This window comes from Cebus imitator, unplaced genomic scaffold (genome assembly GCF_001604975.1).
Source record: "Cebus imitator isolate Cc_AM_T3 unplaced genomic scaffold, Cebus_imitator-1.0 Scaffold60, whole genome shotgun sequence".
NCBI classification, from domain to species: domain Eukaryota; kingdom Metazoa; phylum Chordata; class Mammalia; order Primates; family Cebidae; genus Cebus; species Cebus imitator.
The window spans coordinates 3,781,042-3,925,220 of NW_016107375.1; the positions used below are offsets into that span (position 1 = coordinate 3,781,042).

A 144,179-nucleotide genomic window follows, 5' to 3' on the forward strand; every position below is an offset into this window, starting at 1 on the left:
AAATCAATTATAATTGTTCCAATGAGGGACACTAATGTTGATACAATTTGAATTCTTTGGTGGTGCCTCTTCTTCTGAATGAGAAATTTATTAAATATGTATAATATATAAAATATTACTGATTTCTTCATGTACCTCATGTGATTTAACACTTAATGCCTTGAAGTGAGGAACCAAGCATTGTGAAACATTTTGTAGCCTCGGAGATTGGAGTAATCTCTTTTACATAGGAGGGTCTAAACACATATTTGTTAAATAATAAAAAGAAAATAACTTTAAACATTACTATTATTACACATTGATGCCAAATTTGAAAAGTTTGATTAAAAGAGAAACACATTTACTTCTGCATGCAAAGACTAAAAAGTAGCATTTCATCAATTGCTTTTGGTTTTTTACATTTTCCAATAAGTTTTTGTGTTTGTTTGGTGTTGAGAGGGTCAAACATTCAGTGAATATTTAATCTGCTGATTTTTGGGGATCCTTCCTCTTCAAGCAGAGGCGTTTTTCCTTAGCTTGGCTTTCAAAGCCTTTAACCGCTCTTCTTTACTGGTTCAGCTTTCATTTCTTTCCACACCTCCTCATGTCCCTCCCCTCTTTCTCCTTTCCTTTCTCCTTCCCTTTCATACAGACATGCTCCTCTCACATCTGGGCCCTTGCTCCTATGTTTGCCTTTGCTCTGTTGGCTCTTTTCCTGGCTAACCCTTAGCAGTACCATCCTGGCCTTCCCTGACCACCAAGACCAGTTGAGCTGCATCCCCTACAACTGTCTCCTCTAACAGAATGGAAGATCCTGGAGGGCAAGGACTATATGTTAATTCTTGTCTTCCCAGTACAATGCACAGTCCCTAATAGAGAAGACTCTTCAAGAACATGGCTCGTTGGCTTTTTTTTTTTTTTTTGAGACTGCCTCCCTCTTTTGCCCAGGCTGGAGTACCGTGGTGTGACTTGGCTCACTGCAACCTCTGCCTCCTGGGTTCAAGTGATTCTCATGCCTTAGCCTCCTGAGTAGCTGGGATTACAGGAGTAGGCCACCACACCTGGTTAATTTTTGTATTTTTAATAGAACAGGGTTTCACCATATTAGCCAGTTGGTCTCGAAGTGCCTTAGCCTCCTAAGGTGTTGGGATTACAGGTGTGAGCTACCACACCCAGCCTTCCTTGGCATCTTTTAACAGGTCACAAAATGTCATTGGAGACACAGTTGTTTCATTAGTTCAGTGAAATATTTTATATATTGATAATAATTACAATAACAGAAAGAGTGAATCTTTGCCAGGTAAACCTTAGGCCTTCAATAACTATTAATAATCAATTATAAAAAGCCTAGAAGAATCTTATAAATTACTGGAGAGCCTAGTTAGAGACAAGAGCATCAGAGGGGTGGAAGAAATTTTGAAACCAAGTTATGGTTTAAAAAGTAGTAGAGAAACATGAATGTTTACATCAGCATTATTCATAAGAGACAAAAAATGGAAACAACCAAATGTCTATTCACTGATGATGAATGGATAAACAAAATATGGTATATCTGTATCATAGAATATTATTCAGGTATAATAAAATAAAGAAATGAAATACTGATACGTGTTCTAACATAGCTGGACCTTGAAAACATGCTTAGTGAATGAAGCCAGGCACAAAAAAACACATACTATATGATTCCATTTATATGACCATTCAGAATAGGCAAATCTATAAATATAAAAAAGATTAGTAGTTGGCTAGGGTTGAGAGTCGGGGAGAGAAGAATGAGGGTGAATGCTACCACTATGGGGTTTATTTTTGGAGCGATGAAAATATTATAAAATTATATTGTGCATAGCTCTGTGCATACCAAAAGCCATTGAACTGTACAGTTTAACTGGCTGAATTTTATGGTATATGGATTATATCTCAATAAAGCTGATTTTTTTTTTTTTTTTTTTTCCTGGAGTCTCGCTCTTGTCACCCAGGCTGGAGTGCAGTGGCGTGATCTCGGTTCACTGCAACCTTTGCCTCCCAAATTCAAGCAATTCTCCTGCCTCAGCCTCCTGAGTAGCTGAGACTATAGGCACCCGCCACCACGCCTGGCTAATTTTTATATTTTTAGAAGAGATGGGGTTTTACCATGTTGACCAGGCTGGTGTTGAACTCCACACCTCAGGTAATCCACTCGCTTTGGCCTCCCAAAGTGCTGGGATCACAGATGTGAGCCACCGTACCTGGCCAATAAAGCTGATTTTTAAAAGTAGTACAGAATATTTGTTGCAAAGTTAAATCTCAGGAGGTCATCAAAAAAATAACTTTCTACATAATCGTTGCTGATATGGTTCTTCTTTGTACTTCTTAGTAAGTGAAAAACCGAATCTCTAAATAATCTGGGCCTTGGAAACCCTGTGCACACAGGCCAGAAAGCCCCCAACTCAGTGTTGACCAGTCAAGTGGGTGAGAAGTGGAGATTACAAGATGCTAAAGATGACAGCAATGCTGGTGCTGTGTGATGAATGCAAGAAAGACAGCTGTAAATGAGGTGAGTAAACAGATTATTCGAAGGACACAGCATAATTAAGGGAAACAGCAAAATTACGTTTACAGTGTAAAATGTAAACATATACCTGGAAACTGACAGCTTGTAGAAAATGCGACTGTTTGTGGTATAGACGTCTCTCTGGCTAGCTGTCAGATTTGGAAAGCATTTGTTTCTGGCATCAGTATGGTCAAGTGTAGTTGGAAGGAATCTGGTCTAGGTCTTGGGACACCCGGGTTCCAGCTCTGGCTCTCTCATTTATTCACCATTCAACAAACAACTATTAAGCCTACTGTGTGCCAGGCACTGCAGCTGGCCCTGGTGACCCAAAGTTCAAAGACACACAGATTCCTACTTCAAGGATCGTACTGTTCTGAGAAAAACAATTTAAAAAGATAGCAATTAAGTGCTCTGGCAAGGAGCAAGGTACGTCTTCTGTCTTGAGGTGTGAAGAAAGGAATAGATGTGAGAGAAAGACTTGCCACAACTTGAAGTGGTATTGTTTCCTTGTTAACTCTTTTTTAAAATATAGTTTTTATAGAGACAGGGTCCCACTATGTTGTCTAGGTTGTTCTTGAACTCCTGGCCTCAAGTAATCCTTTCAGGCCTCCCAAAGCTCTGAGATTACAGGAATAACCAGTGGCCACTGGCGACCACCTTGTTAAGTCTGCTGTCCTACAAGCACATCAGCACCTTGAGGAATTTTTATTGTATCCATATTTTATTTTATTTTGAGATGGAGTCTCACTCTGTCGCCTAGGCTGGAGTGCAGTGGCACAATCTCTGCTCACTATAACCTCTGCCTCTTGGGGTCAAACAATTCTCTGCTTCAGCCTCCCAAGTAACTGGGATTATAGGAACCTGCCACCACACCCAGCTAATTTTTGTATTTTTAGTAGAGATGGGGTTTTACCATCTTGACCAGGCTGGTCTTGAATCTTGACCTCGTGATCCACTCACCTCAGTCTCCCAAAGTGCTGAGATTAGAGGTGTGAGCCACGGTTCCCGGCCCTGTATTCATTTTTTATAAACAGCTTTATTAAGACATCACTCACATAGCATACAATTAACTCATTTAAAGTATATGATCCAGTGGTTTTTAGTATATTCACAGAACTATACAATCATCACTGCAATCTAATTTTACAGCATTTTCATTACCACAGAAAGAAATCCTGTGCTCATGAGCTGTCACTTCCCTTCCCACCCCAGCTCCGCTCCCAGACCTTGCCAATCACAAATCCATTTTCTGTCTCCAGAGATTTGCTTATTCTGGATGTTACATATAATGAAACGACACACTATGTGACCTTTGCTACTGTCTTCTTTCACTTAGCATAATGGTTCAAGTTTCAATATTCATCCACATGGTAGCAGGACTTAATACTCCATTATTTTTCATGGCCGAATAATATTCCATCATATAGATGTGCCACATTTTGTTTATCATTCATCAGTTGGTGGATATTTGGGATATTTCTACTTTATGGTCTTACTGGTGCCATGAACATTTGTGTAAACACTTTTGGGTGGACATATGTTGCTATTTCCCTTGGGTGTATACCTAGAAGTAGAATTGCTGGATCATATGGTTACTCTGTTTGATCTTTGAAGGTATTAATTCTACCAGATTGTTTTTCAGAAGGACTGTACCATTTTACATTGTCACTCCACATCCTTAGGAACACTTGCTATTTTCTGTCTTTTTGTTCATAGCCATCTTAGCGGGTATGAAGTTGTCACTTTATTCATTTTCGTATCTTGAGTGCCTCAAAGACAACCTGGCACAGGTAGATGCACAATTTATTTGTTGAGCAATGTTGAGAACATGGTGGACATTTGTCATTTAGGGGCTCCCCAGAACCTGGCCCCCTTTCTTTTGTTTAGATAATTCTCTAAGGATTACTGGAGAGAAGCAAATCCCAAATATAATATGGAAGGCTCCCAATATGTCAGCTCCTTACTCTCTCAACCCTGCCTGCAAGTAGAGCATACAACATAGGCTAAGCTTGGTTGACCTAACGGATCTGCCCCGGGCTTCAAAGACAGGGCTCTAGTAATGCAAAATACAGGTGGTGAAGAAACAATTCTGGTGGCAGCAACAGGCACTGCAGTGATATCTGGTTGCCAGGAGCAACAGTGCTGATACTGAGAGTGGTGGGTAGCAAATGGTGGGTAGTGCCCAGTGGCACTGACTTGGAAGTGAAAGCTGTGGTATCCTGTGTGGAATGGTGGTGGTCGTGATGGTTGCCTCTTTCCCCCAGTATGCTGTCCTGTGTCTTGACTGTGTTCCTGGCTGCTGGCCAGCTTTCCTTGTTCCCGCTTGTTTGAGTCTGTTTCTGCAGCCTTCCCAGCAATTGTGTCAGCCAATATCCTTTCACTAAATTCTCTTTTTCCTTAAGTCAGCCAATGTCAGTTTCCTCTGTTGCTTGCAACTAAGAACTCTGGCTGTTACAATGAACACTGAATGTGTGTGTGTGTGTGTGTGTGTGCGTGTGTGTGTCTGTGTATGTATGGATAGAGATCAATGGATGAATGAGGCTACTGAAGCTCCATACAGAGCTTTGAAAGATGAGTAGGGGTTGATCAGGCACCATAGGGCAAGTGCTTTCTAGCAGAACAAATAGCACGGCATAGGTACTTCGGAATGAGAGAACATGGTGATTAGGAAAATTGTCAGGAGTTCAGTCTGGCTGGGGAAAAGGGAGCAAGGTGGGGAGTGTTGAGATGTGATGCTACAGAGACTGGCCTGGGATGGATCATGAAGGATCTTTTAGGTTATGCTAAACAGTCTTGATTTTATTCTGGGAAAAAAAATAGGAAGGACACTATTAATCAAGGTAATGATATCAGATTTCTATTTAGAAAATATGCTATTAAAAAAAATTCTGGCAGTGGAAGAAGGATGAATTGGAAGGGAGCAAGACTAGAGACAAGGAGACCAGCTGCGGAACTAGAGCAATAATTCCAATGAAAGACAATGAAGTCTGAATCAAGGCAGCGAGCTTGGAGATGAGGCATTGGATCTGAGGCACATTAAGGAGGCAAAACCAATGGAAATTTTGTCTTTGTTTTGATATATAGGAATTAGGAAAGAAGGAAGACCATGGATGACTCCAAGGTTTCTGTTTAAGTAGGCCTGGCAGGTGGCAGTGTCATTTATGCAGGGATTTATTCAACAAAAGTTTAATTAGCACATAATGTGGTAGGTGCTGTGTATAACGAAGTGGATAAAATAAACCTGGTCTTACCTTTGCCATAGTAATGATTACTCTATGTCAGCCTTCATTTACATGCCTTCTCAGATTTTCTGGGCCTCACCGTCTCTGGGACCCTTGACCTCTTCCTCTAATTTCAGCTGCTGCCACTAGAGACTTTGGTTAAGTCCCTTGTGGTTTAACTGCCTGAGGCCAACCAGCCACATACCCACAGTTTCCTCCCACCATTTCTGAACTCCAGGGATTGGGACCTGGCTTTCTGAGCGACTGTCAAAGAAAATGGGTAACACAACTGGGAAGTGAGGGAATTTTAACTCCCTGAGGGACAAGCGAAGACCAACAGGAGATAGGAGACACAGGGATAAAATTCCTTACTTCTTCACATTGTTTCATGGTGTGATTTCTCCATACTGCCTGTCTAGAAATGTCCCGTATGGCTAAGGGGCTGCACCTGCCCAAGAGACAGGCTGTATTTCTTTAAGGATTTTCATGGAGTGGTGTTTAGCACAGTAATGCATTGCTGTACCTTGTTCCCCATGTTTTCTTGCCTTTTTTCTCATATTGCTGCCCTGGGATTATGCTTCCTAAAATAAAGCATCAACACTTAATCCTTGCATCAGGGTTTGTTTTCTAGGGAACTGGGCTAAGACATACCCAGATAGGAAAACAGGAGATGATCAGTTCCATTTGGATATGCTGAGTTTGAGTTAACTTGAGTGAAAATGATTCATCCATTCAAAAATACTTAGAGTGCCTCCCTGGATGCTTGAATTAGGAATACTATGGTGAACAAAACAGACATATTTTCTGCTCTTTTAGAGCTTACGTTGAGTGTTAAGGGGTGACAAGTGATAATTCAGTACAGAATAAGTGGACATGATGATTCTACATGATGATAAAAGTTTTTAAAGAAAAAAATTTAAAGGTGATGTGATAGTGTGACACGTGTATGTTGGGAGGGGGTGCTAATCTAGACAGGGTGGTCAAAGAAACAGAGAGTAAGTGGAGGAAAAAGCCTCTCCAGAGGGAGAGAAAAGGCTTTTACAGAAACTGGCTGGAAGAGTGGGTCTGGAGACAGATATATCTGCCCATCATTGGGGGTTTAGGCATGGGTAGGAAATTTGCCTCTATTTTCATGATGAAATAGTTGGTGAGGACATATGCATAAAAAGTAACGGAAACTTGGGAGTTTTGTAGAGCTCCGAGTTCAGAAATGTCGTTTTGCAGCATGGGTGTACGTGCAGACCAGGAACAGGAAGAAGAGTGTGGGCAGTGCCAGAGCAGAAAAGGTAGATGCTATGTGCACAATCGCTGGCCCTAATGGTCACAGGACTTTGGAGAAGGAAGCCTGGGCCTCAGTTTCCTCAACTGCAAAATAAGAGCACTGAATCGGGCTCCATGATTTTTCAAAGGCAAGGAGGAGTTGACATAAAACCTCCATATAGCTATATAATTTATCCTTGAAACTCACCAGTGAAGTCTTTAAGACCCAGTAGTAATTGGCTCTCTCCCACCATTAATTACATTCTGGCCACTTGTCAGCTAACACAATTGTCAGACTCCTTCAGCAAAATGTCTGTTTCATAGCAAGGACCATTTATAGTAAGGACAAACAATTGGGACTCATTAATTCAATAATTAGGACACTGCTTATGCGTCTATTGTCTACTCTAGTCAGCTAAGTTAAGTAAGCTCTTCAGTCTTCATCAGAGCAATTATGCTAATATGCCTGAAATTTTCCAAGAGTATTATACCTTCATATACTTACCCTGCCTGGCAGCAGCCTGGCTCAGTCAATATTGTCACCCACAGACAATTATAATGAAGGCATAAGGCCCTATTGTTGGCATATGACTACCAAATAATCTCCCCTCACAACAGAATTTTAAACAATTTGTATATTGTTCTTTCAGGGTTTAGACACTGGCCTCTATTATTCTTCTTTCAAAATATGTAGATCTCAGATATTTAAATGCTTTTAAGGGAGAGCTCATTGCATTGGAATTGTATTGTAATTTTCCAAGTAATATTTGAACAGTCATTGGGTTATCCAATGGTCTAAATGATTATTTATCCGCTTAAGTGTATAGATGAGAAATATAAGATGCTTGGAGAATAAGAAATATAATTTGTTTTGCATATACGTTTCTATCAGAGCCAACTTCTCTTTTAATCTCTTTCTAATTATAAAAAATCCTACTTATTTTCTCAAATGACTTTGGCCAAAGAGTGAGAATTCTCCAGTATGATCAAGCAATGCTTCTATGGTAGGTGCATGAACACTTGTTAAATTTGAAGGTTTTTTTTTGTCATATATGCCTTATTCCTGTCTCCTGCATTTCCTACCAGATGTGAAATACTAAAAACTAACGTGAATAATGATTGTGTGTGTGTGGGGGGGGGGGTGCATATGTTCATATCTGGAACATAAATTCATTTGGAACCTGAAATTTCATTGTATCGATATAAAAATCTAGCTAGTGTTGGATTTCTTACCATTTACAATAAAAGTAACCCCACAGATTTGTTCTTTATAATTTTTACTTAGAAGATCTAATCTCATTTAATCAGTGTCCTTTCAGCTGCAAATAACTGGATCTTTCCTTAAGATGTAATAATGCTCACTACAATTTAATCCCACTAAGATGAGCAAATGTATAGCTCTGATGTTGAAAACAGACCCAACAGTTGTATGGAGGGCCACTATAAACAGGAAGAATGGGTGCAAAGCTGTGTAGAATGTTTGCAGACCTGTGACACGTTTTCCTTTTATACAAATGCTGTGTTTTACCTTTCTTCAATTACTTAGTGCTTTGGTAAGGGTAGGGGAAGACAAGTGAGAATAAGTTGTCCTTGTCCTTCAGGGATTTACATTATAGATGGGGAGACAGTTTGTATACACAGAAGAAGCTAAATAAAACTGCTTAAGACTAAATGATTAAGATATTAATCATTATGAAGTAATTGTATGTATATCATTGTAGTTATGAGAGAGAAAATTCATATGTGAGTGATACAGCTTTAGGCTGGGGAAGCCAGAAAGGGCTTTAAAGATTTACCAGACGGTAGATAGAATATGAGTTGTTTTTTGAAAAATCATGACTACATTTTTAAAAACATCGAACTACAGAAGAAATAACGATGAAATTTAAGTTTTCCACTTACAACCCTCAGGATCTTTCCAGAAGCAACCACCATTATCATTTTTATGTGTCTCTAGTGCACTTAACCACTTTTGAATTGGATTCTGAATTGATTTAGATTTAATTGATTTTGCTGTGTCATGTGTAATGAAGGGTTAAACTTGGTCTTTATCCATATAAAAATAAGACTCACTCAATCTAATTTATACAATAGGGACCTACTGCTAGATCTTGAGGTACCCTAGTGGATTTCCAAGCTGTTTGTTGCCATGGCAATCCCTGCTCTATGTGCCTTCAGTTTCTGTCTTGACCCACTTTGGTTTAGATGCATTTCTAGCAGAGGGGACAGTAGGCACGCTCCCATTTCTAAGCCCCTTGGGGATTGCATTGGTAGCCAGATTGTCCCTCCTCCCCCTTCCTCTATTATAGATATCCTGGAAGGTTTCCTAAATGAGAGTTCTGGACCCAAAGTCTGAGACTTCGGAGAAATGGTCTAACTTAGACCTCAGGCATACTACCCACTCAATTAATGTAACCTCAAAGTACCTAACTCCCATACTGGGAGCACATTCTTCTGGAATCCCAGCTAGGCCTGCTTTTGTTCCTATTCCTATTATTCAGGTGGACACCCAAATCCACACCCCGTTCACATAGGAAAGAATACTGGTGTGACCAGGGCAGCTTTTAACATGCTACTTCATATTACAACTGGTGACTTGCATTAGCAGGAAGACAGGCCCAAAACCAGAAACAGCCTTCCTACTTTTAAGTTGAACAGTCTTTGCCCTAGACCATCCTCCCTAGTGGCTCTGGAAAGAGGAAACAAGGCAGAGGAGGTGGGACAGCTCCACCAATTAGCTTCCTGGGTTTCCTTCACAAACCTTTTTTATTAAGGGGTTAGTAGAGCTGCCTCTAAACTAACAATGGAAGAAACCACCCTGGAAGGAAATATCTGGAGGAAGAATTTCTGCTGAGTAGGTTTGTCTTAGCATAAATGTTTGCATGCAACAGAAGAGAAGTTAATGATCACAGACTTTCCTTGAACTTCAAAGTCCTATGCTATTTACTTTCATATTATTATTTAACCATCACACAACTATATTTAAGTAGGTATGGCTGCAGGTGAGTTCCATTTGCCAAAGATTAGCTATGGAACAGAGCCGTACTCAAAGCTACAATGTGCCCGATACCTGGGTTCATGCTCTTCCTCGCAACTTTTGCTTGAAAAAAGTTCCTCCATGTGTGAGGAGATGGTGGAAAGGACAGAGATTTTGAATGAACATCTGGAAAACTTGTCTCAAGGCTGGCCACGTCGCTCTTAAGATCCACCTGAAGGCACCCTCCTCTGGGACACCTTCATTTTTAAGAAAGAGTATACTTCAAGAGCTCTTATTGTTTGAAGTGCTCATTTGGTACTTCCTGATTACTGATTTGTATTGCTAGTGCTTCTTTCCAGCTTGTTTATCTGAAGTCCCCAACTGAATCTATAAAGTAATCCAGTTTCTGGACAGGCAGCCAAGGAAGCTGTGTTCTAGTCTTGTCTCTGGCACCTGTGTGAGACCTAAGTTTCTTTTCAACTTTAGTTCTACGATGCTCCCTGCTTGTGTCACAGTGGGTGCATAGTAAATACTTGATGTCATTAGTTGGGCTCAATATTTTGTCAGCAGAGGCTTGGGTGTTCCTAAGGGTAAAAGCAACAAGCTTTCCCCTGGGTGCAGTTATGCCCTGGGCAGTCGTAAGGGTAGGGCCTGCTGCCTCCTGTAGGCCAGATGTGCAGACCCGGGCCTAATCGCAGCAACAGTGGAGAAAAGGGGAAGGGAAGATAGCCCAATCATCAAGGGGCATCGTGACAGGCGTTTCTTTTAGACTTCACAAAGACCCTTCCGGACATGCATTATTGATATCATTTTTACTGAAGAAGGAACCAAGATCACGTTAAATACTTATATCTGGCAACCCCTGCCCGGGCCTAAGTGGTCTCCAAAGACCCCAGCTCCGGGCTTATTTACATCGCGAACTCGCTCTCCGCGGCTGCACGAGGGCCCCGCCCACTCATTTGCATAGGGCGCACCCAGTCGCAGGCAAGGTCCTCCGGCTGCTCCAGAACCCCTGTCTTCCAGGCGCGTCCTCTGGGCTGCCCGGGGCCTCCCCGTGGCATGAGCACGTGTCCGCCCCGGCCTCACGACGGACGGTGGACGAGGCGGCAGGCCCCCACAGGACCCACCCCACGGCGCTGGCGAGGGACCCGGCATTTGCCGGGGATCGTTTCCTAGCGCGACAAGGCACGGGCCTCTCCCTCCCCACCCCCGAGCCCCGATGGGAGCGCGCCGAAGCCCAACTCAAGCGAAACCGCGGGCGTCCCGCCCCGCCCGGCCGCGCCCCGCCTCGCCTCGCCTCACGCTAGACGGGGGAGGCGGGACCAATCAGCAAGCGACGTCTCCCTTCCGATTCGAGGCCCCCGACGCGCGGCTCACACCCCGAGCTCCCCGCGTGCCGATTGGCTGCAGGCGCCGCCGGTCCGGCCGGGAGGCGGGGCGGGCCGTAAGCAAAGGGAGGTGGGGAGGCGGTGGCCGGCGACTCCCCGCGCCCCGCTCGCCCCCTGGCCCTTCCCGCGGCGCTCGGCCTCGTTCCTTTCCTCCTCCGCTCCCTCCTTCTTCCGTACACGCCCCGCGCGGCGCTCGGCCAGCGTGCCTCGCGCCCTAACGGGCGGCTGGAGGCGCCAATCAGCGGGCGGCAGGGTGCCAGCCCCGGGGCTGCGCCGGCGAATCGGCGGGGCCCGCGGCCCGGGGTGGCAGGCGGGTCTACCCGCGCGGCCGCGGCGGCGGAGGAGCAGCTCGCCAGCCAGCAGCCCGCCAGCCGCCGGGAGGTGAGTGCGCGGCGGCCGGCGGCCGAGGGCGGAGGGCGGAAGCGGAGGTGGGGCGGCGGGGGAGGGCGCGGCCGTGCGGGAGGCCGGGAGGGCTGTGGGCGCGCGCCTGAGGGGAGGAGGGGCGGCGCGGGCGCGCGCGTTCTCACCCCCTTCTTCCCAGCGGGCGGCGGCCAGGCCCCCACCTCTCCCCTCCCCTCGCGCGCGCCGGGGCGGCTGGCCGGGCCCTGGCCTGGGGGCGGGGCGGGAAGACGGCGGCCGGGAGTGTTTTCAGTTCCGCCTCCAATCTCCCATTCCCCTCTTCCCCTCCCAGCCCCCTCCATCCCATCGGAAGAGGAAGGAACAAAAGGTCCCGGACCCCCCGGATCTGACGGGGCGGGACCTGGCGCCTCTGTGCAGGTAAAGCCTCGGCGCCCGCGGGCCTCGGGCTAGGGGTGTGTTTGTGCGGCCGCGGCTTGGGGCGATGGGCCGTGTCACATGGCCGCGGCGGGTGGGGGCTGGGGTGTGGCGAGTTCAGGGGCTGTGGGTGCGCGGGCCCGGTCGTGCGGGTTGGGGGCTTGAGAACCCGGGAGGGATGAGACTTGGCGGTCAGTGCTGCCACCCAGCCTGGCGGGGGCGGAGGATGCCTGCGTCCCTTCCCTTCGCAGCTCGCACGCTCCTTAGTTTGTGGTTCTGATTTTTAAAGCCGAAGGACCAGAGCTCTTGTTTCAGGAGTTGTGGGGGAAGCTGTGTTAGGGGCGCGTAATACTTTGTTTCCACTTTTTTTTTTTTTTTTTGGTCCGGTAACCTTTATTAACCATAGTAGTCTCGGGTTTTCCATGGCTTGTTTGTACTCACAAACACGCACGCAGCTGATACTCTGTGATCATCCTTCACTCACTTGTGAAAGTTGTTTTGCGGGTGGAGCCTATTAGTTTTTATCACACGCCTTTGTAAAGCCCTATAAGTGGTTTCACGTATTTCAAATTTGGTTTTCAAAATTGCAACTTATTTTGTTCTCTTGGAGGGGGATACTGTCCTTGGGTCAAGTACTTTTGTCTTTTACTTAACCTTACGATTTCCTTTTGATCCTAAACAGAAGGAGAATACCTGGGATGGTTTTGTTATTCCTTCCTCTTGACCATTTGAAAGCAAAGCACCACCAGTGTGGTGTCAACCATATCTTTAAAAAAAAAAAAAAAAAAATCTCCAGGTGAAACGGATTGGCAAGCAGCATTTTCCATTAGTCCTGGCTTGTTATAGTTTTCTTTTCTTTTTTTTTGATCCGGTAACCTTTGTTAACCATAGTAGTCTCGAGTTTTCAATGGCTTGTTTGTACTCACAAACACGCACACAGCTGTTACTCTTAAATTTTGGTGTGTGAAAATTTTGAAAATATATGTGTAAAATAATTGTTAGTAAATAAATAACTTGGAAGTAATTTCACCTTTTTAGAAATGGTCCTTGAAATGTGAATGAATTTCCAAAATCCTTTTTCTCTCTTCTGACTTCATATGAATTGAACCTGATAGGCTCGTATGAATGAATCACTGATAGGATGTTTTTCTTGAGCCTAATAATAAATTTGCTCTTATGCTGAAAATTTGCACTTCTATTTTAACCCCCTTTCAAAAAGTTTCCATCTTACATATAACTTAGTCAAATAGTTAAATGGAGATTCAACATTTTTTAATACATGAATTAGTGAAGCAAATGCTGCAGAGATGTGAGAAAGAATTTAAAATGGCCTTCATAAATGTATCACAGTTTGAGGGTTTTTTTAAAAAAAATTTGCCTTCAGAAAACCCACACAAGATATTTAAAGAATTTCCTCTGCCAAAAGATCATTTAGCGAACGTTTATATTAAATTCAAAAGTAATACTTTAATTTTTAAAGTTCCTTTGCCTTTGCGGTAAACTTGCCTGTGGCAGTAAATATAAATAGTTCACACCTTTGGGCATTTCTAAAGCGAGTACCCACTTATACACTTACTATAAATATTAACTGGATTTAATTGAGTTCAAGGCAGTTCTCTGGCCAGGTTTAATTAATGGAATGTGCTTGGAAACGTTCATTTTGGGGTTTTAGTAAGAAATTGCTCTTACAGCTTTTTTATACTTTGCCACACCTTCTAAAGTGTGGCTACAAGTGTTGTAGGTGTTCAACAAAAGTTTGGTGTTTCAAGGTTGTAACCTACGTGTACTTAGTCATAAGTGGTCATGTCTCCACATAGTCTGTAAGCTTCATGAAATAATAGTCTTTTAAGAAACTGTGCAGGGTAATTTCCTGTTGTGTGTGGCTTATCAGGCTTGGTATGTGTTTTTAACTCTTATGTAGGAATATTGGCGATGGTTTTGTGTATTTCAACAGAGCTTTTCTTTAATAGGAATAAAGGTTATTTCTATTCTACTTCAAGATGGCAAGAGGTTGTCCCCTTTTCATTTTTATGTAATATTAGAATCATTTTGCTATAATCTTGTTACTTCACATTTGGGGGAATATATTTGAACCGAAAAACTCAGTTTAGCTGCATAAAATGCTGGCCAAAGACCTATTGAATTTTTACATTTTGCAAATGGAGATTTCATATTCTTGGGACAAGAGTCATTTTTAGAGGGTGAAGGGGTTCATGTCTTTTAAGATTCCTAGTCTTTTGATATGTATAGAACAGCTATTTTTAGGCCCTTAGTTTCTGTAAGAAGGAAGATGTATTCCACTAACTTTTGCAAAAGTGTGTCAGAAAATGTGAAATGTAAAGAATTCCAAGCCAATTTAGGAGAGGTATGTATTTATTCAACAAATAACTTGTATTGACCAAGTGGCATTTATTCATCAAACAGCTTTTTCTGTGAGTCGGGCTTTGGTCTAGGCAATAAAGTATCTATCAGCAAAAAAGTACACCCCTTTTTCTTAATGGAATTAGAAAAATGGAAAGTCATGTCCATTGCCCGATTCTCCAGTGTTTAGAGTAAGAAAATTGTTAGTGTACAAATCGAGGGAGCATGTGTTACTGAGCCATTCCTCAAGTATGCTTGCCATGCTTCCTGTCACATGTAGTGGGGACAGCACTGGGGAAGATGTGAAGTGTTAACGCGGTGTCATTGGGAACAATTGATGTATTTTGGGGGCAATTGGTACCAGTTTTGCACAGTCTATATAAACAAGATATGGTCAGTCTTTCAGAAACGTGTTTATTGCTGAACAGATGTACACTTGTAGAGCTAAGCATCATTTGGCCTTAACTTGATTACTTATTGCCCTTTAGTTACAGAAACTGGTTAAGGAAAGAAAGCAGACTTGAATGAATCAGGTTCCAGTGAAGGGAGTAGGAATAAAGTGTAAAAGCAATTAGTTATACTGAGAACCAGAACTGGACAGCAATCTCATGTAGTGCAAAGGCCTTGGGTTTTGGAATCAGAGAGCCCCTAGGCTAATACTTTGTTTCTCAGTTACAGTATTGGGCAATTTACTACTTAATCCTTGACCCTTGGTTTTCTGACAGAAAATGGAAGTAATTACCCCTTCCTCTCATTAAGTGATCACAATTAAAGTACCTAGTACATTACCTGAAGATATAAGGGTCCCCCCAAATGATCTCTTCCTCTCTTGTAGTTGTGGGTTTGTTACTTGTGTTCTTTCTAATCCAAATGATTTGCCTACACTGTTATTATTGACCTATTAAAATTTATTCGAGCAGCAGACAGTGAACAGCAAAAGCTTGGGATAGCCAAATTGTCCCAGTCTGCAGCTTAAAGCTTAGGAGAGCCTTGGAGACCCCTAATAAGAATGTGTTGGCATTTATTTAAAGTGTTTCTAACAAGCAAATTTATCTGGCTTCTAAACCTGCACTAGATTAGAAACAAGTAGATTATGAGTATTGTGGGAGGTTTAAAGGGGGTGTGGTGGGGGTTGGATAGTAGGATGTTAGCCTAGTGTCTATTGTAAGAAAAAACAGATAACAGCCTGGTGAGGATAATAGAGATAATCTACAAGACACAGAAATAGTCAGAGCCTGGCTAGCATGTCTGGGTCCATTCCATGCAGGACCAGACCTGAAAGCATAGTAATGAATGTTCATCAATTAGCTTAAATCATGTTTGGGAAAATCTTTTTAAGAGTGCAGTAATCTACATAATATACTTTAGATTGTCACTCAGGATGATTAACAAATGTTCTTAAAGGGGTAGAAGATTGTGCTATGGCTTATGACTTATTTCATGAAAGATCCACAGTACCTGTTATGACCAGGATGTTTTTTGTTTTGCCATTCAAACAGCCATTCAGATTCCAAGCTGAAAGGGTAGCCAGCAGTAAAGGAAGGCTGTCTCAGTGTGGTAGCACCCTGTGCCACCCCTTTCTTCGAAGTAAGTAATTTTTTTGTCAGTCTGCAGGAGTATCATACAAAATTTCACTAGTGCTTTGAGAATAGCGTATGCTTTTCACTGTGCTTTGTGATAGAGTATGCTGGAGATTTCTGTGACAAAGCAAGAGAGGATAGTTGGCTGATCTCTCTGTTGAGGGTTTCTTGACTCTTGTAATGTGACTTCTGCCCAGTATTAGCATTGATACTTTCTTTGATCCCCTTTCTTCTAACCTTACCTCAGGGTTACTTTTTAAACCATCTGTATCATCAGATAATTATTGGTAACCTTGTAATATGTTGCCTAGGCTATTTTTAAAGATTGGATTTTTTTTTATCAGTACAAAAGTAATCTAGCATTTTTGGTTTAAAAATGCATAGTTAGAGGCCTATTGCTTGTCATTGATCAATTTTGATCATTGTTTTCAAGTTGATGTGATATATTCAGGTAGGACATAATTCAGTGTTGATTCTAGATTTACATCTCAAAGATAGCTCTCAGCTTCAGTTCAGCAATTTTGTGTAGAGAGAATGTAATTTTTCCAAGCTAGGTGGATTTAGACACTGCCTTTAGTTTGATTAGCCAGAAATTTTAGGGCGATTCTGTTTTTTCTGTGCTTGCCTTACATTGTACAGTGTGAGTGGTTCTTCTTGGCTCAGTGGGTTTCTATTATTTGTAACTGAAGCACATTGATAGGACAGGTGCTTGATGTATTTAGGTTTGTACTCTTAAGAAAACAAATTCTACCATGATTCATTCTTATCAAAATTTGTGAATTTACTGTGAAATTGTCACTAATTCTCCTAGGTAGCTCATGTCTTTTTCAAAATCTGGTTTTACATTGGCTTGAAGTCTGTAGAGCAGTGGAAAGCTAGGATAGACTTTAGTTGCTTGTTTAGTGCACGTGTCCACCTTACATGTAAAAATCTGCATTTCCTTGAATAACCTACAGTGCCATACCTTCATTCTGTGGGGAAGGGGGATATAGTTTCAGATTTAATGTATTCAGTTAATAAGAAAGAGTAATCTTTGGTGAACCACTGGTAGTCCGTTTGTTCATTACTTTTAGTCTCTTAAGTCAAAAAAAACAACTATCTGAGGAAGTAGCGTGGTAAATCTGTATAGTTGATGCTATAGTTTGCCTGTACTTAAAAAAAAGTAAACTACATTTTCATATGCTGCTTCAGCTACTTCCAGAAATCCTATAAAGAGATCATGGTTAAGCTCTTGTAAATATCGAGGAAATGTTCCATCTTAATCACATCTTTCATTTCAGAATGTGGGGTGGTGAGGCTGGACGCAGTGGTTCAAGCCTGTAATCTCAGCACTTTGGGAGGCCAAGATGGGCGGATCACTTGAGGTCAGGAGTTTAGACCAGCCTGGCTAACATGGTGAAACCCTGTCTCTACTAAAAATGCAACAGTTAGCCGGGTGTGGTGGTGACGGCGGCGGTGCTGGTGGCAGCCGCCTGTAGTCCCAGCTACTTGGGAGGCCGAGGTAGGAGAATTGGGTGAACCTGGGAGTATGAGGTTGCAGTGAGCTGAGATCCCACCACTGCACTCCAGCCTGGGCAACAGAGTGAAGCTCCATCTCAAAAAAAAAAAAAAAAAAAAAAAAAAACAAATCTGGAGTGGCAGATCTTTTTTGTAGAGTCCCCTGTATAAACTCCTTATAAATGATGCAAGGGAAGCTGGGCCCACGAGCCTTTTCCCTTGATTTAAATGAACTATTGAAACTTTTTTGTTGACTAGAGATACTTTATCTAAGGGAGTGAATGCAAATTTTCCTTATTTGGATCAAATTTAAAAAAATTTTTTTTTTTTCAGATGGAGTTTTGCTCTTATGCTTAGGCTGGAGCGCAGTGGCGTGATCTCGGCTCACTGCAACCTCTGCCCCCTAGGTTCAAGCGATTCTCCTACCTCAGCCTCCCAAGTAGTTGGGATTACAGGCCTGGGCCACCACACCCGGCTAATTTTGTATTTTGGTAGAGATGGGGTTTCACTTTGTTGGTCAGGCTGGTCTTGAACTCTTGACCTCAGGTGATCTGCCTGCCTCAGACTCCCAAGTGCTGGGATTACAGGCATGAGCCACCACGCTCGGCCTAAAATTCTTAATAGATAGGTAGTTAGGTTGTAGTTCATGTTAACTGATCAATTATGCTTTTCTTTTAAAAAATGTTTTAGTTATCAAGAGAGTCTGGCTTTGCCTGAGGTTTGTGCATTGGCCATTTCCACTCTAAACCAGTAGTAGTCAGACTTAAACACATATACACACCTGTACACAAAGCAACAACTATAAAGCCTTTAGAGAGAGATATGCAGAATCTCAAAATGTAAAATAGGTAAAAAGAGTAAAGCTGTTGCGTGGAAGGAAGAGTAAGCAGTTGAAGTCCTGCCCGATCAGTTTTGCTCTCATCCTCGACCCTAGGAAGCCTTTGAAGCACCACTGAAGAACTTTACGTCTTAGAGAAATTTTTACTGTAGACCTGCTCTGTCTTAACAGGTAGCTGCCAGCCACATGTAGCTATTTAGCACCTGAAATGTGGCTGCTGTGACTGAGGAACTGAATATTAAATTTTACCTAATCTAAATGTATATAGCCATATGCAGCTGATGGCTACTGTATTAGACAGCAGATACCTAAGGACATTTACATCACTGTAGAAGGTTCTGTTGGAGGGCACTACTCTAAACTTTAATTGAACTTTTACTGCCTGAGGACCCCACTCGTGATTTGACACGGTATTAGTTGCTGCTTCAGAAGAGGGTCAAGATAGACTTTGGGAAATTGTAGAGCAGTTGGAGTACTTAATATTTGTGCTGATTTGAGTCTGGGCCTGTGTAGTGTTGTCATAGGTGCTTTTTTTTTTTTAAATCTGGGAATGATTAATAAATTGTATGTTTACAAGCTGATGATAGAGCTGTGGATTCCACAAAACTCATTATAGGTGATAGGAATATAACTCGTAGGTTAAAAAAAAAAAAAAAAAAAAAAAATAAAAAAAAAAAAAGGCAGTCTTTTTCCATAGCAGTCCCTATTTAATGTGGACTTTTGGTAAAATAATAACTTTCTTGAATTCAAGCTTGCGTTAGGTTAGACAGTCCATAAAGTTGAACACATGAATGTTTCCTGTTTGCTTTTGTTTAAAAGACACATCACTCATTCTCCATGGGGCCAACTTAGGTTTCCAGTTGGCAGTGTCTTTTTTTTACTAACTTATGCTTTGGAAAGAACATAGTTATTAGGGAGAATTGAAAAATCTGTTTTTAAAAAAATTGGTTTTTATGTATTTTAATTTTTTTGATATTTTCTGTTGTCCTGGTTACTAATGAATCATTTATCTGACTAAAACTGTTGTAAAATTCCAGTTCATTGATGCTGTTGCTTTTTTCTCTGTCTTGTAGTATGTTTGACCATACATTGCTAAAAATCTCAGTCTCTTTAGGGGATTGTTTCCAGGACCTCCTGCAGGCACCAGAATCTGAGAATGCTGAAGTCCCTTGTATAAAATGGTGTAGAATTTGTTTGTAATCTATGCACATTTTATTGTTCAGTCTTCTCTAGATTGCTTAATATCTAATACAGTGCAAATAGTTGTTCTGTATTAAGAAATGACGAGAAAAAAGTCTGTACATGTTCAATACAGTCGGCTTTTTCCTGAATATTTTTTATCAATGGTTGGTTTAATCCATGTATTTGGAACCCACAGATAAGCAGGACTGACTGGACAGTGATTTTGTATTTCTAGTGGGCCCTTAAATGTTCTAGATGAGGCAGCACCATCATATTTAAAGTATTTTATGTTGAAATAGTTAACCTTGGTTTTCTTCTGAAATAAAAATTTACATAGGTATTTGGGGACTATTTTGTATTTCTCTGTGGTTTGAAGATTTGAAATTCCTCTTTTCTCCATACCTTTGAAAAGTGCGGTCTACATTTGCTTTCTGCATGTAATCACCTCATCTGTTCTTGACTTCAACTTTGTGAAATTTTTTTTTAACCATTCTTTTTCACATATCTCTTCCTACTGGCCTTCCAGATGAACTACCAAGTTTAGTGATCTTTTCTTAGTAATCATACCTTCATTGTTTGCCATTATTGCTTATACTCTATCCAAATTTCTTAAAATGGCACAGACACAAGTTCGGCCCATTGTTCCTACTGTAAAGAGATAAAAATGTTGGATAAAGCATAAAACAAGTTTTCTCATATGTATATAGTTGAGCTTAAGGGAGAGAGAAAGTGCCCTAGTACTAGAAACTTAGAAAAATCAGTCAACTTTAAGGAAAGGCTGGCCTTGGGGGATTTACTAGAGATAAGATTCAGTAGCTGGGGCTGAGGTTATTCAATGAAGAGACGGAACTCTGGGAACTGTGTGCTTAAAAAAATTAAAAATAATAACTTCTGGTATCATCGAAACATCTGGGGATTCTGGGAGAAAGAAGCCTTGGACCTCTCTATGGAGGAATTGAAAAAACAGTAGGCTTTAGATGGACTTAAATATCACAACAAGGCAAGGCAGAATAAATGAAAACAGATCTGCAGCTGCATGTGGAATAGTGAATTTTTGTATATATGGTACATTACTACAATCCAAAATTCAGGGATACACAGTGAAGAGTCTCTTTACTAGTCTGTCCTTTGCCATACAGTTGCCTTTTCAAAGGCAAGTAGCTTTCCTAGGTTTTTGTGTGGTGGTCCAGGGATTTTATGTATCTATGAACAATTTTGTATGTATATTACCTTTTAATACAAGTGGTCATATATGTCATTTAATAGTACATCTTATTTTGTGTCAGTATATAATGCGTGCCTTTTTTTTGGAGGAGTGGGTTATATAGTATTCTTTTGTATGGCTGTCTGTAATTTTTTTTTTTTTTTTTAAGTCAGTGCTTCACTCTGTTACCCAGGCTGGGTTGCAGTGGTGTGATCACAGCTCACCGCAGTCTTGACTGTCAGGGCTCAAGTGATCCTCCCACCTTGGCCACCTGAGTAGCTGGGACTCCAGGCACATGCCTACCATGTCTAGCTAATTTTTAAATTTTTTGTAGAGAGGGGTTTTGCCATGTTGCCCAGGCTTGTCTTGAACTCCTAGTCTCAAGCGATTTGCCTGCCTCGGCCTCCCAAAGTTTTGGGATTACAGGCGTGAGCCACTGGGCCTGGCTGGGTGTCTGCATATATTTATCAGTCCTCTGTTGAACATTTAGATGATTTCCAGCCTTGTGGTATTAAAAACAATGCTACAACAAATAACTTTGTTTATATATAGTGTTTTGCTCCTTTGCAGGTATGTCTGTAAGTTAGATTTCTAGGAGTCTAGGAGTAGTTCAAAGCATATGTACATTTGTAATTTATTTTAGAGAATGTACTTCATTTTTTTTGAATAACACATGCACATGGTATAAAAGTCAAGGAGAACAAAATTGTAGATACTGAAAAAAGTAAGTCTCCTTCACATCTCCTACCTCCTTCTGTCCAGTTGTGCTTTCCAGAAATGTAATAATTACTGTTACTAGCTTCTCATTTATCTTTCTAGAGTTGTTCTGTCCAGTATGATAGCCACTACCCACATATGGCTATTGAACTCTTGGAGTGTAGCTAGTCTGAATTGAGATGGACCACAAGTGTAAAATATACACTAAATTTCTAATAGTACGAAAAGAGAATGTTAAATATCTCAGTGGTTTTTAATACTGATTGCAAATTGAAATAGTATTTTGGATATATTGGGTTAAATTAATAAAATTATTATGATTTCATCTTGTAATTCCTACTGTGATGGCCATCAGGAAGCGTGGGATCTTTGGGACATAATGAGGTCAGAAGGGTAGAGCCCTCATGAATGGGTTTAGTGCCTTTATAAAAGAGACCCCTGTTAACATTCTGTCCTCCATGCGTAGATACCCCCAAAAAGCTGCAGTCTGCAACTCGAAGAGGGCCCTCACTGGAACCTAACTATGCTGGTACCCTGATCTGGGACTTCCAGCCTCTGGAACTATGAAAAATAAATTTATGTTGTTTATAAGCCACCTAGTCTATAGTACTTTGTTATAGCAGCCTGAACTGACTAAAGCACACCTATTTTTACTTTTTTAATGTGGCTGATGAAAATTTAACAATACGTGGTTTGCATCATATTTCTGTTGGATAGCACTGGTTTAAAGAAATCCATACATATATAAACATGTACGAATACAGGAATTCCTCTTAGGCAATTTTTTTTTCTTTTGCATGGTAATCTATGGAATCAGAAACCTGCTGAGATGTTGGTTACAAAAAAGTGGTACAAGGCTGTTCTTCATGGCCCCATCAGTCACGCTCATCCATTTGTCATTATCATTGTGGGTGTAATCAGTGAAGGCTATGCTTCCATTGACTTTTGCCGGGTTCACTTTGGAGAGAAGGCTGCCATTGTTTTGGCTCCATCTTTTTTTAACTTGCTTCAATTTGCACTGGTTGCCTCTACACCTAGTATGCAGCAGTCATACTGAGATTCTCCCTCACTAGTGTATTAGGGATTTCCTTCATTTTTTTTTTATTTGTTAGAGCTCCTATTCTTATTTTTTTATTTTATTTTATTTTATTTTTTTTTGAGACAAGGTCTTACTTTGTTGCCTAGTTGGAGTATAGTAGGGTGATCATGGCTCACTGCAGCCATGCACTCCTGGGCTCAAGTGTAGATTATACTCTTTTTTGTTTTCTAGTCTCTCCTTTTGATGAGACATAGTCTTCAGGACCTTCTGGAGAGAGTGTTGAGGGAGGGTAAATATTTGGAGATGTTGCTTGTCTGAAAATGCCTTTGTTCTGGGTAACATAAGCCTAGGTTGGAAAAAAAAATTTTTTTTTAAAAATTATGAAGGCATTGCTTTTCTGACTTTATTTACAGTGTATTGTTGACAAAACCAAAGCCATTTTGATTGTTTTCTGTGTAACCTATTTTTTTTCCTCCTCGGAAACTTTAGGCCCTTTCTTTGTCCTTGGCATTTTGGTTTTGCTCCCATGGGCCTTCATGTAGGTTTGTTTTCATCTATTGCACTGGGGTCTTGATGGGCCCTTTTCATCTGAAAACGCCCATCTTTCAGTTCAGGGACTTTTTCTTAATTTAGTTATTTGACTTCCCTACTCTCCATCTCTGTACTTTGGAACTCCTCTTGGGACATTGGAGCTCCAGAACCAGCCTTCCAATTTTTTTCACTTTACTGTTTCCCATCTTTTTCTACTTTCTGGAAGATTTCTTCTACTTTATCTTCTAGCACTTCTGCTGATTTCCCCGCCCCACTTTCTGCCGTCATGAGCTATCAAGCTATACAGGAGCTGTTCAGTTCTCTGCCGCCTTTGAGAGAGTGCTGCTCTTGCTTCAGGGTTGCTGTCTTACTTCTCTGGCTATATTGATGGTTTACAAATGTTTTTTTTTTCTCTGTATGGTCTTATGTTGAAGCTGAATTTTTCTGGTTTTGTTTGAAACTTCTCAGATAATCAAAGTAATCATTAAGAAGTAAGGATCTAAAAAGCTGGTCGAAACTGAACATGTGGGTGAAGCTTGTCTCCTTTCAGTTTCACTGTAGAGCAATCTGAGCAGGCTGTTTGTTGGTAAACTCTCAATATTAGCACCTGTGTGCCTTTCCTCCTGGACTGGTCGGGTACCCTAGTGAAGTCTTTTGATCTGAATAACTGGATGAAGTCTGGCTGCTAGTATTTGGGAGCCAGAACCCAGTGGAGGAAGGGGTTTAGGAGTTGACATTTAGCATAGTGTGCTCATGTTCATTCACATCTTATTTTCTTCCTATTTATACTCAGGCCATCTCCTAATCCAGGGATGTTGTTTTACCCTTTGCAGTAAGTAAACATTGAGGCAGAGGATTAGTTATCCAGAGACAGTGTGGGAGCACAGATCTAAGAACTGAATTCCTTTCTAAATAGCTCTTAACAAGTGCTACCTATTACTTCTTTCCCCTCCTGACCTCCAGTTCCTGCCATATCTTGCTTTTGGTTCCTTAACTTTTTGAGGATTCTGTGGTAATGGATTGTTTTCAGCTTTCTCTACAGCTAGCCCAGAGTTAGTAGTTTCTGATCTGTTCAGTTACTACTCGCCCATTTTCCAGCCATTAAAAGTTTGCTTCTGTTTTCTCCTTACCCCTTTTCCCCATCCTCATGACCATGTTTTTGTTTTTTAAAAATTCCCTTGGTTGGGTGCTGTGGCTCATGCCTATAATCCTAGTACTTTGGGAGGCTGAGGCAGGAGGATCACTTGAGTCCAGGAGTTCAAGCCTGGGCAACATAGGGAGACCCCCATCTCTTAAAAAAAAAAAAATCCTTTTATTATGGTTTTGAATAGGCTACTGTTTTCATCTGCAATGCAATGATGAGTTAAAGTTTTCCATTAAAAATTTTTACCAGTAACCCTCCAAAAGAATTGAAATGGAAGAATAATGCATAACTCCAAGTCAGTGCAGATGAGGGATAGAAATGAAGAAAATTTGATCACTTCAATATAAGTCAGGGAAGAAGAAAAAAGAAGCAAAGGAAAATACATAGGTAGTAGAAAACACAAAATAAGATGGTAGAAAATAAGCTGAGATACCTCCATAAACCCGATACATAATCTCAGATTAAACTTGCTGGCTAAAGGAGAATGAAAATTTAAAAAATCCAAACAACCGTATTTTACAAGTGGAGTTACTCCTAAAGGTATGATGACATAGTTTAAAAGCAAAGGAATGGAAAAGATATACATGGTGCAATTTGTAAGGTAAAATTGGAAGAATTACAGGGATAAATCAAATCTATAATCATAGTAGAAAATTTTAATATACCTCTCAGGTTTTTTTTATACTATGTAAAAGCTCTTCTAGGGCAGAAACTTTCAAACTTTTTAACCAAAGAAAGTCCCACAGTGAAAAGTTGCTTTTACACTGCAACCTAGTGTATAAACACACATTCGGCTAGAAGAGACATTTCACCATATGCTGCACTCTACAATTTCTCCAAACTGAGGGTTGTGAACCATGAGTGAACATGAAATCAATGATTCTAACAAATATTTACACTCATATAACCACCATCCCAAACAAGACAACATCTCCATCATCTCAGATGTCTCCCTGCACTTTTGTTCTATCAGATTATTATATATTATATATATACCAGATTATAGCAGTTTATGAGAGAGGAAAATTGGAAACCTAACTAGTTATCCAGAGTGAATGGACAATGAACTGTGCTAGTCATAAAATAGGATGCTATATAGCAGCTAAAATGAATCAACTAGAATTTAGGATTATGTGTGTATCAGCATGGACTGAACAGTATCAAACTTTCATATAAATTCATAAAATGTACAGAAGTATATTGTATGGATACACTATGTAGCAAAACTGTTAAATGACCGTGGGGGGAACATCAGGATAGTGATTATCTCTGAGAAGCAAGAGGGAGGGAAATGGTATCAAAAAGGAATACATAGGGTACTGTATCCTGGCTGTATCCATGGCTTGTCTTATTTTTTATATCTATCTGATCAAATACTGCAAAATTGTAAGATATGACAGCTTGATGGAAAGTACAAGAGTGTTCAATGTAATATTTTTGTATAATTAAAAAAATAAAGTTCCCATTTACAGTAAAAAACCAAGATAACCTGGAAAAATAAGTAAATTTAACAAGATGTAGGTTTTTTTATGCAGAAAATTATGCAACTTATCAATAGATAATAAATGGAAATATCCATTTGCATAGTAGGAGTACTTGATATCATAAATGTGTTCTCCATAAACTAATATAAATTCATTGCACTTCCAATCAAAATCCTGTAGGATTTTTGTAGAACATGCTAAACTCAAAGTAATCAGCAAGGCTACACATTTGAAAAATGAGGGAGGCTCACCCTGGCAAATATCAAGACTAACTAGAAAGCAGTAGTAATTAATATTCTCTTATATTGATGTTAAGTGTGAACAAATAACAGAATAGAAAGTGTGCGATCAGACCTTTAGTAGGAATTTGCTCTTCGACAAAAGTAGCATTATGACTTAGTGAAAGGTAAACTTTAATAAACAGGCTGTCCTTATGAGAGTTGGTTAGATCACTATCTCATCTCTTAAAACCAGATTTCTGATCTTTTAGAAACTCAAATATGAAACGTCAAATTAAAGTGTCTGTAAAAATATCTAGAGGGGATTCTCTGTGTTACATCAGGATATTTGTGCTTCACATTCCTTATTTATAAATAATAGTACCTACCCCAGTTGGTTCTTAAGATTCTGCAAATTCATGCTTACTGGACTCTTAGGCGTAAGCACTCAATAAATGTTTCCGACTATATTTAGAGACAGAGCAAGATTTCTTTGGAAAGAAGCAAGGTTGTGTCATAAAAGATTTTGAATTAAAATATAACTTTGTGTGCTCCAAAAGACGACATAAAATGAAAAGTCGTTTTAAAGATTTAGAGATTTTTTGTGTGTCTGTGACGGAGTTTTGCCCTTGCTACCCAGGCTGGAGTGCAATGGTGCGGTCTTGGCTCACCGCAACCTCCGCCTCCTGGGTTCAGGCAATTCTCCTGCTGGAGATTTTTTTTTTTTTTTTTTTGTAATACATATGCAGTGATAGGTTTATGTCAGAATAAAAACAGTAAGAAAAGTACCACATATTTGAGGACTCTGGAATGAATACGAACTGTTGTTTAATTAAATATGCAGAGAATGCTATTTGTCAAACTATAGTTTAGAGTAAATAACTTGAAGGCTTTACTACGAGTTCAAGATAATTAGACCTCTTACCTAATTGAAACTTTCCGGTGAGTAATCTTAGAATCCTAATTTTACTAAGGTGTAACATTTGGTAAGCTTACTTATTTAGCTGTAAAGATAAAGCCTTTGTGTTCTTTTGAAATCTGCATTATTTAAGTATCACTTATTGCTGGAATTAGAATTAGTGTCTGAACTTAGATTTCAATTCTTGCAGATGCTGAAAAATTATTTTAGTAGAGAACTTGCTGCCATACCATTGAAGGAAATCTGTGTATTCTGTAAATGACTCATTCACATTTTGATAGCAATTTGATCATAAATATAGTTTTCTTTTTTTGTATTTCATTTGTTTTTAACTTGGAACACATTGTTATCTATTCTTTGTCAACCTACATTCAGTCTATTTACACTTCAAAAATATTGGCTAAATATAATATTTTAGCTTTTAAAATAAAAGCTTAACTAATTGATATGTATTATTAGCATTATTTACAACAAATGTTATTTTATTATATGATTTAAAAATTCTCCAGAGATATTAGATAGATGTCAGCCAACAGTGGTTACTGAGACATGTAAAGATAAGGCTGGTAACTTTTAAGTTCCAAAATGGTTTTAACTCCTCTTGTAAGACACGGGACACTGAAATCATGTGGCAATACCAGGTCATGTGGCCGTTCAGGTGACCTAGAATAGGCTTAAACTTAAGGTAGTTTCATTTCTGTGAAGAAAAAGTATGGTAGAAGTTTTATAGAAAACTTGTAGAACCCCGGGAATACAGCTTAACTCATAGGAAACATTTCTCTAACAAAAGTGTAACAGAGGCTGGGTGCCGTGGCTCACACCTGTAATCCCAGCACTTTGGAAGGCCGAGGCGGGTGGATCATCTGAGATCAGGAGTTCAAGACCAGCCTGACCAACATAGTGAAACCCAGTCTCTACTAAAAATACAAAAATCAGCTGAGCCTGGTGGTGTGTTATGTGCCTGTAATCCCAGCTACTCCAGAGGCTGAAGCAGGAGAATTGCTTGTACCCGGGAGGCAGAGTTTGTGGTGAGCCGTGGTCATGCCATTGCACTCCAGCCTGGGCAACAAGAGCGAAATTCTGTCTCCAAGAAAAAAAAATGTGACGGAAACTGTTTACTGTGATTTCTTCTAATACTGGAAATCTTTTATTTTTGCTGATTGTAAAGAGGTTTCATTTTTAAATTCATTTTTGTAGGCTAAATTCCTATGAATGAAATAATCAAACCAAAGATATAGACACTTCTAGGGAGATTCTTATATTTTGCCTTTTCTATCATTTTTTCACAAGGATCAGAGATATTACTCATACTAACTCAAAAAGAGGTGTTGTTCAGAGGATATAATTGTGGAGCTGGAACAGGCCTGGACAGTCTTCAGAAACCAAGCCTAGTGATTGGCCACTCTGCTTTTCTTTAAGACTCCCGTTCTCTCTGCCTAGCTTGGGTACACACTCTTTGTGCACTGACTACTCTCTCCCCTGAGTCTACTATATCTTATGCCGCCTCCTGGCCATGTGATGAATATAGTTAGTTAAATGTATAAAACTGACCCTTTCACCTTAGCCCTCAGGTTTGCTCCTCTTTACTCGTTCCAAGTAGTGATGAATGTATCATTACGTGCTGGTCAGTTAGTTACTAGGAGGTCACATTAGTTGTGTTTGAATCATTTTCCCTAAACTGTACATGTCCAGTAGGTCAGTAAAACATGTGAATTGTCACTGAAATAAAGTAATACTGTCATTAGCAGTAATTTCTGTCCTCAGCTCTTTAATCTGTGCTGGCCTTATTTGCCCCTCATCTACTGCCACAGTGTTTCCTGTGCACCATATTTTAGTGATAACCTAAATTTTTTGTCTCTTCCTAAAATGTTTCCTGCCTTTAGAAAACATGCTGAACTCTCTGCCTGGTGTACTATCTCTTTCTTCATACTTGCGCTCTGGTGCCAACTTTTGTGACACCTTTCCCTCCAGAGGTTGAATTAATCCTGTTCTCCGTGCTAGGATAAGACTGCGTCACAAGATACTAGTGTCTGTAGTTGGCGCCTCTAGAGCATGCCTTGTGGCACAGAGTAGGAATCCAGCAGGGGCCAAAGGTAGCCAGAGATACTTTTTGCTGCCCAGTAGTCCCAGGTTATTAGTTCGTAGGTTATTACACGTGTTTGATGGAGTTATGTGTGTTTGCTTTATTTTATCAAGTTATATAGTTCAGTGCTTATTTATGTGTAGTATTATAGGGTCTACCACTGTAGACAGTTTAACAGGGCTACTGTTAAGTTCTCTATTGCTCTTTTATTTGCATTACAATTTCCAAATTCTGTGCAAACCTCACTTTTCCACCATTTCTACTATATTGCTAAAGAAGGTCACATAATCCTATTACTGACTCCTTTCAAATTTTTAGTGTTTGAACCATAGTTGGACTCCCAAGGTTGCCAATGCAGTATTGTTATGTGGCATTCCGTGCATCCCTAAAAGAGGGTTGACATGGCCAAATTTATGACATTTGGCATGCTGTGTTACCCCTTCCTGTAGGGAGGCCCTGGGGTCAGTCTCCTGAATTGAGCTTGAGGACCCCATTAATTGTTTTTCCCTTTTGAGGGGCGTGAGTATGATTATATTAGGTTATGGCTATTATTTTCTAGCTAATTATACCAAGGCCTAAATATCTTCAGTTTGAAGACCTTTTTTGAGAACAGTCTTTTGATAATTTATAGTTTTTTTGAGCCTTTACTTAATGTTTCTTTTTTAGTAAATGTACAGTTGACCCTTGAACAATGAAGTGACTCGGTTGCTGTCCTGCAGAGTGAAGTCAGCATATAACTTTTGACTCTCCTAAAACTGAGCTAGTGACTTACTGTTGAGTGGAAGCCTTACCAGTACACAGAGTTGATTAACCATATTTTGTATGTCACATGCATAATAAACTATTCTTTAAGCTAGAGAAAAGAAGCTTACCAAGAAAATCATAAGGAAGAGAAAATACATTTACTATTCACTAAGTGGAAGTGGGTCATCTTGAAGGTCTTCATTCTCATTGTCTTCACCCTGAGTAGGCTGAGGAGTTTGGTTGGTCATGCTGTTTCATGGCGGAAGAGGTAGAGTGGGAGACAGGCACATTCAGTGTAACTTTATGAAAATAAGTCATTTTTGCCTTTTTTTCATTTTCATTTCTCTGAAAATGTTTGTGTGGTACCAATCCTCTTTCCACCTTTTGCTTTAGTTTCAGTGCCCATGTCATAGAAGAATTTATGTTATAAAAGAAGTCAAAAGCGCCTTGAATAACTAGAACCCTTCTGCTAGATTATCTTATGTCAATTTGTTTTCTGACACTGCTGCTTCTGCATCTTCCTCATTGGGGAGCTGGTTTAGAGGCACTCATCTCCATTATGTCATCTTCTGTTAATTCCTCTGGTGTGGAGTCTGTTAGCCCTTGAATTTCTCCAAGATCCATGTCTTGAAACCCTTTACTCCCCTACCTTTTTTACTCCCCCCAATATCCACAGTCATGTATGATTTCCTTGATAGGCTCTGGCACAAATCCTGTGAAGTCGGGCACATCTTGACACTGTTTTCTCCAGCAGGAATGTAACTTTTTGGACTTGATGGCTTTCATGCTTTTTTTTTTTTTTCCTGTAACAGCAAGGGCATCTTCAATGGCACAATCCTTCCATACTTTGATGACACTCTATCAGAGTTCTTTTTCATAGCAATGACAGTTTTTTCCATGGAGTACCGTGTGTAATGAGCCTTAAAGGTCCTTACCACTCCGTGATCTAGAGACTGATTTAGAGATGTTATTAATATGTTCTGGGACAAGTAGATCACTTTGACACATTTGGTGTTGGAATCATGGGATTGTGGGTTACCAGGGGCATTGTCTAATGTCAAAAGAACTTTAAAAGGCAGTCCTTTACTGGCAGGCTCCTTCTTGACTTCATGGACAAAGCATTGATGGAACGAATCCAGAAAAAAGGATTCTGGTTGCCCTGGCCTTTTTGTTGTGGCAGCTGGCGTTTATCTTTTCCTTTCAAGGATTGGAGGTCAGCAGCTTTATAGAGAAGGGCAGTCCCGATCATAAACCTGACTGTATTTGCACAAAACAGTAGAGTTAACCTGTCCTTTTCTGCCTCAAATCCTGGTGCTTGCTTCTCTTTTTGCTAATAAATGTCTTTTGTGTTAGTTTTTATCCCTAGAATTGAGCACTTGGGTCTGCATTAAAAACCTGTTCAGGCAGATACCTTTTCTCCTCAATGATTTTCTTAATGGTGCCTGGGAACTCATCTACTGCCTCTTGGTTGGCAGAAGCTCCTTTCCTGTTAATCTTGACATTTTTTAAGCCATACTTTTTTCCAAATTCTTGACCATCTTTTGCTTTCATTAAATTTTTCAGCTTTAGATCCTTCACCTTCATTTTGCTTTAGGTTGCCATATAATGACTTCGTTTTTTCTTGAACAATGTGATAGTCTATAGGTATGCCTGCCTTTATAGTAATTCTGTACCTGTATAAAACCTGCATTTCCAATATGAGATAAAAGTTGTTTCACAAAAGGTGCAAGGTCTTTACACCTGCTGGTGTAGCTGCAGTGACAGCTTCACAAATTTCCTTTTCTTTTTTTACAGTGGTTTTTACCCTGGATTCATTTATCTTGAAATGGCGGGTGACTGCAGCTGCAGACCTCAGTCTGCGATATATACCAAGCAATTTGAGTTTTTCTTGTAATGTCATGACTTTTCTCTGCTACTTGGGAGCACTTTGAGCATCACTAGTGGCACATCGTATGGATCTCATGGTATGAGTTAAGGCTTATGGTATTGCACTACACATGGTGAAAAATACCTGAGAAATGTGAGAAATCACTTTTTACTGTGATACTCAATTTACTGGAGAGAAGAACTGCTCATGCAGAGATGATTAGCCTCACTCGGTGGGTATTCGCAGCACTTCTGCTCACTGTGATAGCAACAGGAGGTGGCTATGGAATTATTACAGTAATACAGTATGTACTATGGTTAATCTTATGTAGTTATGATTACATACTTCCTTTGTATGTTTACATTTCTCTTGACTGTAAATGGTTCCATGTTTGGTCTGTGTGTAAGTTTTGATAAATTTTAACTTTTTATAGTAGATTTTTATATTTCATGGTGGTAAATGATAGACTAGTAGCTACATATCTTTTATGCATTTATAACATACCTTTTTGTGAGTTTTTTTCAGTGTTTGTAGTCTACCTGGTTTATCTGAGCCTTTTTTTTTCCTTCAGATTGTCTCAAATCTCCAAGGCATTTTGCAATATTTCTTGAATAAAATCTGTGAATAAGTGGACCTATACAGTTTAAACCTGTGTTGTTCAAGGGATTGACAAAAAAAAAAAACCCCGTTTTTGTCAACTGTATAGCTCTGTTACAACAACCATTTTGTCAGTGCCTCACATAAGTCTGTGATTGGCTGTCATTTTGGCTCTCAGTTTTTGTCCTTAAAATAATACCCCTTCCATCTCCCATCCACCAACATTTGCCTAGATGTACTTACATAGGTACATCTGCATGTTGTGGACAGACGCTTCTAAGCTTACATCTTTGGTCACTTGCAACCTCCTTCCTTCTGAAATTGGCAATGTGCATTGGTAGATTGATGCTTTTGAGATGTTCTTCAGTAAAGAAGTCTATTTAGTTTATTTAGGAACTTCTTAATGTGTTTGTTCAGGCATCTTTTAAATTTTTTTTAATTGTAATTTACATATGCTAAAATGCACAAATTTTAAATGTTCTGTGTTTTTGAAATGGAGTCTTACCCTGTCACCTAGGCTGGAGTGCAGTGGCACGATGTTGACTCACTGCAACCTCTGCCTCCTGAACTCAAGTGATCCTTTCAAGTAGCTGGCCTATAGACACGCACATGGCTAACTTTTTCGGTATTTTTTGTACAAATGGGATTTCGCCATGTTGCCCAGGCTGGTCTCAAACTCCTGGACTCAAGTGATTTCTCCGCCTCAGCCTCCCAAAGTGCTGGGATTATAGGCGTGAGCCACTGGGCCCGGCCAGTTCTGTGAGCTTTTGATAATTTGTACTCACGTGTGACTACCTTTCAAATAACATAGAAAACATTCAGGAATTCAACAGTGGATATGCAGGGGTGGGGGAATAAAACAAAGATAGAGGACACTTTTACACCCCTAGAAAGGTACTTTGTGCTTCTGTCCAAACATTTCCACTTCTCTTCCTTGAGGCCTCTGAGACGATCATTTTGACTTGTCATTAGATTAGTTTTGCCTGTTGCAGGAAGCCATGAATGAAATCAGTCTATATCTTTTTGTCTTTTGCCTAGCATATTTTGGAGACTGATCCATGTTGTGAAGTGTATATGCACATTCATTTTTGTTTCTAAGCAGTGTTTTTATGAGTACGCCAGAATTTTTTTGTTTTCTTTGGATATTTTGGCTGTTTTTAGTTTTTTGCTATTATTAATGTGGCTACTATGAACATTCTCATACAGGTTTCTTTTTGTGGACATACGTATTCATTTTTCCTGAATGTGTGATACAGGGTAGATCTATGTTTAACTATTTGGAACTTGCCCGTTTTCCAAATGCGCTATACCATTCTACACTTTCATTTCGGCAGCGTTTGAGTGTTCTGGTTGCTTGATGTAGTAGGCTGAATCATGGTCTCCAAAGATTCAGGTTCTCATCCCAAGAACCTGTGCATGTTGTTTTATATGGCAAAAGAGACTTTACAGATGTGATTAAGTTAAGGATCTTGAGATGGGGAGATTATCCTGGATTATCTGGGTGGGCTTTAAATGTAATGCCAAGTGTTATTAGAAGAGGGTAGAGGGAGATTTGAATACAGAAGAGAAGGCAATGTGACAGTGGAAGCAGAGATTGAAATGATGTGCTCTGAAGGTGGAGAAAGGGGCAGCACAAGCTAAGGATTTCTGGTAACTACTAGAAGCTGAAAAAGACAAGGGTGAACTTCCCCTCAGACACTCCAGGAGGAGTCAGTCCAGCCAACACTGTGACTTTAGTTCATTGAAACTGATTTTGCTAAATTTGTGCTGTAATTATGATCATTTGTTACAGCAGCAGTAGTATACTAATACACTCCCCCTCACCAACGTTTTGTAGTGTCAGAAAATTTTTAAACCATTCTAGATGGTGTGAAATGGTATTGCATTATGGTTGTACTTTGCGTTTTCCTGATGCTTGGTGATACTAAATACCTCTTAATGTGCTCCTGTATCCTCTTTTATGAAATGTCTGTAATTTGTTCTTTTCTATTTAACAAAAATTGCTGAGCTCATCTTTTTCTGTGATTTGCAGGAGTTCTTTGTACATTTAAGATAGCCCTTTGTCAGATACATGTACTGTAAAAAAAATTTTGCCCCAGTTTCTGGTGTCTTTGGATAAGCAAGCAGACATTCTAAGTTTTGGTGGATTTGAGTATCCCTTACCCAAAATGCTTGGGACCAGAAGTGGTTCAGATTTTTTCTAATTTTTGGAATACTTGCATTACAGCTGTATACTGCAATGACCATTTTCTTTGGGTGTCATGATGGTACTCAAGAAATTTCAGATTTTGGAGGATTTTATATTTCAGTTTGCAGATTTGGGATGGTCAGTCTGTATTTTCTTTTGTTTTTTTTTTTTAGACAGGGTCTCATACTCTCACCCAGCCTGGAGTGCAGTGGAGTGATCTTGGCTCACTGCAGCCTCTGCATGTCTGTGCTCAAATGATCCTCTCACCTCAGCCTCCTGAGTAATTGGGAGCACAGGCACGCACCACCATACCCAGCTTTTTTTTTTTTTTTTTCTTTTTTAAGTAGAGATGGGGTCTTGCCATCCTGTCCCAGGCTGATCTCAAACTCTTGAGCTCAAGCAGTTTGCCTATTTTGGCCTCCCAAAGTGCTGGGAATACAGGCGTGAGCCACCATGCCTGGCTCAACCTGTATTTCTTTTGTGGTTAATGGTTTTTAATGTTTTAAGGTCATGAATGTATTCTGTGTTTTCTTCTATAAGCTTAAGATTCTGCTTTCCCATTGAAGATAGTATGTAATTGTGGTTGAGGCTTATTATTTTCCATGTATGTTGAAAAGTTGTTGAAAACTAGATTGACCTTGTGCCTTAGTGGAAGATGAGTTGACAATATGTATGGGTCTATTTCTACACTTGTTCTGTTCCACTGATCTTTTCTTCTTATGCCTACTCTATAATCTTGATTACTGCGTCTTTTTAGTAAGCCTTGAAATAAGGTGGTGTAAGTCCTCCAGTTTCCTTTTTCAAGAATGGCTTGGCTATTCTAGTTTTTTTTTTGTTGTTGTTGTTTTTCCAGATGAACTTTATGTCATACGAATGTCTTAACTCTGCTGGAATTTTGGTAGGGATTAAACTGAATCCATATATCAAATTGGAAAGAATGGACATTTAAGCAAAATGAGTCTTCTAGTCTGTGAACACGGTCTCTCTTTGGTCAGTGTTTTTCATTTTTCTTAGCAGTATTTTGTAATTCTTAGTGTCGAGGTCTTGAATATCTTTCTTTAGATATATAGAAAATATCTTGTTTGAAGTATATTTCTTGAAATTTCATTTTCCAGATGTTTTTGCTTTTATGTAGAAATAGTTTTTGTATGTTGAATTTGCCTCTTGACCACCCTGTATCTTGAAACTTTGCCAACTTGTTCAGTGTTTTTGTAGATTCCATGTACTTTTCTATGAAGACAGTCACATCACTGGAGAATAAAGTCAGTTTTATTTTTTTCTTTCCAATGTATCTTTTCTTGGTTGTGTAGTTGTCCTGGCAAGAACATTCAATGCATTACTGAATAGAATGGGTGACCGTGGACAACCTTGTCTTATTCCCAGTTGTAAGGGAGAGATTTAATGTTTCTTCATGGCATATGATGTTAGCCTTAGGTTTTTCGTAGATGTCCTTTTCAGGTTGAAGAAGTCTTTTCTAGTGCTGCTGGGGGTTTTAAATTATAGCTGAGTATTGAATTAACATTTTCAGATGCCTTTTTTTCTTGCTCATTTGAGAAAATCATAGGGGTGTTTTCTCCTTTATACTCTTAAGTGAGGTGCTTGATTTTTAAATGTTAAACCAGTTTTGTTCCTTGGGATAAACCCTACTTAGTGATGTTGACCTTTTCTATTATGTTGCTGAATGTGATTTGCTAATATTTTGTTAAGGATTTTTGCGTCTAGTAGTAACAAACCTTTGCTATTGTATTAGTACGAGATCTTGGGCCCAAGCCAGTTTCTTGTCCCTTTTTCAATATCAAACAGCTGTTGCCTCTCATTCCTCAGCATCAGTGTACCTTTGTCTGGGACTGGTGGTGACAACGTTTCCTCCCTTCCTCTGGCAGTATAATGTGGTGGTTATTGTTACGGAGTGAAAGGCATGTTTATGTGTGGGAGGTGGGCCAGTAAGTTGTGCTCCACAAATCTCCCAACCCAACAGCACATGTCTTTTGCTCTACTCTTCCCCATGAAGGCAGGGCATTTTTGCTTGCCCTTGGGTTTGGTAGACCTCCCTGCGTCTTCTGCGTGGTTGAAATGAGATGCCACCAAGCGGGAGGAAGGAGCTCTCTCCCATTTTCTTCCTTTTTCAAGAACACTCAGTTGAGGCTCTTGGAAAAGAGCTTGCGAATGGATGCAGGTTTTCTTTCTGTCTGGGGCTCCTAGGGATTCTTAACTGTCATCCTAGCTCAGCCTTTAATCCTCACTTTTATCTTTAATATTCAGCAGGTTGACCATGAATGTGTTTTCTTTCCATATGTGGGTTAGTATCTGTCATCTCTTGAAAAGTTTGTGGCCATTATCTCTTCGTACATTTTTTTTCTTCCTCATTCTCTTTCATCTTCCTCTGGCATTCCAGTTACATCCAACTGAGATTTGGTTTTGGATAATCTGAGTTTTTTTCCCCCCCAATTTTTTTTTTCCTGTTTGTGTTTAAATATGCATACTTTAATTTGGCCTGTGTTCAAGTTCCCTGTTCATTTCTGTTAAGCCCATCTAATGATATCTTCAATTTCTAATACTGTATTTTTCATTTCTAACATCTTCCTGTGGTCTTCTTTTGTAGCTTCGATGTCTGATGAAATTCTTTCATTATTCATGTTGCCATCTCTTCCATCAGCTTCTTTAGCATTCTTTTCATAGTTATCCAATGTTATTAATTCATGTTTTGACTGTTTGCTACTCCCCATATCTTGTAATTTTTGATTGAATGCTGAACATTTGTATAAAAACAATAGAGATTGAAGTAAAGAATATTTACCTTAGAAAATGGTCCATCATTTCTTGTGTCAGCCTGGTAAGTCTTTAAGATATGTAGTTGAGCTAGTCCTGGGCTTGCTTTCCACTTCAGTTTGATTTAGTTCACGTGTTTTGAGGATACGAGAACGACTTCCCATTTTGTCAGTTTTGTTGTCCAGGTATGATTTTGGATATCTCTTTTTGGTTTGTAGCTGAACCATGAGAGAATTTTCTGTAGCTCAGCTGTCAATTCCTTGGTCATTCTGATTTTCTTTCCCTCCCCCCACCTCTGTAGTCCTGCCTCCAAGCTTTTGTGCCTAGTGAGAGATCTTTCTGCTAGTAATACCTTCCAGAGATTTCTCTTAGCAAGCCTATCCTGTCTTCAAGTTCACTGCTCATTTCAGCCTTGGTAAGTCAATGTCCCGAGTATCTGGGTGAAAGTTTTTCTCTCATCTCTCCTTTTCCACCCCAGCCCTTGGCAGCTCAATGTCTAGAGTCTCTTGGGATCATTTTTTTTATCACCTTTCTTGCCTGTCCCTCCCCCCACATCCCATTCAAAGGGTAGATTCTTTGCATTTGTGGGAGATCTTAAGCTTCTTAGGAGATCCCTCTCAGCTTTTCAGCCCTGTTCCCCAATCTTTGACATACTTTTGCAAGTACTTAGTGGAAACCCATGGGAATGAGTGGCTGGGATTGATACAGGCTTACTCTGTGGGATCCTTGCAGTTTTAATATGTCATGTCAGTCTGGTTTCTTCTTACTTTCATTTATGGCAGGATTATTCCTCTTTAGCCACTCCACCAGGAATGAGACCATCCATGCAGCCTCTCTTCTCTCAAGGCTCAACACTTTGGAATTAGTTCTACTTAACCTACTTTGTATCCTTAACTCTCCGGTTCAGAGAAACCATGATTTTGTAGCTTATCTGGCTAGTTTTGCTTATTAGAATGAAAGGGATGGTCTATTGTAACTTTCTACATCCTAATAAGCGGAATTCCATCTATGGAATACTTCTTAAATATATAGCCTGATAGTATATACCTGACACATTTTCTGTTTCATTCTGATTGATTTTCTAGATTTCTCAGGGCTAGGTTTCTAAATCTTTTCCCATTCTTCTCAAATCTTAACTCTCCATTTCTGTTCTCAAAAGTGATCTTGTGTCTTATTTTGAAATTAAAGTAATCAACATAAAATTATTTCAACTCAAAGATTAATAGTTGGGGAAGATTTACTGCTGAAATGGAATGAGAAAATTTGAGGGGATAGGATGCAGTAGTTCTTGGTAGTCCAAGACTCTAAGTAAAAAAAAAAAAAAAATTAAAAAAAAAAAAAAAAAAAAAAAAAACCGGAGAAGTAAGTCAGGTAATTTACAAAAATTATATATTTAGAGATAGAGAACAGTGGGTGTAAAAATGTTTAAAGAAAGCAAAATTTTGCACTCTGGAAGAATACCTTTCACAAGTGAGCTGAGAGGTCTGCAGCTGATCGTGAGGCATTGTTATTTATGGGTACAGAGTAGAGGAGGCCTTTGGGCTGCAGCCTGAGTGGCACATTGAAAATGTGAGGGACCTTTAAACACAGAGAATCCTCTCGATATATTTGCTAAATTCCATAGTTCAACTGGGCGGAAGAGATAAACCAAAACCTCCGAAAAGGAGATTGGGATATTTTCTAGTCCTGTGGCATTGAGATAAAGATTCTCTAGGGGAAGCGACTTGAACAATAGGTGAGAGTTGAAAGCACTTGAGGAAGTGGTGAATACACACTGATGATTTTCAACACACCCAGTTTCTTCCCTCTGTAGACATTGCCAAATTCTGGAGCTGCTTAGGCTAAAGAGCTAAACCAGAAATCTCTTAAAAACAAAGCTATTCTTAAAGTATCTAGGTACCTAGAAGATAAGGATCTGCTAGCCTTTCAAATGAAAGCTGGGCAGAGCCTTGTCCTCCGAACAGGGACAAACCAGAGGTAGTCTTGTTCATAGCAAAATTGCTACTCAGCAGTGTTCTATAATTCTGGCCTTATAGAGGAAGTAGTAAAAGTATATGTATGAGATTATGTCCAGTGAAGGACGAATAAGGAACTATGTAGGGTAACCACAAAAAGAAAAGGAAGAATGTGTAACAAATGAATACAGAGAAAAATTGGATACAGAATATGTGATAAATTTGAAAGAAGGCAAGAAAAAAATATAAAACAGACAGCTAAATTAGTAATTAAATGGAAAGAAATAGGCTAAATATTCCAAGCAAATGGCAAAAATTATCAGACTGGACAAATAATAATTACTTAATATAAGTACCTAGAAAGGTTGAGAGAAAATGATGGGAAAAGATACACCATCCAAATGCTAACTGAAAGAAATAAGTATGGACGTATTAATTGGGCAAAGGGGACTTTAATACAGTAAACACTAGTAGAAAAAGAGAACTACATTTTATAGTGTAAGGGGATTGATCCACCAGAGTTACCACAATCCATAATCTGTACCTAGTAAAATAACCTGAACATCTATAAACCAAAAATTTTATTTTGAACTAAAAGAAACAGACAAATATGCCACCACAATGGATGCAGGCATATAGGACACATATATACATTGCAATTAGCAGGTTTGATCTAATTATCATACATAGAACATTGAAACTATTAATGGTGATATTGAGCATCTTTTCCCTTGCACATGGAAATTCTACTAGAATTGACCGTGTGCTGGGGCCATAAAGCCTCAGCAAGTATCATTGGATTTTAATAAATGAATGTGTTGTTTTTATTACAGTTAATAAAAAGAACAAAAAAAAATTTCCAACTGCCTGTTAATTAAATACTATGCTTATGAATAATATATGATTCAAAGAAGACATTACGATGGATATTAGAAAATACTTTAATTGAAAATGAAGGTGAACTACAATGATCTGGAATGCTGCTGTAATGCTAAGATGAAATTTATAGTCTTAAATTTATGCATTGGAAAAGAAACCTTTTTTAAGGAGGTAGAAAAGGAATAGGAAATCAAACCTAAAAAGACAGAAGTAAGGAAATAATGAAGATGAATAGAAATTAGTGAGTGGAAAATAATTTTACATAGAGAAAATTGACAAAGCTAAGAAAAAGTTGGTTCTTTGAAAAGATTAATGTAATTGACCACTTAGCAACACAGATTGAAAGAGGATGGAAAGGGGGAGACAGATAAATTTAAATATTAGGAATGAAAAATGACACATCTCTACGGATCCTACAGTCATTAAATAGAGGTGTTTATGAACAGTTTTGTGGAGAATATGGAATAGGGAGAGAGGGCAGAAATTTTGAGTGCTTAGGGCTGGACCATTCAATATTAATAGACAATACCTTTGTGTAGCTGTTGAGTACTTGAAATGTGGCTAGTCCTAGTTGAGTTGTCCTGTAAGTGTAAAGTACCCAGCAGATTTTGTAGACTTACTATGAAAAAAATGTTTTAAAATCTTGTTTTTTATATGATTGCATGTTGAAATGATGGCATTTTGGATGTATTGGGTTAAATACATCATTAAAATGTCACCTGTTTCCTTTTTAAAATGTCACTAGAAAAAAAGTACGTACGTGGCTCACATTACATTTTTTATAGAGGTTATTATATTGGCTTTAAGATAGATACTGTTATTATCCCTGTTTTACAGCTGAGAAAACGGGTGTATAGAGGTTGCCATACAACCAGTAAGTGGCATCCTTGGCATTTGTACTTGGCTAACTGGCTTCAGAATCTGTTCTCTTAAGCATTACACTGTTTATGTGTTCTTAAAGGATATTAAGTCATTTCACTGTCATTTTTTGCAAATATCGAAGGATTTTTTAGTAGTAGGGTGACATGCAGTATGCATCAGAGAAGGTGGAAGGTGGAGACTGAAAGACTAAATGATTTATAGATTGAGAAAGGAGTTGGAGATAAATGTGTCATTCTAATCCCATCTAATGGACTAAGTTGTCAGGCATGGATAGCTCTGTTGATTGTATAGAGAGCTCAGCTTTTATTGATGGGTCTTTTTATGTCTTAGCTCCAGATTGTTATGTGCAACAAAGTGTATTGACACAATCAAGTACTTGTTCTCTGGCATCATGCTGCTCGATTCAAATCCTAGTGTTGGCACTTAAAAGTTGTGTTATCTTGTTGTGTTGCTATAAATTGTCCTTTGCATTCATAACACCTATCTCCCTAATCATCCACTTTTTCCCCATCTGATAAGTCCTTTATATGTATTTCTTAGTTTTTGTTTTTTTTTTCCCACTGAACTTGGCGCTTTCTGTACTCCCCCGTATACCAGTGTTTAATTACCACTTGTCTGATTTCTCTGCTCAGCTTCAGACCTTTGTTTCTACCTGGTTATTGGACACTTCCTTCTGGAATTTTGTAGCCACAGCAAATTTAGCTTGACTAACATAACACTTGTGTTCCCCAAATACTTCATATTTTGCCCAATTGTATTTTCATTCAACTGGTTTTTCAAGCAAAAACCTGTAATTTGTAACCTTTTCTTAATCAACTCTGTTCTGTCTCCCTAATACCTATTCTTTCCTTCTGTGTATTGCAGTTCTCTGCTGGTTGATCTCTCTGCCCTTAGAAATTTGCCATTTACTCTCCATCCCCCACTGCCAGTACCTTGCTACAAAGGGTTTCTCTTCTTCCTACCAGTCCCAGCTCAAAAGTGTAGTTTGCAGATGAGTAACACAGAATGGATTTGAGAATAAACAGGTAAATACAGGCACAATAGATGGGCCAAAAAAAAAATTGTTGAATGCAAGAAGAAATGAATAAATGGCAAGCTGCCTTTTAAGGGGGTGCAAATGTTTCCTCAGGAAAACCTTTACTGACACCTAAGACAAAGTTAGGTGTTGTTTCTTTGTATACCTGTAATTCCCATTACAATTTATCTTATTTGTCATGTGTATTTTAATCATGGCAGTCTTCTTCACTGTCATGACCATCCTGAGAAGAGGGAATATTAAAAAAAATTATTCTTTTCATGTGGTGTGTGCCTAATGTATATATTTGTTTTTAAACCAAAATATTGGAATTATGGAGAGGTTAGAGTAGGAATGCACTTTGTGTACACTGGAAATGAATCTTAGCAGATTATCTATGAAAGTTAGCCAGTTTGATGGGGAATAACTTTTCATCTTGTGTTAGGATTTTTTTTTTTTTTTTTTTTTTTTTTTTTTTTTTTTTTTTTTTTTTTTTTTTTTTTTTTTTTTTTTTTNGCCAGGGTGGAGTATTGTGGCACAATCTCGGCTCACTGCAACCTCCATCTTCCAGGTTGAAGTGATTCCCCTGCCTCAGCCTCCTGAGTAGCTGGGACTACAGTTGCACGATACCACTCCTGGCTATTTTTTGTATTTTAGTAGAGATGGGGTTTCACCATGTTGGCCAGGATGGTCTCCATCTCCTGACCTTGTGATCCACCTGCCTTGGCCTCCCAAAGTGCTGGGATTACAGGCGTGAGCCACCACACCCGGCTGGATCTTCTTTAATGTTAAGAGTATGTGCCAAGTGTGCTTAGAAACTGTTGTCTGATCATTATTATTCAGGAACAAACTCATGAAAATGTAAGCATGATTGTATTCATAAAGATACACTTTGAAAACTGCAATTGCAGTATTTGGGGTGTGTGATGTAAAGACTACAGACCTCTTTACTTTCTAAAAAGGATGCTTTTGGGAACTTTATTAAATATGCAGATTGAACACATATTTTCCTTTTTCCTATATCTCACGAAACTTGGCAAAGAAGGAAAAGCATAAGAGCTAAGGAATGAGAGCGGAAACAGCAGTGGAAGGAGAGGTTACTCAGATCTTGGAATGTGAATCACATATAGAAAAGTCTTAACTGATACAGCAGTACTAGAAGGCTGAAATCTTAAGTTCCACGAGAGACTACAGGGAAAATAGGGAAGAAAATAATCAAAGAAATAATAAAAAATAAGACTCAAAGAATTTTAGTATCAATTAAGTGCTCAGAGCAGTTGATGAGAAAAAGAATAAACACTGCATACATACCCTTTTAGAACATGATGAAATTTCAGAACCACAGATAAGATATTAAGAGCTTCTGGAGCAAATCAATTTTTAATCAAAGGATCAGGAATAAAAGTTATGTTAGACTTATTATCAGTAGTGGATTCTAGAAAATTGAGGGGACAGTGTTTTCTAAATTCTGTGTGAACTTACAAGGAATGACTTACAGCAAATTAAGCAAAAAAAAAAAAAAAAAGTCAAGGTATACAAAATCAAGGTAACGTTTGCTACTTTTATGTAGGAATAAGGTGGTGGGAATGTGGATAGATATATGAACACATGTTTATATTTGTAAACTGACACCGAATAGACAAAACAGCTTAATAAAAATGACTCCTATGGAGAAGACAGGTTATTCCTTAAATTGGGAAGAGAAACCCTCTAACTTTACTCACTATGCAAATTGTTTAGATGAAAATGAAAAAAAAATAAAAAGTTTCTTTCAGGGGCAGGTGAAACTGGACTACAGCTTTTCTCTGCAGTTTGCCATGTTTATTTCTTTATTCTTGATTTCTTCACACTTTATGCATTTTCCCTTCTTGTAACTGTAGATTTTGCTTCCTGGTAGTTATGAAAGTTTAAAACCTGGGGGAGAGTGGGCTTATAAATTTTCAATGTATTTTTGTATAGTCTTTTAAGAGTAGATTGAAGTTCTAAAAAGTGAGAAAACCTTTTTTTGTGAAAATATTTTAATTGACACTTTTAAGAGTTTAGTATCGGTAGAGAAACATTGTTAAAAGTATCTGATTTTACTTGCAAAATTACTATTTGCCCACGAGACAAATCCTTATAACATTGTCTTGTTTTTAGACTAGTTTGTTTCCATAATTCATTTAAATTCATAAAGATAACATTTTCATGGGTTGGACAATCTGTTGGGAAAGTCAATTTGAATTTCTTTCTCGTTTTGCAGTTTGCTTTCTATGATACATTGAAATTATTTCTTGGTATTCAAGTTAGTCTCTACATGATCCTTTCAATATCTTTGCTAGGTTTGATACAAGAGGCTGTTTTCCTATCTGCCTTTGGTAAGAACATGTCGTCCATCTTGCCATTCACGCCGCCAGTTGTGAAGAGACTGCTGGGATGGAAGAAGTCAGCTGGTGGGTCTGGAGGAGCAGGTGGAGGAGAGCAGAATGGGCAGGAAGAAAAGTGGTGTGAGAAAGCAGTGAAAAGTCTGGTGAAGAAGCTGAAGAAAACAGGACGATTAGATGAGCTTGAGAAAGCCATCACCACTCAAAACTGTAATACTAAATGTGTTACCATACCAAGGTAAGTTTTGTTAGATCCCAAGTTTGATGATCAAATTATGTAAAGGAATCTGAAGGAAAGTTACTGAATTTGTGTTCAAGTCGCCTGTAAAAAGTGATGATTAAAATATGACTGTTTTTAACCTTGTTGTATAAATTGTTTTTATTAGCTGATTTGTTTTAGAAATTATTTTCTTGAACAGTGAGAAGGTTGAATCAAGCTTAACATGTTACTTAGATTTATTATCTTCATTGCCTAAATTTGTATATTATCTTCATTTCTGTGATTGAGTGATACTTGAATAAAGAATGGAAACTTTTTCTACCACTAACACAGTAGCAACCTATGGTTTTCTCCCCTCTTGGTCAAAACTCATCAGTCAGGGGTGAAAAGAGGCTGCTCAATTTTTAATGAGTTTTATATGGTTTTTCTTTGAGTGGCAGCATTACTTCCAAAAGAATAGTGAGTTAGGTGGCTTCTTAAATGTTGTAAACATTAGTCAGACCTGTCTTAAAGACCTACCTCTTAGGTTAGAAGGACCTATTACTTTAAAAGGCTGAAGTTTTCTGAGGATAAATTGAATCATTTACAGATAAGTACCACTGTCATAGTATTTTTCTTTTTTAATAAAGTGGCAGGTGTTTTTAAATATGTTTTACTACTACTTGTATGCATTACGGGTTTTGGGGGGACTGTAAGAAATGTAGAATTCTCTAAAATGATTGTTTGCAGCGTTGTACCGTGGACTAGCATATAGCATGTGAAGCCATTCTACTTGGCTTTGAGCTTTGAGAAGGACACTTCTGATGCTTGTTAGATAATAGATTCCAATAACATGAGCGCAGCCTGTCTAGTTGGAAATATTAACGGTAGAATGTTTCTTGCCTTGTTTGGCGGACCATCCATTTCGTTCCCTTACTTGTTTTGTGTATATCTTAAAGGTTGCTTTTTTAGCTTGTTCATTTGTTTTACAAATGCTTATTGAGTGTTTGCTGTGTAGAAGGCACTGTTTCTAGACATATGGAGACACAGTGATGAACAAAACACAAAACTCCTGCCTTCCTAAGGGATAGAAATATATAGTAAACAAGTAAACAAATTAATTGTGATTTGATATGGTAATGAGTGCAAAGAAGGCAGCCAAATGCAGTGATATGATAGAATAATTTGAAGAATTAAAAAGCTGCTTTGGCTTGGATTGTGTTGTTTGAGTAGAGCTTCGAGAAGCAGCAGCCAACTGAGGGAAGAGACAGTGTGAAAACACTGAGGTGGGCTTCTTGTATTAGAAGATTTAAAAGGAGCCCAGAATAGATGGGCTTGCCCAAGGCTTCTATAGGACATCCTAGGGCATGGTGAGAGTTCGGATGTTAGTCTAAATATAACAGAAAGAAAATAAGTTTATTTGGATGGATTTTGAAGAGGATTTTTGAAATTCACATTTTAACCAAAATTTTTCTGGGTGCTGGAGACAAATGAGGGCATAATGGAATGTGTGGTAGGGCGGATAGAAGCAGGAAAATTAGGAGTCTGAGGAATCTAAATGCAAAATGATAGAGGCTGGACTGTGCTGTGGCTGTGCTAGCGCATAGGTTTTAGAAGTGGAACTGAGGATTTGCTGGTGAACTGGCTGAGCAGTCAGGCTCTATTTTTCATTGTGTAGTACCTGGTATTTCAGTTAGGTAACCATTTATCACATGCCTATTACGTGCCTGGCATGCTCTTCCTCACTGGAGATAAGATACAGTGTTTGCTTTTAAACTGCTTGCTTTCTAGTAAGGGAGATCAATTTTTTTAAAAAAGAAAAAGTTTATAAGACATGGTAGATGTTAGAAGTATGCTCAGGGGGACTACCTGGGGAGGAAGCTTGTGGAAAGTTTCCTTTTGGAGGAATACTGGTGCTTGAGTTGAGTATGGAAAAGGAGGAATTAGAGGAGAAGCCTGTTTCATCACATGTAGTGCAGTGGTGTATACTGGTGAAGTGTTCCAAGCAAGTTGGTGTCCTTAGAGTATAAAGTAAGGGGTGGTAAGTGGCCGGGGTGAGTGTGTAGAGGTAGTAAGGAGTCATTGCATGCTCTGTGATAGTGCACACTTAACCTGAGGGTGACTGGTGAGGTTGAGGGCCATTGAAGTGCCTTAGGGTCTGAAGGCTCAGAAGTCAGATTAATTTCAAGTGTAATGTGGGCTACAGTGAGAAAACTCCTTGTGAGGCTGTCAGGAATGGAGGCTGGGAGACGGGTTAGTAGGTTATCACTTGATCGAAGGGAGCTATGTGATACAGGCAGAGCGATAGAGCCATGTTTTTGTACAACTTCAACAAGGCTCAAGTTCATTGCAGTGAGGTTATCCACAGAGCAGAGCCTGAGAGGGTCTAATCTTTTAAGGAAGTACAACAGTATTAAAATTGGCCAGTGCTGGTATTTAACCTGTGGAGGTCTGAGGTCACCTTCATCATGACTCTTTTATTCCCTTTTTTTTTTTTTTTTTTTAACAGCCTCATTTGGAGATAGAGCTCTCTGAGCGCTCATATACTAGAGCTGCTTCATCATTAAAAACATTTTTTTTTTCTGCCCTTTGATGACCTGATTGATGATTTTAGATGTTGCAAAAATTGAGATTTGTTACTGATTGTGGTCTATCAAAAATTTTTTAACTTTCTGCACACTATAGCTTGGTGTCATATATTTTATGAAGTTTGTTTTTAGTAGAACAACTAAGTTTTGTCAGATTATTAGTGATTTCTTAACTACGAAACACACTTAAACGTAAGCAATTTAGTTGGAATTCAGGGAACTCATTTATATGTAGAGTGTAAAAGGTGGGGAGTGGGATGGAAAAGGTCTGTTATGGATAAATCCAAACCTTAGCTTAAACAGAATTATTCAAAATGTGATACACAGTGGATTTAATATAAGCACGTTTACTCAAAATTGCAAGTAAAATGTTAATAAAGTACCTTTATGGTTTTATAAGCCAAACATACAATAAAGTTCAACTGATGAAGAACAGGAAACAAATTACTTAATTATAAGAAATGGCAAATGTTTTCTGTTGAAATGTTTTATTTACTGAACAGTTCCTCCCCTCTACTCTCAGCCCCTTAATATTAGAGGGGGGTTAAAGTTAGGGCAGAAACATAGTCCTGGCTTTGTATCACCCCACTCCCCTCACCTTATTACTCTTGTTGCCTCTGGCAGTTTAGAACTGTAGTTAAAGATATGTCACTGTTACTTCCTTCCCAGCGTTTTCTGTGATGACAGTAATTTATAGGTAGAACTTAACCTCAATAAAAGCTACAGTGAGCTATAATAAAAAATTTCAGGAAGCTTTTTCATCTCAAACATTTTTGAGTCTGAGGAATGGGAGACAATTTGGTCATGAAGCCAGAATGGCAGTTTATATTTAGGTAAAGAATCAGACATAAGGAAAAGGCTTGCAATATATTATCCACAATAAAGCAAAATTGAAACTGCAGTGGGGATGTAAGGTTAAAGTAAAGGAATCTGAAATGTTAAACATTCTGTAAAGTTAAAAGTAAGGGATGGAGTTCTGTAGAGTTAAATGTGAGGACTATGGGGTCTAAAATGGCAATATTATAATAATTACACATAAATGTATAGGAATGCAAAATTTATTTTCGTATGCTTAAATTACAAGGACTTTCGTAGGGTGGTTCGCTGACAATGTAAACACATTTTTGATCTTTCATCCTAAGGAAAAAATCAGAATATTGTCAAAGATTTCTGATGTTCGTTTCAGTGTTGTTTTTCCTTTTTTTCCACCAGTCCATTGGAATCTGAATTGTTTTTAATAACAGTGAATTAGAAAAAAAAATCCAATCCTAACCTTTAGTTTCTTTAATAAAGAACACTGAGCTTATTTTATACCACAATTGAACAAGGATAACAAAAGAAAAGTTCATACCACTCTTATAAACATAGATGCAAAAGTTATAAATAAAATATCAAACTAGAGTTCAGTGGTTTATTAAAAACAAAATCACAAAAACATAACTAAGCACGGTTCTCACGCCTATAGTCCCAGCACTTTGGGAGGCTGAGGCAGGCAGATTGCTTGAGGTCAGGAATTTGAGACTAGCCTGGCAAAATCATATTTAAGAAGCACTTTACGATCATTACAGATACACAAAGGGCTTTTTATAACATTCCTATTCATATTTATAAATTAGAAATGGAGTTTTCTTAGCTTGATAAAGCATACTTCTAAAAATGTTAATAGTTATGAAACTTTTAGACATTAATTGACCAAATTTTTAGAAGTGACTATGGATGATCTTGAAAAGTCCTATAGTTTTTTCCTAATGTTTATATATAAAAGTATATTACTTTTATAGCCAACACAATTAAATGAGTAAATAGGACTTTGGGCAATTTAATTCTTGTCTCTTTATGACAAGACTATTCTTTTTAAAGTCAATTTTTCTGTTACAGAGCAATTCTATTTTTTTAGCATTCTCTTTTGATATATGTACGTTTATGACTATTTTTGCCTTCAAAAAGTATGTTACTAGCCGGACGTGGTGGACTACACATGTAGTCCTAGCTGCTTGGGAGGTTGAGGCAGGAGAGTCACTTGAGCCCAGAAGTTCCAGGCTGCAGAGTGCGGTGATTACATCTGTGAACAGCCACTGCACTCCAGACCAGGCAACCTGTCTCTTTAAAAATAAAAAAGTTACTTAAAAACATAAAAATAGTGAGAACCTGTCTCTTTAAAAAAAAAAAAAAAAGAAAGTGAGAGGGAGGGATATTCTAACCAAAGGAACTTGTGTGCAAAAGCACAATGGCAAGACAGAACGCAGCATAGTTAGGTAACCTGTCTCTTTAAAAAAAAAAAAAAAAAGTTACTTAAAAACATAAAGTAGTGTGTATGTAACTGAAAAATCAACCATGGTTATACAGTGGAAAAATCAGTCTCCTTCCCACTCCTGTTCTCTTGTCACCCAGTTTTCCTCTGTAGTGATCTTTATATTAGTAGTGCCTCATGTATCCTTCCAGGATGTTTCTTTTTAATGCTGCCATTAACATTTGGATTTTGTTTTGCTTCTTACAAACTTTTAAACATCAGAGTAATTAGTAACGTTATGCAGACTTGTCTTGGAATAGAGCAGTTCCAATTAAAACTATCATCTTTTATTTCTAACTTCATGTTCATACCCTTTTTCTTCTCTAGATAACCAGGACTAGCTAAAGAGAAGTATTTTTGAACTCAAACTATGGTATTCTTTCATTCTTAAGTGAGTGCTTTTTCATAATAGGATAATTCTTTCTTCTCACTCATACATAGGCGCGTGTGTGTGTGTGTGTGTGTGTGTGTGTCTGTATTGTAATATGTATGAAGCACTATGGTGGAGAGAACTCTGAATTTCAAGCTTGATAACCTGTTTTTTTTGTCAGCTTCTTCAGTATTGATGAGTGTAGGTCCTGTGGAATGTGACTGTACTTTTTACTATCCTCTCAGCTGTGAAAGGCAGTAGTACTATCTGAGTACTTTCACAGTATAACTTCTGGGTCCATTGGAATAATGTAAATGAGCTTCATAAGCTGTTAAACATTATAGCTAGGAATATGATTAATTGGAAAAATTCAGATATTTCAGGTCTTTGTTTTCTTTCAATTTTTTCCCCAAGAGAATTTAGACATTAAAATATATTGTCTCTGCTTAGAAAAAGATTTTGCCAGGCAACATTGCATAATGTGTAATTTATTAAATGTGTAATTTATTAAATGTATAAAATTTGTTGATAAAGTCAATTAGAACAATAAAACTTCATAAATACAAATTAGAACTTTGAGGTTATGGGGAATAGGGACTTTTTATCAGCCTTAGCATCCAGTTTGTCATACCGTGTTTGTAAATGTGAAAGCACTTGTGATGAAGTCAAGGATCACCTGAAACACACTTTGGAAGGCACTTTGCTAAATCCTGGATCTTTATCTGGTGCCTGCATTTACAGTTAAGTATTTAGAGGGGGCTCCTGTTCCAGGACCCTAGTATTCAAAGTCCCTTATGTATATGATACATTCTTACATGGGACATTTTTATCACTTACCAGGGAAAATACCTACCTGTCCTAAGACTTTTGTCCCTTTACAAAAATTACTGAATTATACCCAAATTAATTAATTTCTTTAATTTCATCATGTAACACCTGTTGCAATAGACAACATATCGACTTTTCTCATCCTGTTAATTTAATACATTAGCTTCAGGAAAAAGAGTCAACCTAGCTAAAATAATAGGCATTTAAAAATTAACAATAATCTTTTGTTTTCCCAACATCCTTGGTCTGTTTCCAGTCTTATCTGGAACCATTCCAGTCTACCCAGGTCATTTTTTTTTTTTTTTTTTTTTTTTTGAGAAAGAGCCCAAAATGTCATACCCAGGCCATTCTTACGTGACTGACTATGTTCTGGGAAAAAACCATACTGTTTACTCCTTCCCCTTCCTGTCTTGTAGTAGAGTACTTCCAGGCCTGTGTGGTCCTCATTGGCAATATAAGTAAATGTATCACTATCCAAAGTGCCTGAGATAGACAGTACCCACTTACGGACTCTGGAAAGGTGAGATGACAGCAAAACAGCGGTTTAGGATATCTTGCTTTAAATCTTCTCTTGTACTTAGACTAAAATCAAAACATTTCTTATAGGCTGGTTTTTTTTCTTTTTCTCTTTTTCAATGTAGATACTTTCTGTTGATCTACTTTGAGTTTAGTGGTCCTGTTTTTGTGCTGTATTCAGTCTGTTAAGCCTACATGAGTTCTTAATTTAAAATATTATATTCAGTTATAGTATGTTCATTTGGTATTATAGATCCCAAGTCTTTGTTGAAATTCTCCATCCATTTTGTTTATTTCCTTAATATATTTATGATAGTTACTTTAAAGTCCTTTGTCTGGCAGTTCTAATACCTGGATTGTCTGTTGGTCTGCTTCTGTTACTGTCCATTCTTCCTCAAATTTTCCTGCATTTTCATGTCATACAATTTGTATTGTATGCTATATATTGTGCACATTATGTAAAATTCACTTATAAAAGAAAGATCTTGTAAATGGTGCATTCTCCAGAGTATTTGACCTTACCTACCTATATCAGGTAGACAGAGAGGATGCTCATTTTAATCTGATTAGTGATTGAGCTGGGTTGGGGCTAGATTGCCATTTTAATTTGGTTTAGTCTGCCACTGGATTATACCTTTTCTGCAAACAAAGCTCTCCAGGGATTTTGGTTGAAAGCTTAGCAGACTGTCACCTAACCCCTGAAACACTGGGAGATTCACTTCTACCTTTTTGAAGTATGAGGTGACTTTCAAAGTATGAGCTCTTTACTCTCAGCTTTAAGATCTGATAATTATCTTGAGGGGGAATACTCCTGTGATTGTCAGAAGTTCTGTTTTTTATTTCTGAGAGCTGCTTTTCTCAGATCAAGCCTCATCCTCAGCTTGCACCTAGAATCTTCGCATGACCGCAGGGGGGGGAAGTGATAGGCATTTGCCAGTTCACCTAGAAAGCTGCTGTGCTGCAGTTTTAGTTCATATGGATCTCACTAGTTTGTTAACTCTCCATTGTCTTTTGAGCAAGTTTTTTTTTTTTTTTTCTTCCTTTTTTTTCCCTTCTAGTTATTGTAGTAAGAACATTGGACTGTTGTGACCTGCTTATATTTTACCTGGAAGTGGAACTGTAGCAGAATATTATAATAGGAACTATTCTGGTATTTACCAAATCTGAGATTTACCTGAAATCTGAGAACAGTAGATTGCAAATAACCTACATTCAAAATTGAGGTGCTTCAGTGTTCTTGCAGAATTTGCAGAAAAAGACTCCCTGAGTCAAGCATTGCTACAGTTAAAACCCATTACTCACCTCTAGGCTATATAAAGATTATGAGTTCAGGAGAAGGACCCCACAGAACCTTTTTTGGCGAGAGTAGTTTATGGTAAGGTCTTTCTCCCTTTTTTGTTAATTCAATTTGAGGGACTTGACAAGGATTTCTCAGTTTGACATGTGTCTGCTGAAGTTGGAGAGATAAATTGACTGGTACTTGACTTCTACCTGAAAAAGCCTAAAAAGTGAGATAAAGGCTGGCGCTGCCCTTTTATCAGTAGAATGAAGAAATGGCACAATGGGAGTGGCCAGCAGTTTTTCAGAGTTTGATAGATCAGAGATGGAAGAATTATCCCCATGGACTAAACAGACTTTAGTAAGACATAATCATTGAAATTGGCTTTCCTTGAAAGGATCAAGAGGCCATACTTGGTTGGAGGGTCACAATGATCCAGGCAGACCAGCCTGAGAAGTTCCTGCATCAGGAACTAACTGTAGGTAAGAGAGTCTTTAGACTCTCACCTCCGCAGGACCCCACCACATGACTGTCGCATCAGATTACAGTCCAGCCAGCCACATAAGATTGTGCCCTTTTTCTCTCAGATACCCTCTTCCTGCTATTTCAGAACCTAGAGGGGCCTTTAAAATAATATCTGGAGTACTGAAAGAGGTAGAGTGCAAAGAATTTAATGCGATAGTAAGATTTTGTCTTTGCTCAGGCTGGATTTTTAATTTCTGAAGAAATTAATACAAATATCTGGACATGACTGGAAAGGTGTTGAAATCTTTTTGAGATTTTGTGCAGACAGGATAAAAGCCGCTTGAGAAGAGCTGCTTGTTGGAGAGCAATGACTAGAGTGGTGGCGAGAGGGAGCTCGCTAAGTCCAGCTTGTTTCATGAGCTGTCTGTATCTTCATTTTGAAAGTTTAGAATTCCAAATTTAGTGGTTGCTGGGGACAGGGACAATATGTGGGGAGAACAGAGGGATGTTACGTGCGTCTGCATGAAATACATGCCATTTTAACAAAAGCATTTTTTTTTTTACATGCAGTCGTGACACTGGTTGCTTTATTTTCAACGAAAAGTTAAAACTACAATTTTCTTCTATTATCATCATTTTCCTTGAAGCATTAGTTTAGTCTTTACTCTCAAAATCCAACTTTTAGCTCTGCCTTTGGGTTATGATGGGAAGCACTGTGAAATGGTCTTCGTGCTCTTATGAAACTGTGATGATCACTAATAACACTTAAATTAGAACTGAAATATGTAAGGAGACTTCTAACTTCTTCACCTCAGCCTTTTGTGTTTTAGAATTTTGCTTATCTTTATGGCTTTATATATGTATATATATATATGTGTGTGTGTGTGTGTGTGTATATATACACACACACACACACACACATAATTTCTCTGAAATTTGCTAGTACAATGAGGGCTGAGGACGGTGACAGAAGATTATATTTATATTGAGGATGATAGGGAAATTGAGAGATACTGAACGAAAATTTATAATGAAGTTAAGTAATTTAAAAGGGTTTTCCTATAATTTTTATATGATGCCTTAGTTTGCATCCACAGCCGTAAAACATTAATCTATGTGCTTAAACATTTGCCTAAACATTTTAACATGTTATCTAAACATAACCTCTGTGTGAAAGCTGTTTATCATATTCAGAGTGCTGTACAAATTTGAGTTGATTTTATTTTGTGGGATGCTAATTTTCAGACATTGTCAGATTACAAAAACATCACAATCAGTTAAGCATTATAAAACTGTATAAAAAGTTGAATTTCATGAAATCATATTCTGTATTGCAATCCTTGTTTTATGTTTGATGTACAGTCATCCTTGGGATACCCCATAACTCCAAAATCTGGAGAGCTCAAGTGTCTTTTATAAAATGGCATTGTATTTGCAAATAACCTGTGTACATCCCTGCATATATTTTGTTTTGGAGGTGGATAGGGAGACAGTGTCTGGCTCTGTCGCCCAGGCTGGAGTGCAGTAGTGCAGTCTTGGCGTACTGCAACCTCAGCTTCCTGGGCTCCCGTGATCCTCCTACCTCAGCCTCTCCAGTAGCTGGGACTACAAGTGCATGCTACCATGCTAGGCTAAATTTTTATTTTTGGTAGAGACAGAGTTTCATCATGTTGCTCAGTCTGATCTTGAACTTCTGGGCTCAAGTGATCTGCCTGCCTCAGCCTCACTTACAGACATGAGTCACCATGCCCAGCCTGTATTCTTTAGTATTGTATTTTTTTTAAATAGAGTTTTTCCTCCAGTATTTTCTACCCATGGATATGGAGCCCACAGATATAGAGACCAGTCATGTATTCCAGATTTTTATGCACTTATTTTAAGATTAGAATGACATGTACTTATATTTATTTCTTTTGTCATTTAAAATACATGTAATTGTTAAAAAAAAAAAAAAAATGCATATATTGGCCAGATACGGTGGCTCATGCTGTAATTCCAGTACTTTGGAAGGCCGAGGTGGATGGGTCACTTGAGGTCATGAGTTTGAGACCAGCCTGGCCAACATGGCAAAACCCTGTCTCTACTAAACACACAAAAATTAGCCAGGCCAGGTGGCATAATTCCAGCTATCTGAGAGGCTGAGGCATGAGAATTGCTTGAACCCAGGAGGCAGAGGTTACAGTGAGCCAAGATTGTGCCACTGCACTTCAGCCTGAGGCAGCAGAATGAGACTGTCTTGAAAAACTAAAATATATATATATATATTTGTATTTACATATACAAATATATATAATGTATATGACTAAATCTAGAAAATTGATAAGCGGTGTTATTAAAGTAAATGTACCTGAAGCCTTTCAGTGCTCGTTTTTTTTTTAAGTAAAAAGTTTCTAGTTGGAAGGGCTTGAAATATTTCAAGCAACCATTTTTAGAATTGATATTTAAATCTTTTCAATAGTAGAGATTTATGTGTGTGGGAGATGTTTTTTCAAAGGCAGCAGAAATATCAAGCAGTATCTCAAAGTAGAGTTTTTAATACAATATTTGGAGGTAGAGGTGAAAAATATTGAGAAAGTTTTTTTCAATCATCACCTGGCCCTCCTCCTAAGAAAGGCTATACTATATCTAAGATGAGTAGAAATGTCAATTTTATTCTTAAAGCACTGTGTAACTTATTGGACTGTGACTGTGTAAGCTCTGTTGTTTCCCCCTATTTTTTATTTAGTTATTAATATTTGGAAACCAAAGCTTATTTTAATTTGGAAGGGCTCTATCAAGCTACTTGTCCAAAGAAATTTTATTTCCTGAGAAGATACCTCTTACAGTGAAATCTTCAGTTTTTATAATTAAACATGTACTGTAAATGTTTTATATACCTGGGATACTATACCAGTGTTACTGTTTTAGTTTTGATTTGTTATGTTTATATTACTTGTTTCTTATTAGTAACTATATGAGGCGGAATCATGTTGGTAATTAAGAATGTGGCCTCTGTCTCTGCCACTTGCTGGCTGTAGGACCTTAGACATGTTACTTTATCTCTGTGCTTCCATTACCTCATTTGTCAAATGCGGACATGCCTGATTGACATCATCATTTCCATAAAATGACGTACTTTCTTGAATGTTCATGGCAGCTTTATTCACAATAATTAAAACCTGGCAACAGGTCAGGTGTCCATCAATATAAGAATGACTAAACATTGTGCCTGTAATGAAAAACTCCTTAGCACTTAAAAAAAAAGTCATATACATTAACATGGATGAATCTCAAAATCATGCTGAGTCAAAAAAGCTAGACCCAAAAGAATATGTACCATATTCCATTCATAGACTTTCCAGAAGATACTGCACCTACGGTGAGAAAAGATCAGATTAGATTAGTGGTTGCCTTTGGGGATGGGGGAATGGGTGGCAAACATTGAGAAAGGACGTGGGTGATGATCTTGACAGGGTTGAAAAGTATAAACTTAATGCATCTGAGAAAACTCAGGTGGTACCATTAAGATGTGTTTCATGCTATGCAAATTTTACCTAAAGTAAAAAAGAACAGCAAACTCTACTTAATGTGCATTCTTAAGTGTCTGGATTTGTGGTATCTGCACCTTTTTTTTTTTTTTTTTTTTTTCTGAGACATGGTCCAGCTCTGTCACCCAGGCTGGAGTGAGTGCAGTGGTGCAGTCACTGCAACCTCCACCTACTGGGGTCAAGCCTCGGGTTGGCCCCCTGAGTACTAGGAGCACAGGCATACATCAGCAAACCCAGCTAATATTTTGTATTTTTGGTAGAGATGGGGTTTGACCATGTTGCCCAGGCTGCTCAGGTACAACTTTATGTTTAACGTTCCAAAAAATAAGAGATGGAAAGAGAGGTTAAGTAAATAGATGTTAGAGCAAAGAAAAAAAATTTTAATTGCAGAATCTAGCTGATTAATATGTAGGGTGCTTACTCGTAACTCTATAGGATGTTTGAAATTTTTGTAATACAGAACTCAGGAGAAGATGGAAAGCTTGTTCATTGAAATATCTGAGAAGTTGGAATAAATAGTTGGAAACTGTTAAGTTTTTCTTTTCTGAGGCATTTCTCCCCCAAAAGTTTGCTTGATCCTTTTATGTTTTATTTTTTTTAAACTGGGATCTCTCTGTTACCCAGGCTGGAGTGCAGTGGTGCATCATAGCTCACTTTGGCCTGAAACTCTGAACTCAAATCATCCTCCTGCCTCAGCCTCCCAAGTAGCTGGAACTGTAGGCTTGTGCCACCATGCCTGGCTAATTTTTTAATTATTTTGTAGAGATAGATGGGGGCCTCACTTTGCTGTCCAGGCCAAGACTGCTTGATTCTTAAGAACGTGTAGGGACCCAGCTCTACAGAGCTTTCCGCAAACTTCGATAATGGAATTAGTTGTTAAAATTGTGCTTGTTACATGAGCATCTGAAACCTTGGAATAAAGCCAAGGTCTGATACTTGGATGTATATTTGAATTTACTGTGTTATTGATTAGAAAGACTCAGCATGAGTTTATTTTTTAAAATTGTTTTGTGTGTATTCTTATAAAATTATAAGAGTACCACAGCATTGCGTGGTGAGCTCTACTTAGAGCTGTGTACAGCTCAGGTATCTGGAATGTAGACATGCTCTGTTCTGATTTGAAACTTAGAATAAAACCCTGATTCCTGGGATGCACATTTGGTGACTCTATTTTTGAATGGTTACTGTTACTACAAAATAAAATTGAAAAACATTTTTACACAGCTAAGGTTTAAGCCAGTTAAGAATCCTGTTAAGCTGTGGCTACATTTAATTACTGCCCAGTTGTGCCTTAATTATGATGGAATGTGAGCACTTACTAGCTACTGAAGATTCAACGTTTTTGAAATAAATTTCTTACTGTATTTCTTTTATATTTTCAATTTTTCAAGAATATCTCAAGTTTTCAAGAGAGACAGTTTTTTTTGCATTTGTAATACAGCAACTTAAAAAATCATTTGCACCTACTTATTTCTCAATCAGGATTGTCTACTTTTTGCGATCAAAATATAGGGAAGAGACTGGATTTTGAGGCACATGAAAGGCTGTTAATCATTGATGAAGAATTTAAGTTTAATCAAAGCAGTCACAGTGTTTTCAGTGATGTGATAGATAAATGACATTTAAACATTTGTAATTCAATACTACAGTCTATTTTGTGTCTTTCAATTATATTTGTAGTGAAGATAAAGTACACAGGCACACATAGTACTTGTAATTATGGAGACCTAAAAAAATTATTACAATGATTAGCTCTTCATTCCTGAGCTGTTTAAAATCTAAACTTTTAGTCTACAATGAAAGGATTATTTTAAGTAGAAATAATTATGGATGCATAGTTGCAAATTGAGTAGATCGGTAGTCAAGAGCTGGAGCCTCAGGTAAAGTTCCTTTTGTTGATACTATTCTGCTAATTTATTAACTAATTTTGCTGAGTGTTGGGCATGCTTTAATCTTACCAAGGTGACAGCTTAGGTTGTTATCCTTTTGATTTGTTTAAATAAATATACTGTTTAGGCAAGAAGATCATGAAAAATAACTTAGTAAAACAATGGGGTTTGTTACTTTTGACATTGGTTGTCTAACTGCAGCAGTAAGTCTTGCAGATATGGCAGGAACAGTAAAACTGGTTTAAAGGGTTACCAGATTCTGTGATATGAGCCCCTTTTTACCCAAAGTTGGTAGTGTTTTCTTAACTCTCACTGCTTCTCTTTTCTTTCTCCATAACAGATGTGAATATATATATATGTATATATATATGTATATCCTTAATGCAAAAAAGGTAGTATATTAATTGACATAAACATATCAATGATTGGAACAAAGTGCCAAATGTTAATTTAGATGTGTATATATGTAGGCAAGTGTATAATTTGTAAATTGTACACTAGATATTAAATTTTAACTTCAGTTTTCAAAAGTCAGCTTATTAGATGAAGAAAATCTTTAATGTGTTTATTTTACTGATACTCATTGTAAAAGTTATTACTAAGGAAATTTGATAAGGATTTCTGTCAGGTTTACTATCAAGTCATCCTGTTAGTTTAGTGATTAATATACTGTATGCCAACAAATGTAGTTGACATCTTAGTATATTTATGACTTTAATAACTCTTTTACTTCTTCTCCCCACATCTTTTTAAATTCAAGCTAGATATATAAGTAAGAACGTTACATAGTTGATAGGGGGATAATCTGTTGTTAAGAAACTGTTCCATGCAAAGAACTTTGGGACTTTGCATGAGATACTAACGTACGTATACTTGTTCATCTGTGAATTGATGCAGAAACATCACTGTAGTTAGTTAATGGTCTGTTACATCTTATTTCATCATATTGTAATATTTGACATTAATTTGTTAGTAAACAATATCAAATTTGTTCAGGCAAAATTTATGAGACAATTTTTGCATGATATTTTTCAATACATAAGAATTTTAAGAATATCCTGAAGTTAGGTGGCCAAATAAATTTAGGAAATGTTGAGCCAATGTGTTTGGGATATTGCTGTCATTGTTATAATAACTTAATCTCTTTAGGATATATTGTTGATTTCACATAACAAATAGTCTTAGTTTAACATTTTCAGACCTATTTTCTATCCTTACTACTTTGTAAACAGCTTGTTGTTGTACACCTTCATGTTTTTCACATTTGAGAATTGTGCAGACATTTCTTGTGGACTTCCTTTAGTATTATATAAATGTAAATAAACGTACTTAAGTGCAAACTTATGCTAACCAAAAGACAAATTTATACTCAGTTATGTAACCCACAAAATTCCGATTACCATCAATTTCATAGGTGATGGATACTGTTTTTACATAACTTGCAGGTTACTGTGAGGGCCATAATCCATTTAGTCTTACACAGTACTTGATATGAAGTAGCTAGCTTATGAAGACAATTGTTATTAAATACTTGTTTCTAAGATGCATGTTTTTTTCACTTTGGGATGCACCTTATAAATGAAAGAAGTTTTTCAGGTGTTACATTTTGTTGCATTTTGAAGTAGATTATCTTAGATTAGTGAAATTTATTGCACTTGTAAAAGGCTTTTTATATAGTTGTTATAATCAGTGCAACTTCTCTAAAATTTTCCCTGTGTTTGTTTCTTTTAATATTATTTAGAAACTGGCCATACCTGCAGTTATAACTTGCACTTTTTATTAACAAACTGAAAACCTGGGAGGTGTAATTTTCCCCCAGTGTTATGTAGAATGTTATGATTTAATATGACTAGGAATATTATAATCCACTTTTTGTACTATGAAAATACCAGTTGGGTCACCAAATATGTTGTTTTCTGGCTGGTACAGAAAGACCTTTGGAAGCTCAGGGTGTTGTGGGGAAATACATTGTAATTAGACAAAATTAATATTTAAGGACGAGTGGGGGATTAAAACCTACCAAAAGGCATCTAAAAAATTGACCTGGTTTGCTAGACATATTAAAGAACTAGTAGTAAAGTTAATAGGTAGCTAGAAGGGGCAGCTGACATAAATGCATGTGGAAGGAAATCGGTACCAAAGGTTCATGTGAGACAGAAAGGACATTGTGTCAGAAGAGAATGATCAGGGCTCAGGCTGCCGTGTTATTGTTTGTCTTTTATAGTAATGCTCAAACTGTGTTTTAAATTATGCAGTACAGAACTAATGTGCCGCTGATATTTAGTTATATAAGGTTAGAACCATATCTTTATAGAAACATCGAGATGACATAAACTTGCATTTAATTCTCTGGTGATATTTTCTTTTATTTTTAAAATTTTGGTGTAAGACAATACATTCACATAGTTCAAAAATATGTATGTTTATGTGTGTATACACATACAAGCATGCATACACACAAACATACATTGGAATGTCTTCCTTCCCACTCTGTCTACATCTCAGGTAACTACTGTTCATGATGTATGTGTGTCTTTATGCATATATTAGCAAGTACTTATAGATCTTTTTACCTGTCCTTTTTTAATAGAAGGAATAGCATATGTTAGAGACCTTTCCATATCAATTCATAGGGTATCTTCATCTTATGCTAAATTGCCTTATGAATTTTTTGTTGGGACTTTTCTGTTTTGGGTTTTACTTTTTTTTGTGGTCTGTTCCTTTTTTTCAGGTAAAATTTTCATATGGTGAAGTGCACAAATCATATATTCAGTTTAGTTAGATTTGACAAATGCATATACCTGTGTCAAGATCATTTCAATCATCCAGAAAGTTCTTTCATACTCTTTCCTAGTGGTTCTCCTGGAAACAACCACTGTTGGAAATTTTTCACTTTGAATTTGTTTTGCCACTTCTAGAACTTCATGTAAGTGGAATTATGCAGTGTAGATATTTTAATGTTCAGCTTCTCTTGATCAGAATATTCCCAAGATTCATTCATGGGTCAGTAATTCTTTTTCAATATTGTTTTGCTATTCAGGATTCTTAGTATTTCCATTTGCATTTTAGATCAGCTTGTCAGTTGCTACAAAAATATTTTTGCTGAAATGGTGGCTGTAATAGATATCAAACAAATAGGCAATAGTCATTAGGGAATTAGGGCAGATGGACATCTTACTATTGACCCATCTGCTGTATCTCTATATACTTAGCTTTTAAAAAATATCTTTGAGCAAAGTTGAGTTTGAGCAGAGTTCACAGTCACATTTTGATGTTTTTCCCTTGTGCCTCTTTCTTTACAGGATATCCTCCTTCTTTTTTCAAACTCTCTGGCAGCCCCAAATGTGTCCTCTGATTCTAGGTCAGTAAAACTGCAGTTTTCTAAAAACAACAACAAAAAAACCCTGCAGTGTTCTGTTTGAATTCTAGTTGCCCTGCCTAGCGGTGACTGGGGAGTGCCCTTGGGGACACAGCCACAGAAATGCAGCTCTTTTCCAGTGCAGCTTGCAGCTTTGACAGGTGGTCCTCCCTTCAACTTTTGTCTGTTTTTGATCTGCCTCCACTGTTTTCAGATAGTTGATTGTTATATTTTGTTCAGTTTATCATTGTTACGTGAAGGAATGTTAGCCTGACTGAGGCTGCTCTGCCATTACTGATAGTAGAACCTCCCTTCTGTTTTGTGTATTTTGCTAATTGCATACTGTTTTAATTATGGAGAATTTATAATGTGGTTCAGAATCTGGTAGGGCAAGTCTTTACTATTTCTTGTTAGAATTTTTCTGGTCATATTTATTTATTTTGGCATATTGTAGTATTTGGACTAACACCTGGATTTTAAAAAAATTTATTGAGATTGTACGAAATATATAAATTTGGTAGAAGAATTATCTCTCTGATGATATCTTCCTGTCTAGGGTCATATGTTTTTCTCTTTGCTCAGTGTACTTTTGTGTTCTTTAGTTATGTTTCAAATGTTTCTTTGTATAGTTTGACACAGTTATAATTAAATTTATCTAGATGCTGCTTATACAGCTCTCATTATCTAGGGGGAATTGGTTGTGGGATTTCCCACTGATACCAGAATTAGTGGATGCTCAGGTCTGTGATATAAAATGGCATTGTAAGGCTGGGCGTGTTGACTTACTTCTGTAATCCCAGCGCTTTGGGAGGCCGAGGTGGAAGGATCACATGAGTCCAGGACTTCAAGACCATATTTGGCAACACAGTGAGACTTTCACTCTACAAAAAGTGTTGAAATTAGCCAAGGGTGATGGCACATGCCTGTAGTCCCAGCTACTCAGGAGGCTGAGGCGGGAGAACTACTTGAGGCTGGGAAGTCAAGACTGCAGTGAGCCTTATTTTAAAAATAAAATGGCATTGTATTTGCATATAAGCTATGCACATTTTCTCATCTTTTAAGTTGGCTGTTCCTGACCTTTTTGGCACCAGGAGCCAGTTTTGTGAAAGACAGTTTTTCCATGGACAGTGGCAGTGCAGTGATGGTTTTGGGATGAAACTGTTCCACTTCAGATCATCAGGCGTTAGATTCTCTTAAGGAGTGCCCAACCTAAATCCCTCACATGCGCAGTTCACAGTAGGGTTCTCGCTCCTATGAGAATCTAATGCCGCTGCTGATCTTACAGGAGGCGGGGCTCAGGCGATAATGGTCTCTCCCCTGCTGCACACCTCCTGCTGTGCATCCTGGTTCCTGACTGGCCAAGAACCAGTATCAGTCTGTGGCCTGTGGCCTTGGAGACTCCTGCTTTAAATCATCTCTGTATTATGCATAATATGTAATACAATGTAAATGCTGTGTAAATAGTTGTTATATTCCATATTGTTTTTAAATTTTATATTTTTCTGTTGCATTATTTTTTAGTTTTTAAAATTTATTTTTACTTTTTTTGATCCACAGTTGGTTGAATACAAGGATGTGGAACCCTTGGATACAGAGGACTGTGTTTTGTTATAAACTGGATTATTTTTAAAAAATATCTTTTATTATGTAAATAGGCAATGGTTTTACTAGCTAGAAGCAAATTTAATATTTTTAAATAAACCTTTCAATTTTGTTAGGTATGATTATGATGGAACTGAGGCTTAAATATACCCTATGACAGAAGTTGGAAAGTGGCAGAATTAGGGTTGGGGTCTAGATCAGTCTGCCTCTAGATTGATTGCAAATTCTTCATAATTACTGTTTATTCTTTTCTGATTCCTTTCAAGGATTAAATAAAGTACAACTTAAACTTCAGACTCTATTTTAGATTCTGGTTTTCATGTCAGTCTCAGAATAACTTGAGTGAAATGTTTTGATAGCAGAGCAAATAGCCTCCTGTGCTACACTTTTGTTAATTATTTTCGAAGAAGAGTCTGCTATATACCATTTCTTTAATAAACTCAGACTCACAAGTCTAGAATTTAGGTGACTCTGTTGTGATTTAAACTACATCGTGTTATATATTTCCAATAGTTATTTGACAGATCTTTTAAATCATTAATGTCAGGGTTTTAAATCAGTTTATCTTTGGAAAAAAGGCAAAGGTCTAAGTTAGCTGTAATTTACCTGGCGTTTTCTGACTTTTATTGTCTGGTAAATATTGCAGCCTGAAAAAGCAAGAGAATCTATAAAACACTTCAGTGAGGTGCTGGAAAATTTCTGAACATGTTTTGTTTTGAACCGTCCGGTCACTGTAGCCCCTAAAGCCGATTGTGTCTTGTTCCTGCAGCCTGATGGCTATGCGACAGCACCTGTAGCACTGAAGCTGAGGATACCCCGTGATTCTGTTGCCTAGCCACAGGAAGCCAGCACTTCTCACCATTGCCCTTTGAAATGTTGATCCAGTTAAGCTTACTAACGTGTAAATTTTAAATTTTATCAGCTCCTTGATTTATTTTCAAAAGATGTTTTGAAATACTCCTTGCTCCGCATTGAAGTTTTGATGATTTTGTAATATGTGAGAAATGAACTTTTCAGAAATTATCTTTTGACTAGCTTAAAAAGTACAACTTAATACCTGAGACATTGGCTGTCAAAAGTTCCATTCCAAAACTTTGTTTTAAGCTCTTTCCCTTCTCTCACTGACCAGAAGTTACTTTGACATGAAGTAGAGGTAGAGAAAAAGGGAGAATTATCTCCGGGCTGCCCATAGTCTGGAAAGAAATATGAGAGAAAAATTTTAAGGTGCTATACTAAATTAGAGTGATTTCGAAATCTATTCTTTGTCTATTCTAGTGATAAGAGAACAAAGTAATTTTCAGTAAAACTTAGAAGTATCGTGACCAAATAACCTAAAAATCTTAACCGTGAATGTATGTCTATTGGGATTTTTTTTCTATATTAAAAATCAGTTGACATTTGTTTTTAGATAATTTTTTTGAAAACTGGATTGTAAAATGAAACGCTGTTAGTAAAGCTCATGGCACAGGTTTTAGATCTTTTGAATAGAGGAAATTGGAAAGGGCATTATAGGCGTGATTCATTGAGCTAGAGGGCATTGGTGTTCACATTTTAAAAACATAATCATGACTTATCTGGAGTCACATGTTCCATTTTATTGGCTTCCTTCATATAGAAAATATAGTAACCAGCACTAAATGCCTGTGAAAAAGTGAAGCAATTGTATATTTTCTGGGTGAAGGAAGTATTCTGTACATTCTCCATGTTTTACATCATGGTATTTTGAATAACCATGCTTCCATGTTCACATCAATTTTTTGTTTTTCAATTTATGCACAGCACTTGCTCTGAAATTTGGGGACTGAGTACACCAAATACGATAGATCAGTGGGATACAACAGGCCTTTACAGCTTCTCTGAACAAACCAGGTGAATATTCTGCCCTCTGTTGAATCCTAGAGATCTTGTGGGAGGGGGGGTATATTTTGGAAGACCTATATGGGGTTGCTTAGTATAATTTTGCCTAGGATGTTTCCTTAATGTAAAATAAGGCATAGCATTTAAAATATCTGCTTGCCAGTATAACAAATATATTAAATGTTTCAGCTGATGTTTTAATCAATGCACTTCTAGTTTGAATCTTCTTTATTGTATCCCCTAAAGAATAAGAAGTTTGATAACTATTTATTTTAGCTTCAGATCAGATTATAATCTGTTGTTGGGCTAATTTTTAAGTAGATACATGATCAGTTTTGCTAAATTTGTTATCAGAATCTCTTTATACTAATAAATACATATTTAATGAACCCCTTATATCACAGTTAACAGTAGGTTAACTCATTTTTATGTTACTTTTAAAAATCATTTCATTCTCTTTTTTTGCATATGGTATTTGTTCATTTCATCTCATCATATACATTACCATCCACATTTATTTGTGAACTATATAAATATACCTCAGTTCTCAAAACAGTCATAACTGGGTAATGAGTTGCAGTAGTCTGAGGAAGTTACTGTCACATCATTGTTGGTATTTATCATTCTTCACACTAGTTTCTTTTTTGACTGTTCAGTCACCTCCAGAATTAATACCCTTAGAAGCATCTCTAAAATGAGTTTGATTGACTAAACATAGAAGTTGAGAAAGTATTTCCAGTATAACTGCATAATACTCTTTTTTAAAAATCAGTTTTTCCCAAGTAGTTAGCCTTTCATTGGCATTTGAGTCATTTATGTGACATATTTATAAGAAACATTTGCTAGTGCTGCTGCATACTTTTATCAGATCCATTAAATAGTACATTTTTCTTCTTGATTCTCACTAAAACTAACTAAATGGCTGTCATTCTTTTCTTTATGCTCTTAATGTACTAATTTAGTCCATTTGACTACATTTTTTTTTCTAAAGTTCCCTCCTTTCTTTTTCCCTTGCTTCCCAATAGGTCTCTTGATGGTCGTCTCCAGGTATCCCATCGAAAAGGATTGCCACATGTTATATATTGCCGATTATGGCGCTGGCCTGATCTTCACAGTCATCATGAACTCAAGGCAATTGAAAACTGCGAATATGCTTTTAATCTTAAAAAGGATGAAGTATGTGTAAACCCTTACCACTATCAGAGAGTTGAGACACCAGGTAGGAACGTTGCAAGTTTTTTTCCTGGTTTTGTATTAAATGCCTGAACTTAAGTATATTTAGGTACTGTTGTGACCCGGGAAAATTTTAGTGTAAAATTCTAATAAATTACCTTAAATTGTGCATATTATTTGATGGTAAAGTGTTTTTTATTTTTAAAAAATTTTTAATGGGAAAACATATCTTAGAGGGAAAAATATGTCTTTCTTGGAATAGCACATGACTTGGCATGAAAGTACGTATCCAGGAAATACTGTAGATTGGCAGTCTGCTTAGAGCTACACTGATGTGCTTCTACATGTCTTTGCTGCAGTAACATATTTTCAAGCATTTTGCACTTGGTGTGCTTTTAGAAGTACTTTAATGACATCGTTTGTATATAAGCTGTTTAGTAAAGCTTGTGACAAGACTTTTCATTTAGTTAGCTGTCTACCTGAAACTATTAAAAAAAAATAGCAGTAGCTGTGAAAATTTCCTATATCTGATTTTACAGATAAAGACATTGTTAACTTTTCCAGTGGGAATTTATGAACTTTTATGGTAATATAATATTACCAGGATCACATTGTTCCCAAAAGTTTGAGATAAATTAGAACTTGGAAATTTGAATAGTAGACTATGTAAGTTAAAGGCATAATCAGATTTGTCATTTTTTCAATAACGGACACTTAGTTAAATACATAGTCAAATAGGTGGACCCTAACTTTAAAAATTAAGCTACAACTGCTTTGCCTTCTTCTTGTTGCAAACTTAAAAAGGTCCCCCCACTCTCCTTTGCTCTTTGCCGTTAACTTGGATTTCTTGAACTTTTTCAGTTTTGCCTCCAGTATTAGTGCCCCGACACACTGAGATCCTAACAGAACTTCCGCCTCTCGATGACTATACTCACTCCATTCCAGAAAACACTAACTTCCCAGCAGGAATTGAGCCACAGAGTAATTATATTCCAGGTATTTTTGCCTTCTGAATCTCCTAAAACTTGGATAGATACAAATTTTGTTTATAAGCATTCAAGTATTAGTAAATTGTGGTTTCACTTTTTAAAAAATGCTTTTTAGTTTTTAATAGAAAAATCTGGTTTGTTGGGCGAGTATCTTGTGAAATGTATAAGCCTAGTACATTAAACAGTTTTGTTTGGAGAAGAGTTTTACTTTATATTTCATTTTCTTTTGCAGTGACTTTAATCAAAGTACTGTGAGAAGCAGAAAAGAAAAGATCTTAGTAAGTTTGTCTTAGTTGTTGAAGCTAAGCGAGATGCAGAATGTAAGCAAAACAAATGGTGTAGGAAAAAAGAACCCCCGAAGCATATGTAACTGAAAATCCACCCAGTGATCATTTTTTCTTAGCTAACTTGGTAATATTGAACAGAAATGTAACATTTTTATAAGAAATATAATACTTAGTTTTATAGACATAGCAACACTTCCATGTTATACTGAACATCAGAAAACCTCTGTTTTAATTATGTTTTGTCTATGTCTCAGTAATTCCTGATGAAAAATGAATTCAGCTACATGGTTCTCAAATTTTGTTCTAATATATTATGTGATCTAGTAATACTCCACCATATGATATCTGGCTTTTTCATTTTTTATTTTTTTTAGGAGAACAACTAATACTTTGTTAACTTTTCTTGTATGTTTCCCTTTTTGTTTGATTTTAAAATACAGTTTTACTACTTATTATTTCTTGTACCCATGTTGGAAATAATGCTTATTCATTGAAGATAGTTTTTAATAGAAAAGGAAGAAAAAAAGAAAAGATAACTAAGAAAAGAAGTAGTATTTTTTTTTTAATAGCTGGTTTTACAGATGGGAAGTGGTTTTTGATTGTTTCAATGTATATTTCTTTGATTACTGTTTTATTCCAGAAGAGGATTTAAGGCTACTTTTTGGGTTTTTAAGAAACACAAACTACCTAAAGTTAAGAGACGGAGTGGGTGTGGTATAGTGTGATACACTAGGATGAGGGAAAACATGAGACTGTGAAACAGGGCAATTGCTAGGTAGAAAAATTTGGTTTTACTTTTGTAAACTTGGCTGGGAATGGAGTTTTGTGAATGTTGCTGTTGGGAAGGGGAGGCATTTTAAGCCATTAGTGTGGGAATTACTGTTATTCAGCCAGCAATACTAAGAAACTTAGGTATAAGCATGCAGTATTATAACACACATACCCAGTAATTATTTGGAAGGATATTCACCAGAATGTTTAGGGGCTTTTACTTGTGAAAATGTTCAGGCTCATTTTTCCTTTCTTTTTTATTCCTTTAATTATTTAGATTGGAATATTTTATAAAGTAGAAAATAGAAGTAGATTATACCCATTTGCTTTTCTAGACAGTGGGGCTTTATCCAGTTCCAAGCAACAGCAAAACCACTTAAAGGAAATTTTAACATTTTCTTGAAAATGCTAATAGCTTTATTATTTATTATAATGATAATGGAAAAAATAGGATACACATTTTAAGGTTGAGCATTTCTTTCTGATTAGATCTTTGAGATACTGGTTAAACTCACAAAGCTTAGCTCTGTTTAATTTTATTAGTTTTAATTTTTAAAATATGCATAATATGTAAACTTATGTTCTTTATTGTTTGAGTATATGAAGATAGTGTATTCTTAGAATTTTTGTTTTAAAAATTTGGGGGTACTGACACTTAAATGAAAAGTTCAATACTTAAAGTTTATAGTTAGCTTATTGAATAGATACTGTAAAAGGTTATTGAAGGATACCCTTAACCCTCCTGTCGCCCCCCTCCCCCCCCCTTTTTTTTTCCTTTGAGATGGAGTTTCATTCTTGTTGCCCTGGCTGGATGCAATGGCGTGATCTTGGCTCACCACAACCTCTGCCTCCTGGGTTCAAGTGATTCTCCTGCCTCAGCATACTGAGCAAGCTGGGATTACAGGCATGTGCCACCATGCCTGGCTAATTTTGTATTTTTAGTAGAGATGGGGTTTCTCCATGTTGGTCAGGCTGGTCTCAAACTCCCGACCTCAGGTGGTCTGCCCACCTTCACCTCTCAAAGTGCTGGGATTACAGGCGTGAACCACCATGCCCAGCCTCTTTCTTTTGCTAATTTGAAAATTCTTTTTGGATATGTGTCGGTGTTATTGAATTGCTCAAAAATGTTCAGCAATGTAAATGTTAAACTGATGAAAATCTTTTGAACTTGTTTTTCCTCCTGGGAATTACAATTGATGAAATTGTATACATGATTTTATTTTATATGTAGTTTATTCAGCTATTCAGGTACCTTTCTGAACATAAATGTTTTATTCAGACAGCATATTGGAAATAACATGTTAGTATCCTAATGTTTATTTTCATGGAGCATTTTACATTTTTATGCAGTAGTGTATATTTGAATTGAATGTTCTGCTTCAAATGCTTAGACTTTACCAGTTAGGAATCCTTGGAGAAATATACTCTTTAGGTAGAATTCAGGCTGGACCAATCCTGAACCATACTACCCTATTTTAGCCTATAGAGCTTAGTGTAAGTTGTAAGCCTGTAATATTTAATACTTTTATAATCCAAAATCTTGTGTGCATGTGCTTTTAATTTTCTAAGTCCTCATAAAATAATGATGCTCATTAGATTAAACAACGACAACAACGAAAAACATTGTAGTTACTAATGGTTTTGCAGCCTACTGATTCAGATCTGAGGCATTTTTGAAGTTACATTTTTGGCTCTTGCCCCAGAATATGTACCTATAGGAAGGAGCAAGATATGTAGATAATGTCTGAGAAAATATGTCCAGAGAGCAGGAGTTTATTAAAAGTAGATGTTAAGGATTCACCTGCAAAATTTAGACAGGGTCCTGAACCATACACCCTCCGTATGCAATATTACTTTTATAATAATATTATATAACATTATTTGTTATTTGGAGTGATTCATTGGTTACCTTTGGTAGCTGGGGGAAAAGGTAGTGAGATTATGTTGCAGCTATGCTTGATTTGTTTTAAACTTTTGTAGAAACGCCACCTCCTGGGTATATCAGTGAAGATGGAGAAACAAGTGACCAACAGTTGAATCAAAGTATGGACACAGGTAAAAATAAATAAATAAGTCTTTGAAAATTCCTCAGTGATTAGATATACATTTCTGATATTGTTTGAAACTCACAAAAGATGATCTTCTATCTTGATTTAACATATCTGAACCATCAAAGGGGTCCATGTTGTCACTGAAAAATTACTGTATATTCTGCAGAGTAATTGTTAATTTTTTTATTAGAGTAAGTGGAAAATTTGAAAACATGCACATGCTTTTATTTCTTTTTAAGTATATGCTTCTGTTGAAAGTTTTAGTTAACCCTGTGACTAAATAACTCTCTGTGATAAAAGACCATAATTAGTCAAATAACAGATTTTCAGAGGAATTTGGGGTTGAAGGATAGGGATCAGCTGTTCACTGCTCCTTGAACCTAATAGTGAGTTTTTAATTATAGTAGATTAATTTCTTATATTTAGCTATAAATTCCAAACAATGATAGAGAAAGCTTTAAATCGCATTTTATGTAATACAATGTATAACTCAGCAGAACTAATAAATTACCAGTGAAATGACTTTGATGTTATTGTAATTGTCCAGTTTGATTCATTTCATTCTGTCTGTATCTTAACTATTGGACACCTTAATAATATCACAGCCAATTATCACAGCCAATATATGCTATCAGTCTTAATATCATAAACAAATTATGCTATCAGTCTTTCTCCACATCTTAATACTAATGTATTTTGTGGTTATGATAATTAAATTATTTTAAGATGGATTACCGTTGGTGGGGGAGGGAGGGGTTACAATAATTCTGTTGTTTAAATCCTTCCATTTTTTAGATTCCCAGGTAAAGAAGTTTCTGCTGTAGCTAATCATATATTTGGCTGTTTAGGGGTACCAGATAACTAAGAAAGGTAGATAATCTAATAATGAACGTTGGAAATAGCATGTTATACATCTTAATGCAAATATCTTAATGCAAATGATATTTGATTTTCCACATGTCTTTCTAACATTAGATATCAACTCTCTTCTTGAAGCAATAATATTCTTTTTTGCCTGTGATGGACAGCTGTTACTGTGACATTAAAAAGTGAATGACATGAAAAGATACTGAACATCATAAACCACAGTGAGATACTACCTCACACCCCCTAGATGGCTATAATCAAAAAAGGACAATTACAAATGTTGGTGAGGATGTGGAGAAATTGGAGTCCTCATATATTGCTGGTAGGAATGTTAAATGGTTCAGCACTTTGGAAAAGTTTGCTGTTCCTCAGAAAGCTAAATATAGAGTTAACATATGTGGCCAGCTGTGTACCCGAGCAAATTGAAAACATGTCTACTCAAAAACTTGTACATGACCATTTATGCAAGTGTTAATATTCAAAACAACTCAGATGTTCATCAAATGATGAATGGATAAATAAGATGAGGTATGTTCCTGCAATAGAGTTATTCAACCATATAAAGGAATGACAGTACAACATGAAGTTTGAAGTTAGCAACATGGATGGACCTGGAAAGCAGTATGATAAGTGAAAGAAGCCAGTTAAAAAAGGCTGTAGGTATTCTAATTAGTGCACAGACACCTATTCAACAATGTAACTGAAACAGAGGGAGCAATAATACAAGTATTGGCTATGATAAATGAATCAATGTAAAAAAGTAGAGAATAACCTGAGTCAGCCAGCTAAAATGATTGCAGTGTTGGGGCTAACTTTGAACCCAACCTAATATTTGTGTTTCAGTGGAGTAGTGTTACTGGCTTTCTGAATGACATGTTTAAAATTACCGTATGGCAATATCTGATTCATCAGATGCCAGCAGTTGGTTTGGCTGCCAGCCTCTTACCCAATATCAGTTTCTCTCTTTCTCGGGGCCATGGCAAGAAACAATTCTGACTGATGCAGGGCTCCAGTTTAGAGCACAGTTGGCCACCTCTCTAACTGTGGTTCATACCTTCCAGAGGGAATCCTGCTGGGAAAAAAAAATGAAGTGAAATTTTTTAAAAGGGCAACCAGAGGATAAATTGGGCATGATGAGTAACTATATGAACAAGCACTTGTTACTTTTTTTTTTTTTTTTTTTTTTTTAGATTTCTCTGGTCAAGACTTTATTCTTTCTTTATAGTCCTGTGGACATTAGAGATCAGGCTGGACATCGTTAAGAAATTGAAAAGTTTGATTAACCTTTGTAGTATTGTAAAATCAGTCCCTTTTCAAGTCATGATTTTTATGAACATATTTGTTTAAATAGGTATATAGAGAAATAGAATATAATCATAAAGTGTGGATTTTATAACTCTCAATTTAGTTTTGTATCTTCTACATACACTATGCTTGGTCCAAGATATACTAACAAAGAGACTTAAAGGGTTTTTTAATCTGCCCGTGTCCCAGAAGATACAATGAGGTCCTAACCTCCAATACTTCAGAATGTGGCCTCCTTTGGAAGTAGCATCTTTGTAAATGTAATTAAGATGAAGTCATACTGAACGATGGACACCTAATTCTATATGACTGGTGTCTTTATAAGATAGGGAAGAATGCGCCATATGAAGATGGAGGCAGATAACTGGGGTTAGTAGCCGCAAGCTGAGCAGTTCCTAATGCGAAACCCAAAAGCTTAAGAGAAAGGCATAGAACAGATTCTCCCCTTGAGCCTTTGAGAGAGCATGGCTTTGCTGACACCTTGACTTGGGACTTATGTCCTCCAGAGCTCTGAGAAAATAAATTTCTGTTGTTTTAAGCCACCCAGTTTGTGGTATTTTGTTAGAGCAAGCCCTAGGAAGCTAATACAGTGAGTATTAAGATTTTGAGACTATCCTACTCATATGTGTATTTAGTTATTTGTAAGTTATATACACTTTAAAATATAAACAAAAATTAGAAATTGAAGGATGAGATTAAATAGAAAATATTTTTTAATTTTTTCTTTTTGTAAACAAGTAGTTATGTGTTCTCCTAGATAGTGTTCACTTACTCCACTTACAAGACTACTTCTCTTAAGCAAATGCATATAATCAAGATAGCATTGTCAGATTCTGAGCTAGACTACCTGAGTTTAAAATGTTTCTTTTCCATATACTAGCTAGGTAACCTAGTTTTAAAATCTGTAAAACAGGGATAATAATGGCACTTAACTCATAGGGTATTAACAGGCCTAATATTTATAATCCATCTACGTGTTCCTAACCTGTAATAAGCACTGTATGAATGTAGCTAAAGAAAATGTTAGAAGTCAACCCTTCAGAAAAAGGAAGATAGTAGATTGCACAACGATTTGAAGGAAAACAATTGAGATCCAGACATAGAAGCACTTGACCTTTGTGGTTTAGGATCATCTCTATAAAGTAGGAAAGAAAGGTTTTTGTCAAAAATGAGGGATTAGACTTGACAATTTCATGTTAGTTTTAACTATGCCTTATTTCTGCCATGTTGTTACAGTTTTTGATGTAGATGTATAGCATGTCGTTCATTAGGTAAATTTTTTAGTATTTTGTACTTTTAGTGCTGTTATACATGTTTTTGCTTTTACATTTTATTTTCCAACTGTTTGTTCTTAGGATATGGGAAATATTTGATTTTTGTATATTAATCTTTTCTTTTGCATCCTTGCTAAATTGACTTCTTGGTTCTAGACTTTTGTAGATTCTTGAGATTTTCTGCATATACAGCCATGTCATCTGTTGATAAGGACAATTTTTTCCCCCCAGTCTTTATGCTTTTTCCTTTTTCCGTCCTAAGACCTTCAACAATAAAGTGTTGAAGTTATAAGAATGGACGTTTGTGCATTGTTCTGATTATAGGAGGAATACATTTTACAGTTCCCCCTTTAAGTTTGATGTTGTGGATATTTTAGAGATTTTATCTGATTGAGGAAGTTCCTTTTCCTTTTTGTTCTTAATGTTCTAATTGTGTTTTATGAATGGCTCTTGAATTTTTTTCTGCATTTGCAAGAGGATCATGTAAATTCGTGGATTTGATTGAATTGTTTTATTTTTGAGATTTTTTTTCTATTTATATTTATGAGAGATTGGCCTATAGGGTTTTTTCCCTTCTAATGTGTTGATTAGTTTTAATGCCAATAAAATGTGTTGGAAAGGGCTTTCTCCTGTTTTCTGAAGGGGTTTCTTTTAGGTCGGCCTTATTTCTTTCTTAAATTTTTGATAGGACTGGGCATGATGGTTCTCACCTGTAATCCCAGCACTTGAGGAGGCCAAGGCTGGAGAATTGCTTGAGCGCAGGAGGTCAAGACCAGTCTAGGTAACAAAGCAAGACCTCGTCTCTACAAATATATATATTTTTTTAATTAGCCAGGGTAGTGACATTCACCTGTGGTCCCAGCTACTTAAGAGGCTAAGGCAGGAGGGTCATTTTAGCCCACGAGGTTGAGGTTGCAGTGAGCCATGTTTGCACTGCTGTACCCCAGCCTGGGCAAAACCTGAGACCCTGTATCCAAAAAAAAAGTCAATAGATTTTACCAGGGAAACCATCTCTTGTAGGAAAGGGATTTTTAAATTGAGGATTATTTACATTTTTTTTTTTTTTTTTTGGAGACGGAGTTTCACTCTTGTTACCCAGGCTGGAGTGCAATGGCGCGATCTCGGCTCACCGCAACCTCCGCCTCCTGGGTTCAGGCAATTCTCCTGCCTCAGCCTCCTGAGTAGCTGGGATTACAGGCATGCACCACCATGCCCAGCTAATTTTTTGTATTTTCAGTAGAGACGGGGTTTCACCATGTTGACCAGGATGGTCTCCATCTCTTGACCTCGTGATCCACCCGCCTCGGCCTCCCAAAGTGCTGGGATTACAGGCTTGAGCCACCGCGCCCGGCCTATTTACATTTTTAATTTTGTATATGTGTTTGATAAACTTGTATTTTGTTAGAAATGTGTTCATTTCATCTAAGCTGTAGGACTGATTGAGACAGGGTCTCACTCTGTTGCCCAGGCTGGAGTGCAATGGCATAGTTGACTCCCTGCAGCCTCAACTTCCCAGGCTCAGGCAATCCTCCCAATTTTAGCCCCCTGAGGAGCTGGGACCACAGGTACATGCCACTGTGCCTGGCTAATTTCTTTGTTTTATATGGAGATGGGTTCACTTTGTTGCCCAGGCTGAAGAATTTATTTATACAAAGTTATTTCTGATATTTGTTATTCCTTTAATGTATGTGAGATCCATTTTAAAACTTAGGATGTTACTAATTTGACTTTTTAATTTTTTATTAAAACATCTTGCAAGGGATTTATCAGTAGTCTCAAAGGACCAATTTTTTGTCTTGTTAATTTTTTCTGTTATCTTGGTCTCTTTTCTATTACACTTGTTTGTATTCATCATCTTTTTGTCTACTTTTCAGTTAATCTCTTTCTAGCCTCTTGTATACATTTAGATCATCAATTTGTTTATAATGTAAGCATTTAAAGCTATAGATTTCCCTCTAAACTTTGTTAGCTGTATATTACAAATTTTATATTTTTATTTTCTAATTCTTCTTGATTCATGGCTTATTTAGAAGTTTGAGTTTTTTAAAGGAGTGTGAGGATTTTCTAGATACTTCATTGATGTCTCATTTAATTGTGTTACAGTCCAGCACATAGTGTGTGTGACTTTAGTCCTTGGAAATTTGTGAAAATTATTTTATGCTACAACCTGTAGCTTATCTTGATAAGAATTTCATATATTCATTGTAAATAATGTATTATAGTGTTCTAAATGTCATTTAGGTCAGGGTGGTTGACGGTGTTTATATCTTCTTAATCCTGTATGATATTTTTTAAATCTCCTTTGTCAGTTACGATGACAAAATCACCAGCTCTGATTTTGGAGTCACCTGTTTCTGCCTTTAGTCCTGTGAGTTTTTGTTTCATATATCTTTAATCTCTGTTACTATGATACAGAGATGATATGCATTTAGAATTACTACATTGTCCTAATGAATTCATATAAACATCACCATATCTTTTTTCTTACCTCAGTGGTTACATGATGTATTTTTATTTCTTTCAGTTTATCTGAATCTTTGTATTTATGGTGTGTTTCTTGGACAGCATTTTTTTGGTTTTATTTAACAATTTTTGTCTTTTAGTTGGAAAATTTAATTCACTTATATTTAGAGGAATTATTGATACCATTGGGTTTAGGCTACCATTTTGCAGATGTTTTTCTATTTGTTCTCTCTAGTTTTTGTTTTTCAGTTTTCCTGCCTTTTAGACTAATCAAGTGATTTTTGTTTCATTCTATTTACTCTCTTGGCTTTTTACCAATAACAGTATTATTTTCTCAGTTGGTATTCTGGTCATTACATTGTACTTACCATGTTATACCCAGAAGGTTACTTAAGTTGTAATATTTTATTTACAATGTCTTGTAAAATTTAAGAACTTACACTACTATAATTTCATTCATCCACCTCTGTTGTTTGTGCGATTATTGACATGTATTTTACTTAATAAAAATGTATGACCCCCAAGGTACAGTGTTATTTTTGCTTTAGACTTTAAGTTGATTTTTAAAGAAAATGAGAAGGGATAAAAAGGAGTGTTTTGTATTTACCTACATATATACCATGTTTGCTCCTTTTTGCTGCTTTTTGTTCCTTTCCTACAGACATTTCTTTCATTTGTTTTAGCACCGTTTCTTGGGGAGGCTTTCCTTTCTCCATTGATTTACATTGGCTCCTTTGTTGAAAATCAAGTGATAATATGTATGTGAGTCTGAGTTTGGGTCTGCTTTTAATCCAGTTAAATGTATTTTTTATTTCAGATAATTTATGTTTTAGCTATATAATTTTCATGTAAAAATCATTGATAATTTGTGTCCAGTTAATATGTAATATGGCCTGCTTTTGTTGACTGTTTATCTCTTGATTATGGGTTATTTTTTTCCTCCATCTTTGAATATCTTTTGTTTTTAACTAGATACTGGGTATTTTATATAAAATAATAGAGACTAAAATAAATATGCTTTCTTTGGAAAGACCCACCCTTTTCTCTCTCCAATTGCTAAGTTGAGGAGCTGATCCCTTCCCTGCTCTTAGGATTTGAGTTGGAAATGTGATAATTCCATGCTTTAATATCACATCACTCAGGTTTCAGGGAGGATCAGTCCTCTACCTCAGCAGGACTTTGAGGCATGAGGCTGCATATTCTCATTGCTTTCCAGCCTTGCCCAAGACTTCCTGTGCTACCATGTACTCAGCTAAAAACATGTATTGGAACTGACTAGTGAAGAGGACTAGCTCTGTGCTTGCAGCTTCTTAGGTTCCCATTGTCTGTGCATGGCCAGTGAAATTTTAATTGGCTTCGCTTTTGGCAGGCCCAGTCCTTTGTGTCCTGATTTGGCAGATGCTATCAGTAGTGAAAGTGATTACCACTGTCTTAACTGAGGAGGAACTCATCCCTCTCTCTAAATTAGTTCCTGCAGACTTATTTGGATCTATATCTGTAAGATAACTTTAAAGAAAAATAGGAGTTTTAAAATTTATTGTCTTACCTCTATTTCAGAAGCAAAGGATTTCCCCAGTCTTCTACCTACTAACTGTAAGGGGAACTCTATAGGAGTTTCTAATAAAAACAAAAGCTGCTTTTTTTCTCATTATGAACGGAATTATGCTCATAGAAAATTTGGGAATATGTAAAACCTAAGATGGTATCACATTGGGGATTAAGTTTTTTAAAACAAGAAATGAGAAAATGGTTATTTGTGCATTATATATTTCATAAGCTGAATTTGACAGTTGTGTTCACTTTGGCAGGGAGGCTTAACCTCTTATTTCTACCATTCTATGTCAGATAAAAGTTAGGTTATGATGTAACATTTCAAATAATACAACAAATGGATATTCATTATAAAAAATTAGAATAGTTAGAACAGGAAAACTTAAGCATTACATGTAATTGTATCTAGCAACAAATTAAAATTTTAAAAGGTTCAACTTTTACCAGAAATTAAAAACACAACGCTGTAATTAACCTCCGGAAAATAGCTAGAAAATGCAGAGAAATTCAGTAGGATGTCAGATTCTAGAGTTCCTGCTCTTGTTTACTACACTATATCTCTGGCTGATTTTAGGTGACATGGGGGAGAAATGGGTGCTTTTGGTACATATTGCTGAGGTTTAGAATATAATTAGTTATCATTTTGGGGATAAGGTCGAAAGAACAATCCAGGGTGATTCCCAGTTTTCTGGAAGGTTTGTGAACACTTTGGTCTATATTTTAGTAAATTAGACTTTTTAAAGCATACATTTTTATTGTATATTTTTAAGGTGTATAACATGATGTTTGGTGTATGTAGTGAAATGGTTACAATAGTAAACTAAATCCATCATCTCAATAGTCAGCTGTTTGTGTGTGTGATAAAGTCACCTCTTTGTGTGTGTGATCAACTCTAAATTTCCAGTGTATGACACAATATTGCAACTGTAGTCCTCAGGTTGTACATTAGATCTCTTAGGCTTACCTTACATAGGTACAACTTTTTTTTTATACCCTTTGACCTATAATCCTCCTGTTTCCCCCCAACCTGTAATCGCCATTTTATTGTGTTTCTATGTATTTGGTTAACAAAAAACCCCACATATGAGATTATGTCATGTTTCTTTCTATGTCCACCTTATTTCCATTAGCATAATGTCTTCCAGATTCATCTATGCCAAAAGTGGTAGGATATCTCTTTTTAAGGCTGAATAACATTCAGTTGTGTGTGTAACCCACCGTTTCTTTTTTCATTCATCTGTTGATGGGACACTTGGGTTGTTTTCTGTATCTTTGCTATTGTGAATAAAAGCAGCAAGAGAAAAAGCAATATGCCACATAACAAGGAAGTCTTCATTAGACAATCAGATTTCTCACCAGAAAGTTTGCAGACCGGCCAGGCGCGGTGGCTCACGCCTGTAATCCCAGCACTTTGGGAGGCCGAGGCGGGTGGATCACGAGGTCAAGAGATCGAGACCATCCTGGTCAACACGGTGAAACCCCGTCTCTACTAAAACTANCTAAAACTACAAAAAATTAGCTGGGCATGGTGGCGCGTGCCTGTAATCCCAGCTACTCAGGAGGCTGAGGCAGGAGAATTGCCTGAACCCAGGAGGTGGAGGTTGCGGTGAGCCGAGATCGCGCCATTGCACTCCAGCCTGGGTAACAAGAGCGAAACTCTGTCTCAAAAAAAAAAGAAAGGTTGCACACCAGGAGAGATGGGTGGTGTATTTAAAGGGCTGAAAGAATTAAAAAACAAAACTGAAATTAGCCGAGTATGGTAGTATGCACCTGTGGTCCCAGCTGCTCAGGAGGCTAAGGTGGGAGAATTGCTTGGGCCTAGGAGGCAGGGGTTGTACTGAGCCAAGATTGTGCTACTGCCCTTCACTCCAACATGGGTGACAGAGTGAGGCCCCATCTAAAAAAAAAAAAAGTACCCTTGCCAACCAAGAATACTATAACCCGGAAGGCTGTCCTTCAGAAAGGAAGGAGAAATAAAAAAATTTCTCAAAAGCTGAGGGAGTTCATTAGTGCTGGTGTGGTGAGGATGGGAAGCAACAGGCACACTCATTTATCGCTGGTCAGAATGAAAAACGGTATAGCCACTTTGGAAGACAGTTTGGTGATTTCTTACAAAACGAACCATATTTTTACCATATGTATGGTTTAGCAGCCTTGTTTCTCCTTGGTGTTTACCCAAATGAATTGAAAACTTAGGTCTACACAAAAACCTGCAGATAGATGTTCATAGCAGTTTTTTTATAATTAGCAAACTTGGAAGTAACCAAGATGTCTTTAATAGGTGACTGAGTAAATGGACTGATACATCCAAGTAAGGTGCAACAGGTCTTCAAGTAATGTCATTTCATTATAATGATGATTGGGGAAAGTTGGTTTTGTTGTACAATTATTTTGCTTAAAAAGTCAGTTTTCAAAAATGTATGGAAGATGTTAAATGAGGACTTGCTATATGACATTCTGGGGAAGGCAGAACTACGGAGACAGAAAGATAAGTGGTTACTGAGACTGTGTGGGAGGGAAGGAGGACTAGGTGGAGCACATGGCATTTTTAGGGCAGTGAAACTACTCTACTTGGTACTTTAAATGGATACACGTCATTATACATTTGTCAAAACCCAGAGAATGTGTAACATAGTGAGCCCTAATGTAAATTATGGACTTTCAGTGATAACGATTTGTCTGTGTAGGTTCATTATTATAAGAAATGGACCATTGTGGTGTGCGGGTATTGATGGGGAACTTGGGGAAGCAGGCCAGGGGTCATATGGGAGCTCTTTGTACTTTCTGTTCAGTTTTGGTATGATCTTGAAAATACTCTTTAAAAAAATGGTCTATAATTAAAAATTAATGTCCCCTTAAAAGATAATAGATCAAAAAAAAAACCGGGTGAATATTTGCAAATAGATGACAAGTCTAAAACTGATTTTTAAGTTTAAAAATGTACATATCAAGAAGAAAAAAATAGTTAATAGAACTGGCTAAAAGAACAGGAATACACTATTTCAACAACAACAACAAAAAGTTGCTCCCTTTAAACCTATCATATTGGCAGATATCAACATGTAGTGACACAGTGTGACACACTAGCTTATAAATTCTTGATAAGATGAAACATTTTTGAGAGGGTATTTTGGCACTTAACAAAAGTTTAACACATTTCATTTGACATTGGTTAATTTGTCAAACAAAGGTTTGACAAATGTGTTCTACAAATATATGTAAACTTGTATATAAAGTTACATGCATAAGGATTTCTCTAGGTGGTTTAGCTGTAAGTAGATAACTGCTAATTCACACTGGCTCTCAAATAGGATATTTATAATATTACCTCTCCTAAGTGGAAGGCCTGTGGTAGGCGAAACTTCAGTAGCAGCATTTATGTATGAATAATTCATAGGCTAATCATCAGTTCCTTGCCTATGTTATTTTTCAGAAAAATTTTTTTTAAAAAAAGGCTTCTATTGTTAGCTTATTTTAAGTTTTTAACATTTGTCTTTTTTTGTAATCTGTAATTCTAACTCATCACATCTCACTGAACGCCTATTAGTCTAAGTGATCCTACTGGTCATTTCTAAGTATTTAGACGAGTAAACAGTTAAAAGATATGAATAATTGGGCAGTTTCCTCCATTTCTAATAGTGGCTTTGTTTATTTTATATTGGCTTCAGGAAACATCAGCGAATTTTAGCTCATTGTTCTAAATATATTTTGACCTTTCTTAGTTGTACCTGTTGTGACTTGCCAGCAGATTTTTCAAACTGAGAAATAAAGAATGAACATAACTTAATTGTGTTGTGGAAGACTGTTCTGTCTTTTAAAAAATAAGCATTTCTTCTCTATTTCTGATTCATTTATTTAGGGGCTGCCATTTCACCTTTATTGCTTGGTATTTTATGTCACAGTCATAATGGTGTGTAGTAGGGAGGAGGTGTGTAAGGCAGTCTGACCTATCTTATTCTTTTTGTTGAGACAGAGTCTTATTTTCGCCCAGGCTGGAGTGCAGTGGCACGATCTCAGCCTACTGCAACCTCTGCCTCCTGGGTTCAAGTGATACTTCTGCCTCAGCCTCCCAAGTAGCTGGGATTACAGGTGTGCACCACCACACCCTGCTAAGTGTTGTGTTTTCAGTAGAGACAGGGTTTCACTGTGTTGGCCAGGCTGTTCTTGAATTCCTGACCTCGTGATCCATCCTCCTCAGTCTCCCAGAGTGCTGGGATTACAGGTGTGAGCCACCATGCCTGGCCTGACCTATCTTATTCTACATTTATACTCTTGGTATACCTTTGAAGCTTGGGTTATGCTCTTTTAGATAACTTTCCCTAAATGTGTAGAGAATGATGATCATAAAATATATTTTATATTTTTAATACGATTATTTATCAATGTTTACAGCAAATGTGTTTTAAAATTGAGTTGCATGGAATTGCACAGAGTAGTTGTGCCATGATTTTCCATCTGTTGTCTGTGGTGGTTCTTATTTTGTGTACTTTTACCCCCTTATTTTCTTGAGTAGATTTAGCCTGTTTACTCAAAAGAGGAACCGGATCATTTTCTAAGAAAGTGCAGTTTACCAAAACTGACTCTAGAAAATAGAACAAGTCATGCTTCATAGAATAATGTCTCATAGGAAACTCTATAAAGTTACTAACTATAAATAATTTCACAGAAGAATTCTACCAAACTTTTAAAGAATATGCTCTTACAATGCTATTTGAACCTTTGCATAAGATAAAGTTGCTAGATTGTCATAGCATTGACTACAGAGCCTTACAAACATAGCACTCATCTAAAATTAGGCTCATACTGCTTGAGACTATTGATGCAAAACTCCTAAATAAGTATTTTATTGCTGTCAGCCTCAAAGCCAATGCCATGCTTAATCAGAAAAATGGTGGAAATATTACTCTAAAAGTCCAGAGTAAGATAACATCCACTGTCACCACTGTTTCATCCCAAAGTGTGACACTAACCCGAAGATGATTGATAAATCATGTAGAAGGGTTTTTTTTAGTGCCACATGATCAAAATGAGGATTAAGAGTCATAAAACCAGTGACCAAATATTTGTAACTCATACCATAAAAAGACTTATATCCCTAATATATGTAAAAAGCTTTCAAACAATCAGTAAGAAAATGATCAACATCGCAAAAAGAAAACAACAGACTATACAGAAAGGAAACACAATATAAACATGTGTAAAGCCACTCAAAATTAAAACTGTACTTGTGACCATGTCTCCATCTATAAGCAGTAACACCATAGGCATCACTTTACTATGTTGTGACTGGTCATGTAAACTGGCACAACCTTGACGAATGATAATTTTACCCAAATTTATCAAAATTGCACATGACACAAACCTTTCAACCTGGCAGTTTCTTGTTTAGGATTGTATCCTTCAGATGTGATTGGAAACATGCAAAATGGTCAAGATTAGTTACTGCAATCTTATGGCACTGATTCTTATAGCAAAAGATAAAAAATATCCTGAATATTTGTCAGTATGGGATCCCAATGTTATGTGACTAATTATGTAGACAGACAAATAAGGAAACACATCGTGAACAATTTGATAGAATAATATAGAAATTCAAAAACTATTACCACTTATGTGTAAAAAGAAAAGGCACAGAACAAAAATATATCTGCTTATGAGGTTCATAGAATATTTTGGAAAGATACCCAAGGAACGGTCAACATTAGATACCTTTGGGAAGATGAACTGTAGACTAGAAGCCAAAACTGTACCCTTTTGTACCTTTTATACAGGAGTCCCCTTTCTCCCCCACCCAATTAAATTTAAGCACTTACATATTCTGAATTCTTAGTATTTAAATGATCTTTGTATTGTTGATAATTATAACCAGGTACAGCTAGTTTTATGATTACTTGATCAGAAGTTCTGGAAATATTTATTATTAAATTAAATCCTTTTGTTTTAGGCTCTCCAGCAGAACTATCTCCTACTACTCTTTCCCCTGTTAATCATAGCTTGGGTAAGTTGCAAATACGTTCCCCTCATCATATTTATACTGTATCATCTGCTTAATAATAATCCTCTCTAGGAGTTATATATATATATATATATGTGTGTATATATATATATATATATATATATGAAAGAGATCCTAAGAAATAATCAAATGATTATGTATGTGGTTTACAATGATACTTTTAAAAAAGAATACTGATATCATCCCTCAATATTATTAACAGTCTTTTCTGCTGGAACAAGAAATGGGTTTAATCTTTTTATTATTGAAATCATATTCATAGAAAATCATATAACCTATTATGGCTAGATTTTTATGGTTATGTTTATTTTATGATGTAGCAATTAATAAAAGATGTGTATTGCATATATACACATTGACATAAATATGTATACGTGTATGAGAATATAAATATGAGAGCATGTGTGTATATGTACAGATGTGTATGTGTACAGTCCCTTCATAACCATGAGTTCTGCATCTCCAGATTCAACCAACTGCAGGTTGAAAATACTCAGGAGAAAATGAAAATAACAAAAGCTAATACATATTTTTTGAGACAGATCTCGCTTTGTCACCCATGCTGGAATGCAGTGGTGTGATCTCGGCTCACTCCAACCTCTGCCTCCTGGGTTCAAGCAGTTCTCCTGCCTCAGCCTCCTGAGTAGCTGGGACTACAGGTGCATGCCACCACACACAGCTAATTTTTGTATTTTTAGTAGAGATAGAGTTTCATCGTGTTGGCCAGGCTGGTCTCAAACTCCTGGCCTCAAACGATCCACCTACCTTGGCCTCTTAAAGTGCTGGTGTGAGCCACCATGCCTGGCCCAAATTTTAAAATACAGTATAACAACTATGTAACATTTACATTGTTAGATATTATAAATAATCTAGAAATGATTTAAAGTATAAGGATGATGTGAATATACGTTACATGCAAATACTATGTGATTTTATGTCAGGGACATGAACATCTGAGGATTTTTAGTGGGGTAGGAGGGCGGGGGGCAGTCCTGGAACCATACCCTGTAAATACCAAAGGATGACTATGTATACATTTCTGTATTACTATTACTATTTTTGCCATCATTTTACCCTGCTGTTTCACAATTTCTCTTTGGTTGTTACATGTTTGGAATTTATTCTACAAAATTGTGAAGTTTTTTCTTTTGTAATATTTCTTAACGATATGTTTTAGTCAAAATTGCAGCAGCTAAATATATAGTTTTCCAGTGAAAAAAGTAGTCTCTTGACTCTATGGTCTGTTTCTACTTGCATGATGCTTTCCAGTTCTTATATATGAATGGGTTTTCTATTTTTGTAGCTAGGGTATCTCACCAAAAATTTGATGTTAAAATAGACAAATGTCAAAAATATCATATTTTGTATATTTTTATCATGAATGTTTTTCTTTGTGTGGCTTTTGACTCATCTTTGATCCAGCTTTATCTTACCTCACATTAGTTTTTTTATGTGCTTTAGAAATGTACCAAGTATGGCAAGTTGACTTACTTTGTGATTGTTTTGTGGTTGAACAGTAGCTAGACTAAAACTACTGGTAAAACAAATAATCCAACATAAAGTGATTTAATGACATGGGAGAAATTTGAAAAAATCTTGTATGATCTATGAGACTGGAGTTTTGAGTGAAAAATACTGAGAATCTAGTATGATCTATGGAAACTGATATAGATGTATGTCTACTTCCTGAGCTTTTGCCAATGCATGCTCGCATAGAGCATGTAAAGATGATTGTATTCAATCCATTTTTGGCTTAAATTGTTCACACCTTTTTTTTTTTTTTCTTTTTCAGATTTACAGCCAGTTACTTACTCAGAACCTGCATTTTGGTGTTCAATAGCATATTATGAATTAAATCAGAGGGTTGGAGAAACCTTCCACGCATCACAACCCTCACTCACTGTAGATGGCTTTACAGACCCATCAAATTCAGAGAGGTTCTGCTTAGGTTTACTCTCCAATGTTAACCGAAATGCCACAGTAGAAATGACAAGAAGGCACATAGGTATGTTTCATTTTCCTTGTTGTGAAAAACCAGTGCTGTATACTCATAATGTAGGCATTGCATGGTGTGCCAAATGAAGAGCTTCTGTGCAGTAAAACAGCATTCTCTCTGGAGGTTTAAGTGCCAACACATTTAAGTGCACAGGCTTCACTGCTTCTAATAGATCCTGGTGATTCTTCAGCTGCAAACTCTATAACTTTTATTTGGCACCCTTGATACTGGAAAGTTCTTCAATAAATATGTTTTAAGATAAGTTTAATTTGCTGAGTCTCTACCAGTCATAAAATTGTGATGTTCAGATTTTGGGGTTAATACGTTTTTATAAATCTTTTTTTTTTAGTTTCTTTATGTATCTCCTGGGTTTTTTTTCCCCCTTTGGTGAACTCATATATTAAATCAAATCTGCTTTGCTTGCTGTTCATCTGAAATGAGATCTCTAAGACAAGAATTGTCATTTAATATAGTGGAAAATGTAATTCAGGGAGATCTCGAAATGTGATCTGGGGACTTCCGGTAGTCCCAGAAATCCTTTCAGCTAGTTTGTGAGGTCAAAGTTATTTTTGCCAGGGTGAGTGGATCACCAGTGCTTAGGAATTTGAGACCACCCAGGTCAACATGGTGAAACCCCATCTCTACTAAAAATTAAAAAAAAAAAATTAACCAGGTTTGGTGGTGTATGCCTCTAGTCCCAGCTACTTGGGAGGCTGAGCCATGAGAATTGCTTGAGCCCCAGAGGTGAAGGTTGCAGTAAGCCGAGATTGTGCCACTGCATTCCAGCTGGGCTGCCGAGTGAGCCTCCATCTCAAGAAAAAAAGTTATTTTCATAGTAGTACGGAGATACTGTTTACCATTTTTACTCTCATTCTCTCATTGAGTACACAGTGGAATATTCCAGAGCCTACATGCATATGATTTTGCAAGAGATGAAATGTAGATTTGATAATGAGACTCCAACTTTGTTACACTAGACATTAAAGAGATTTGCAAAAATGTGAAATGTTGCCACTCTTTTTTTGCTTTGGAAACAGTTTCATAAACATTGTTTGTGTTAATATGTAATGGATTTATTGTGTGATTTTTAAATGATTTTTTTTAAAATCTCAGTTTTTCTATCTAATATGGCCATTTTCCATAATATTCACATAAACAAAAGCACTTTGGGGGTCCTCAGTATTTCCTTAACGATGAAGTGAAAAAGTGTGAGAGCCACTAATAATTGGACACCATTCTTATCACCTTAAAGTAACTTCTTTTAACAATAGTTTGCTTCTGTTTTTTTTTTTTTTTTCTTCTAATTAACCATGGTAAATTTTTTAATAGAAGTGGTAAGTATGAACATCCTATGTCTTGTTTCTGATCTTATGGGAAAAGCATTGAATAATTAACCATCACCTTCTGTGAGATGTAATGCTGGTTATGACTAGAAGATCTATTACTTGGTTCCATGTGGAAGCTCTCGAATCTTGCTTGATGTATAAATTTGGATGATCTTGTTAAGATACCCAGGTGTCACTGTAGGTGCTTTAAAAGAGTTAGTTTTTTGTCCTTCCGTCTTAATTGAGGTTCTGTAAAAAAAGTTTAATGGGTTTTCTCTGCTCTGTTCACTTCTCCCTCCAAAGTTTTGCTGTAATTATTAGGTTATCTTTTCATTTTTGATTTCTAGTTTTGCAGCTGATTTTGGTCAGGGAATATAGCCTGAAAAAGCTCTACTTTTTGGACTTAATGTTTTCCCAATGACCATGTGCATGATTGTTCTACAAATATTCCATAGTCTTAACAGAACCAGGGTACCAGGTTCTGTAGTTATTAAATCTGGCATGGTTTTATGAGTTTTTTTTTTTTCTTTCTATGAAACAAATTACCACAAACTCAGTGGCCTAAAATACCAATTTTTTATCTCACAGTTTCTGTGGATCAGGATTCCAGACATGGATTAGGTGGTCTTCTTAGGGTTTAACAAGGTGAAAATTGAGGTGTCAGCTGGCCTGTGTTCTTAGCTGGAGCTTGAGGTCCTCTTAAGCCCACATGGTTGTGGCAGAGTTCAGCTCCTGGGTGCCACCTGAATTCCTTGCTATACGATCCCATCTGTCTTCAAAGTCAGCAGTGGAGCATGCCTTTGTGTTGAATCCCTATCATGCTTTGAATTACTTTAGCCCAGGACAGTCTGGTCTTTTTTAAAGGATTGCCTGATTAAGTCAGGCCCACCAAAGATAACCTCCCTTTATTAAGGTTACCTGATTTGCTGCCTTAATTACATCTGAGAAATTTCTTAACAGCAGCACTTAGTGTCTGATTAACAGAGAATGTATGTGCATTTCAAGGCTGAGACTCTTAGGTGCTGTTACAACTCTGCCTCTCAATTGTTTTTTTTAAAATCCTTGTATCTCATTATTTTGCATGTGTGATCTGTCAGATTCTGAAAGAAGTATATTAAAAATCTCCCAGTAGAATTTTTTCTCACCTAATTAGGCTTATACATCTAGAGGTTTGGTTTCTACCATAATATATAGTTTTTAAAATGGTGAATGACTCTTAACCTCTTGATATTTTTACATCATTTTTCTTAACCTTAGTGGGATCTTTAAAAAAAATACAGTTGTAATGAAGATATATTTCTCCAAACATTAGTGAATTCCTTCAAAATTAACTCAATCTTTTACTTCTTTTAAAATAATATATATCATTTGTGTGAAACTATTTTATTGTCTACTTTTTCTACAATGTTTAAATACTTTTGATATGCATGTATTTTAAAATCAATAAAATTATTGTTAGAAAATACTTAGAGAAATATACAGTAGTATATTTAAAGTTAGATTTCAGAAAGACTTTATCTGTGAAAAAGATTCTGGAAATACCTTATATCATTTTAGAATTTTTCCAAGAAAATGCTTCCAAAGTCAAACTGAAATAGTAAATGTTACAAAACTAATCTCTTATGTATTTTGTTTCAGGCAGAGGAGTGCGCTTATATTATATAGGTGGGGAAGTTTTTGCTGAGTGCCTAAGTGACAGTGCAATCTTTGTGCAGAGCCCCAATTGTAATCAGAGATATGGCTGGCACCCTGCAACAGTGTGTAAAATTCCACCAGGTATGGATTCAATAATGTAAATAAACCTATTATGTCAACTTGCTTTGTTTTTCTGGTTGCTAGTTTTAGGAATCAGGAGATGATTGCATGCTCATATTCTAAAACTTGTAACCCTTTTAAAATTATTTTTAATAATACTCTTTTTTGACAGTTTCTTGTACTTTTTTGAATCATAGGCTGTAATCTGAAGATCTTCAACAACCAGGAATTTGCTGCTCTTCTGGCTCAGTCTGTTAATCAGGGTTTTGAAGCCGTCTATCAGCTAACTAGAATGTGCACCATAAGAATGAGTTTTGTGAAAGGGTGGGGAGCAGAATACCGGTATGAAATGCATATTTGTTTCTTAAATTTCCACAGTGTAATTGTGTTTCATTCTATTCTTGCATATTCTGGAGTTGTTTTGTATTTATTCTCATTGAGGTTACAGTGTCAGCTGATCTCTATGTAAAATAAAGTTGGAGGCCTCCAAATTCAAAACTATTGAAAATTACTGGGCTGCCATTATGGAAGATATCATTAAAATATGTACAGGCATGCATTTTAACATAATGCAGTGTTAAATATCACAAAAGGGGTGTGTATGAAGGGTTATGTCAGTTTATGGAAGGAGAGATGTTTTCACATGGTGCTCAAGGAAAACTTAATGGCACATATCTAGTTGTAAAAGATGTTTTGGATTTCAGTAGTCATAAATGGGACAGGCAGAGTTGGGAAGTGATAATCTTGACAATAGCATTAGCAATTCAGTATGGAGTATAGAACAGGCTGTACAAATAAGTTGAGACAAACTAAATGTAGGTTAGGAGGAGGAACTTCATTCAGAAGTAGAAGGGATACTTGCTAATGTGCCAGACACTGTGCTGTTTAAAGTGTAGTATCTAAAAATTACTCTCTCTTAATTAGATCTTTATAAGGTTGAAATAAATGAAATTGCTGTCCTTGTAGGTAACAAATGGTTCAAACTAATAAATATTTGGAAATAGGCATAGAAAACTGATAATTTGCCCAAGGTTACATTATAAGTGGTTGAGATCGGACTGGAAGATAGTTCTTCTGGACTCTTAACCTATTCAGTTATATATTTAAGTTTTACAAAACCTAATTTGCCATCAGTAGATAAGATAGACTAGATTATTGATAAGCAATAGATTGGATTTCGCATCAGAGGGAAGACTTCTTTACCATATTTAAAGGTAGAAATTAAGTAAAATACCAGCCTTCCTTCAATTTGTATTGCTTACTTTTTGTACGCCTGCTGAAGAAATAATTCATGTAGTATAGTGATTGTATTCCTGCTTCTTCCAGCAATTTGGTGCCTTCCACATTTATTTTATTTCTTTTGGACTTGCTTGTCTAAAGTTTTGTCAGAAATCTGACTTTGAGATTGTGAAATGTGAGGTCTACCTGTTGAATACTTTTTAAAAAATATGTTACATGCTTCTATCTGAGAATCAAGACTTGTCATTATTTTGTCTGAGCTATATTGGTAGAATAATTCATTTTGTGATTTTGCTGTAGTTCTCTTTTGATTATTACCCTTTTGAGATGTTGTTACCTGTAAAGAATGCTGAATGCCGTTTTTCAAAACTTTAGACTTGAACTGAGTTGATAGCAAAATTAGATTTAAATTATATTGTCTAATAATAAGTTTTCAGGTCAGACTTTTTTTTTTCTTCCAAAGGTTAGAATAATGCAAAATGTGGTAGGAATTTAGTGGAAGTAAGAGTGAACTGCAGAGAGAATTAAATGTTTATCTATAAATCTTCTAAGAACAGTTTTAATTGGTAAAGATACTACCCTTCATTCACTGTGGACCCTGCTATTCTTTAACTCAGATATAAAGTAAAATCTTTAATTACAGAAGCAGCAATATACAGTATGTGTTTATGAATATTTGGAGTCAGGTATATCTGACTTTGGAAAATCAAGTCGTTTCCTGTAACATTTACAAATCAAAATGGCAAATATCCATTTATCTGTGGACTTGTGGGTAGTTACCAGGAACTTTTTGTCATTAATCATTCTGGAGCTGAGGAATAGACCTAATGTGCAGGTTTTTAAAACTATTTTTTTTTAAATTTCTTTAATGCCATCTTGGTTGTTAGCATAAAAATTAGGAAATGTAGTAAACAGGGAATTTAGATGTATGAAGAATTCATATTTGAGAAATATATCTGAGGGGCAGCCTTCTTAAACCTACTCCCCTTGGGTGACCTGGATTATGAATTATTCTTGAAAGGGAAGCTGGACAGAGGAGACAAGGGCAGCCAGGACTATTGTTAAGCTATCTGCCACAGTGGGTGGGTCACTAGAACCGACACCCTTGGGGAAACTTTGGGAAACAGTACACAGTGTGCAGAATTATCCCACCCAGGGGAACAGAAGTGCTGGGCATGTAAATGTCAATTTCTGTTGCCTTGGTTGAGGGCTGCTCCTGGGGATGTTAATTTCCTGGCACTTTTAGCCTGCTTCTCTGGGTATATCAGAGAAGTTCCTGGGGACAGAAATGCAGATACCTGCAGCTGGAAGTTGCCTAGAGCACACTGAAAAATCTGAAGAGTATGGTGGGGTGCTGATACCATCTGCCTCAGAAAACGACATTCTTGGAAGCACAGTTTTAAATTATATTGAAGCTGTGTCGCTTGGAAGTGAACAGTTAATAATGGGCTTTTCTCATAATTGAAGGGCTGTTAGTCTATAGAAGCAAGTGGGTTTATTGACTTACTCTGTGTAGCAGATAAGATGGAACTAAAATCAGTGCGTGGAAGTGTCAGGATATCATTGAATAATTTGTAATTCCCATAGAGTTGCCCCTTTTGTTGAAGCACTGTTAAAAGCCCAAATGGTGTTGCTAAGAGGGATGTTCATTGGCTTAGTCAGGGAAAGTTGAACTCCAGCTTTTAACACTCTCTGTGGTAAGGGTTTAGCTTGGGCCAGGATTTTGTTTTTGATATACTTTTATTTAGACTCCATTTGATTATTTGCGTATCTACTGTTCTGTAGTTGATTTGTTACGTACAGTGACTGTATGTATGTCTTGGTTTGCTTGGGAGAATCCTGATTCATGTCTCTCCTTCTGGCTTTATTTATTTATTTTTATTTATTTGTTGGGACAGAGTCTCACTGTCTCGCCAGGCTAGAATGCAGTGGTGTGATCTTGGCCCACTGCAACATCCACCTCCTGGGTTCAAGTGATTCTCCTGCCTCAGCCTCCCAAGTAGCTAGGACTACAGGCGCCCGCCACCACCCCAACTAATTTTTGTATTTTTAGTAGAGATTGGGTTTCACCATGTTAGCCAGGATGGTCTCGATCTCTTGACCTCATGATCCGCCCGCCTCAGCCTCCCAAAGTGCTGGGATTACAGGTGTGAGCCACTGCACTCCGCCCTGGCCTGATTACTAATAATACCTACAGTCTCTCTCAGGTGTTCAGTTTTGGATGATAGTGAATAATAAGATCACCTTATTAATTATAGTTTGATGAGAAAAAGATGTTCTTGTAAATCACTTTTAAAACAAGGTCATCAGAAGTACTTTGACTCTGAGGATCAACCATTTTTCAAAACAATTATGTATCCAAAATTATATACTCAACCTTTTAATTTCTGTAAATTTTTAATGCGGTGTACATAAACAGCCATTTTGCCTGCTTGTGGACTTTAATCTCGTAATCATTTTCCTATATTCTTTTAAACAGAAGGCAGACTGTAACAAGTACTCCTTGCTGGATTGAACTTCATCTGAATGGACCTCTACAGTGGTTGGACAAAGTATTAACTCAGATGGGATCCCCTTCAGTGCGTTGCTCAAGCATGTCATAAAGCTTCATCACCAATCAATTTCCATCAAAAGACTTAATGTAACAACTCTTCTGTCATAGTATTGTGTGTGGTCCCCATGGACTGTTTACCATCCAAAAGTTCAAGAGAGAAAACAGCACTTGAGGTCTCGTCAATTAAAGCACCTTGTGGAATCTGTTTCCTATATTTGAATATTAGATGGGAAAATTAGTGTCTAGAAATACTCTCCCATAAAAGAGGAAGAGAAGATTTTAAAGACTTAATGATGTCTTATTGGGCATAAAACTGAGTGTCCCAAAGGTTTATTAATAACAGTAGTAGTTATGTGTACAGGTAATGTATCATGATCCAGTATCACAGTATTGTGCTGTTTATATACATTTTTAGTTTGCATAGATGAGGTGTGTGTGCGCTGCTTCTTGATCTAGGCAAACCTTTATAAAGTTACAGTACCTAATCTGTTATTCCCACTTCTCTGTTATTTTTGTGTGTCTTTTTTAATATATAATATATATCAAGATTTTCAAATTATTTAGAAGCAGATTTTCCTTGTAGAAAAACTAATTTTTCTGCCTTTTACCAAAAATAAACTCTTGGGGGAAGAAAAGTGGATTAACTTTTGAAATCTTTATCCTTAATGTGTTCATTGGGGCTTAAACAGTCATTCTTTGTGTGTGTGTGTGTTTGTGTGTGTTTTTACTGCTAAATCTTATTATAAGGAAACCATACTGAAAATCTTTCCAAGCCTCTTTTCTCCATTCCCATTTTTGTCCTGATAATCAAAACAGCGTAGCATGACATCTTCACCAGTAATAGTTGCACTGATACTGCTGGCACCAGTTAATTCTGGGGTATAGTAAGAATTCATATGGAGACAGTCCCTTTGTCTTACACCCAATTTTCAACAGGAATAATTGACTTGTATAACCTAGCAGTCTGTTGATTTAACCTTACACCTATAAAAAATACATAGGTGGCAATATAATTATTTTCAGGGATATGCTAGAATTACTTCCACTTATTTTTCCCTTTTTAAAAAAGCTAATCTATAAATACCCCTTTTTCAAAAGGTATTTTAAAATATTTCAACAGCAGACCTTCTGGTCTTCAAGTGGTTTCATTTGATTTAGTTACCAGATTGTATTATGAAATGGACCTTTTGTAGATGTAATTGTTTCTGCAAAATAACTAGAAAAGTGATGCTGAGGTACGATCAGCAGATATGGGCCATCTGTTTTTAAAGTATGTTGTATTCAATTTGTAAATTGATTGTTATTCTACATGTAATTATGAATTCAGAATTTTAAAAATTGGGGGAAAAGCCATTTCTTTAGCAAGTTTTTTAGCTTCTAAGTTACCTGCAGTCTGAGCTGTTCTTAACTGATCCTCAGTTTGTGGTTGACCATGTTTCATACTCTGTAGCAAGAGCAGATTTCCAAAACTCTGTTGGTAGTTCATTCTGCAGCAAATTATTATTATGTCTAATGTTGACTCATTGCGGTTTAAAGATTTCTTCTTGTTTGCATCTTAGTGGAAATGGAAAATAACCACTCCTGGTTGTCTTTTCATAAATTTTCATATTTTTGAAGCTATCTTTGGTACTTGTTCTTTGAAGTCATACTCAACCTGTCTCTACAGGTATCATTTTCGATACTTCAAACATTTGGTGGTTTTCTATTGGATACTCCCCATTTTCCTGTATTTGTGTGTATATGTATGTGTTCATGTAAATTTGGTATAGTAATTTTTTATTCGTTCAACAGATATTTATTGTTTGTACCTGTTTGTACCAGGAACTTTGTTAGTCTTTGGGTAAAGGTGAACAAGACAGCTACAGTTCCTGCCTTTGCTGAGACAGCGGTTACACTAACCCTTAATCATCTTACTTGTCTTTGAAGGAGATAAACAGGGTACTGTACTGGAGAATAACAGATGGATGCTTCAGGTAGGACATCAAGGAAAGCCTCTAAGGAAACGATGCATGAGCTAATACCTGACATTGAAGAAGCAAGCCAAGTGAAGAGCCAGGGAAGATAAGCATTCCTGGCAAAGAGAATAGCATCAAATGCAAAAAGGCTCACACTAAAGGAAACTCATGATTAGGTATTAATGCTTTATACAGAAAACTCTACAAATCCAAACTTGAAGATCAGAATGGTTCTACAGTTTATAATATTTTGAAGGTAGCCTTATTTTGTGATAGTCTGCTTCATGTTATTCTCACTAATATATCTTCTTCCTCAACCTTTGCTGTAAAAATTTCATTTACAGCAAAGGTTGTACCACATCAGTACTACTTAACAACCCTTTCTTGTATGAACTCTCACTGTTATGGTGCCCAGCTGCTTGCTTCCAGACTTCGTACTGCCCGGTAATTATGTCTTCTACTACCCATCTTGGGAGCAGAGTAAATGTCCTAGGTATTACCACTGTCAGGCCTGTGGGAGATACTCAGTGGATCCTCTGCCCTTCTTTTACTTGAGAACTTGTAATGGTGTTAGGCAAAAGTTCTAGGGGCAGAAAACAACTCTGAAAGTGTTAGAAGGTCCTGGTCTTGGTGGTTGGTCTTGGTGGTTACTCTTGCGTTACTGTGTTAAGGGAAGCAGTGCCTACTATGCTGTTTCAATAGTGGAGCACACCTCTACAGTTCTGGTGCGATTTTTCTGAACAGTATGAAATTGGGACTCGACTCTTTGAAAACACCTATTGAGCATTTATACCTGTTGAGCAGTTTACTTCATGGTCATAATTACATTTGTGTGAACATGATGCTTTTTAATGAGATGATTTTTTTGCGTTTTGTCTACTGTGGCCTAATTTTTACTGATTTCTGCCCCCCATCCCCTATTTATAGGTGTGGCTTTCATTTTTGTAAGTGATAGAATGCACTCTTTGTTGAATTTTATCTTTATTTAAATTAGCAACATTATTTAGGATTTATTCTCCACAATACTGGTAATTTTCTAGGTTTGATGACCTGAGAATTGAATGCCCATGCTTTCTATCATATTTCTAAGATGAGTAGTAGTTTTTCCAGTAGGTTTCACAGAGACACCTTGGGGGCTGGTTTAGGGGAGGCTTTTGGGGTTCCTACTGATTTTGGTATAACCAGTGGCACTTTTATTCTGTATTGAAATATACTGCATGAGATTTCTTTTGGAAGGAGTTTCATTGCTTTAAAAAGAAACTCAAAGCCTTTATAACCACTGGTTGAGATTGGAAAATATAACTGGAATTAAGCCTACCTTCTGGAATACCATTGATTGTGCTCTTTTCTTCTTACTTTAAAGAAGCTTTCCTGAGTAGATTTAAGCTCTACCAATTATACTGATTATACCTTATGATATACATTCAGTCAATAAACATTTATTGATGCCTGTTGTTTGCCAGCCACTGTGACAGATATTGAATAATAAAAAGATGACTAGAATGGGGCCCTGACCCTTCAGCTGTGCTTGGTCTTGTAGAGGTTATGTTTTTTCCTGGGGACCTGTCACTGCCAGGAGGAAATCTGCCTAATTTTCTTGAAAACTAAATTTTCTTTGTATGGTTTTACAAATTGTTTAATATCTAGTTGTATTTTTTACCTTAAACCACATTCAGTTTTGCTTGATTCATCTGTCTTTTGAACACTATCATGATTTCTCTTTTGTTAAAATTATTTTAATTTCACTTTATTTGTGCCTTTGTCAGTTTAAGACTAAGACTTTGATGGTAAAACAAACAAACATCAGTCTTAGTCTCTTGCTAGTTGAAATCAAATAAAAGAGAATATATACCCAGTTGGTTTCTCTACCTCTTCCAAAAGCTTCCCATACATACCTTTAAGATCCTCTTTTTTAACTACTAAATACTTTCAGCATTTGTTTAGCATAAAATACCGTCTTGGTCTGAGGGTCGGGTAGGTTTATGGTGGGATGTAAAGTAACACAAGACAATTTCACTGTACTTAAAATATGTCTTCATGTACAGTCTTTGCTTTAAAAGCTGAACATTCCAATTTCCTAATTTGACCCCCTCCATTCCAAGCCCCTCTCCACCAAGTATCTCTTTAGATACCTAGTCTGTGAACATGAACAGTGAATGACTTTTTTCTTACTGATCTAAGGCATTGATACTTAGACATATCAAACATTTCCTTCCTTTCATATACTTTACTTTGCTAAATCTATTATTTTCGTTACCTGAATTTTATTCTTCCTCCCCTCCTGACAACACGTATCCAGGTGGTACTTGCTGGTTACCCTCTTTCTTGTTAGCCATGTTTTTATCTGCATATATCAACGTGTTTCCTTTGAACTTACTAACAAAAAGGAACGTGCTTTTCATACCTAGAGTCCTAATTTCTTCATTATGAAGGTTGCTGTTCAAATTGATTAGCCGCTTTAATTTTACAAATGGCTCAAAAATTGTTTAGTAAATGTCTTTGTGACAGGCAAATGGTAGAAATTTAAGATTACGAACTTTTCTGACACTTCTAGCCAATCTTTTCCCTACGATGCCAGATTTCCATCTTGGGGCATATTGGATTGTTGGATTTAGGACAGTCGGGAGTAATGATACTGTGTGGTCTCCAGAGGTAGTCAGAATCCTGCTATTGAGTTCTTTTTATATCTTTCTTTTCAAATTTTTATTACTATTTTGTTTGTTTAGACTACACTTTGTATGTGGGGATTGAGGGGAAATTATCTCTTGGAGTGGAATTCCTGTGTTTTGAGCCTTACAGCCAGGAAATATGAGCTATACTATAGCCTCATGATAGCATTTATGATAAGAACTTATCTTGTGTGTTTATGTAATTTTTTGAGTAGGAACTGTTTTATCTTGAATATTATAGCTACCTATATATAGCAGAACTGCCTCAATCTTTTTAGTAGGAAATAAATAATGTGTGTATATGAATTTATATATACATATACACTCATAGAAAAACTAACAGTTGGGCTTATTCTAACAGTGTTGAAACAGTTGTTCCATTGTTTAAATCTCAGATCTCAGTAAAATGTTCTTAATTTGTCTGTATACATTTTTCTTTCATGGACAGACCATCAGAGTACATTAATTTTCTTAATCTGCTATTTGGCAATTCAATTATTATACCATTTTTTGGCAACTTGGTAACTAAGACTCACAGCTAAAATTTATTAACATCAAAAAATGCCCTGTCATAAACCCCTTTACTAAATTATTCTACATTCAGCAGACTCTGGGATGTACTAACTAAGAGTTAATTTTGTTGTTGTTGATAATATTAGATTGCTCCCTCTTTAATTCTCCCCTGGTGTAAGGTTGCTGCTTAAGTTACCCTGGGAAGTACTACTTGTAAGGTCAGATTTTCCTGTGTCTGACAGCCTGATTGAAGATGTTTCAGCTCTGACTTTATCTTTGCTCAACATAAATGGATTTTCCAAGATTCTCTGGGCCATCCTTGACCCACAGGTGATCTCACTGGAGTATATTCACTTCAGTGTCAGTTGGTTTGGTGCCATGAGATCCATAATGGACCCAGAACTTCACCATTGCTTAGATGTAAGAGTCTCTTGAAAGAATAATGCCACTGATGATGGGGATCAGAAAGGTATATTAACTCAATATATAGGCTTTTAGATGTTCTTCAAAAAATTTCAAGAAAAATACTATTCTTTTACCCTCCAAAAAAGTAAGAGCTCTTAGTTTCTCCAAAATATGCCCTTTGATTTACTTCTTATTTTTAATTAAAGATGGTAATTTATTGAACAATGAAATCCATAATATATTGATTTAAGGACAAAAGTGAAGTTTTAGAATTTTAAAAATACTTAAATATTATATATTTTCCATTTCATAATTGTTCTCTTTTCTCTATAGCTTTAAAGTTTTTGACTATTTTATAATGTTAGAAGGTAACTTGCCATATTTCTGGTTCTATATTAAGTTCTACCCTTTATAATGCTGTTATTATAAAGTTGGTTTTCGGCATTTGTCTGTAGCAATAGAAATTTTACTAAGTCTGTTTTTCCAGTGAGGTTGTTCTTTTCTAAGTTCCTAAGAAAATATTTGTTTGCCACTCTTACTATTCCAAATCTTGGATTGTTCAAGCTGGAAAAAAAAAAAATTTGGTGAGAAACATTGGGGTCCTTTTCTGGTGAATATAGGTTCCTGCTTTAAGACTGGAAATCTGTTGCTTTATACAACTAATATACACACAGATTAATTAAAATTGTGAGAAATACTTTACACATAACAGGTAACATGCCTGAGTTTTGAATTTTTTTTTTTTAAACTCAGCTTTTTGACAAAATGCAGAACTCAAATTGGTACTTTCTTAGACCAGCTTTACCTCATGCCTCGTTCTTGCTTTTCCAACCCTGACTTTAAAGGCATGTTTGTATCTTTTTATTAGTGATAGTGAAGATGTGACACTAACCATTTTATACAAGAGTAAAGAAAGAAAAACTACAGAGATTAAGATGAAAACAGCTCTACAGTTGTTGAATTAGATCACAGCATGGTGGGCAGAATAAAAATGTTCCTATCTGAGAATATTCCATTTGCCATCTTTTCCCAAGGCCAGACCTCCTGGCGGAGAGCATTTAAAAGTAACATTCACGGCCTTTGTTATCAGAGGGCTGTCTCTCCAGCTGGCAATTTTTTTTTCTTTCTTTTTTTTTTTTTTTTTTTGAGAAGTTCTACTCTTGTTGCCCAGACTGGAGTACAGTGGTACAATCTTGGCTCACTGCAACATCCAGCTCGCAAGTTCAAGCAGTTCTCTTGTCTCAGTCTCCTGAGTAGTTGGGATTACAGGCATGCATCACCACACCTGGCTAATTTTGTATTTTTTTTTTAGTAGAGACAGGGTTTCACCATGTTGGTCAGGCTGGTCTCAAACTCCTGACCTTAGGTGATCTGCCTGCCTCGGCCTCCCAAAGTACTGGGATTACAGTTTTGAGCCGCCACACCCAGCCAGTTTTTGTTTTAATATGATGCAAGATGGTGGAAAACAGTTGGCATAGAATATTTTCACCTAAAAAAATGACAAGACATACAAAACTGGATTAATTGCAAAAAGAGAATACAGTCAAATAGCATACAACTGGACAAAGCTAGAAGAGCCTTTAGAAGATTTGTCTGAAAACAGGTTTCAGCAGTGAGCTTTTATACACTGCTCACTAATTTGCTTGATTACTACCAACTGTTCTTAATGTTAACACCTTTAAATAAGGTTTTTCTGGACTTCTTGCCTTTTAGCAAACTTGGAGGAACTAGCCATTAGCTAGCGACATAAAAATATCTTGGGGACCGAAGCCCTTAAAGGTAGCTTTATGCTCCTGAAAATTCTTAGCTTTTCTCTAGTGTTATTAAGGAAGGAGTGAGTAGTGTTCTCAGGGTGACCAGTTGCCCTAGTGTTGCCTGGGACTGAGGGTTTCCCTGGATGTGGGACTTTTCAGTACTAAACCCAAGCAAGACCCAGGCACACCAGAAGGAGCTGACCACCTTAGGTGTTCTTGTGATTTACCCTCACTTCCTTATGTTGTCATAGTTGCTTCTCAACTCAGCTGCACCGTGGCTGTCAACACTTCTGATACTTACTGGGATATGTGTGCTCTAGTCACTTACTACTGTGAATAGAACATGAGGTTTATAACACAAGTAGTAGCTGAAGGTACCAGCATGGTGGTGAGACTCACACTTAGTGATCCAGCAAAGATAAATGATGTTTTAATGGGACAGCAGGGGCCAACTAGATAGCTAAGTTCTTCTGAACCTTTGTGTATATGTAAGTACAAATCATGTGTCCTTACAGGGTTAAACTTCATCTGAAATTTAGATTGTTCGTAGTAAAAGAAAACCAATTGTGGTTGTGGATTTCTTTTCTTGTGAGGAAATACATGGCCTTTGATACTCTGACCTCTTCTGCATCTCACAGTCTGTCCTGCTCAAGAAGCTAGAATGTGTTGTTACATTTTTCAGTGAATGTTGTGTTGAAATGACTAAATGCATCAGCCAATGGCAAGTGAAGGAATTGAGTGTCCTGGCAGACTGAGCAGTTGCTTTCAATTCTTATAGCCTCCTACTTATAAGGTGCTTACTAGCTAGAACACTGAGCACGTAAGGTGAGATTTTTTTTTTTCTCTGATGGGATTAGCTTTGTAATGCAATATGATGGATGCAGACCCTGTTGTTTCTCTCTGGTAGTCCTCAGTGGCTGCATCCTTGGTGCACTGTGATGGAGATATTAAATGTGCTCTTTGTAAGCTTTCATTCTATGACTGTCAAAAATACGATGTGGTTCCTTTTTTATTTTTATTAAACAATGAGCTGAGGCTGTATTACAGCTGGTTCAGTTAAAATTGTTGAATACTGATGTCTTTTCCCCACCTACACCAAATACTTTATTCTGTTTAAAGTACAAAAAAAAGTTCCGCTTAGGAAAACATTGCTTACATGTCCTGTGATTTCTGGTCAATTTTTATATATATTTGTGTGCATCATCTGTATGTGCTTTCACTTTTTACCTTGTTTGATCTTAACCTGTGTTAACAGCACTGTCACCGTTGAAAGGTGGACAGTTTTCCTAGCATTAAAAGAAAGCCATTTGAGTTGTTTACCATGTTATTTATGGGACTAATTTTTGTTTTTTATTTATTTTTTTTTTAGATGGAATTACATTTTGGTGTTCACTCCCTAAATTTTGCGGAAACCAAAAAAGTGGTTATATTTCACATATGGACATACGATTTTAAGAGTGCATGTTTTTGTTTTTTTAATTTGGTGTTACATAAAAAATTATCCTATTCTCCCGGCAGATAAATCTATACTACTTAATATAGCCCCACCACAGGCACACACCACACACTGCACAGTGATAGTTAGACATTTTGATTTATTTCAGAGCTTGCCTATGCCACATTAGCACTCTGTGAGATCTATGCCATAAACAAAAACAAATTCAAAGTTGAAATTTGCTGCAATATACTTTTAGCAAAATAAAATGTTTGAGGCTCCATTGAAAAATACTAGATAAGATATATAATCATCATGAAATAATTTTTAAAATGACAGATATTTATGTCAGCCACACTTCCTTTGTGCCTTGCAAGAATTCACTTCTGTAGATGAATCAGTATTTTTCTGTTTAGCAGACTGTTTTCTGCAAACCATTTTAAACATGCTTCAGTATGCAACAAAAAGCGACCTCAAATGCTACATTACGGTATCCTGCTTGGCATTGAATAGCCCTGGGACTAGTGCAGTTTTATCAACACTTTTTTATTAGGAGGAAAGCCAAGAAGATTTACTATAATTGCTACCACCTGCCACTATATAAATCTGAAAGGAGCCTCCCAACATCGAACAACATCGAGGGATGACTAGAGGAGATCTTTCTACTAGAAAGATCTAGTAGAAAGGGTGTCACCTCACCCTGGCATTGTCTTTCACTGCTTAGCTTGAAGTAGTGACACTGATCTATATCAGGAGATTTTTATAATGGCCCTAGCATCCATAATTCCACATGTTCATCAAGAGGCTGGAGAGAGGGAGAGAAGTATTAAAGTCTATGTTTGAGCTGTTTCCCCACTTGTCTTATTCTTTTTTCTCTTTCTCTTCAAAATGGATTGAAAGCCTCCTAGTGCTTAAAGCAGACATATCAGTATCAAACTGATGTCATCCAGTGCAGTTTATTTTAAGCTCCAGGTTTGTCTAAGTTTGGGTGAAGAATGTGTTAGTTTGCTACTCAAGAACATGTGTGCAGCATACAGCTATCCAGCTTCTTTTTTGACAGACTCATCCTTTTCATCAAAATACACAGTAAGCCCAACCTAAAAATTAAAGTTTATAAGAATTAAAAAACCCGGGAAGCTAATTTACACATAAAGATTATCTTCTGCTGCAATAAATAGATGTGGAAATATTTGTAGAATTGGTTTAACTGATTTTGTAAAACAAATGTCATGCTATTTTGCCATAGCGAGACATGCAGCAATTCTTAAAATCACATTAGTAGATGGTAAGAACATTGAGTTAGACTTAGCAGATAACAAGTTCAGTGAACAATAGACTAAGCATGCTCTTTAGGAAGCTGCATGGGAACAGAATGTGTTACTGTGCTCCAGTCCAAGCTGCGTGACTTTATTGGTTATAAAATAAATGGAATTTGAATGGGGATTTGCCAATTTTTACAGTCTGCAATAGTTTTGTTGGCTGCCTTTGCACCTTTCTAAATGTTATGTGAAAATACAATGAAGTTTTAAAGTAGTTTAGGAAAGAGGTGTGATGACAGAGGAAAGAGAAGTTAACTTCTGAACACTTTGGTCCAGGAAGAAGGTGGGCACAATGCAGTTTAAGCCCAGGGTTGAAGAATACATTGAATTTGGAGAGATGGAGAGGACTTTTGAAGCAGGTCAAAATGAGACACAAACAGAACTCTCACCTGTATGTCTGGATATGCATGAAAACTGAACAGTATTATTGAGCTACTTGTATGGTGAGCAGAAAATTGATAATCGCAAGCTGGGTAGGTTCTGCTGTGAAGCTCACATCTAATCACAAGGTCGAGATAGCTTGGAGTTAAAAGCCAAGGATAGCTGTATAGTTTGGGTTCTGTAGTTTACAGTGAGATTGTGCTACTGAGCAGTCATTTTGGGGGGCAGTCATTTGGAGAATACAAGCCATAACCTAGCCAAGAATGGGTGACGTGGAATGAGGATGAGGAAGTTGCTACATACACACACTAGTGTCTCCGTCTGTCTGTGTCTCCCTCCCTCCCTTCCCCCTTCCCCCCCCATGTGTGTGTGTGTGTGAGAAACATTTTTTTGCTCACAGCCAAAGATTATTCGTCTAGAGAAGCCATTGGAATTTTAGCAGAGTTTTGTATGTGTGTGGATTTTTCTGATAAGTAGCAAATCAGAGGCCTTAACCACTGCCCAACAGCAGTTCTTCATTGAGACTACATATCCTGAACTTAAGCAAGAAATTCGTTTGCTCTGATTTTAAATCTTACAAAGTTTTTCTTCATTAGAAGTCTTATCTTTAAACTATATTGTGGAGGTATTTGATCAAATTATTTAACATATAAGTACCATTTTAATACACAGGATGACTCACTTTTACATAGTTTGCCATTTAAAAGTGTGCTTCAGTGGGAAAAATGATTTTTTTTTTTTTTTTTTTTTTTTTTTNGAGAGGGATTCTTCCTCTGTCACCCAGGCTGAAGTGCAGTTGCATGATCTCAGATCACTGTAACCTCCACCTCCTGGGTTCAAGTGATTCTCCTACCTCAGCCTCCTGAGTAGCTGGGATTACAGGTGCACATCACTTGCATTTTTAGTAGAGATGGGGTTTCACAGTGTTTGCCAGGCTGGTCTTGAACTCCTGACCTCAGGTGGTTTGCCTGCCTCATCCTCCCAACGTGTTGGAATTACAGGCATAAACCATTGCACTTGGCCGAAAAATGAAAATTTAAATAAGCCTAGCTTACCACCTAGAATAAACATGTTTTATAGGATTGTCTACATTGCTCTTTTATATTGAAAAAAGCATTTTTGTATCTGTTTTACCCAAGAACTGCAAGCTGCTTCATTTCAAGTTTTAAATCATGAATAATAGCATGTATTATCACCACATTTAGAAATGAACATAGTTAATCAAAAACACATCTTAAAGAATTGAATTTTATAGAGATAATTGAATGCTTTCACCTGTAAAAGAATTAGTGACCTGCAAACCACTGTGGTTTCTTGCTATGCGTTGAAGTTGTCAGTGGGGGAATTTGCTGCTACAAGTTACATGCACTTGTAGGCAAAGGGAAATTCATATTTTTAATTCTAAAATGAAAACCACTGACCAACTTTTAAACACAAAAAGTTTAGTTATTAGCTTAGGCATTATTTTCCTGTTCTTTATCATTTCAGGATTCAGGTTCTTAACATAAAAATTTATAAAACACAAAAATCAAGCTACATTTGGTAAGCCAAATTTTAGGATTAAAAGTCTCTAACAGTCTCTGTGACATGTCATATGGGGCAATTTTTATTTGCCAAAATGTCTTATTTCATACTACCTGGGTGCTGCTTCCCCTTTTTATCTCTCTACTCCTAACCCCCTATAATTAAACACCTAGAAAACTGCCACCTTTTAGAATACCTAATTGATTTTTTTAAATGTTTTTTCAGAATCAAAATTACAAAAGGGAGAGATACCTAAGAATCTGGCTTGTTGATATTCTTTAAAAGATCACATTTGATTGAAGGTGGGTGCATATATTTTATATCCACTCTTTCCCGATTTGTATATGACCATTGTAAAATTGGATGTGCTTTTTTTGTAACCAGCATTGCCACCAAGTAATCATATCTTAATTCACAATTTACATAGTGATTGACTAAAGAGGGGTATTGAACATAAATTTATTTTTAAGATTAAACTGAGAAATGGAGGATTTACATGATTTTAGTCTCTAGTTGGTGTTTTTCTACTGGGAATAGCAGTATCTTAAAGGCCATTTTTAACAAGAATGCTAAGGATGGAATGCTTGAAGGAAACAGTCCTATACAGTCAAATACTTCAGTTATCTTAGATAATAGAATGAAAACTCAGTTGCCTACTTTGAACAAAATTTTTTGGATTTTAATGGCTGGACAGAATAACATTCTGCTAATTTTAAACCTTGGTTATTTCCGACGTAATGGAAAATGCAGTTTGACTCAGAGTCAGAGGTCTGGAGTTTGGGCCCTGATTGTGCCAATTTATGTGACTTTAGATAAATCTTTTCATCAGTGTGCTTTAAAGTTCCTCTTTTCCTCCAGTTCCACAAAAATGAGGATGTTAATTTTCAGGGTGGTTATGAGAATTAAATGAGAACACTTGAGAGAGCATTCAGTCCAAAGTGGGTACTCAATATTAGATGGCTGAATCTGCACAGTCTACAGAATACAAGGCAAAGGTTACTCTGAAGGTCTTTGCTAATAATGAATCTTTCTCTAAGAAAGCTTGCAAATGAGATGTCAAACTCAGAAATGTCACATAAAACGTATTGGATCGATTATTGCCACAAAAGTAACTCAGCAACCAAAAAAACCCAGTGGTATGCAGCAATAAACAGTTTATGAATTGATAAGTGGTTCTGGCTAGGTGTCTCTGGGTCAGTTACAGTCTTTACTCATTGATGAGGGAGTGGGCCTCAAGTGGAAAGACTTGGCATTTTTCCTCATGCCTCCTATCCTCCATTAAATAAGCAAGTTTTTGTGGAGCTTGTAGAAGGCAATAACAACCAAGCCCAATCCCATAACTCCCTTTCAAGTCTGCATGCCTCTTGCTAACCAGCATTCACCAGGAGCAAGCCACATGGCTAAACCCAGTGTGGAAAGGTACTACAGAGTTTTTAGACCAAGGGAGAGAACACAGGAGGGGCAAAGAATTGGAGCCTTAAGTGCAGTGCAGTCTACTACACACTTGCTTTGTATTTGACGGGTTACTGTATTGGTTTGCCAGCAAATAACAGAAATGTGGAGAAGCTAAAGATTGCTCAAGCTGGGTCTTAATAGAGTGGTCTGTTTGGTTCGAAGTGTTTTAACTCATGGAGCATCAAGTAAAAGCCTAATCTGACATACATTAGGAAGACAAAAGCAAATGAATGTGTTTTCTATCTAAAAGTTCATTATTGTGGTTGCTCCTGGCCATTATCATGTGACTGGAAATTAACACCCTCTAAACTCTGAGCCTATCCTGTATAGCACTAGAAGAGTCCACTTCATATATGAGGTAGAAAGAATCATTCAATTCAGGGAAACCTTTTTCTTTTAATGTGAACATTTACATTAATGCCATTTCTAAAATCTTTCTGGGACTTCTTAAATGCAAAGATGCTATCTATACATGCTGGCTGTTTTTAGAAGCTTGGAGTGCTTTTAGGAAACTTCCCAATACTGCTTTAGCAGTAATTCGGTTGACTGATCAAGGTATGTTTTACTTTGACCCTGAAATTTTTAAAAGACAGCAATTATCTTGCCTGGAGAGTCAAGTTTTTGCTTCCAAGGAAGTCGGGAAGTAAGCTTCTCTTTGGTGATGTGGCTGTGCTTGGTAGCCTAGAAAGTGGAGTCAACATCAGTCTTCAATGTTTGTGTGCCTGTCTTAGTCTGTTTTGTTACTGTAATAGGATATCTGAGGCAGAGTCACTTAGGAAGAAAGCTCACAATTCTGCAGGCTGGGAAGTTCAAGGGCATGGCCCCGGGCTTCTGGCAAGGGCTTTGCTGCTGCTTCATAGCTTGATGGAGAAGGTTAAAGGGGAAGCAGACGTGCAAAGAGATCAAACAACCCACCTTTTAACAACAACTAAACAAGTTTCTTAATAACCCTCTCATGGGGACTAATCTAGCCTTGAGAGAGGGAGAACTCAGCACAAGAGCAGCACCAAGCCATTCGTGAGGCATCTGCCTCCGCGAACCAAACATCTCCCACTAGGCCCCAGCTCAGCACATGAAGAAAAAATCTCACAATGTGTTTGAGGGGCAGTTTGGGAGACAAACCATAGCAGTGCTCAATATTTCTACCAAAATTTTCAGGTAACTTAATATATTTTTCCTTGAATATATGTTTAAATGGGCTTCCCCTCCCCACACTCGAATGGTCCCACAACAACTTTTGATTATCACTTTCCTGTAAATACACAAAAATATTTTGTGGTCTTCTGGCAGCCCAATGGATGGAACTTTTAAAAATCTTTTTGTTGTTGTTCTTGGTTTCAAACTTTCTAATATACCCATTATTTTTGTAAAATATGAAAGCACCACCAACAGAAAATCACCCAGATTCCAGCAACCAGAGAAAACAACTGTTTGGTGTGTATTTTTTTCCCAGTCTTTATTTGAATGTCTGTGTATATTCAATGGAAAATGTTTGAAGCTTCACTCACAGCGCATTCCATTGGAGAAAACTACTAAAATCATAAGGAAAATCTAAAATGCGGTAATCCAGTCAGCAAGCTAATGGGCATATGAAAACATAAAAGTTTTTTACCATGATTTGTGGACCACAAAAGATCTGTGTTACTAGTCTATTTAAATTTGGTGTTTGAAATTAAATATAAAAATTTTAGACATACTTTTTGTGTGATTCTTTTTTAATGTATACTGTGTATATTAAAAAGTATACTGTACTTTAATTCGTGTTTTTGGAAGCAGATGTCCAAAAATAAAAGTATACTGTAGAACCAAAGAATTGTATTTATCAGCTAGCATTTAGTTCTAAAAGAAAATGATGTTGATTTGGCAATAGGGCATTGCAAAGGGAATATGCATGTCGCAGTAAACTGTGTGTTCGGGAAGGTAAAGGAAGACAGGTTTTTAAATGACAGATAAAGAGGATTATATAATTGTCTTGAAATAATTATTCTTGTCTATAAGAATTAATAACAAGGATGCTGCCAGTTCAGGGTTGGGCAGTCAGCTTCTGGGCACATGTCCTCGTTAAAGTATTTTCTATGTAAGGTTGCAAATAGTCATGCGAGCTGGCGTGGTTTCTTCTGGGTCTTATGAGGTAGTGCATAAGAACCCTCTCTTCATGGACTAGGGAACCCTGGCCCATTTGTCAGGGCTTTTGGAAACATGACTCTGTTTTGAATCTGACGGCTTTCACCTTTCCCTCTTTTGATCAAGATCTTTTTCTTAAAAGCATCTATGATCAGTCATCCTGTAGTTAGATTGTCCCTTGGTGACAGAATAAACTTTTTCCAGATTATTGGTCTGGCCCTGTATTGGCAGGAATGATTGGCAACTAAGTCAGTGTTAAAACCCTTTTAGCCACATTTGAGGGTAGGGAGGCTTGAAGGGAGTGGCACGCAGGCTAGGTCCACCTGGAGTACATTACCGAGTTCAAATTTTTTCCTTAGTCCTTTGCTGTCACCACAAAGTGCTGGGCTAGTCTGTTAGAAATTGTGCTTCTTTCTGCAAAAAATTTAACAACAGATATAAAGTTTAAAAAGGAAATACACAAAGTAAAATTAATAGTAATGTCACACTCCCAGTTTGCATAATGGTTTTGAGCCCTGAACGTAGGCTTAAAGGCAACCAATTGAATAAACCAAATTATAATACAATTCTTGCTCAGATGTCTTCGGAAAAATGTCTACAGCCTGAAATCATCAACTTTTTGTCCTGGTTTGCAGTTTGAATATCTCTAGTTATGGCATTGGTTGCTGTGGTGAACTTTTGTGTGACCCATACATCAGCATGAGACTTATTCCTTTAAAAATTCATCACATATTAGTTTATAGGCCTCAGAGCATGTAAATAGTTTTTTGTTTTCTTAGAGAGATGTAGCCAAATATTGAAGGAAATTAGAATTCAGGAGAAAATCCAGTCTGCAGGTGGGTAACTGGAGTTTCAAAAAAGGGTACAGAGCTGTGATTTAATAACAGGTACATATAGCTTGATTTTTACCAAAGATGTTCAGAATAAAACAGATTTGTAAAATTATCAGATTTTGTCTGCAAGAATAGTAGCATGGTCACAGTAAGCTCAGATTTAAAAACCTCCCTTGAGGCTAGGAAGCTAAATCAAGGTAGACTTTAAATTTTACCCATATTTTTAAGGTTTCCTGGGCCTGCCAGGAAATGACAATTTTTAACTCAGTGTAATGCTGAGAACCATTGAAGCCAGGCATTCTACACATTCTCAAAGATGACATTTCAGTCAAAGACTTGGTAATATAACCACTGTTTCCATTCATATCCTGTTATAAAGAGAGCAGATTTTTATTCAACTTAAGCAAATTATATTGCCTTAAGAATACTCACAAATAGGTCGGGCACGGTGGCTAATGCTGGTAATCCCAGCACTTTGAGGGGCCAAGACGGGCAGATCGCCTGAAGTCAGGAGTAGGAAACTAGCCTGGCCAACATGGTGAATGCCCCGCCCCACCCCTTCTCTACTAAAAAATACAAAAATTAGCTGGGTATGGTGGCGCAAACCTGTAGTCCCAACTACTTGGGAGGCTGAGCCTGAAGAATTGCTTGAACTCGGGAGGCAGAAGTTTTATTGAGCCAAGATTGTGCCATCTTGGTGAGAGTGAGACTCCATCTCAAAAACAAAAACAGAAGGAATACTCAGTTTCCAAATCTTGGAGTGATCGAGAAGAAAAGAAAAGCAAATATTTCCACTTTTGTTCATGAAAGTATACTTTCCAAAGTGCTGTAAACTATAGATAGCATGAGAGAATTTCCTTAAATACAAAAAACAAAACATTTAAGTAAAAATGTTTCAAATAAAAGTCAAAATCTTCAGTTACTCAGTCTCATGTAACTTTTTTTGTTACTTGATCTTAATAATTTCATGGACCCATCAGTTTCTTCATTCAAGTTCTGAAGAATTTAATCCATTGGTAGTAAAGTTATTAGTAACCTCTATTTAAAAGTACACTAGCACCTTTTCCATGAATCTGATTGCAAATGCTTTTAGAGAAAAAGCAGTAACTGGTGATGACAAAAACTTAGAATAACCAGGATTAAAAATCTGATGAGAGTTTACCATAACCAGAAATAGACAAGGAATTTTGGTTATTTTGTTGGCATACAGCATAATAAGAATTATGACCAATGACAGATTTCTAATGGCATCATACAATTTTGGAACACTCATCAATAACACCCATAAATGTAACTCTGTCTAGTATTACATGATTAGACAGTGCTTTTTATATAATTTAATACATCAAACAAGCCTAATTAATTAACATCTCTACCAGATGGCATACACATGCTCTGAGGCTTTCCAGAGGCACAAGTGGAAGACTCCAAAAGGTAATTTTAAGTCAACATTTAATTTAGAACTTGATCTTAGAGAAGCCTGTCAAAGATGTCAGAAGGTTCAAAACAGGATCACAGGTCGCTGTAAAATACTAAACAGGAAAGATAATCAAAAGACTTCAGAAGCAATACAGAAAGTTACATTTTAAAAAACTTTCATCGTTTCAAAGCTTCATTTTTCCTTAGGAAAAAAAAAAACACAAATGTAAACACAGGAATTTATTTTGGTAAACAAAATCTTCTTAGGTCAGTTACCAAAATGGTAAAGGAAAAACCTCTTGCAGTGTGACTGCCTTTCCTTATGGGAAGCCTATTTGGATATACTGAAAGTTGAATCTGATGAAAATGTACTTGAATTTAATCAGACACAGGAAGAGTATTTCCAAGGCTATGAGTGTATGCCTTACTATAGAGGAATGTAAGTAAGAAAGCTAGTACTTTGAGCAGAATACATGGCTCTTGGAAAAATTATGAGAAATCTTTGTTGCTTGGAACAATTCAAACATCCAAAAAAGCCAAGAATTCAGAATCAAGTTATACTGGAGGAAAACTTTGCTTTTCTATGTCTTCTACAGGACATTTCAGTATCAAGTCATAACAGCAAGAGTTAGAACCAGAGAAAAAATGTTACAGGAGCTAATGAAAAAGTTAAGAGTTATTACTCCAGCCAGACAAAAAGATGTACCTTCTTAAGGGAAGAAAGAGCTGAAGGCAATGATGCGTGACCTGCAAATAAGGTGCAGTAAGACAGCAAAAGTTGAACTTATGAAATACAAATCGGGATCTTCAAGAAGAAAACTCTACCTCAAGAGATAAAATGACCATTTTAAATGGAAAAGACAGCCTCTCTAACCTGAATCTAGGGGAAATTAAACGAATCTCAGAAGGAAATAAGGCAGAAATTAAAACGATGCATTTTAGAAAATGGCTGATTTTGGAATTAAAAATTAAACCTCTTTCAGTTTTATTAAAAGCAGATCCTTAAAAAGAACCTTGTTCTAGCATAGAGGACCAAATTTTTGGTGTTAGTGTATATAATATACATGTATAGCATTTATACTATAGTGTATATACAAATATACGATATGTGTATATTTGTATATATATACTGTATTATATATAATACAAGTAATATACTGTATTAGTGTATATATACGTATGTATATATATGTAAGCTCAATCTTTCGAAAGTCTTATGATTTCATTCTAGCCTATAGCCAACTTCATTACACACAAAACTCCTTTCATAAATTTATCCTTCATGAACCTTTCATGACCTGTACAGACCTTCAGTAACATGCTTAAACTTTCTGCTTTGTTTTATACTTCCTCCTACTTAAACAATTGATCATCCTGCTTTAGGACAAAGATTTACTGTGCAAGACTCATACAGAATTTTTCTGTTAACTTTGTAACCTTCCTTACCAACAGTACATTCGCATACCTGTAACCATATTTCTCTCTCTTCCTCCCACTTACTGGTTCTTTTATCTTGTTTCCATATTTGAAACAACCTCTAATAAACTCTGAATTTAAACAACTATTTTTTCCCAATAAACAATTTTTATGCCTTATAACTTTTCTTATTAAAACACATTTTTTTGTATACTTTGTCTATGGAATTGTAGATTTTCAAATTTTAACTCTTATTAACCTTATTTTTTAGTGAAAACCTAGAAAGCAAAATTTTTCAACTGTTATGTCAGCATTTTATAGATGAGAACCATTTAATAATTTTTAAAAACATGTTTCCTTATAATTTAATGTATTAATGGGCCCAAATATATTTAGCTTTTCTATAATTTGGGAAGCCAAGAACAACTAATATTTTCAACAATTTATGTATCCATTTTTATTTGGAAATGATCCAGAATTTGATGAATACTACTTAATTTAACATTAAGATTTCAAATTACATGTAAAGTGTATGAACATCATATTTTTAAAAACATTCTTTTGGTTTATTTTTTTAGAGTTAAGATCTTGCTGTATTATCCAGGCTTGAGTTCAGTGGCTGTTCACAGGCACCACTGTTGCACACTAGCCTCAAACTGCAACACACGCAATCCTCTTGCCTCCGTTTCCTGAGTAGCTGGAACTATAGATGCATACCACCATGACTCACCCTTGCTTATCCCATTTATACCCATCCGATTCATTTTTTAACACTTATTCCTAGATTACTTATAAAAACCAAGATATTAGACATACCTAATCATTTCAAGTTATTTTCCTGTTAACCATTTTTTTTATTACCTGTGAATGTCATGTATTCAGTTAAGTAAGAACCATAAAAATGAAATACATGGATATTTTGCCAGTAACTCAGAGGATACAGCTGTTTTCATTAACAGTACTAAATTAGTCCAACTTATAGTTACACAAAGATCATTCTGTTTTTAAGTTCATAGTTTTATGACCTTAAAACATCTAACAGACAAATATAAAACTGAGTAGTCAATTCAGGCAAAAATTTTAAAGACATAGTTATTTTTGATTTACCAATTATTTTTAAACCAGCTTATTAAATATTTAAGTCACATGAACTGAAAAGCATTTGTGTTAATTACTGTATATTTTGTATTAGCACTTATTTATCTGAGCCAATATGAATAGAATTCCTTAAGGGATTTATGACCAACTATGCCAGATTTTACCATGTAGGCATAACATACAATATATATGTATATATGTGTAAACACACCTAAACATACACATATACAAACAGCTTTCATTTTAGAATTTTAGTTATAAGATACTGATACAGACTTGCTGGTTTATGAAAGACAGTTATTGGATTCAAATTATATTTCTGAGAAAATGAGACCTCAGCTGACTAAACTTGCCAGAATAGGTAATCTTACGAGGGCTGTGAACCAAAAGTTTGAGTAAATAGCAGTTTTGATTTTTAAAAAAACCTCTTATCCCACCTCCCCAACCCCTTTTTTTCAGTTTCAAATGAGTTTAATGTTAAATATTTAAATACTTACATTTTTAGCTCGGACTGGCTGAATTGTATAATAAAAAACAATCTCCAAATGGCCTTGAAATTTTAGTAACAAATCTTTTTGCCATTTTGATTTTTTTGACTAGTCAGTGCAGGCAAGAAAGCATTTTATTTAGCAGCTGTGGGTGGGGGTTTTTGTTTGTGTTGTTTTTCTGGCCTTTGCATAGCTGGCAAACCACTTTTGGACCAGAGATACCTTATATTATTGCACTGAGCTCAATATTTTGACTGTTTGATTTGAGAGCCTAATTTTCATAAAAATTTATCTAGTTCTTTTATGCTAGTAATTTTTAATTGTTCCATCACACTAAGCAGTTATTAGGCAAACCTAAATTTATATTGAAAGGGATACTTCTTAAGTCTAGGTGTTGGTTGCCATGGAGTTGTTGTAATTTGTAAAGCCATTAATGTGAAGGCCCTTTAAGACCTTTTTTTTTTTTTTTGATCTTGGCTGGAATGCCATAGGAGTGAGTTTTATCTCAACACCTGCAGAAAAGTCAGCAGATTTAAAGTAGGCAGAAAAATAGAGAACTTGGAAGACTCTACATGTTAACTCTATAGCTGTAGCCACTTGGCATTAAAAATAAGCTTGGGGAGTTTAATCTCTATGATGGTCTGATCCAAAAATGCGTATGAGGAAAAGCCACGTAGCCGACGTGAAGTCCCTTTTCTGGGACTTTTCTGAAGTCCCAGAAAAGCAAGCACGCCTCAACGTTTGAGAATTCCCATTTTGTTTCTTCTCAATCTCTTAACAGCAAAGAAAATTCTGTAAATCCTATCATCAGAGAAGTCAGGTGTTTGGACCAGTGTTTTAGTTTGTGGCAACTGCCCTAGTGGCTTTTAACGAGCCACCCTGTGCCCCAAATTTAGAATGTTTATTTTTGCTCTTGGGAGATGTTCAGAAACAAGGGAAAAGAGCCAAATCATCTACAGATACATGTAACCAAACCAAAACAAAACCAAAATCAGTGTTCTCAAAAGTTCTAATCTGGTCATGCAGGTTTTTTTAAAAAATGAAAGCACACAGAGGAACCTAAAGTAAATTCATCAGAAAAGGCATGCCTTAGAATCCAGAGTAATTGGCCAGGTACGGTGGCTCATGCCTGTAATCCCAGCACTTTGGGAGGCTGAGGCGGGAGGATCACTTGAGCCCACCATTTCAGGACCAGCCTCAGCAGCATAGTGAGACACTGTCTCTAAAAAAATTTTTTTTAAAATCCAGAGTACTCAAACCAGAGGGACACTTGTCTTTATATCAAAAAGGACTTGTCAGAAAAGACAAAGTATTTTGTCATCCCAAGAGGGATGTGAAGTCCTTTATTAAAGTGGTCTTAGAACCAAGACAAATCCAAAGTCAAGTCAAAAAGCCACTGCCAAAAGTAGGAGGCTCCACCTGAGAGAAGACTCACCAGGGCAGAACACACAAGCTGTGTAAGCCGAGAGCCCAAAGGGCTCCAGCGAGTACTGCATACTGGCTCCCAGGTCACCAGTTCCCTCCGAAAGGTGTCCTGCTTTAGGTCCTACTGCTGGACACCATTTTTGTCTAATAACAAGCTCTATAAAAGAAAACTATTTGGGAATACAGCATTGCAATAGAAATACACATGTCATGGTAAACTGTTATATTCAGGGAAGGAAGACAGATTTTTTTAAAAAATGAGGAGGGTTGCATAATTGTTTCGAGGTAATTGTCCTTGGCTATAAAGATCAATAGCAAGGGTGGTGCCAGTCTGAGGTTGGACAGGCAGTTGCTAGGCAGAAGTATTTTGTGTGTAAGATTTGGTGGCCTTTGTGATAGGTTGCAGTTTTTGCAACACAAGTTATTTTCCCAAAAACTTTCACAGTACATACAAAATATATTGGACATGTATAGTATTAAATGTGCCAAATTAGTAATATTACCTTAAAATATTTGTTATTAATGTTTTTAATAAGTTGTTTAGGCAGTTATACCAGAATCTATCTTTTCTCATTTTCCAATTTATAAGTGTATTATCCAAAAACAAGTGTTTTAGAGTGACCACTGTATATTGTATTTTTTAAAGCTACCCAATTATGTATAATTTATTTAAAAAACTTTTTTTATAAGACCTAAAACTTCTGACCAATACATAGGTACAAATAAAAATAAATACAATTCCTTTTCATCTCATACCCATTTCCACTGCCCTCTCTGAAGAAAGCCTTTTATTAGTGTCTTGACTAAATGTGGCATGGGAGCTAGCATTTTCGAGGGAAGTTGATCTTATCTCCAGGCTCTAGAAGCCAGGATGTGAGGTGACTCTCCAGAACTTTCATTCTCAAGCCCCACCCTCACTGCCAGTTCCTCCTCAGCTTCTTAGCCAAGTGGCAAAGGAAAAATGGTCTCTTATGTCAGAACTAAGCCATGTGCTCTGAGCCCTGGGGAAGTCTGCAAGGCTTCTCTAGAACACATACATAAATTATTCCTCCTCTAGCTTCTTCCTACAGCCTACATGGGCTCAGTAAATCCTCCTCTATTAAGACAACAGGAAAATTAAGACAACATCCTTGCAACTCCCGTAACTACTTTCTATCTCTGCTATTTACAGCCAAGTGTGTCAAGACCAGTTCACACAAACCATGTTGATTTTCTGTTTTACCCCCTCCTTACTGAATCGTCCCTCCATTTGCTGCAATTGCATGGGGTGCTGTACTCAGACTTGGAGGAAGTGATGTCTTATTCAAGGCCAATTCTTGTACTAGTGGTTAAATAAGTGGTTTTGAAATTGGAGTCACAAGGAGAGCTTCTAAAATTCAGGTTCCCTGGCCTCAATTGTGGGATTCTGATTTAGCAGGTCTGGAATTGGAGCATTGGGATCTGCATTTTCAGAAGACCCAAAGTGTTATCAGCCAGGACGTAAACCTCTGCTTTAGATCACATTTCCTGTGGCTTTCGGATTTTTCTATCAGTGTTTTTCCCTCTTCCCAACTCCCACACGTTAAAACTCAGATCATGCAGAAAAGAAGTTGCAGTTCCTTCATTTCACATCAATTTCTCATACATTCCATCTGGCTTTGGGAGGGTGTGGGAAGAGGTGGATGGCCTTAAACTTGCCAATCAAAGATAACGTTCTCTTTGGATTCAGATAGCCTATCTCAGGCTTAAAACCACCTCTCTGGATAAATGCTCAGCTTTTCAAAGGTTCTTGCTATCTTCTTCTTCATGATGGCATCTAGAGGATGAGAGCAGTCGTCTCCAGGTGACACAGGAAGCAGGTTCTCTAATGCATGTGCTGAGGTCCTTGACAATACTGCTGCTCATGCACTTCCTGCCATCTTCATTGGATGCCCCTGAATCCACTGGTTAATGTAAGTGGTTCACAGGCTTTTGTTCACATGCTTTCATGACCTGCTGCTGACCACAACTCTGCCATTGCCTTTGGTCTCAAGGTCTCTGCCTTAATAGCCCCCATCTCCCAACTGTGGGATGATTAATCTGCTTGGCTTTGGAGTGGGTAGAAAGGGATGATGTTGGAACTTTGGGATGTACTAAACATCTTGCTCAAGCTTTGGGAAGCCAATATTTTCTCAGACTGACTAGACACCTCCTTCCACCAGTGCTGAGCTAGTGTTCCCGTGCCATACTGGGTAAGCCTCTAAGTCATGAGTAGGACTTCTCTGAGTGGCTTGAAGTCTTCTACTTTCCCAGGCTATGCCAGGAAAGTAGTTCACTAACCCTACTGCTCTAAGACGTGCATACTCATCCTGCAGTTTCTGTGTATTTCCCACCCGGGCAATTGCAGTCTCAAAGGAAGTCGAGGCTTCAGTGAACCATAATTGTGCTACTGCACTCCAGCCTGGAGGACAGAGTAATTTTTAAGGACCCAGTTTGTTTGTTTATGAGACGGAGTTTCACTCTTATCACCCAGGCTGGAGTGCAATGGCATGATCTTGGCTTACTGCAACCTCTGCCTCCAGAGTTCAAGTGATTCTCCTGCCTCAGCCTCCTGACCATGCCCGGCTACTTTTTGTATTTTTAGTAGAGATGGGGTTTCACCATCTTGGCCAGGCTGGTCTCAAACTCCTGACCTCAGGTGATACCTGCCTCAGTCTCCCAAAATATTGGGATTACAGGCGTGAGCCACTGTGCCCAGCCAGCACCCAGTTTAAATTCCATCCTCTCTGCAAAGTCTTCCTTAACTACCCCTATTGAAAGTTACTCCTGCTTCTCTCAGGAAGTGGTACTTGGATGTTCATGAGCTACATCCACAAGGCTTCTATAGGGGTGCTTGGGAGACAGTGACACAGATACTCAAGAAAGAAACCTGGGAATAGCGGGTGTATGTGCTACAAAATGTGCTTTAGATTTGATTACCACCACTTAGGTTATGAGCTTTGTTATGGTTTGGGTCTTTATGCCCACCCAAATCTCATCTTAAATTGTAATCCCTACATGTTGAGGGAGGGAAGTAATTGGATTATGGGGGTGGTTCCCCCATATTGTTCTCATGATAGTGAATTCTCGCAAGATCTGATGGTTTTATAAATGGTAGTTTTTCCTGCACTTGTACACACTCACATTCTTTCCTGCCACCTTGTGAGGAAGGTGTCTGCTTCCCCTTCTGCCATGATTGTAGGTTTCCTGAGGTCTCTCCAGCTGTATTAGTCTGTTCTCAAGCTGCTAATAAAGAGGTATCTGAGACTGGGTAATTTATAAAAGAAAGAGGTTTAATTGATTCGCCATTTTACATGGCTGGGGAGGCTCACAATTATGGCAGAAGGCGAAGGGGAAGCAAGACAGGTCTTACATGACATCAAGCAAGAGAGAGCTTGTGTAGGGGAACTCCCCTTTATAAAACCATCAGATCTCATGAGACTTACTATCACAAGAACAGCACAGGAAAGACCCACCCCCATGATTCAATTACCTCTAACTGGTTCCTTCCACAACATGTGGGAATTATGGGAGTCACAATTCAAGATGAGATTTGGGTGGGGACACAGCCAAACCATATCACCAGTCATGCAGAACTGTGAGTCAAACCTCTTTCCTTTATAAATTACCCAGCCTCTGGTATTCATTTATAACAGTGTAAGATGGACCAATACAAGCCCCTTGAGGTCAGAGACTAAAATCACTTTTTCCCAGACATTTGCTTTTTATGCATGCTACATCTTTGTGTCTGCTTCAACATTTCCAGCAGTGCTTTATATATAGGAGGCATGCAATAAATGCTTCTTGATCGACTGACAGGTGCTCAGAAGATCTAGGTTGATTGATTCTCTTGTGATGCTATCTTTTCCTGAGAGCTCATTAATTTTTAAGTTGTTTTCCTTGAAATGCATGGTGTGTTGCCCCCACCCTGCTCTTTTTGCCTTTTGTCGGGTTCCATCTTGATCAGCTGTTCTCATTTTCTGTTTTGTGATCAAAGTTTCTGATGATCTTTGGAATATGTGTGTGTTGGAGTGAGGATGGGGCCTGGGGGAGATGCAGGGTTGAGGACCAATTCACCCAACCCAGCTCATACAAGTAAAGTGGCCCCTTAGGAGCACTGAAACATTGCTGTGGATTTCAGAGTTAGCTTCTTTCAAATCGGCATAGGTCTTCCAATGTGGCAGGCCATAAGATCTGAGGTTTTCACCCTGTTCCTGGAAGCCAAGCGGACAGCAACTAGTTTTTACCTTCTTCATTGCACATTTGGGGCTTGGGATAAAGTCAGATGTGTGTCAGTTGAAACTGTAGCTACTGCATTCCATTCCTTGGGGGATGGTAGTGCTCATGCCAACAGAAAACTTCTAGGCCAAGAATTACTGTCTTTAGAGAACAAGACAGGCGCAGAAGTTGTTTTGGCATAAGAAAACCATGATTTGCACCCCACAGTGTAATATGGAAGATGGTGCTGAATTCAGAAGATGCTGCAAGAGTGTGACAGTTCAGCTGTGGCGGCTTTTGCTGATGCATAGGGCTATTTAATTTACCTTTCCTTTTTAACAGAGACAGGGTCTCGCTGTGTTGCCCAGCCTGGTTTCAAACTCCTGGGCTCAAGTGATCCTCCCACTTCAGCCTCCCAAAGTGTTGGGCATGAGCCACCATGCCCAGGCTTTATACATTTACAAGTCAAATATTTTAGTTGGTCAATTAGTCTTTTTAAGCACAAATTTTGTGCCTAGCCTTGTGGGAACTATAGGAAAAAGACACTGTTTATTTGGGAGGACCTTGATTTGCTGTCACAGGTGCCATTAATGCCGATTATAAGGCAGTGTGGAATCAGATGATTGAAAGCCCAGTCTGTAGCACAAACTACTGCAGGGTTCCAGTGGGGGCAATTAAGGTGGGCAGGGAGGGTGGATAGCATTTCACTTTGACAGCATAACCTGGGCAGAGGCACAGTGGGGATGGTGAGTGTGCAGTGGGAGGAGGGAGAGAGGTAAGTGGAAGGGAAGAGGTTGGAGGGGGCAAGGAGAAGGTTCAGGAGGTTTTGGGACAGGGAAATGACTTGGTTGGTGACCACTTAGTTTCTTCTCACATGTGTACAATTTGGAATTTGCTTGGTTGTTAGTATTCCTGAGTCAGATGACTTCTTTCCAGGATGAGAAACCGTTTCCCAGGCCGCCTGCCTGGGCTGTGGTGTCTTCCAGTGCTCCTCTGTGATTGTACTCAAGATTAGCTGGTCTAGGCAGGCAGGATGGCAGAAGCCCTCTGACTTCATGTCTGAAAGAGTACGTGTTTCAAGTCTGTAATTACAGCATTTAACAGACCGTATCAGCCCTCTTTGGGATGGCTTTTGGCAAATGGGCTAGAAATCTATTATGCCTTTAAATGATACTCAGTCTTCTCTTTAAAAGGTTTCTCAGTGAGTCCACCCCACTCTATCCAAGTATGTCTCAGGCCATGAGTCAAAAGGAAATGAGTAGTTCTTTTTGGTTGGGGAATTAAAAAGAAATCTCCACCCAAGTAACAGGTACATAGTGGGAAAAAATAACATCTCCCTGAAAGCTTAACCTTCAGGCAATGACCCTCTAAGGGGGCGGGAGCTCAGTAATGGGGAAACCTCAGAAGATGTAAAGAGAATTACAGACAAGGCTGAACATTGGCTGTCATCCAACAAAGCTCTTACAAGATTGGAATCACTGCCTGGTTCTTGAGCTCTGACCTGGAGGGAAGAGGAGTCTGGAAGACTTGGCACAGACCCAAGAGTGCTTCATTGTCTCTCTGGTTCCAAGTCCTCCACAGCTCACTGGGAAGGAGGTGGCGTGGGAGCAGGTAGGCCAGTCTGCACGAGTGCACACATCTCCACTGGCTAGTTTAGTTCACAATTGCCCTGCAGGTTATCCTCACCTCTACCTGGTTCTGGTTACGGACTGGAGGAATATAGAATGCCATCCCTACCCCTCACCCTGCTTGCTCTGGCCTGGAAAACTGTGCCATTCCTTTACTACCAGCTGGCATCTGCCATATGCTTTAAGGAACTGAATAAAGAGGAAGGAATAAAGAAGAAAGCAGAGAAACTGGAGTGCTACTATCTGGCCTGCAAGTGCAGAGAATGCCTCTTTCCATAGCAGCACAGAACTTCTCCATCCCTTTGACCTCTGTCTCCCCAGAGATGCCTGAGGAGGACAGCCTTGTTTCTGTGATCTGTTGTTAAAAACTGCTGCTGAGAATTCTTCCTTCATACTAGGTCCACTGTAGGAAACAGCCAGGAATTACTTAGTTAACTACCATCTAAGGTGGTGTTTGGTGTTGGTAATAAAGAATAAAGATGGAAATGAAGCAATGAGACTGCATTTCTTTATGGTTCATAAATTAACTCTGATATCAGTTTGTTAGTTTTGAGACAGAGTCTCGCTCTGTTGCCAGGCGCCAGGCTGGAGTGCAGTGGCGCGATCTCGGCTCACTGCAACCTCCACCTCCTGGGTTCAAGCAATTCTCCTGCCTCAGCCTCCCAGGTAGCTGGGACTACAGTCGCACACCACCATGCCTAGCTAATTTTTTTGTATTTTTAGTAGAGACGGGGTTTCTCCATGTTAACCAGGATGGTCTTAATATCTTGACCTCGTGATCCACCCGCGTCGGCCTCCCAAAGTGCTGGGATTACAGGCTTGAGCCACTGTGCCCAGCCTGATATCAGTTTTTAAAAGAGAAGTCAGAAATATTTTGAGCAGAGCAAAGCTCACTGACGTACCTAGGTGGTCTTAGATGTAGCCAATGTGCCAGGTACCACAGGACACCTAAATTTGTATCAGTGTATACTGTCACTAGTTATGAATAAGAATGTCTTTTTGCTACATATCCTTCTTAACTCTATGTATTATTGAACTTATTTAACTCTTTCAGGCCAGGCACGGTGGCTCATGCCTGTAATCCTAGCACCTTAGGAGGCTGAGACAGGTGGATTGCTTGAGCCCCGGTGCTCAAGACCTGTCAGGACAACACAGGAGTTTGAGATCAGTCTGGGCAACATGGTGAGACCCCATCTCTACAAAAAATACAAAAATTAGCAGGCATGGTGGTGTGCACCTGCAGTCCCAGCTACTTGGGAGGCTAGATGAAAGGATCACTTGAGCATGGGAGACAGAGGTTGTAGTGAGCTGAGATCACACCACTGCACTCCAGCCTGGGTGACAGAGTGAGACCCTGTCTCAAAAATAAATAAAAATAGACCAGGCGCAGTGGCTCACAGCTGTAATCCCAGCACTTTGGGAGGCTAAGGGGGGCAGATCATGAGGTGTAGAGATCGAGAGATCAAGACCAGCCTGACCAATATGGTGAAAGCCCATCTCTACTAAAAATACAAAAATTAGCTGGGCATGGTGGCACATGCCTGTCGTTCCAGCTACTCTACTCGGGAGGCTGAGGCAGGAGAATTGCTTGAACTGGGAAGTAGAGGTTGCAGTGAGCTGATATTGTGCCACTGCACTCCAGCCTGGTGACAGAGCAAGACTCACTCTAAAACAACAACAACAACAAAAAATTAACTCATTCAGTCTGAGAGGTGAAAAATAGTAAGAGCATTTGATCTTTCAAAAGGTAATCACGTTTCTTCCATGCTCAAGACCTTCACTGCTTTCTTATTCTTACACTGAAGCCAAAGTTCCTTAGCATGGTCCGGAAGGTACTCAGGATCTGGACTCACTATTTCTCTGACTTTATCCCATGACACTAGCCTTACTCTTAAAATAGTTTCTGCCTGGTGAGAAAAGAACATGTCCTTACAGTAAATGTGGAAAAAAGTCACCATAATGTAGCTACCATAGTAATAACGGATTCAGTCAAGGATCACAAGGATCAATGGACACTAAAAGTCTTGAGTGAAAGTTATTTGGTGATTGGAATATTTGCTCAGATTATTCATCAGTTGTAAAGGGAGAAAGTGACATCTATACATTGGGGAGACATGGTGGAAGGTTCCTTAACAAAGTGATCAAGTTTAACATCACCAGTAATGGGACAAGTAGATAGCTAATGTGACAAGTAGGCACCACATGCTATGACTAATGTGCCTCCTCATGTGGAATACTGGGAAGGTACACATCAGTCACTTTGGTGAGTGTCCTGTCAAAATACGGAAGCTGATTCTAATCATGACAAAACTTCAGAAAAACCAAATCTGGGGACATTCTACAAAACAATTATGAACAAGAGGGTAGGAAAGTAAGTAAAAGAAGATTAACCGTGAGCCTTGTAGACTATTAGAAGACCTTTGGTTTCCCAATAAGCTGGAAAGCCATTAGTGAGTTTTGAGCTGAGAATGACATACTATGACTTTATATTATTTTATTTTATTTTGTTTTTTGAGATGAGTCTCACTCTGTCGCCCAGGCTAGAGTGCAGTGGTGTGATCTTGGTTCCCTGCAACCTCTGCCTACTGAGTTCAAGCTATTCTTGTGCCTCAGTCTCCCAAGTAGCTGAGATTACAGGCGTGCGCCACTATGCCAACTAGTTTTTGTATTTTTAGAAGAGATGGGGTTTCACCATGTTGGCCAGGCTGGTCACAAACACCTGGCCTCAAATGATCTACCTGCCTTGGTCTCCCGAAGTGCTGGGATTACAGATGTGAGCCACCACATCCAGCCAATATGACTTAATTTTAAAATGACCGCTTTGTTCTAGCTGCTGGATTGAGAATAAGCTATATAGGGACAAGGACAGAAGCTATGTGTCCAGTTAGGATACTATTGCAACAATCCAGGCAAGATAATAGTGATGTAGACCAGAATGAGGAGTGGTTTGAGATATACATAACTTCAAACATAAAAACAGAATAGAATAACACAACCATATACCCATCACCCAGCTGCAACAATTTTCAGCTCATGGCTGATATTTATATACCACCTATTTTATTTATACTCCACCTATTTCCCCCTGCCATTTTATTTGTATGCAAATCTCAGTTGTATCATTTCATTCTGGATGTGTGTTTAAGAATTCGCTGATGGGTTGAATGTGAAGAAAAGGCGAAGTCAAGGATGTCTCCAAGTTTGCTGTGAAGGATGGAGGTACAAGTTATTGGGATGACGAAGGCTGTGGGTGGAGTAATGTGAGAGAGATGATTGAGAGAGTCCTTCTGTGTACATATGGTTTGAAATGCCTATTTGACATTCCAGAGCTGTTGAACATACAAGTCTAGATATCAGGGAAACAATGGGGCTGTAGATATAAATTTGGCAGTTGTCAGATTATAGATGGTCCCTAACACCGAAAGATTGAACCTCCACCTTCTGGTAATCACAGAGTAGCTTGAGTCAGACTAATTCTTCTGCTGATAATAATTACCGTATAAACTCTGGAGGCATGGGAGAGTGACCCAAAGCAGACACATGCTGGAAGAGATTCAAACCTTGAGAAAAAGGAACCACGGTGGGTGTGTTTTTTTTTCTTTCTTTTTTTCCTGTGGGTACTCCCTAGCCCCTACAATACACAGTGAATAGAACTCAAGTAGAAAGTGGCAGTCTTGCTGTTCTGAGGTTTCTAGAGAAGCTGGAAACTGAGGAGGAGAGAAGTCACAGGGCAGGGAGTCCTATAATCTGTGTATAAACTCCTTTTAAATCCTTGCCTGACTCCTTAACTCTGTATGTAGGGATCAAAACTCCAAGATTCCCAGGGGAAAAGCAATAGCTACCAGGCTGGAAGCACTGAGGAGAGATTTCAGCTTCCCAGTGCAATTTAAGTCCTTCCAAATTAGAGGAGCTTATTAAAGATCTCAGACTTTCATTGAAACTTCAGAGAGCCCACACCTTAAGAGTAAGGACACATCCCGGCACTCAGTGATTCACGCTTGGACTAAGGACCAAACTGAAATAGACTCACTATAATAGAACTAAAATCAATCCATCTCAGATTCAAGATGATCTGCTAGTAATTTGAAAGCTTGTAAGAACCATCCTCTTCAGAGGAAGATAAGAGAACCTAGAGTCTCTACAGTAAATCCTCCATAATGGCCAATGTACCATCTAAAATGACAAGAACTGGAAAAAAAAAATGTGTAAGATGTGACCCACAGTAAAAAACAAAACACATCAGTCAACAGAAGCAGACACATAGATATTGCAGATGTTGAAATTATCAGAGAAGAACTAAGTATTTTGAAGAATCAATAGGAATTGGCTGGGCACGGTGGCTCACCTCTGTAATTCTAGCACTTGGGGAAGCCAAGGCGGGCTGATCACATGAGGTCAGGTGTTTGTGACCAGCCTGGCCAACATGGTGAAACCACATCTCTACTAAAAATACAAAACTTACCCAAGGACGGTGGCACACATCTGTAATCTCAGCCATTTGGAAGGCTGAGGCACAAGAATTGCTTGAGCCTGGAAGGTGGAGTCTGCAGTGAGCCAAGATTATGCCTCTGTACTCCAGTCTGGGCAACAGAGCAAGACTCCATCTCATAAAAAATAGGAAGAATAATGTCTCACAAATGGAAGCCCCAAAGTAGTCTAGGCCCTGTATTGCAAAGGAGTGAGTTACTTCCTATCTCTGTGTTCCACTTTCCTCCATTCATTTGTTCATTCAATGAATATTTACCAGTTGAATACTTCATGTCAGGCACTGCTCTAGGGGTTGAAGTCATATCAATGAACAACCAAAATCACTTCTCTTGGCATTTACTTTCTATTTTGTAGAGACAAAACAAGTGCATGTGGTGATAAATTATGTAAAAATAAATCAAGCTGGGCAAAGGAATAGAAAGTGACGGAAACTAAGGAGTCTCTTACATAGAATGGTCAGAGAGGACCTCTGATAAAATGGCATTTGAGCAGGGACCAGCAGAAGCAAGCCACGTGAGTGTCTGGGAGAAGAACCTTCCAGGCTGAAGGAAGAGCAAGCACTGAGGCAACTCACTGAGGTGAGTTGGGACATCAGCATGGCTGGGGTGCAGCAGGTGAGGTGTGCTGGGACCTGAAGATGGGGAGGTGGAAGCAGTGGGACAGCTCACACAGGCTGCGTAGGCCATGGTAAGGGTACTGGATTCACTGAAGCCCCTGGAGGATTTTGAGAAGAGGAGTGCCTGGACTGACTTCATCTTAAAGAATCATTAGCAGGAAGCTTAGCTGAACGGCACTTGCAACTGACCAAGCTGGGCATGGTGGTGTGTACCTGTAATCCCAGCTACTTGGGAGGCTGAGGCAGGAGGATTGCTTGAGCCCTGGAGTTTGAATCCAACGTGGGCAACACAGCAAGACCCTGTCTCTAAGACAGATAAATAAAAATAAAAGGCCAACGGGGGAAAAATAATAGCCCAGTTGAAAGATGATGGACCAGGATAGTAGCAGAAGTGGTCAGATTTGGGATATATTTTGAAGGTGGGGCAGACGGTGTTTGCTGATGAATTGGATTTATTGAAAACTCAAGGTTTTGGACCTGAATGTCTTGAAGAATGGAGTTTCTAATAACTGAGCCAGAAGACTGAGGGCCTCCCAAAGTGCTGGGATTACAGGCATGAGCCACCTTGCCCAGCAAGAGAGTGTTTTTAAAGGTGAGGGTTGAGGCAACATGCTTGATCATAAGGAGAAGGGAAAACAGGATGTCAGGAGATGGGGGCAATGACCACGAGCAGATGATAGGAGGTGATGTGAGTGCATGCGTGGAAGGGCCTTTGAGAGCAGCATGAAGCCTTTAAGCAGAGAAAAAGGACAGCAGGCTGAGGGCATGCACTCAGGTGCAGTTGAGTGAGCAGACTTGGTGGCCAAGATGAGTGAAAGTTGTCTTGTGGTTGCTTCTACCTCCTCAGGGACACAAGAAGGCAAGTCATTAATTAGCTAGAGTGAAAATGAGGAAGGAGGTGCTGGAGAAGGCATAAAGTAGGGGTCAAGGAGTTGGGGAATTGAGTGGACTGAGCAAATGGAGGAGGGTTCCTGGAGGCACCAAGAGCTCATCTGACTTGAATGGTCACGCCTTTTAGGCGAGACAGCATGCTTGTTTGCTAGACTGTTATTCTGCAAAATAGTTCATCAGGACTCTCTGCAGGAGAACTATATTTTCCTGCTCTAATGACATCAGGCTTTGGTATGAGATTTGCGTTGATCAGCGAAACATGGCTAGAAGTGATGTGTGTCATGTCTAAGTGGAAGATTTATGAAACAGCCTGTCTTTACCATGTTCTTTTCCCCCTGCCCAACTGGCCCATATCCCAGGGGAGCTGCTCCATCATCCTGGAGACTGGAGTGAAGACGATGAGCAGCAGAGCCACAGCCAGCCTGCAGTGGACACATTCTACAAGTGAAAGGTGCACCTTGGAGCGGCCAGGCCCTGCGGCTGGGGTTGGTTACGGTGGCATGGTCCGTGCTGACTGATACAGCCCACTGTGTGCCTTTGTCCAGCTGTCTTCCTTCTGCCTCTGTGCAGGGGCGAAGAGGAACGACTCAGTTTAATCAGCACTGGGGCTTTGAGAGGGGCCTAGCAGGGAAGGCGAGGGCCCAGGAAACTGAGGGTGTATTTAAACGAGCCTGAGCTGGGGAGAAAGGGAAGAAAGGGATATGCTAGAGTCATCCTTGGGTTCGTTTCTTACAGTGACAAGACAGCTGCCAGGGGCAGTCAGGACTAAATTTGTCCTTGCTTGTGTCCCCGAGAATGTGTCCTGTGTCCAGTTGGAACTTCTGGCGACAAAGAGAGTCACCAGAATTTCTTTTTGAAAGGACTTAACTTTAATTTGTCTTGCCAGCAAAGCTTCTGCACCTGCGATTTCAGGTGTCTGCTTTTGTTTGTCCTTTTGGCCTTTTCAGATTGAATTAAACTGGACACACACACACACACACACACACACACACACTAAACTGGGGACAAACGCACACACAAAACTGGACACATACACACACACTCTAAACTGGACACACACACACACAGAGGAGAGAGAGACAGAGACAGACAGAGAGAGAGAGAGAGGTTTCCTGGGCCAGTAGGGGTTTCCAGTACTTGGGTAAGGATGATCCTGTGTGGTCTGCTCACACCCTTCAAGTCCTCATCACAGCCTATCCATTTCTGACAGGGATTAGGTCCAAATCACCTATTTTGGAACCTGGGCAGGCTGGAACCTGGTCTGACTGGAACCCATTAATTCCCTGTGCCTTACTGCCCAGAGGCTAGAAGGCTTCCATTCTCATGACCCCCCTTCCCCTTGTTAGAGAAGCCAGACAGTCCTGCACAGCCGTGGGCCCTGCCCTAGACACTGTCTGCCAGTTCTGGCCCTGGCCTTCAGGCCTGTTGCCCAGCCAAGCGCAGGAGAACCTCTGCAGTCTTGCCTGGATGCATCTCCCAGCTGCCTGCCCCTCCGGCCATAGACACTGGACAGGAGCCCACATGTTCTTTACTCCCCCTCATTTGGGCATCAGCACTTAAAAGAGGCTTTATGGTGAAGAGTGGGAGGTCCAGACAGGTCCCATTTCTCAAGATTGCAGGGTGCAGGCCTTGGCGGGGCTGAGCTGTCCCCTTGATCTGGGAGCTTCTCCCGCAGGAGTCTGGCCTTGCTTCAGTCTGGCTCTGGGAGCCCACCTGGCCCCTCACTCATCCTCAGCAAGCCTCCCGCTGAAGTCAGGGCATGTGCAAGGTGACCTGACAGCTGGGGGTGCTGGAGATATCATGGTCTCATGATGCAATGTCTGTAGTGTTTATGTCCAGTGACCCTCAAAAAGGCCCAATGGGGTGGGAAAGATCAGGACAGGTTTACAGTTGGGTAGTTGGTCCTCCGAGAGGGGAGTGCCCACCATAGGCCACATGGCTTGTTGGTGGCTAACCAACCTGTGGCCTCGTGACACCGAGTCCCATGCTCTTTTCACTGCCCTTCACTCCCAGGGAGAGCCACTGTTACTCAGTGTGGTGTTACCCTGGACTGTAGCAGACCCTCAGGCCTTGGCTAACTGGTAAACCTCACCTTGGGCTTCAGGCTTGCTCAGAGATGGCTGGAACACTCCGGTGGTCAGGCCAGGGGAGGGTAGAAGATGGGGAGTCCCTGCTAGACTTCCGTGGGGTTTCCCAGGTGTTCCTGTGGTGGGGGGGGCACTGTTTTTGTGTGTTTTTCTTAAATTACACTTTAAGTTCTGGGGTACATGTGCAGAATGTGCAGGTTTGTTACATAGATATACACGTGCCATGGTGGTTTGCTGCACCCATCACCCTATCATCATCTAGGCATTTCTCCTAGTGCTATCCCTGCCCAATCCCCTCAATCCCTGCTATCCCTCCCCTAGCCCCCACCCCCAACAGGCCCCGGTGTGTGATGTTCCCCTCCCTGTGTCCATGTGTTCTCATTGTTCGTCACCCACTTATGAGTGAGAACATGCGGTGTTTGGTTTTCTGTTCTTATGTTAGTTTGCTGAGAATGATGGTTTCTAGCTTCATCCATGTCCCTGGAAAGGACATGAACTCATCCTTTTTTATGGCTGCATAGTGTTCCATGGTATATATGTGCCACATTTTCTTTATCCAGTCTACCATTGATGGGCATTTGGGTTGGTAACCAAGTCTTTGCTATTGCGAACAGTGCTACAATAAACATGTGTGCATGTGTCTTTATAATAGAATGATTTACAATCCTTTGTGTATATACCCAGTAATGGGATTGCTGGATCAAATGCTTTTGTGTTTTATGGAAGATAAGTTTGTTATTTGCTCAGTGACCCAAAATTGAAACTCAAGTCCTTTGGAGGAAGTTCTGGGTTCTGAAATTGCTTCTCTCAGCCTCAGTTTCTCCATGGGTTTTGGATTCAGGGATTGACCACAGTGGTTCTGAGAGGATAGTTTGCGTGGTGGCTGGCCTGGCTCATGGGCCTCACTCTGCAACAGTGGAGGAGGACATGCAGGCCATCTGACCGGGTGGGGAGTGCCAGCTAGCAACAGAGTCCACTGAGGCGCTGACTTCCTGCCCTGGGGCTCTCAGCAAGTCCAGCCAGCCAGCCTCCATTTTCCCAAGTGTAAAATGTGTGTCAGGCCATTTGCTTCTGGGGGAGGGCCTGAAGGGCTATAATTATGGGAGGGTGTATGGAGTCCTGGGAGCCCTGGATGGGGTTTTACAAGGAAGCTGCAGGCAGCTATGGGTCATGACTGGTTGGGGGAGTTATGGAATTTCTTTAGAAAAAAGAACCATGCAAGGAGTGGGAGGGAGGGGGAGATGGCAACTCGGCAAGACAGTGTCTGGCGCCCTTGGGAAGACATCTTAGCACACACCAAAGCCCTCTCTCACAATTCAATCAAGTTGTTGCTTCTGTTCATACCAAAAGGGCCTTTTTAAAATACAATTAGGCTCTGTTTTATTATGTGTGACAGACGAGGCCATTAACCATTCCGACTATTAAATCAGACTTCATTAAAAAAAATGGAAGTAACTGTAAATTGCCTTGGGTCACGATCGTTTAGAGCCGAGACATTTCAAAGAAAAACATTAGGGAGCTCACGACCATGATGAAGTTAATCAATTTGACATCCCACGGAGGGCCGGGCGTGTCTGTGCCAGAAGAGCTGCTGCACAGCCTCTCCCCAGAGCCCGGCTCCTGGAGAGCAGGGGGTCTCTGCCTCTCCTCTCTCCGAAGGAGAGCTGGTAAGCCTACGAAAATAACTTGGAAATTTGGGGGAAAGGGAGTTTCTTCTCTCAGAGAGGTGTTATTGGTTTGCTTTTCTGAAAAACTATCTAAATATATCAAATGTGATACCAAGTCATACATAATACATTTTTATGTTTTTGCGCCAAAAAGTGACTTTGGAGCTGTAAGGAGCAGTGCTATGTAAGTATAATGCATCTTCCCTAGCCCCGTAAGTGGGTTGGGGTGGGGTGGCTTCCACAGACTTCCTCATTTATGGACAGTTTTTGTCCTTTCTCAGGGTGTCTACTTCTTGGCAGGGGTCCTGAGGAGGAGACACCTGCATTGGGGTGAATCTTGCCCTCCTCTCCTTTGTAGGGGTAGAAAAGGGGGGATGGACAGGGCAATACAAATACAAAAAGATGGGAGGAAGCCCAGCCCCTGCGCTTTTCTTCCCCAGGCCGTGCTGAGCCGGGAGAGAGAGCAAACCCCAGTGTTCCTCCAAGGCTAAGGAGAGGTGGGGGCTGAGTTTTGTCTGGGGCTCATCCTGGCCTTGAGGTAGCACCAGGCATGTCAAGGGTGGGGATGGGCGGAGACCACTCAAGGCCAATTCAGGAGGGCTGGGAGCCAGGGTAGGTGGTAGTAACTAGAAGCAAGTTTGGTTGTGAAGCCCTGGAAGGTGGGGTCCTGCCTAAGCAGGAATTTCCTGGCTTGATTATTAGCACAATAATGGTGGAGGTGGAAGGGGAGCACATTTGTCTGGAACGCAGAGATGGGAGGAGCTGTACCGTCAGCCTCAAAAAGGTTTCCCCTGGGACCTTGCACGCTCTCCCCTTTCCCACTGTCCTGCTGATTGAGATGTACCAAGGGCCTACCTGAATGCCAAGCTCGCTTTCCTTCTGGTATGGCCTGCACAGGGCTCACCTACCTCCTCTGTGAAGCTCCTCAGGCTCTACCCGGGCTGCACCCTCTGCTTGGGGACCCTTTTGCCTCCCTGCTCTTCTGGCGCTGTCTGAAAGCTGCTAGATCCAGTAGTCCCTTGCCAGCAAGCCTCTGTCCGGTCTCCCTCTCTCCCTGTTCCAGCACGCCTCCTTCCAGTCCTCTGCTTTCCTGCTCTAGATCATGCCTACAGCCCAAGGACACCTTTTCTGGCCTCAAGTCCCTTCAGAAGATGTCCCCGCCTACCTCTCTGGCCTCACCTTCTGCCTCTCTGCTCCAAACACTTAGCGCTTAGCACTGTGGTTTCTTCCAGCCTCCCTGACTTTGCAGGTTTCTTTTGCCTAAACTGCTTGTTCCTGTCTTCTTAGCCCAGGGAAGCTCTTTTCAGATTGGTCAGGGTTGGTGACTCACAGTATCTTCCTTCCATTCTTCCCCCTCCCCTCCCCTCCCCTCCCCTCCCTTCTTCCCTCCCTTCTTCCTTCCCTTCTTCCCTTTCCTGAGCACCATCTGTGCCAAGTACAAGATCTCTGCTTTACAGAATTGCTAAGACAATAAAGAAATGTACTATGAGGCAGTGATGGCACTGTGGAGAAACACAGGGCAGGGGAAGGGGAGACGGAGTGAAGGGGGAGCGGTCAGGGAAGGCCCCCCGTGGTGAAGGGGCATTGGAGCAGAGACCTGAAGGAAGTGAGGGAGCGATCACTGCCACAGTGTCCCAGGGCCAGGGGTGGGGACATGCCTGCGTGTGTCCCACAACACAGCTCCATGACTGGGACAGCTCTGGGGCCAGTTGTGCATTGTATTGTCACAAAGGTGGTTATGCCAGTCTGTTTGCCCTGGCCTCCTGAGCCACGCAGGGCAAAGACATGTCCTGTTACTGTCTGAATCTGCGCTCTGGAGCCACGAGCAGCATCAGACACCCACAGACAATTGGCCTGTGGACTAAAAGAATGAATGAATGTGTGAACACGGCAGGGTGGGGGGGCAGGGAAAGGAGCAGATTTCTGGACTTGTGCAAGGCTGTGGGGAGGAGAGAAAAAAGGAAAGATGCATATGGTTTTTATATTCAAAAAATTTTCAACCAATTAGAAAAGACATGCACACTCTTAAGACAACTTTTAAAACCTAGTTTAGATAGAAAGTTAAATAACTTTAGGTGATACCTTAGAATCCACTAATTCCACATTTTATCCAGGATGAGTGTCAAACACTTCCAAGTCCCTTAGATGCCCCGACATTTACTCCAAGAATACTCCAGAACATTTCTTTGGGGCTGGCTTCCCAGGCTGCTTCAGACTAATGAATTGTTCCCTGGACTCAGAGATATCCTTCCTTATTTGTTTTTAACCCAAACTCTCCGCCCGCTCCCCCCATGTGATGTTACTCCCTCACTCAGCAGTGGTTGCACATCACGGATTCTTCCTATTGTCTTCCTAGCAAGCATCATGAGAAACTGCCTCTATTTTTTTTCTCTATTTGCTTACTGGGAGCAAATAAGCCAGCTGTGGTAAGCTTGTGTTGCATTGTCTGTCTCCCCGCCACTGGTGTGTAAGCTATCTGAGGGCACAGACCGTGTCTGCTGGGTTCACTTTTGTATTCTCATGCTTACAGCAGTGCTGGTTCTCAAGAAATACATATTGAATGAATGAATGAATGAATGTCAAGAAAACCTGCACTGTTTCCAAAAACTCAACCTATTTTGGAAGGATGGAGATTATTAGCGCACTACAGGTAGCTCCTTGTTGATGGAGCCATGTGCCCCTTGTCTCTGGGTTCCTCATCCTGGCATGGTGCTCGGCATGTAGGTATGTCCAACACATACCTGCAGGGGGGACTGGGCAAAATAGGGCCCTTCATAGCCTGCAGCAGTGACTGGCAACTCTCTGTGGCCAGCACAGTGTCAGGCTCCCGTGAGTAGTTGGCACGTGCCTGTAGAATGTCAAAATGAAGGAATGTAGGGAAAAAGGGAGAAATGAATGCATTTCTAGACTTGTGCAAATACCTGTTGCCAGATGTCCACTAATGCTGTCTTGTCACAGTAAAGCAGGACAGAGCCTTATATTCCAGCCGCAGTGCTCTGTGACCCCAACTTGTGACTCTCTTCTCCAGCCACAAGGAGGCCACCGGGGTGGCTTCTCAGGGCCTCCACACTGCCAGCGTTCATTCTTCTTTCCTACCTGTGCCAGTGCTGAGAGAGTAAAATCCTTTCCTTTCCTTTCCCTCTCTTCCTCTCTCCTCTCTCTCTCTCTCTCTCTCTCTCTCTCTCTCTGTCTGTCTCTCTCTCTTGCTTTCTTGCTTGCTTTCGACAGAGTCTTGCTCTGTTGCCTGGGCTGGAGTGTAAGAGCCATGATTTCAGCTCACTACGACCCCTGCCTCCTGGACTCAAAAGATCCTCCCACTTCAGCCTTCCAAGTAGCTGAGGGACCACAAGTGCATGCCAGCATGCCCAGCTAATTTTTGTATGTTTTGTAGAGACAGTTTTGCCATGTTGTCCAGGCTAGTCTTGAACTCCTGGACTCAAGCAACCCACTCCCTTCAGCTTCCCAACTGTGAGCCACTGTGCTGGCCTATTTTAATTTGAATTTGTTATTTTTAGACACAGGCTCTTGCACTGTCACCCAGGCTGGAGTGCAGCAGTGTGATCACAGCTTACCATAGCCTTGATCTTGTGGGGTCAAGTGATCCTCCCTCCTCAGCCTCCTGAGTACCTGGGACTGTAAGGCACATGCCTCCATGCCCAGTTAATTGAAAAAAAAAATTTTTTTTTAAGAGATGGAGTCTGGCTGTGTTGCCCAGGCTAGTCTCAAACTCCTGGCTTCTAGTGATCCTCCTGCATCAGCATCCCAGAATTTGGGGATTACAGGCATGAACCTTCATGCCTGGCCCAAAATGTCTGTTTGAATAAAACCTTTGAGGGTCTGGGATGAGGTTTGGTGGGCTCTGGCAATGAGAACACACAAGTGAATGCCTGTATTTTTTCTCTGTTTGTGTTGTTCCCTTATGTGTGACTTTCTGCAAAGATAGGGTTTAATATAGAAGAGACCTAGGCTTCAGTCTTTCCTTTGAGTGAGAAGTCTAAAGTATAAGTCCTTAAAAATTTTAGCCTGGGGCAAGCAGAATACGAATGATCCTCTCCACGGGTACTCACACCTAGGGATGTGTTGGCTTTGTCACTCCTGGCCAGTTGGTTGCCTGACCTTGTTTTGGGTTGCAGGCAGGCCCCCTGGGCTTTGTCCCTGCTGCAGGCCAGGGGAAAAACAGGCTCCTGCATCCAACCAAGCATGCACCATCTTCCCTGTCAGCGTACTTCCTGCATGTCCCTCGCCAGGCACCCACGTGCTCTGGAGATCGTAGCTGTTGCCAACCGTTGTGATTTTAATCCTTGCTCTGTTTTTCCTTCCTGGAGACCAGGGACCTTCCCGAGGTTTGTCCCGACAAAGCTTCTCCCAGGCACTCTGTGGCCATTTCCTCCAAAGACCACTCCCTGGGGAGGAGTGAGTCACTAGAATGAGTCTGGGGGCAGGGGACTGGTTTTTGCAGGGGTTGGGGGGGTCCCACTATTCTTTTCTTTAGCACTTTGCCCGGAGCACGGAGCACGCCTAAGTGACCTGAGCTTGGCAGGCCCCTGGTTCTTCTGGCAGCCATGGTGCTTTTTGCAACTTTCCGTTCTGAGAGGGGCCACTGTCTCTGGAGGTGGGGGAGGCTTTCTGCTCCTACCCAGCCGCCAGCGGTGGCCACTTAGCTTAGCAACGCCTGATGCTAGGAGAGTGCCTAAGGAGCCTCTGGTGTGTCCTGGAGCAAGCTTGCTCCCTGGGGTCCTGCCTGCACTGCCCGACCCCCAATGCTCCAGCTTCCTGCCCTCAGATCCCAACCTTTGACTCCCTGAGCCCTGACCTGGGAGCCAGTGATGATGGATTCCAGCTGAAACTGCCTTTCCCTAGTTGAGTAGTCTTTGCAAATCACTTCTCCCCAGCCCCTAGCTTCTCCGCCTGTTAGAGGCAGATTAAAAAGAAAAAAAATTAAAAATACCACCCTGTTTTGCCAACCTCATGAAGCAGGAGCCTGTTGTGAAGCTCACATTAGCCGAGGCTGGAGACATGGCTTAGAAGGTGCAGGGAACTGTGCATACACCAGGCTGCAGCTATTTTTATTTTTAACATTGGAATCCTGTGTGTCTCTGTCTCGAGGAGAGACAGCCATTAGGAGATGCATGAGTTTTAAGGGGGAGGTAATGAAAAATATTGAGGCCAAGATTAATTTTCTGAAGCAATCATGAAAAAGCAAGAGATTTGTGCTAGTAGTTAACAAAAATGTCACTTGCCTTTTTTCATTCTGCATATTATTATATAAATGGTTTATGGAAAAATAGACTGTGATAAAATATTTATAAAATAAACAGAAAATTAATCACTGAAAGAGTAAGTCAAGCCATCACCATTGGCTTCGTTATTCTCTGACTTCTCCACTCTGGAATTATGGTGTTTTCACATAGCTTTTGCCAAGCTCAGAAACATCCCTCACTCTGGGGGTACTGTCCCCACTGTCTCTTGCTCCGAGGTGGCCTCTGACTCTGAGGGATATGAGTCTTCCCTCTTCACCATCACTGGGATTTCCAGCTGATTCCAATGATCCTTTACTTCAAAGCATCCTTACTGGGGGACCTCCCTGCCCCATCAATGAACAGCCATGATTTCAGGGTTTGGAAAAAGGGATTAAAAGAGGCATTTGAAAAGTGGTGCCTGGGGACGGGGTCTGGCAGTCTTACTGGGTTTCTTGAACAAGACTCCCCTCTCCGCTTCCCTCACTCTCCACAACTATTCAAGTCATCTTCATTCTCCTCAACTCTTCCATGTGCTGTCCCCTCACGGGCATCTGATGGCCAAGTGCTGTGCTCTGAGAACAACCATCAGATGGCAGCACATCCTGGGCCTCCCAGCTGGCCTCCCCTCCCTGCCTCTCCTTCTCCCTCCTGCTGTGACACCCTGAGCCTTGCTCCCGTGGTCAGCTGCCCCCACTCCTGCATCTTGACTTCCCCCTCGAGCCTTGATCAAGATGTTCTGTCTCCCCATGGCGAAAGAAAACCTCCCTCAACTCCTTGTCCTACTCTCCTGCCCAGTCAAACTTGTCAGATGAGGCATCTACACATCCCTCCTGCTCTCCCTCACCTCACTTTGTTCCCCAACCCACTCTGGGTGGTGGATTTCTGACACTGAACCTGCTTCCTTGGTTCGGTGCAGGACTCCAGTCGGTGGTGGATGGGTTGGGTAGAACTGGCCCTTTCTGCCTTCTTTCTCTCTTCAGCCTCCACAAGATCAACGCCCACAGGCTATTCAGCCAACTGAATTTCTTAGCCAGGGCTCAGGAGAGTTTCAGGAGTTCTGGGAGCTGGGACAAACATTCCACTTCCAGCTATTTTGTACTTCCCCTTGGATCTCATGCAGGGAGATACCTAAAGACATTGGCCATTCATATGAGGCCATAGAAAGGTGCTCAGCCTACTGCTAATTAGGGAATGTGCAAAAAAATCCAGAAATATACCATTTCATACCCATTAGCATGGTAAATTTTTTTTCTTTTCTTTTTTTTTTTTTTAGACAGAGTTTCACTCTGTTGCCCAGGCTGGAGTGTAGTAGGGTGATCTTGGCCCACTTCAACCTCCACCTCCTGGGTTCCAGTGATTCTCCTGCCTCAGCCTCCCAAGTAGCTGGGATTACAGGCACACATCACCACGCCCAGCTAATTTTTTGTATTTTTTTTTCTCGAGGCGGAGCCTTGCTTTGTTGCCCAGGCTGGAGTAAAGTGATTTGATCTTGGCTCACTGCAACCTCCACCTCCCTGGTTCAAGCAATTCTCCTGCCTCAGCCTCCTGAGTAGGTGGGGGTTACAGGCGTGCGCCACCATGCCTGGCTAATTTTTGTATTTTTAGTAGAGACAGGGTTTCACCACGTTGGTCAGACTGGCCTTAAACTCATGACCTTGTGAGCCACCACACCCGGCCTTAATTTTTGTATTTTTAGTAGAGACAGGGTTTTACCATGTTGGCCAGGCTGGTCTCGAACTCCTGACCTCAGGCAATCTGTCTGCCTCAGCTTCCCAAAGTGCTAGGATTATAGGTGTGAGCCACCACACCCGGCCTGATAAACATTTTTAAAAAGCCTAATAATACCAAATGTAGACAAGGATGTGCTGAGATCAAATGTACCCAGCAGGGAGTGTCTTTGGAAGAACCACTTTTGAGAGAAATTTGGCAACAGCTAGAGAGTTGAAGATGCTCCTGCCCCATGACCCGGGCATCACACTTCTAGGCCTGTGTTGCAGAGGGACACAGGGAGCCTTGTTGGTGCAAAAAATATTCTTGCAAGATCATTTGTAACATAAAAAAATTGGAAACAACCAGAAAATAAATGTAAAAGTTGTGCTCTATCCATATAGCGGTTAAAATGAATGAACTACAGTCACAGGCATCAACATGGATACATCTCAAAGACATGTTGTTGAGTGGAAAGACAAGTTGCAGAAGGGATGTCTAGTATGATACTATTTGTATAATGTTTTAAGATATGCAAATTAGTACTACAAAATGTGTGTGGATACATAAATATGTATGAAAACTATAAAAATCTGCACAGGAATGATAAACACCAAATTCCTAAGAGGTTCTTTATTTTCCCTGGGGAGAAGGGTAATGATGGCAGGAGCGATACGCAGGGGGCTTCAATTCGATCTGTTGTTCCATTTCTTTCTTTCTTCTTTGTTTTTTTTTTAGATGGAATCTCTGTCGCTCACAATGGAGTGCAATGGTGCGATCTTGGCTCATTGCAACCTCCGCCTCCCGGGTTCAAGCGATTCTCCTGCCTCAGCCTCCTGAGTAGCTGGGATTACAGGTGTGTGCCACCGGGCCCAGCTAATTTTTGTATTTTTAGTAGAGTTGGCGTTTCACCATCTTTTTTGGCCAGGATGGTCTCAAACTCCTGACCTTGCGATCCACCTGCCTCAGCCTCCCAAAGTGCTGAGATTACAAGTGTGAGCCATCGTGCCCGACCTGTTGTTCCATTTCTTAAAAGTGAAAATCTGAGGCAAATGTGGCTTAGTGTTAGATTTTATTAAGCCGGGTTGTGTGTAGATGTCTTTGATGTTAATGGATTGGCTTTATTAGAAAACATATCAAACATATAGATAAATGAAAAAAGCTACTTAGGGTCCTCAACATTGGGGAGCATAAAGGATTTCTCCCATTCCAAATGGCTCTCCTGTCCCAGGGTGGAGTCTTTTCTTCCCAGCACTGGTGCCCCTTCTTCAAGGCGCTGAGTTGGAAAACTCTGAAGCAAGTGGTGGAAAATTCTGCCCTTCCTCCAGGCTGAGCCTCTCTCCCAGAGCCTTGCCCTTCATACCAGATCATACAGCTGAACTTTTTGGTCTGAGTAGTGGCCCAGCTTCAGCCTGATGCAAGAAAACATGGCATTTAGGAGCCAGACTGGCTGGGTCCAGATGCTGGCTCTGCCACTTGACAGCATGACCTTGGGCAAGTTACTCTGATTTTCTCTGCCATAGAATGGAGGGTGCATGGGCAGGGAAGAGGGTGGCCCATGAGTTCAGGAGGGTGAGCAGGGGCAGCTCAGGGAGCTTGAGATCCTCATCCTATCTAGAGCTGGGCTACTTGGCACAGAGTGACAAGGTCATATTGATACCTGGCAGCAGGAAATGGCAGCCTGCTGTCCACCCATCCCAAACCATGGGAGTTGAAATGGACAGGACTCATGCTAAAGCAATTTATTTGGACTGGTTTCCCTGCCCAGATAACCAAGCAAGTGTCATTGAAAGCAAATCTGCTGTTGATTGCAGCAAACCCTTAGTTAGGGCAGGAAAGAAACCCAAGCTCCTCCAGCTGGTGCAGAGCAGCTCAGAGGCCCTGGGCCCTGCCTCTGTGAAAACTCTTCCCAGGTTTTATCTTCTTACATCAAGCATTTCAAGAAAAACTAGATAATCAGGCTGGGTGGGATTTCTGCAGAACTCTCCAGAAGAGTCGTGAGCCCCTCACACTTCCACGCTCCTGCCTCTTGGCGGTGTTACAGCTATGTCTCAGTGGTCCAGATTCTGGGGAGCTCATACCTGCCCTTCCATCCTGTCCTCTTATCTTCCCCTGAGAGTGTTCACATGCATGGCCTTATTTGGCACCGGAGATGCAGGCCATGCTGGGATGAATAAGGGGAATTGCTATGGATTAAACTGTGTCATCCTAAAATTCATATGTTGAAATCCTAACCCTCAGTACCTCAGAATGGGATCTTACTTGGAAATGGGGTTGTTGCAGATGGAATTAGGTTAAGATGAGGTCACTAAGGTGAGCCCCAAGCCAATATGGCTGGTGTTCTTATAAAAAAGGAAGAATTTGGACCAATAAACACACACACACACACACACACACACACACACACACACACACACACAGAGTGAGAGAGTGAGGCCATGTGACAATGAAGGCAGAGATTGGGGCGATACCTCTATGAGCCAAGGAATTCCAAAGATGACCAGCAAACCTCCAGAGGCTGGGCGGGAGGCCTGGAACAGATTCTCCCTCCCCGCCCTCAGAAGGAACCAACTCTGCCATCACCTTGATCTCAGACTTCCAGCCTCCAGAATTGTGAGAAAATACATTTCTGTTGTTTAAGCCCCCAGTTTGTGGTATTTTGTTATGACAGTCTTAGCAAGCCAACACAGTGACTATGTGCCTTTCAGCTGAGGACCTGGGGACCTGATGACCCCTGAGAGCAGCAGTGTGCTCAAGGTAACACGGCTACTAAGGAACTCGAGCTAACACCTGGCTTCACAGACAGTGTCACAGGGTGGCTTGGACACTTATACAAGGGAGTCAGTGATTTCAGTAGAAACTGGGAATAAAAACATATTGCAGTTTATGCTTCTATGAAGTGTGATATGTCACAATGGCTTCTGGGTGGTCTGTTCCTGAGCTTGATCGAGATGGTGTTTGGGGAAAATACTTATCACCTCACACAACAAGCCAGATTCAAGTAATGGGCCCCATCATGAAGACCACAGCCTTCAGACACACTGTCAGTGTGCCAGCTCATTATATAACTAGTCCGGCATCTCTGGCTGCCAAATTTATGGGACCTATGGCATTTTGGCATGGCCTTGGCCTTCTGATTCTGGTGTCCTTTCTATCTTATATTCTCGGGTGTGGACGATTCTAAACACCTTTCTTCGGGAGTTATTCTTTTCCTCCCCACTACAGTGCTAAGCTGGCTCCCACACTGTGGGTTGGACGGCTGGAGTTGGGCAGTGGGGAGTGTGTAGGAGGCACAGGACAGAGGCTACCCATCAGGAGGCTCATGGCAGTCTGCCTCCGTCTCTTCACCCACAGCTGTGTGGCCGTGGTTAAGCCACTTCCTCTTCTGAGCCCCAGTTTTCTTACCAGTAAAGAGGAGATTGGGGAGTGGGGAAGATGAGCTCTCTTCAAATTGGGAGAAGGCTCCAGCCCAACTAAGATGGTAAGAGACACCAAGAGTGAGGCTGGCTCACCAGCTATTTTTGCTGTTTTAAAAATCCCACCTAAGTGCCAGGTTTTTCTCCAGCATGAGCCTGAGCAGGACAGCCAAGGTTGAGCATCTGTCAGCACAGCCGCCTTGCTCATCAGAACCTCTGACCAGCAGAAACATGTTTTTAGGCAAAAAATACAGGACACATGCATGAATTCTTAATTTGTACAATTTAGTTGGCAAGCAGCTCTTAAAACAGAAGTCTGCTGAGATGCCGCATACTAAAAGTGTCCTTGGTTTTGAGAAGGTGGAACCACTGAGTTTTGGGCCCAGGTTACCTCCTGTTCTAGAGCCTACATTCCTAGACTTACACTGGGGTAGCACCCCTCCTCTTGGTGATCTAGATGAATGGCAACCCCACCTGGATGGCTGGTCGATGGCTGTGCCCCCGTAACTCCTTCCGTCTCCTGGTCGTGTCACATCCTCCCTCTTCAGATTAGAATTCGAGGTCACCTTATGTGGGAGTTTCCATCTCCAGTTTGCAGGCAGTTGCCAACACCATCCTTGGCAATTTTTGTCTGTACCTCTGTGCTGAGCATGGTTTTTGTATATGTCTTTGTGTTGGATGTGGCATACCTTCCCTTTAAGATGCGAAGCTCCTTGAGCATTGGAATGGAGTTATTCCCGCTATAAATGGATTTGGGGCTATGGATTCTTCCAGCTTGTGGCCAGGACCTGCATGTCTGGTGTCGCAGCGTCAGGCTTAATGAAGAAGAGACTCAGTGCTTGGGTTGACAATGGTCAGCACAGCTGGTGAGGGGCAGAGCCAGGAAGCCAAGCTGAATCCCGCTGATTCCCTGCACAGTGCTCTCCCCACCTCAGCAGTGCAGAGCTGCACCACATCCCGTCTGGCTCAGGGAGGCTGCGGAGATGGACTCAGAGGGCAGGACAGCCCTTAAGGGGCCTAATAACAAAACCCTGTAATAGTAACCATGGTGGGAGGGAGAAGTGCTTTCCCTAGCTAGGAAGAAACACTGTGCAGAGACATGGGCTCAAGGCCGACTTCAGAGGCAGGCAGAGGTGTCTGTTGAAACTCCGGGCTTGGCTTGACTTACATGAGCTCCCTAAGGTGACTCCTGGAAGCACACAGGCACAGTGGAGGATCAGGAAGCCACAGAGAGTGCTATCATTCAGCGACCTCTCCCTTCTTCTCTAGTAATAGAATTTTTCTTCTTCTTCTTTTTTTTTTTTAAAGTGAGGTGCTTGGCTGCCCAACATAAAGGCTACATTTCCTAGTCTCCCTGGCTGTGCGACTAAGTTCTAGCCTATGGGGATGTAAGCAAAAGTGAGGAAGTGTTCTTAGAAAGAAGAGATGTTCCTTTTTCTTCTCCTTTTCTTTTTGTTGCTCTGTGAAAAGCAGATGAGATGGCTGGTGTTGGCGGAGCAATCTTGGGCCTTGAAATGACCTTGTGAAGCACCCTTGATGGAACTCCAAGATAGAAGCCACGTCATCATGACGCCATGGGGTGTCTCAGCAGGCCTGGTCCACCTGCCTTTCATCTTCTATGTAAGTTTCTATTCTATTTAGGCCACTATGTTTTTGGGGTTTCTGTTCCCTAATCCTAGACTCCAGAGAACCCTTTATTCCTTTTTTGTTTTCTTGCAATTCTTCTGATTATCTTTTGATGCTGATTTATCACAAACACCTCTCTACAACTTGTTAAAACTCCCCTGTCATGGTAAAGAGAGAACAGAGCTTATTCAAGCTCTGAGCTTTTGGTAGGCAGTAGATCTGAGTGTTATTGACATTGTTTTGTTTTGTTTCTATGGTATTTATTTTTAGGTTACCATTTACTTAAAGTAAATGATATTACTTTTCCATTTACAATAGTGACATGAGGTCATTTTCCTTTTTAAATAATTTACTTAAGCAAAAACAATTGAGTCGATTTAAAAGATGTCAAGTGACTGAGAGTGCAGTTATGTCAGCCATGGCCGAAATGAAAGCAGTGGCGGGAGGGTGACAGTGTTTGGGAAACAAGGTTCTATGTTGTGCTGCTTCAGAAAGAATTGTCTAAATATTCGTCCTCCAATAGTGTATGGTTCTCATTTTTGATAATTCAAAATATTCTTTTAATGGGGCTCTCACAGACCAAGCATAGTAGTTAAGAATGTGGGTTCTGAAGCTAGACTCCTGGGGTTCAGTTCCTTGCTCCTCCAATTGCTAGCTGTGTAGCCTTGGGCAAATTACTGTACCTTTCTGTGCCCGACATCTCGTCTGTAAAATGGAGTTGATGATGTGTTTGGGAGGACCAAGTGACTAATTGCTCCTAAAATACTGAACAGAGTGTCTGGTGTGTATTAAATGTGCAATAAATGGCAGCTGTTATTATTCTTGGTTTGTGTGACTTGAAGACACCAGCATGTTGATGTTGGGAGCTTTATGTTAAGTTTTTTGGAGTAGAATAATTCTGATTTGATGCTTGAGGAGTTTCATATTGTAAAGGGAAAATACACCACATTCAACACAGAGAAATATGCAAAAGTCATTCTCAACATGGAGCTACAAGCATAAATCGCCAGGAATGGTCTTGGCAACTGCCAGCAAATTGGAGATGGAAATTCTCCAGATCAGGTGACCTTGAATTCTAATATTTGAAAGAAAGGTGTCACATGACAGGGGAGGAAAGGAGGCTGTAACATCTATAGTCACATACATTCAGGGTTTATTGAAGACCTTTGTTAAAACTTGGTATCCAATGCTTAAGCCAAAATAGATCTTTTACTGCAGCAAAACAGCATGAAAACAACCTTTTTGATTTACTTCAATCCTATTATATGCCTGTGTAGAACTTAGGAGGTTGGGAATATCACATCTAAGAATTTCCACCACTGAGCATGTAAAATACACACATGAGTGCCTTGGCCTGCATCGTGGAAGGCCACAGTGTTTGGTGGAAAGAGCACTGGGCTGGGAGCCAGTAGACTTGTGTTCTAGTCTTCTCCCTGCCCCTTTGTGATTTTGGGTAACTCTAGTCACTTCTTTCAGCCTCTTTCCTCATTGTAAATCAAAATAACTGCATCAGACTAAGTAGCATCTGTCATTTGATTATTCTTTATCTTAGGAGACAGCAGGAAGATGAGGAATATACTACAGGGCAAAGTCCCAACCTACTCTAGGTATTGGACAGGGTGTGGACTTTGGAGCTGGATAGATCTGGGTTCAAACTCACTCACTTATTAGTGGGGAGGTTTGAGGCTGATTTCTTAGCCATCCTGAGCCTCAGTTTTCTTAGCTGTAAATGAGAATAATAGTACTTATGTAAGGATGCTGTAGAAATAAGAAGAGCATTGAATAGGCATCTCACAGAAGAAGCAATGTAAATGGA

The 144,179-nt window shown here is 38.9% G+C and overlaps 1 protein-coding gene across 9 annotated transcripts; it reads left to right on the forward strand.

The window, feature by feature from the left end:
• The first annotated feature begins 11,347 nt into the window (after positions 1–11,347).
• On the forward strand, positions 11,348–98,811 carry SMAD2 (SMAD family member 2). 9 transcript variants are annotated; one of them, XM_017529677.2, is made up of 12 exons: positions 11,348–11,736; positions 12,047–12,132; positions 44,144–44,423; positions 64,876–64,965; positions 65,979–66,172; positions 66,988–67,122; positions 70,154–70,228; positions 83,629–83,682; positions 85,493–85,705; positions 88,660–88,797; positions 88,974–89,118; positions 92,495–98,811. In XM_017529677.2, the coding sequence occupies exons 3-12, from the start codon at positions 44,188–44,190 to the stop codon at positions 92,616–92,618; spliced, it is 1,404 nt and encodes a 467-aa protein (XP_017385166.1). In that variant the 5' UTR covers positions 11,348–11,736; positions 12,047–12,132; positions 44,144–44,187; the 3' UTR covers positions 92,619–98,811. The 9 variants fall into 9 exon arrangements, with proteins under 9 accessions (XP_017385166.1, XP_017385162.1, XP_017385170.1 ...); XM_017529673.2 differs by lacking the exon at positions 92,495–98,811 and adding an exon at positions 15,990–16,077 and having other exon boundaries at positions 88,974–89,274; XM_017529681.2 differs by lacking the exon at positions 64,876–64,965.
• Positions 98,812–144,179: the final 45,368 nt, after the last annotated feature.

What these genes read in the sequence shown, in the direction of transcription:
- SMAD2 (XM_017529673.2), top strand. Translation starts at nt 44,188, where the DNA reads ATGTCGTCCATCTTGCCATTCACGCCGCCAGTTGTGAAGAGACTGCTG. An exon ending in CCCTGTTAATCATAGCTTGG is followed by an intron (nt 83,683 to 85,492) that starts GTAAGTTGCAAA and finishes TTTCTTTTTCAG; the next exon opens with ATTTACAGCCAGTTACTTAC. An exon ending in AGTGTGTAAAATTCCACCAG is followed by an intron (nt 88,798 to 88,973) that starts GTATGGATTCAA and finishes TTTGAATCATAG; the next exon opens with GCTGTAATCTGAAGATCTTC.